The sequence below is a fragment of the Somniosus microcephalus genome, chromosome 14 (assembly GCF_052327205.1).
Source record: "Somniosus microcephalus isolate GS21.2 chromosome 14, FLI_Smic_1.0, whole genome shotgun sequence".
Lineage (NCBI taxonomy): Eukaryota > Metazoa > Chordata > Chondrichthyes > Squaliformes > Somniosidae > Somniosus > Somniosus microcephalus.
The window spans coordinates 113,229,915-113,334,407 of record NC_141000.1 but is presented as its reverse complement, the minus strand read 5'-3'; the positions used below and the strand labels follow the sequence as shown (position 1 = coordinate 113,334,407).

At 46.4% G+C, this 104,493-nt stretch overlaps 1 protein-coding gene across 1 annotated transcript; it reads right to left on the bottom strand.

Annotated features, from left to right (window-relative positions):
* Positions 1–39,901: 39,901 nt before the first annotated feature.
* On the bottom strand, positions 39,902–103,876 carry LOC147107861 (uncharacterized). The gene is made up of 13 exons (XM_086007436.1): positions 103,634–103,876; positions 76,478–76,687; positions 72,178–72,290; positions 69,042–69,243; positions 67,881–68,240; positions 65,447–65,559; positions 64,611–64,839; positions 57,088–57,404; positions 52,925–53,049; positions 49,274–49,552; positions 47,326–47,476; positions 43,694–43,793; positions 39,902–40,513 (listed from the first exon to the last, which is right to left on the bottom strand). Exons 1-13 carry the CDS (start codon positions 103,830–103,832, stop codon positions 40,317–40,319), a joined length of 2,595 nt encoding a protein of 864 aa, XP_085863562.1. The 5' UTR covers positions 103,833–103,876; the 3' UTR covers positions 39,902–40,316.
* Positions 103,877–104,493: the final 617 nt, after the last annotated feature.

The following is a 104,493-nucleotide window of genomic DNA, read 5'->3' as shown; positions in this document are numbered from 1 at the left end:
CCTCACATGGGGACTGGGAACAGGGATGGTGAGAGAATTGATACCAGCAATACAGAAAGACTAGAAAGAGAATTTAAAATGGTGAAATAAGAACCAGGCCATAATGTAACATTGCAATTATCTCAATACTGTATACAATAGAGACACATTTACTCAACTATGAGTTTTGTTTTAGGATTCAATGCGAATGATATCAACGCTAGGAATAGGGTATTTTTCCACTCTTGGCGCCCATTATCACCATTAAGCCTGGGTGAGCATTTTACCATTTCCCAAACCAATTCTGGGCAGTTTTGTGCTGTAGACACACACCCACCAAGAACAGCCCCAAGTAACTTGCACTTAAGACCCTCACAGCCAACAAAGAGGGGAGATTTTCACACGATCACTTTGGGCTGGATTCATTCCCAGATCCCAGAGCTGAAAGGACAATGTCCAAACACACAGCACCGCTCAATCCCCCGGTGAGACACATCGTAACCTTTGGCACAATAGGCAGGACGATGAACACAAACCATGAGGTGAAGCCATTATCAAATTTTCCATTTGAATCATTGTTAAGATCTGTGATCTATAATACACATTTTAAACTAGAACTTACCTTTCCTCAGTTCTGATGAAGGGTCCCATCCTCAATTCGCTTACCTGCCTTCTCTCTTTCAGGTGCTGACTAAACAAATATAGGCCTCCAACATTTTCCTTTTGCATTATCAGATTTTAATTTCAGATTTTGGCACGTGTGCTTTTTTTGTTTTCATCTTTACCCTCACCTCTGAACAGAAGGTTGCGGGTTCAAGTCACAATCCAGAGACTTGAACACAAAAATCTAGGCTGACACTCCAGTGCAGTACTGAGGGAGTGCTGCACTGTCGGAGGTGCCGTCTTTCGGATGAGATGTTAAACCGAGCCGCCCCCGTCTGCTCTCGCAGGTGGACGTAAAAGATTCTCTTGGCACTATTTTGAAGAAGAGCAGGGGAGTTCTCCCCGGTGTCCTGGCCAATATTTATCCCTCAATCAACATCACTAAAACAGATTATCTGGTCATTATCACATTGCTGTTTGTGGGAGCTTGCTGTGCATAAATAGGCTGCCACGTTTCCTACATTACAACAGTGCCTACACTTCAAAAAGTATTTCATTGGCTGTAAAGTGCTTTGGGAGGTCCGGTGGTCGTGAAAGGCGCTATATAAATGCAAGTCTTTCTTTTCTTTTTTTCCTGTTGGATTCAAAGAGACATTGCTGTCTTACTGAAGTGAATCCCTGGGACAAAGTTATCCTATGGGTTTAGTACCGGTGGAGACACATTCCATCTCCGCCCCTGCTACCTTGCACCACCTTGATAGTAGTGAGCCTATTCAATACTTAAGTCCTGTTCTGGGGTATTCAAGAGTTTTTACACTCAAACGTTGTAACACCGCGAGCAGGCAAGGGAGAGACAGACAGGAATGAGATACAGGCGCAATTTTGAACAGGAAACATACATCTTTTCATAGAATGAAGCAGCATTCTACCCCTTCTCTTTCCCCATAGCCCTGTCATTCTTTTTTCCCTTAAAGTATTTATCCAATTCCCTTTTCAATGTTACTATTGAAACTGCTTCCACCGCCCATTCAGGCAACGCATTCCATATCACAACAACTCACTGCGTAAAATAAAAGTTTCCTCATTTCATCCCTGGTTCTTTTGCCAGGGAGGGAAACTGTTTGGGGTGATTTCTACTCCCAGATATCTGAAACCACTCCTGTAATGTCTAATATACTCTTACTGTTGCTTTAAGAATATTCTGGGATTGTTACATCCTGTCTAGCTCAAGGTAATCAACATGGTATATCAGCATAGAACTTCATTGGCTGTAAAGCACTTTGGGACTCCCTAAGGTCGTGAAAAGCGCCATATAAATGTTAGTCTTTCAAATCTTTCTGTATGATTTGAACATAAGTGTTAGATCCGTAAATCTTTAGGTATGGTTGTTCTTCAATAAAAAGACGGAGACTGCAGATCAACAATCAACAGGATGTTTACTGGCTGAGGGTAGTCTAAAACTGAAAGTACAGAAGCCTGCTACGGCTTTATATACAGGTGTGGTCACTGCCGGTACTACAGTATAAAAGCAGTTCTCTCTTAAAGGTACGTACACAACAATTCCTCCCCTTTTAGATTAACAGTACAATAACATTCATTTAACAATTAACACTTTTAGCATGCAACATTAACTGAAAATAGTCCATTTATAAATTCAGTCTTGGGGCGGCTTCCTGATCCTTTCTGGATAGCGCCTTTCCTGAGTGTCTTGTTCTTGGTGCGGAGGCGATTCTGGCCCCCGGTCGTCGGTTGGTTCATCAGCTTCTGATGCTACTGTTTCTGGGGTAGATGCTACCGGTATGTCGGGTTCATCACCAGGTACGCGGGACATGGGGTTGACTCGTTCCTGTGACGCTAGGATCTGGTCAACATGGCGTCTCACAATGTTCTCCCCGACATCCACTGTGTATATTAGTGGCCCCTGCCTTGTGCATATCGTTCTGGGTTGCCATTTCTCTGTTCGGTAGTCGCGGGCCAAGACTGGTTGTCCTACATTGAAGCTCCTTGTCGGCTTCTCATTGATGTGCTGGAATTGCTTATTCTCAACATTTCTTCGCACATTTGGTCTGAGCAAATCCAGACAAGATCTCAACCTTCGGTTAAAGAACATCATGGCTGGGGTCTGGTTGGTAACTGCATGTGTCGCATTTCGGTAGGCTAACAGGAAATTGTCCACCTTATGCTGCAGTGGACTGTCGTCATCGCACATGGCCCTTACTGCCTTTTTAAAGGTTTGTACGAACCTCTCTGTAGTGTATGTGCCTTTAAGGCAGAACTACTTTTACAGCTCCTCAACAACAAGAATCAGAGACTACTGAGAGGCGTTATCCAAGCCGCATCAGAAAGCCTCCTGAGAGACTGAACCTTTGAACTGTTATACCTGAAGTTATATATGTATATATGTTATTATGTTATGTTAAATGGGGATATGACTGTTAAGCTAAAAAGGGAGGATTGTGGTGTATGTAACCTGTTCCACCTTAAGAGAACTTAAGCCTGTTCCACCTTAAGAGATGTACTACTTTCTCTGGCTGCTGTATACGTAATACCGGTGGTGACCACACCGGTATATAAGCACTGTGTAGTAATATTGTATTCAATATAGTCCCGACCTCCAACCAGTAAAGACCTGTTGAATTTACTCTCTTAGTCTGTGTAGTAATTATCACTATAACACACAGACTTAACAGACGACATCTTGGTCACGGGCAAAAATGACGGTGATCACCTCGCCAACTTGGAGAAGGTGCTCACCAGATTAAAGGAGTATGGGCTACGAGCTAATCGCCACAAGTGCGAGTTTTTCCAGAAACAGATCTCGTCTTGTGGCCACGTCATCGATGAAGAGGGGTTACATAAGTCCCCTGACAAGATTGAGGCAGTAGTCAAGGCTCCAGCACCGGAAAATGTGTCGCAACTGAGGTCGTTCCTCGGGCTGGTAAACTACGACCACAAGTTCTTACCAAATTTGTCTACGGCATTACACCCGCTGAACACCCTACTGCAAACAGGGGTACCATGGAAGTGGGATGACGAATGTAGACGAGCTTTCCAGAAGTGTAAAGAATTGATCACATCAAAAGAGGTGTTGGCCCATTTCAACCCAGCACTACCAATTCGTTTGGCATGTGATGCATCGCCCTACGGTATTGGAGCGGAGCTGTCGCACAAATTCCCAGACGGGTTGGAGAGGCCAGTAGCCTTTGCGTCTCGGTCACTAACCTCAGCCGAGCGCAACTACGCCCAGATTGACAGGGAGGCCCTCAGCCTAGTATGGGGAGTAAAAAAATTCAACCACGATCTGCATGGGCAGAAGTTCACCTTGCTGACTGACCACCAACCACTTGTCTCCATCTTTAATCCTAAGAAGGGCGTGCCAGTGATGACTGCACAGCGGTTACAAAGATGGTCCCTGTTTCTAGGGGCGAATCAATATGAAATAGAATATAAAGGCATGAAACAGCATGGGAACGCTGATGGGCTATCGCGCCTGCCATTGCCTACTGTGGAGGAAGCACCAGCAGTGGACCCTATCAAGATATTTTATTCGTCAATAATTGAACGATTGCCAGTAACAAACGCGGATATAGAGAAGGAGACCCGCAATGATCCGACGCTGTCACGGGTATATGAATTGACGGTGAGGGGATGGCCAACACATGGCGACTCACTGTTGCCAGCATTCTAATCCAGAAGAGAACAGCTGTCAGTATGCCAGGGGACAGTGATGTGTGGATCCAGAGTGGTGATTCCACCCAAGTTAAGGGAGAGAGTGCTAAATGAGCTACATAAAGGTCATCTGCGGGGAGTGAAAATGAAAAGCCTTGCTAGGGCTTATGTGTGGTGGCCGGGAATCGATCAACAAATCGAAGACCTAACTAAGAGCTGCTTAGGATGCCAGAAGATCCAAAATGCACCACCACATGCCCCTCTACACCCATGGGAGTGGCCCTCCTCTCCATGGCAACGGGTGCATATTGATTTCGCTGGTCCATTCATGGACTCAATGTTCTTAATAGCAGTGGATGCTCATTCAAAGTGGCCTGAGGTGATAAAAATGTCTTCAACCACCACAGAGAAAACGATTGCAGTCCTACGGACCATATTTGCCAGAAACGGTTTGCCAGAGCAGATTTGCTCTGATAATGGACCACAGTTTGTGTCCGACGAGTTCCAAAAATTCATGAAAAGGAATGGGGTAAGGCATTACACATCCGCCCCGTATCATCCAGCCACAAATGGATTGGCTGAGAGGTTCGTACAAACCTTTAAAAAGGCGATAAAGGCCATGTGCGACGATGAAATTCCACTACAGCATAAGATGGACAATTTCTTATTAGCCTACCGAAACGCGACACATGCAGTTACCAACCAGACCCCGGCCATGATGTTCTTTAACCGAAGGTTGCGATCTCGTCTGGACTTGCTCAGACCAAATGTGCGAAGAAATGTTGAGGACAAACAATTCCAGCACATCAATGAGAAGTCGACAAGGAGCTTCAATGTAGGGCAACCAGTCTTGGCCCGTGACTATCGAACAGAGAAGTGGCAACCCGGAACGATATGTACAAGGCAGGGGCCATTAATGTACACAGTGGATGTCGGGGAGAACATTGTGAGACGCCACGTCGATCAGATCTTAGTGTCACAGGAACACGTCAACCCCATGTCTCGAGTACCTGGGAATGAACCCGACATACCGGTAGCATCTACTTCAGACCCAGTAGCGATGAAAAGGGGTCAGAATCGCCTCTGCACCAAGAACAAGAACCTCTGGAAAGGCGCTATCCCGAAAGGGTCAGGAAGCCGCCCCAAAGACTGAATCTATAAATGGACTTTTGTTGTTTAATGTACATGTTGAAATGTTAATTGTTGTTTGAATATTAGGGGTATTACTAATCTAAAAGGGGAGGAATTGTAGTGTATGTGCCTTTAAGGCAGAACTACTTTTACAGCTCCTGTATACAGTAGTACCGGCAGTGACCACACCGGTATATAAGCTTTGCGCATGCCTCTGTACCCCCAGTCTAGAGATTACCCTCCTCCAGTAAAGACCTGTTATTTGTTAATGTACAGCATCTGTGTGATTATTTAATAATAGCATATCCACTGAACCACGGATCCAACACTCTAGGCCAATCCATTTGTGGCTGGATGATACAGGGCAGATGTGTAATGCCTTACCCCATTCCTTCTCATAAATTTCCGAAACTCTTCGGACACAAACTGTGGCCCGTTATCAGAGCAAATCTGCTCTGGCAAGCCGTTCCTGGCAAATATGGTCCGTAGGACTGCAATCATTTTCTCCGTAGTGGTGGAGGACATTTTGATCACCTCAGGCCATTTCGAATGCGCATCCACTGCTATTAAGAACATTGAGTCCATGAATGGACCAGCAAAATCAATATGCACCCGTTGCCATGGAGAGGACGGCCACTCCCATGGGTGTAAAGGGGCATGTGGTGGTGCGTTTTGGACCTTCTGGCATCCTGAGCAGCTCTTTGTTATGTCCTCGATTTGTTGATCGATCCCCGGACACCACACATAAGCCCTAGCAAGGCCTTTCATTTTCACCCCTCCCAGATGGCCTTCGTGAAGCTCATTGAGCACTCTCTCCCTTAACTTGGGTGGAATTACCACTCGGGATCCACACATCACTGTCCCCTGGCATACTGACAGCTGTTCTCTTCTGGATGAGAATGCTGGCAACAGTGAGTCGCCATGTGTTGGCCATCCCCTCACCGTTAAGTCATATACCCGAGACAGTGTTGGAAAATTTCGGGTCTCCTTCTCTATATCCGCGTTAGTTACTGGCAAGCGTTCAATTATCGACGAATAAAATATTTCGACAGGGTCCACTGCAGGTGCTTCCTCCACAGTAGGCAGTGGCAGGCGTGATAGCCCATCAGCGTTTCCATGCTGTTTCGTGCCCTTATACTCTATTTCATATTGGTTCGCCCCTAGAAAAAGGGACCATCTTTGTAGCCGTTGTGCAGTCATCACCGGAACGCCCTTCTTTGGATTAAAGATGGAGGCAAGTAGGCTGAGGGCCTCCCTGTCAATCTGGGCGTAGTTGCGCTCGGCTGAGGTTAGTGACCAAGACGCAAAGGCTACTGGCCTCTCCAACCCGTCTGGGAATTTGTGCGACAGCACTGCTCCAATACCATAGGGTGATGCATCACACGCCAACCAAATTGGTAGTGCTGGGTTGAAATGGGCCAATACCTCTTTTGATGTGATCAATTCTTTGCACTTCTGGAAAGCTCGTTTACATTCATCATTCCACTTCCATGGTACCCCCGTCTGCAGTAGGGTGTTCAGTGGGTGTAATACTGTAGACAAATTTGATAAGAACTTATGGTAATAGTTCACCAGTCCGAGGAACGACCTCAGTTGTGACACATTTTCCGGTGCTGGAGCCTTGACTACTGCCTCAATCTTTTCAGGGGACTTATGTAACCCCTCTTCATCAATAACATGGCCGCAATACGAGATCTGCTTCTGGAAAAGCTCGCATTTGTGGCGATTAGCTCGTAGCCCATATCCCATCCTCGTCGCCACTGTTAGATCCGTGAATCTTTAGGTATGGTTGTTCTTCAATAAAAAGACGGAGACTGCAGATCAACAATCAACAGGATGTTTACTGGCTGAGGGTAGTCTAAAACTGAAAGTACAGAAGCCTGCTACGGCTTTATATACAGGTGTGGTCACTGCCGGTACTACAGTATAAAAGCAGTTCTCTCTTAAAGGTACATACACAACAATAAGAACATCAGAATTCGCAGCAGGAGTCTGCCATATGGCCCCTCGAGCCCGCTCCGCCATTCAATAAGATCATGGCTGATCTCCGGCCTCAACTCCACTTTCCTGCCCGACCCGCATATCCTTTGATTCCCCATGAGTCCAAAAATCTATCTATCTCAGCCTTGAATATACTCAAAGACTCAGCATCACAGCCCTCTGGGGCAGAGAATTCCAAAGATTCACAACCCTCTGACTGAAGAAACCTCTCCTCACCTCAGTCTTAAATGGCCGACCCCTTATCCTGAGACTGTGACCCCTGGTTCTAGACTTCACTTCAATAAAAACACAAAGAAAACAAGTTATAAGCCCGGTGTGCAGTGAGTGCAGGGTAGCAGAGGTTAAAAGGTGCAACCTCTACAACTTGCAGTCTATGTGTACTTTATTGGCATGTCTCTATAAATAACACACATAAGAGATATTTTATGTCCCAGACCAAGGCAGGAGGAGAGAACAAGCCAACAACAGAAACCCATCAGAATCCAGGCAAGAACTAATAGGACCCCGGGGATCAAAACCAAACAAATTGCTCCAATTGCTAAACAGTTGCAACTCCCAGTGTTGGCACAGCCCTGACAACAAACCTAATGTGCAGATGTAACCTCCAGCAAGCACCAACCAATCAAAAGTAGGAATTGCATTCATACTGTGCTTTATCACATCTCTCAGAACATTCCAAAGTGCTTTACATAGTGAATTATATTGCGCAGTTACAGTTCTCATGTAGGCAACAGGAAAATATGTATTTGCATGTCAACTCTTGAAAATTAAAAATGACTTAAAGAAGGAAAAATGAAATTGCATTGATATATATGATGTATCATATCTCAGGAACATTCTACTTACAATGCGTTACATTGTGCAGTTGTGTGGGTAATCATGGCAGCAATTTTGCACACAGAAGGATCCCACCAACACACGAGAGAGAGGAATGACCAGTTAGTCTGTTTTCCGTGCTGTTGGTTGAGGGAGGAATGTTGGCGAGGATGCTGTGAGAACCGAATAGCGCCACCAGGTCCTTAACCTGTAAAGCAGACAGGGCCTCAGATTAACACCTCATCCAAAGGGCGATACCTCTGGCAGTGCAGCACTCCATCAGTGCCGCACTGAACTGAGGCGTTGGCCTCAACAAGAAACAGAAAATAAAGATCCCAGCTCCAAATGGTACAAAGTAGGGTCAGCACCTGTCCTGTTCTGAACTTCAAGTGGGCTTCTAAAATATAAACTAGTCATCAAAGTCATGTTCATTTTTTTCCACTAATTTCTGTTTCTTACAGCATGGAGGCGTTTATTAGTGTTTTTAGTGAATTTTAATCATCAGTAGAGGAAACATCGGAACCCATACCAGAACCCTACCACTGTCCACCTCCTTGCTGCCCTTTGACCTTTTCAACCTTGAAAAGGGGAGCACTATTGTACATTTGCGCAACAAACTCTTTTTTTTTACCAACAGCACAACTCCAGCTGGTTTGAGGGGAAGGAGTAGTTACTAGTATATTCATGCACATTGATCTATTTATTGGTCTTAATGGCGGGAATATTCACCAGCCCACTCCCGAGCAACACAATCTGTCCGCGTGTCCATTTATGCTCAGATGGAACCCTAGTGGGATAACAAGTGGGGGCCAGTCACTACATTGAGAAGCTGTGCAGTTCAAATATCATCTGGAATTAAGTTCATCAAAGGCACCAGACTGAGTGGGTCCTTTTTGGGCTGGATTTTGCCAATGGGGAGCTTTTGGAGGCGGGACTCCCACTTGTTGGATTTTAGTCCCGCCTCCATCGACTTCTGGCCAACCCACGCTATTTTCCCTTGATTGACCCGCCCAGCTCTGTGAAGATGTCAAACACTGACATTCTCTGTAGTTTGATGAGTTCTTGAATTCAAGACTCATCAAATCTCTTTCTTTAGCAGAAATTAGATGGTTGCTGCATTGGAGAATGCAACGGCTATCTGTCATCTCTGCCGCGGAGGTGCGAGACTCTCCGCATCCCCAACGATTGAAGCCTGCAGGAAGAAACAAAGGTAAGTACATTTTTTCTAACACTTTCCACTTACCTCACATACTCACCTCTCCACACTTGCACCCATCACTTACCTTCACAGCGCACTTTTGCACCCCTCCGACCCCCGCAGACCCACTGCTCGCCTCGCTGACCCTGGCAGGGTTCGGAGCCTTCGGGAAGCCCGCACTTGTGTGGGTAAAATGGGGATAATCCTCTTATCTGCCTGTTAACAGGCAGTTAACAGGCAGTTAAGTGGCTGTAATCCCCTTCCCGCCTCCAGGAGACGGGACCCAGTGCGGATCGGCTATCCGCCTCCTGGGAAGATGGCACAGAGGTGGGCCGGGGGCGGGATGGGTACCCACCCCCAGATTCTGCCATTTTCCCGGCAGTCCCGCCTCCATACCCACCTCCCCAGGGCTGGCAAGATCGTGCCCACCTCTACATCTTACCTTACTCAAAACCGCTTTTGTAGACATGCGCACATCATTGCACTGACTATGGTTTATACTGGTTGTAATCGGTTTGTACGTTGCCTACCTATTTTAGCAGCTAGGTTGAACATCACAATCGGTATTACAATATCATTACACAACACAAAAATCCTATGGTCCTCCATCGATTTAGAACCATAGAAGAACCATAGGACCATGATTTACAGTTTAGTAAAAGCCATTTGGCCCATCATGTCTGTGCCAGGTCACTGCGAGAGCGACACAGGACTAATCCCAAATAAGAACAGACAATGCTGGAAATACTCAGCAGGCCAGGCAGCATCTGTGGAGCAAGAAACAGAGTTAACGTTTCATCAGAATCTTTTGTCAGAACTGGAAAAGTTAAGAGATGTAACAGGTTTTAAGCAGGTGCAGGGGCAGGGGAATCGGGGAGGGAAGGAAAGAATAAAAGTGAAGGTCTGAGATAGGGTGGAAGGCAGGAGAGATTAAATGGCAAAAGGCATGATGGTGCAAGGCAAAAGGACTAATCCCTGTGCCCTGCTGCCTGCCTATAGCCCTGTAACAACCTCTGCTTCTAATATTTATCTGCCTCAACCACTCCCTGTAGCAAAGCATTCTCTGCTTTTAACAACTCTCTGCGGAAAGAAATTTAACATTAGTATCTATTTTATTCAGCACTGACTGGTTAAATTCCACAATGATATTCGAATTACATTATTTAATAGACGTCAGTGTTAACAATTGCAAAATGGCGCAGAGCTGTTGTACAGCAGTGCTGTCAACGCACTGCACTAGAACCACTCTTAATCCAACAAAAACTGTAACAGCTGCTTTTTGTTTACATGCCGTGTATTTAGATGCAGCGTCTCTGGCTTCTTATTGTTTACATCATGCATTTAGCATGAACTTACTACAACTGAGACATCACACTCTAGTAGATGTCACTAATAGTGACATGGAGGGAGGCAGGAGGTCTAGGACATTCTGAAGAAGAGGGCAGAAAGTTACAAAAGAGCATAGATAAATTAAATGAGTGGGCAGAACAATGGCAGATGCTGTTTAATTAACAAAATGCAAGATCGTACCTTTTGAATACAAGAGTGGCAGATGGGAGTATAATCAAACTGGCGGTGGCGGGGGGAAGTCGATGGCCACAAGAATTTAGTCAATGTTTCCCGTAATTTTTTTGGGTGCGTGGCCCCTTTAAGAGGCTGCGCAGCCCATTCACAGTTTCGCGCAGAACTTTAACATTGCAAAAGCTGGTCCCGGGCTGCCTGACCGCACAGCTTATAGGGAACATTGGGTCCAGTACATAAACATAAGAACATAAGAAATAGGAGCAGGAGTCGGCCAATCGGCCCCTCGAGCCTGCTCCGCCATTCAATAAGATCATGGCTGATCTGATCCTAACCACCAATCTACTATCACAGAACCATCTCCTGAATCTAACAGAATTAGACACACGAAATAGGAGCAGGATCAGGCTACATGGCCCCTGGGCCCGCTCCGCTACCCACAGGGCCATGACCGATCCGAACCTAGACTCATGTCCAAATTCCTGCCCGCTCCCCGTAACCCTTAATTCCCTTTACTTCTAGGAAACTGTCTATTTCTGTTTTAAATTTATGTAATGATGTAGCTCCTACAGCTTTTTGGGGCAGCATATTCCATGGACCTACCACCCTCTGAGTGAAGTAGTTCCTCCTCATCTCAGTTTTGAAAGAGCAGCCCCTTATTCTAAGACTATGCCCCCTAGTTCTAGTTTCACCCATCATCGGGAACATCCTCCCCGCATCCACCCGATCCAACCCCTTCACAATCTTATGTTTCAATAAGATCGCCTCTCATTCTTCCGAACTCCAATGAGTAGAGTCCCAATCTACTCAACCTCTCCTCATATGTCCATCCCCTCATCCCCGGGATTAACCGAGTGAACCTTCTTTGTACTGACTCGAGAGCAAGTATGTCTTTTCTTAAGTATGGACACCAAAACTGTATGCAGTATTCCAGGTGCGGTCTCACCAATACCTTGTACAACTGAAGCAATACCTCCTTATTTTTATATTCTATCCCCCTAGCAATAAAAGCCAACATTCCATTGGCCTTCTTAATCACTTGCTGCACCTGCATACTAACCTTTTGAGTTTCGTGCACCAGGACCCCCAGATCCCTTTGCACTGAAAGTTAGCTTGCAGATACAAAGAAATGATTTTAATGGCTAGTGTGATTCTGGGCTTTATTGCAAGAATTTTGGAATACAAAAACAAGGAAATGCTCCTGCAGTTGTACAGAGCACTGGTTAGAATGCTGCATTTGGTTTTCGATACCCCACTTTAGGAATGATACACTGACCTTGGAGACAGTCCAGTGATTGACCAGGATAATACCTGGGATAAAAGGACTCCACTATGGTGTGAGACTGAGTTATGTTCCCTGGAGATGAGGAGGTTAAGGGTGATCTAATTGAGGTCAACATAGTGAAGGAAATTAGATAGGGAGTAATTACTCCCTCCAGCAAGGGATCCGGAACAAGGGGATGCAATCTTAGAATCCAAGGCAGGCAAAGCAAATCCAAGAAAAGCGTCCTCATACAAAGGATTGAGAGACTGTGGAACATGTTGGCCCAGAAGGCCAGAGGTACAAAGTCAACTGAGCTGTCTAAAAGGAAGATAGGTACTTACTTGGGAAATAATGCCATAAAAGGCAAGGAATTGGGACTAAAAACTAGAGCTGCCTTGGCTAACAAAAAAGTGAAGACACAGACTCAATGTCCGAATGACCTATCTTTATTCCTCGGTTCCTGTGTCATATTCTGGATGTCATATTTCAAAGTGTCACACTTGAATGAAAAAGAATCTTTAAAAAAAAATAAGATAAATTAAGGCATTTCATCCTGGGTTCCACTGACCTAGAGCTTGAGATTAATAACAACCTTCCAATCTGCAAATTTCTCTTAGCTAACGGCAATTAAACTCTGATTAACCTCACCCCGTGTTTACTTAGCAACTATTGTATTAGGCACTGAGGCACTCTCATGACTGAGTGCACACTCATTGAAAAAACTATTACAACCTTCTGATTGGCTCTTCTATACCGCAGCTGGAAGAATTAATAGCAGGTGTTCGTAAACATTCCCTATCCATTATCTTTAGGTGCAAAATGTTCCAGTTAATTACAGGCCTGTGTTTTGATCTTTTGAACCCTTGATTAGCCTATGACTCACTCCCAGCTATCCATCATTCCACATATAAACTATCCGAACCCTTGGATTAATTTCTAGCCTGTCACTCACTCCCAGGCATTCATTATTCTATATATAAACCATCTGAAGCCTTGGATTAATTTCTAGCCTGTTACTCACTCCCAGCTATCCATCATTCCACATATAAACTATCCGCACCCTTGGATTAATTTCTAGCCTGTCACTCACTCCCAGGTATTCATTATTCTATATATAAACTATCCGCACCCTTGGATTAATTTCTAGCCTGTCACTCACTCCCAGGTATTCATTATTCTATATATAAACCATCTGAAGCCTTGGATTAATTTCTAGCCTGTCACTCACTCCCAGGTATTCATTATTCTATATATAAACTATCCGCACCCTTGGATTAATTTCTAGCCTGTCACTCACTCCCAGGTATTCATTATTCTATATATAAACCATCTGAACCCTTGGATTAATTTCTAGCCTGTCACTCACTCCCAGGTATTCATTATTTTACAAATGAACCATCTGAAGCCTTGGATTAGATTCCAGCCTGTGACTCACTCCCAGGTACCCATTATTATTCTATATATATAGTAACGAAAGAGCTGGCACAGACTCGCTGGGCCGAATGACCTCTTTCTGTCCTGTACTCTTCTAAAAACGATTTAACACGGCGGTGGACTGGTCATATGGGAAATCAGGAGATTTCTCAAGTGCCCATTTGACTGGTTAGGTAGCGCTCCATAATCGGCACCACCCTTCCTTTTTCCATACAATTCACAATTCACAATTCAAATCGCTTTATTGGCATGATAAGTTACATCTTATGTTGCCAAAGCATCAAAATACATTTATGGTTTACCACATAAACGCAGTTCTATTCATACAGTGTATAAACAGGTATATCCCTGAGTGTATAAATATACATTTGCATTGTTTATATATATTCTTTTCTTAGTTTACTGGTTGGCTCTCTGTTCATGGCAAGCTGTAACATAGCGTGCCGCCAGTGTTATACAGCTTCTCTCCTCTCCCAGTAGGAATGGGAGTTTTTGGTTGTCATTCAGATTTCTGAAATCAGGGCATATTTGTGAGAATTTTTGGTAGAAATTCTCCCTGATGCCCTGATATTTTCCACAAGCTGTGAGGAAGTGCATCTCTGTCTCCACCACTCCCTGACTGCAGTGCGAGCATATCCTGTCCTCTCTTGGCAGCCTGGTCTGCCTGTGTCTGCCTTTTTCGATCGCTAGGCTATGTTCGCTAAGTCTGTACCTTGTCAAGGTTCTTCTCAGTTTGTTATCCTTTACCATGGTCAGGTAATCAGCTATGTTGTATTGTCTGTTTAGGGCCAAGTAGCAATTGAGTTTGCTTTGGGTTTTTGTTGTTTCTGCCCAATATGTCAGATATTTTTCCTTTTGCTTAGCGACGATTGTGTTGGGTCGAATTCTTTGTGTTACCCTGTCACTGTCCTGGGGCTGGGTATTGTTAGTAGTTACTTCACTGAGTCCCAGGACTAGTTGACTGAGGGTATTCTTCTTTATGGTCAGCTCTTGGCATTTCAGGGCGTCGTAGTGATAGCATTGGGGATTGCTCATTTGTAGGTGATTCCAAAATTTGGTGGCTCTTTTTTGGATAGTGATTATTAATCCATACAAATCTCGCACTTATAGGGGAGCCAGTCCACTCCTGTCTGAACCCCCTCGAATAGCTTGTAACGCTCCCAGGAATTGTTGCTGTCTCCATGCCGCAATCTACAATACATTCTCTGCTTTATTGGGTTATAATTTGACTCTATATAACGTGAACCTTTCTAAAAAAAAAACAAATTATCATAAGTTCGCAGCTTTTTCCTGCAGACGTTTACATTGCCTTTGACGAGAATGAACCTTTTCCAGCTTTGGGTTAAGCAAGGCCTCGATAAAATGACAGAAATACACAATTCTTTCCCAGACAAGCCTGTGCACGCTCATTCTAGAAGGGGCAGGCCCCACTGCACCTGTTGTTCAGCTTGTTTGTTGAAGTCATTTATTTTCAAAGTTCAGGGGCATCAGAAATTTCAGTCCCATTAGTGCTTAACTTACTTGACGCAATTATCAGAATTTAACAAATGCACTAATGAAATTAGCACTGTTGAACTGGCAATGGGTAAATACGTGGATGGGGATAGCTTTAGACTCAGATGATCAAATGCTACATGGGATTTGGCGGCCCTTTTAAGAGAAGTTGAATGTATCTTTTATGATTGCATCTGTCGGCTATCAGTTAATACATAATAGTCCAGAACAACTGTATTTCAGTACAGTTTCCAGACGTATTCTTCTGTGGATCCCCCTCCCTCCTCACCACCTTCGATGGCAAAGCCTTCACCTATTTTGCCCCTACAACTTTGGTCTCTTGAGCATCCCCGATTTTCTTCACTCCGCCATTGGCAACCGTGCGTTCACCTGCCTGGGCCCTAAGCTCTGGAATTCCCTCCCTAAACCTCTCCGCCTCTCTACCTCTCCTTCCTCCTTTAAGACGCTCATTAAAACCTCCCTCTTTGACCAACCTGCCCTAATATCTGCTTATGCGGCTCGGTGTCAAATTGTGTTTGATAATTGCTCCTGTGAAGCGCCTTGGGACGTTTTACTAAGTTAAAGGTGCTAGATAAATGCAAGTTGTTGTTGTTGCTGTACTCTGGATTCATGTTCCTGATCCTCTCTGCCTTGTGGCATCACTTCCCCATCCTTAAAAATATTCTCAAAACCTATCTCGGCAAACACACCTTCCAGACCCCCCTTCGAACCCTTCTGCGAAACTCCTGCTTGGTGTCTGTTTCCTTCCTCATGTCCAGTGAAGCAACTTCGGACATGTCATTGTGTGAAAGGCCCTTCACTACTACAAGTTGCTGCTGCACGATCCCAATTCCTCTGTGCAGTGTTAAAATTGTAGTCCCTCTTTCTGACAACAGGGGGAACTTTTAACTTTGAGGAGTCTTGCGCCTTTCCTGAGATTAAGCACATTTAAGCCCAGTTTTCAATGTTCAGGAAAATCAGGTGCTGAAAGCACCCATGACACGGACCACACGGCGGTGGTACCAAGGAAAGCTGACTGCAGCAGATTTTGCAGGAACAGCCCATCCTTCAAATTTGAGTAGTCTCCCTGTGCGTGGAATCAGGTGGAGGGAGCCTGGCCAGATGTGTGACTGGCTCTAATTTTTTTTCCTGCGCGGTCCCTTTAACATGCACGGCCCATTCAAATTTTCATGCCTGCGCGGTTTCTTCCATGCGAGGGCAGGTGAGCAGCCTGCGCGGGACCTCCGGACCGCCGCATGGCCGCACAGCTTGGCGGGACCATTGGCTGGGACCACAGAAAATCAGCAACTTTTAAAGGGCCACTGCACTCGCCACTAATGGTATGTGCTTCTTTGGTGCCTGAACGAAGCCTTTTCTGGGGGGGCAACGGAGGCAAGGAGGAATTAGCGGAACATCCTCCCTTTTAATGATGTCTCTTTGGAGGCGTAACAAAGAAGCGAGGCCTTGTTTGGAGACAAGAGCCACCCTCTTATCAAAGTAGAGGTTGAAGTAGCTTGGATGCCTTCAGAAACAGTAATGGTGACTCCCAAATCCATAGAGATAGATTTTGTGGTATCAGGAGTGCCCAAAATAAGTGTGCTCATTATTGTGGTACTGGGATGTAGTACATGTAGCATACTCATCTGGGCACTAGAGGGAGAGAATATTAATGAAAGGTTCGTGGTTCATTTCAGGGACTTAAGGATGAATGAATACACTTAATTAGCTTCTGTACATTATGCAGAATGAGTCAATAACCATAGGTTCAGTGTATCCCAATTATCTTATAACTGTCTAAGTAACAAGACAACAACAACAACTTGTATTTATATAGCGTCTTTAACGTAGTAAAACGTCTCAAGGTGCTTCACAGGAGAGTTATAACACAGAATTTGACACCGAGCCACCTAAGGAGAAATTAGGGCAGGTGACCAAAAGCTTGGTCAAAGAGGTAGGTTTTAAGGAGCGTCTTAAAGGAGGAAAGAGAGGTAGAGAGACGGAGAGGTTTAGGGAGGGAATTCTAGAGCTTCGGGCCGAGGCAACTGAAGGCACAGCCACCAATGGTGGAGCGATTAAAATGGGGGATGCGCAAGAGACCAGAATTGGAGGATCACAGAGATCTCGGAAGGTTTGTAGGGCTGGAGGAGATTACAGAGAGTGGGAGCGGGGTGAGGCCCTGAAGGGATTTGAAAACAAAGGTGAGATATGTAATAGAAGTCTTGGGATTGCCTCACACACCACCACCCATTTCACCTGTAAAAAGATCCAACTTCAGTCCTTGAAGAGGGGGTGAAATGAGTGAAACATTTAGTATAACGGGTTTTGGCGTGCTACAACACAAAGTGATCACACTGAGCCTTGTATGAGCGAAACAACTACTTTTAACCGCAATGGGACAAGGTTTCCTCCTTGCACTAACCATGGTGAAATCATAAGCACATTTATAAAGAAAACATTTGCAATAGAAGGTCTCTACTGCTGAATTTGTACAAAGTTATTTCCTTCTTTGAGAGGTTCTCTTCCTTCCTGAGGCCATGGGTGCAGTGTAAGAGGGCAGAGGGATGGTCCGCTTCACTCCTGTGTTGTTCTTGAGTTAGCTCTTGTTTCTTGCCACTTTTTTCCTCCTCCTCGCCCTTCCGCCACCCCCTCCCTACCTTGCTGGCGAGCGGTTCCACTGGTGCCGGTCACCACCCGACACCTCACAGGACTGCTCCCATCCAGTTCAAACCCAATGTTCGCACACGTGCACTTCCAGCAGCCATCACTGGATGGCGATCAGAAGCAGGATACCCAAGCCCATTTTTATTCCCCCCCCCTCCCTAATGCGGGGGTTACGAAGGCTCATTTTAACACCCCAACCACTGCCCTCAGATCAGCTAACAAAGCACAAGTCTACAGAAGTGCAGTCACTGTTGTAATGTAATGAAAAATGCATTCCAAAGTTTGGGATACAGTTGATCATAGAATCGTAGAATCATCAAACTTTACGGCACAGAAGGAAGCCATTCGGCCCATCATGTCTGCATTGGTCGAAAAAGAGCTATCCAGCCTAATCCCACTTTCCAGCTCTTGGTCCATAGCCCTGTAGGTTATGGCGATGAGGGTTTCTGCCTCTACCACCCTTTCAGGCAGTGAGTTCCAGACCCCACCACCCTCTGGGTGAAAAAATTTCTCCTCAACTCCCCTCTAATCCTTCTACCAATTACTTTAAATCTATAGCCTTGGTTATTGACCTCTCTGCTAAGGAAAATAGGTCCTTCCTATCCACTCTATCTAGGCCCCTCATAATTTTATACACCTCAATTAAATCTCCCCTCAGTCTCCTCTGTTCCAAAGAAAACAACCACAGCCTGTCCAATCTTACCTCATAGCTAAAATGCTCCAGTCCTGACAACATCCCCGTAAATCTCCTCTGTACCCTCTCTAGTGCAGTCACATCATTCCTGTAATGTGGTGACCAGAACTGCACGCAGTATTCTAGCTGTGGGCTAACTAGTGTTTTATACAGTTCAAGCACAACATCCCTGCTCTTGTATTCTGTGCCTCGGCTAATAAAGGAAAGTATCTCGTATGCCTTCTTAACCATACCTGTCCTGCTGCCTTCAGGGATCTGTGGACATGCACTCCAAGACGCAACCCAGGAACGTCAATGCTCGCACACTGTGGTTCTGGTGTGATGGGCACAACCTGTTGTACACGGGAAGCACTTCACCTTCGCCCTGTACCAATGGGCAACGTTGGCCTGGAGAGGACCTTCGATCACCTGCATCACATTTAGACACTGAAAGAACTTTTGTGACGGAGGAGGAACTGAAGACGCAGCTGCTAATGCGCATTGATTCCTTCTAGCATTCTGCTTTGTGAAGACAGTTCTAAGAATTTATTATTGACTTGAAGCACAGACTGTGACATGGGAGCTAGGAAAATACCAAGAGGCATGGGCCCCCTTCTTGCAAGCCCCCCCCCCCCGACACCATACACCAATCCCCACAGCCCAAGGGATCCCCCAGTCTGACATTGAAATGGATTGATCCCTCACCTCTTACCAAGTCCCTTGCGCCCATCAGACTCCAGGTACCAATGCAACCTAGTGCCCGATAAGCCACCAGCCCCGATTGACCTCCTGCAGCCTGATCCTCCTGACGAGGAGCAACCCTGACCCTGCCAACTAGTAACTTTGCCCAAGTGTGTTGAGCTGTAGCGCTGTATAGGATCCTCAATGTACCTCTAACATGTAGCCTACAGAACAGCATATACTCTTTTAGTCTGTATCGACCAAAAACAACAACTTGCATTTATACAGCGCCTTTAAAGTAGGAAAACATCCCAAGGTGCCTCACAGGAGCGATTATTAGACAAAAATTGACACCAAGCCAAAAAAAGATATATTAGGACAGGTAATCAAAAGCTTGGTTAAAGAGGAAGGTTTAATGAGGGTCTTAAAGGGGGAGAGTGAGGCGGAGAGGTTTAGGGAGGGAATTCCAGATCTTAGGCCCTATACGGCTGAAGGCATGGCCGCCAATGGTGGAGCAAAGGAAGTTGGAGATGCACAAGGCCAGAGTTGGAGGAGCGCAGGGATCTCGGAGGTTTGTAGGGCTGGAGGAGGTTACAGAGGTAAGGAGGGGCGAGGTCATGGAGGGATTTCAACAGTGTGTAAACTCTTGGGGAACTTAATAATAACGCACCAAAGAGGAAAAGAACAGTTTGTTTGTTCTTTCTAAATTTATTTTGCCAATTAAACGCAAAGTTTTCTGATTATGTTTTATTTTTGACCTGAGACAAGAGGCATTTGCTCGAAGCTGATCGCACCTGGTATGTTTTTAGAAAGTCCAATTTCTTTTATGACGACGATTTGTTAGTTGAAGAAGGAGGCGAACAAGCAGAGCTATGGGTTAATCTCATTGTGATGATTTTGTGCTTAACGATGAGTCTCCCTGCTGTTTACTTCGTTAGGTTTTAATCCCCAATCCGCCCCTCCCGAAGGATTCATGCTTGGGGACAGTTCCACTCAACTCTCCGGTTCCTCAGCCAAATATTTATGTGTAAGCCATGAGGGTGTGTCAGTAGGCTATTCAACCTAGGGGAACATCACAGCTAAACTCAATCCTGCCCTCACCCAACACCCACACACGTGTACTTTCCAGTAGCGGCCACTGCGATCAGGACCGGGAGCACCCTGTCCGATTGTTGTCCAAGCCCCTGGGTCATCGAGACCAAGTGTAGCACCCCCAACTGCCACACCCCGGCTGAGATCTGCCAACCCAACGCAGACCGGAACCAGCTCCTGGATACTTCCTGATCTTGACAGTGTGATTACCAGCCGAGCCGACTATACTTGTAAACAAATGAAGAAAGAAAAAGATTTGCCAAACACATTTTGGTGAAAACAGTTTCCCTTTAACTTTCAAGGTGGGCAAGCACATCTGTTTAATGAGAGATATGAGTGTGCTAACAAAAAAAAATAGCTAAATGTACATTGAACCAAGGAGAAATCATGTTTCTTGCCTGAAAGCTTTGCGTGGGAGGAATTTATTTTTATGGCAATTATAATGTGCTCCCAATGAGAATTAATGCCTCAGATGCAACAACAGAAGTTTACATTTACGTAGCACCTTGAACTTAGTGAAATGTCCAAGCATTTCACAAGAGGAAAGGAGAAATCGGGTGTTGGGAAGGAAGTGAGAGAAGAGTTAGGGGGAGTGGCGAAAGGCGTCTTTGTAGACGTAGGTTTTGAGGGTATTTGAAGATTCGCAGCAAGTGGAAGAGTTTTAGGAGAGAATTCTGGAATGCATGGGCGTATTGGCTGAAGGCTTTGCTGTCTACAGTGGAGTGGAGGGAATTGGGGAATGCAAAATATGCAAGACTCAGAAGAGCTTGGATAGAAGGTTGGAAGATGTTGCAGAGGGAGAGAGATCATGGAGAGAGGGGTAGATAAGGAGAAGAATTTTAAAGCTAATGCACTGGGAGGTAGGAGCGCCAGCGGAGGTGGTGAGCGCAAAGGTGAAATGTGAGTAGGACTTAGTGTGGAATAGGATGCAGGCACCAGAGTTATGATGGATGAGTGGGGTTTAAGTATAGTGGAGCTCGGGAGTTCAACAGAGTGAATGTTGGAGAAATCAAGCCTGGAGCTAACAAAGGCATGGATGAGGGTTTCAGCCACAGTGGAGGTGAGATGGGGCAGAGGTGGGCAATGTCTGGCGAGCGGGTCAATAACCAGGGGTCATAGATTTAAAATCATTGGCAAAAGGTCTAGAGGGGAGATGAGGAGATTTTTTTTCACTCAGAGTTGTCGGGATCTGGAACGCTCGACCCGAAAAGGTGGTGGAAGCTGATTCCATAAAAGGGAGCTGGATGGGTACTGGAGGATGAGCAACTGACAGGGTTACGGACAATAAGCGGGGGTGTGGGACTGAGCACGACGGCTCTTTCAAAGAGCCAGCACAGGCACAACGGGCCGAATGGCCTCTTTCTGTGCAGTAAGTTTCTATGATTCTATGTTGTCGAAATGGCAATAAGCAGTTTTGCGACCAACCTGTGTGGGGTTTGAAACCAAGGTCTAACTGGGCACCGAGGTTGTGTCACCCTTGGGTTTAGCCTGGCTGAACAGCCAGGGAGGGGGATGGAACCAGGACCGAGTGTGGGGTGAAAAATAACAGGATGGCTTTGGACCTGCCAATGTTGAGCTGGAGAAAGTTCTGGTTTATTCATGACTTCTAGTTAAACAGGCAGCCAGTGACATGGCAACAGTCATGGAGTCGAAGGTGGTGGCAGAGGTCACCTGAATATATGTGACAGTTGACCCTTTTCAGATCCCCAATTTCCAACGGAAATAGCCTGTCCTATGTGGTGTACAGCAGCCTGGAAGTGTAACCCGTCATAACTAGATTTTTTTTATTATTCGTTCCTGGGATGTGGGAGTCGCTGGCAAGGCCAGCATTTATTGCCCATCCCTAATTGCCCTTGAGAAGGTGGTGGTGAGCCGCCTTCTTGAACCGCTGCAGTCCTTGTGGTGAAGGTACTCCCACAGTGCTGTTAGGGAGGGAGTTCCAGGATTTTCACCCAGCGACTATGAAGGAACGGCGATATACTTCCAAGTCAGGATGGTGTGTGACTTGGAGGGGAACTTGGAGGTGATGGTGTTCCCATGTGCCTGCTGCCCTTGTCCTTCTAGGTGGTAGAGGTGGTGGGTTTAGCAGGTGCTGTTGAAGAAGCCTTGGCGAGTTGCTGCAGTGCATCTTATAGATGGTACACACTGCAGCCACGGTGCGCTGGTGGTGGAGGGAGTGAATGTTTAAGGTGGTGGATGGGGTGCCAATCAAGCGGACTACTTTGTCCCAACATAAGAACATAAGAAGTAGGAGCAGGAGTAGCCCATACGGCCCCTCGAGCCTGCTCCGCCATTCAATAGGATCATGGCTGATCCGAACCTAGACTCATGTCCACTTCCCTGCCCGCTCCCCGTAACCCCAATTCCCTTATCAGCTAGGAAACTGTCTATCTCCGTTTTAAATTTATTTAATGTCACAGCTTCCACAGCTCTCTGAGGTAGCAAATTCCATAGATTTACTACCCTCTGAGTGAAGAAGTTTCTCCTCATCTCAGTTTTGAAAGGGCAGCCCCTTATTCTAAGATTATGCCCCCTAGTTCTAGTCTCACCCATCAGTGGAAACATCCTCCCCGCATCCACCCGATCAAGCCCCCTCACAATCTTATATGTTTCGATAAGATCGCCTCTCATTATTCTGAATTCCAATGAGTAGAGGCCCAACCTACTCAACCTCTCCTCATAAGTCAACCCCCTCATCTCTGGAATCAACCGAGTGAACCTTCTCTGAACTGCCTCGAGAGCAAGTATATCTTTTCTTAAATATGGAAACCAAAACTGTACGCAGTATTCCAGGTGTGGCCTCACCAATACCCTGTATAACTGAAGCAAGACTTCCCTGCTTTTATACTCCATCCCTTTTACAATAAAAGACAAGATTCCATTGGCCTTCCTGATCACTTGCTGTACCTGCATACTAACCTTCTGTGTTTCATGCACCAGGACCCCCAGATCCCTTTGTACTGTAGCACTTTGCAGTTTCTCTCCATTTAGATAATAACTTGTGTTAGATCCGTGGTTCAGTGGATAAAGAATTACACGGATGCTGTACATAAACAAACAACAGGTCTTTACTGGAGGAGGATCATCTCTAGACTGGAGTACAGAGGCATGCGCACAGCTTATATACCGGTGTGGTTACTGCCGGTACTACAGTATACAGGAGCTGTAAAATGTAGTTCTGACTTAAAGCACATACACTACAATTCCTCCCTTTTTAGATTAATAATACCCCCTTAATATTCAAATAACAATTACATTTTTACATGTACATTCAATAACAAAAAGTCCATTTATAGATTGAGTCTTTGGGGCGGCTTCCTGACCCTTTCGGGATAGCACCTCTCCGGAGGTTTTGTTCTTGGTGCAGAGGCGATTCTGACCCCTTTTCATTGGGTAGTTCATCGGGTTCCACTGCTACTGGGTCTGAAGTAGATGCTACCGGTATGTCGGGTTCATCCCCAGGTACTCGAGACATGGGGTTGACGCCTTCCTGTGACGCTAAGATCTGATCGACGTGGCGTCTCACAATGTTCTCCCCGACATCCACTGTGTACATTAATGGCCCCTGCCTTGTACATATCGTTCCGGGTTGCCACTTCTCTGTTCGTTAGTCACGGGCCAAGACTGGTTGCCCTACATTGAAGCTCCTTGTCGGCTTCTCGTTGATGTGCTGGAATTGTTTGTCCTCAACATTTCTTCGCACATTTGGTCTGAGCAAGTCCAGACGAGATCTCAACCTTCGGCCAAAGAACATCATGGCTGGGGTCTGGTTGGTAACTGCATGTGTCGCGTTTCGGTAGGCTAATAAGAAATTGTCCATCTTATGCTGTAGTGGAATTTCCTCGTCGCACATGGCCTTTATCGCCTTCTTAAAGGTTTGTACGAACCTCTCAGCCAATCCATTGGTGGCTGGAGGATACGGGGCGGATGTGTAATACCTTACCCCATTCCTTTTCATGAATTTTTGGAACTCGTCGGACACAAACTGTGGTCCATTATCAGAGCAGATCTGCTCTGGCAAACCGTTTCTGGCAAATATGGGCCGTAGGACAGCAATCGTTTTCTCTGTGGTGGTTGAAGACATCTTTATCACCTCAGGCCACTTTGAATGAGCATCCACTGCTATTAAGAACATTGAGTCCATGAATGGCCCAGCGAAATCAATGTGCACCCGTTGCCATGCAGAGGAGGGCCACTCCCATGGGTGTAGAGGGGCATGTGGTGGTGCATTTTGGACCTTCTGGCATCCTAAGCAGCTCTTAGTTAGGTCTTCGATTTGTTGATCGATTCCCGGCCGCCACACATAAGCCCTAGCAAGGCTTATCATTTTCACTCCCCCCAGATGACCTTCATGTAGCTCCTTTAGCACTCTCTCCCTTAACTTGGGTGGAATCACCACTCTGGATCCACACATCACTGTCCCCTGGCATACTGACAGCTGTTCTCTTCTGGATGAGAATGCTGGCAACAGTGAGTCGCCATGTGTTGGCCATCCCCTCACCGTCAATTCATATACCCGTGATAGCGTCGGATCATTGCGGGTCTCCTTCTCTATATCCGCGTTTGTTACTGGCAATCGTTCAATTATCGATGAATAAAATATTCCGATAGGGTCCACTGCTGGTGCTTCCTCCACCATAGGCAGTGGCAGGCGCGATAGCCCATCAGCGTTCCCATGCTGTTTCGTGCCTTTATATTCTATTTCATATCGATTCGCCCCTAGAAACAGGGACCATCTTTGTAACCGCTGTGCAGTCATTACTGGCACGCCCTTCTTAGGATTAAAGATGGAGACAAGTGGTTGGTGGTCAGTCAGCAAGGTGAACTTCTGCCCATGCAGATAATGGTTGAATTTTTTTACTCCCCATACTAGGCTGAGGGCCTCCCTGTCAATCTGGGCGTAGTTGCGCTCGGCTGAGGTTAGTGACTGATACGCAAAGGCCACTGGCCTCTCCAACCCATCTGGGAATTTGTGCAACAGCACCGCTCCAATGCCGTAGGGTGATGCATCACATGCCAAACGAATTGGTAGAGCTGGGTTGAAATGGGCCAACACCTCTTTTGATGTGATCAATTCTTTACACTTCTGGAAAGCTCGTCTACGTTCGTCATCCCACTTCCATGGTACCCCTGTTTGCAGTAGGGTGTTCAGCGGGTGTAGTACCATAGACAAATTTGGTAAGAACTTGTGGTAATAGTTTACCAGCCCGAGGAACGACCTCAGTTGTGACACATTTTCCGGTGCTGGAGCCTTGACTACTGCCTCAATCTTGTCAGGGGAATTATGTAACCCCTCTTCGATGACGTGGCTGCAATACGAGATCTGTTTCTGGAAAAACTCGCACTTGTGGCGATTAGCTCGTAGGCCATATTCCTTTAATCTGGCGAGCACCTTCTCCAAGTTAGCGAGGTGATCACCGTCATTTTCGCCCGTGACCAAGATGTCGTCCAAATAACACTGGGTCCCTGGAATCCTTGCAGGACCTGATCCATCGCCCTTTGCCAGATAGCCGGAGCTGAGGCTACTCCAAACACCAGCCGGTTGTATTGATAGAGACCTTTATGGGTGTTGATCGTAAGGTAATGTTTCGAAGCTTCTTCTACCTCCATTTGCAAGTACGCCTGGGCTAGATCAATTTTGGTGAAGCGTTTACCACCAGATAGCGAGGCGAAAATATCCTCAATTCGTGGAAGCGGATATTGCACCGTGTGAAGGACTGGGTTCACTGTCACCTTAAAATCCCCACAGATGCGGATCTTCTTTGGTTCCCCAGGCGTATTACTCAACGACCTCTTCATTACAGGGACGATGGGTGTAGCCCACTCGCTCCAGTCCACTTTGGACAGTACTCCTGAACATTCCAACCCTTCCAGCTCTGCTTCAACCGCTGGTCTGATCGCATAAGGCACTGGTCTGGCCTTCAGAAACTTTGGGCTTGCATTATCCTCTATTTTAATTGTTGCTGTTATTCCTTTTAGTGTTCCTAGTCCCTCCTGGAACACTTATTTTGCGTCAGTTAGCATTTTTGACAGTCGTCCAGGTGTGACGTCGTCATCCTTTTTGGCCTCCACCTTCAGTGCCTGTATGGAATGCCAATCTAAATGTATCTTCCGGATCCACTCACGTCCTAGCAGTGGTGGTCCTCCATTTGGCAATGCATATATATCCATTTTAGGTATTTCCTGACCTTTATATGTCACTTTCACCCTTATTTTTCCTTTGGGGTAGACCTTTTGCCCCATATACGTCTTCAAGACAATCTCTGTAGCTATCAAGGGTATGTGTGAAAATAGCCGCTTGTAGTCTCTTTGATTTATGACTGTTAGAGCTGACCCTGTGTCCAATTCCATTTCCACTTGGACTCCGTCTATCTTGAGTGTAACCCAGATAGTCTGGTGATCCTCTATTTCGGTTACATTATGTAGTTTCAGACAACCCAGCTCCTTGCTTCCAGAGTCTGTGTCACTTTTCTGTTCGTCTGAACCACTGTCCATCACCTAGAAACATAGAAACATAGAAGATAGGAGCAGGAGTAGGCCATTCGGCCCTTCGAGCCTGCTCCGCCATTCAATGAGATCATGGCTGATCATTCAAATTCAGTACCCTGTCCCTGCCTTCTCCCCATATCCCTTGATCCCTTTAGCCTTAAGAAATATATCCAACTCTTTTTTGAATATATTTAATGAACTGGCCTCCACCGCCCTCTGTGGCAGAGAATTCCACAGGTTCACCACTCTCTGGGTGAAGAAATTCCTCCTCATTTCAGTCCTAAATGGCTTACCCCTTATCCTTAGACTATGACCCCTGGTTCTGGACTCCCCGGCCATCATAAACATCCTTCCTGCATCTAGTCTGTCCAGGCCTGACAGAATTTTATAAGTTTCGATGAGATCCCCTCTCAATCTTCTAAACTCCAGTGAGTATAAGCCCAATCGACACAATCTCTCTTCATACGTCATTCCTGCCATCCCAGGTATCAGCCTGGTGAATCTTCGCTGCACTCCTTCCATGGCAAGAACGCCCTTCCTCAGGTAAGGCGACCAAAACTGCACACAATACTCAAGGTGCGGTCTCACCAAGGCCCTGTACAACTGTAGCAAGACATCCTTGTTCCTGTACTCGAACCCTCTTGCTACGAAGGTCAACATACCATTTGCCTTCTTAACCGCCTGCTGCACCTGCATGCTTACCTTCAGCGACTGGTGCACAAGAACACCCAGGTCTCTTTGCACTTCCCCTTCTCCCAATCTATTGCCATTCAAATAATAATCTGCCTTCCTGTTTTTGCCACCAAAGTGGATAACCTCACATTTATCCACATTATAGTGCATTTGCCATGTTTCTGCCCAATCACCCAATCTGTCCAAATCGTACTGGAGTTTCACGACATCCTCCTCACAGCTTACCCTCCCACCCAGATTTGTGTCATCTGCAAAGTTGGAGATATTACATCCAATTCCCTCGTCCAGATCATTAATATATATTGTGAACAGCTGGGGTCCTAGGACCGATCCTTGCGGTACCCCACTAGTCACTGCCTGCCACTTGGAAAACGACCCGTTTATTCCAACTCTTTGCTTTCTGTCCGCCAACCAGTTCTCTATCCAAGTCAATACCTTGTCCCCAATCCCATGTGCCTTAATTTTGCACGCTAATCTCTTATGTGGGACTTTATCGAAAGCCTTCTGAAAGTCCAAATACACCACATCCACTGGTTCTCCCTTATCTATTTTACCAGTTACATCCTCAAAAAATTCCAGTAGATTAGTCAAGCATGATTTACCTTTTGTAAATCCATGTTGACTTTGTCCGATCCTGTCACTGCTTACCAAGTGCTCTGCTATTACATCTTTTATAATAGATTCTAGCATTTTCCCCACTACCGATGTCAGGCTTACCGGTCTATAATTCCCCGCTTTTTTTCTACCACCTTTTTTGAATAGTGGGGTAACATTAGCTACCCTCCAATCCATGGGTACTGTTCCAGAGTCTATCGAGTTCTGGAAGATGACCAGCAATGCATCTACTATTTCTAGGGCCACTTCCTTAAGTACCCTGGGATGTAGATTATCAGGCCCTGGGGATTTATCGGCCTTTAGCCCCATCAATTTTCCTAACACCATTTCCCTACAAATACTGATTTCTTTCAGTTCCACCCTTTCATCAGGCCCTATGTTCCCCGGCATCTCTGGGAGGTTATTTGTGTCCTCCTTTGTGAAGACAGAACCAAAGTATGAATTTAGTTGGTCTGCCATTTCTTTGTTTCCCATTATAAATTCCCCTGATTCTGACTGTAAGGGACCTACGCTTGACTTCGCCAATCTTTTTCTCTTCACATATCTATAAAAGCTTTTACAGTCAGTTTTTATGTTCCCTGCTAGCTTACTCTCATATGCTATTTTCCCTTTCTTAATTAATCCCTTTGTCCTCCTTTGTTGAATCCTAAACTGCTCCCAATCCTCAGGATTATTGCTTTTTCTGGCCAATTTATATGTCGTCTCCTTGGATCTTATGCTATCCCTAATTTCCCTTGTTAGCCACGGTTGAGTCACATTTTTTGTTTTATTTTTATGCCAAACTGGGATGAACAATTTCTGTAGCTCATCCATTCGGTCTTTGAATGTTTGCCATTGCCTATCCACCGTCAACCCTTTGAGTGCCATTCCCCAATCAATCCTACCCAACTCACTCCTCAGACCATCGTAGTTTCCTTTATTTAAATTGAGGACCCTAGTCTCTGAGTCAACTACTTCATTCTCCATCTTAATGAAGAATTCGACCATATTATGATCGCTCAGACCCAAGGGGCCTCGTACAACAAGATTGCTAATTAATCCTTTGTCGTTACATAATACCCAGTCTAAGATGGCCTGATCTCTGGTTGGTTCCTTGACATATTGGTCCAGGAAACCATCCCGTAAACACTCCAGGAATTCCTCCTCCACAGTATTGTTACTAATTTGGTTGGTCCAATCTATATGTAGATTAAAGTCACCCATGATGACTGCTGTGCCCTTATTGCACGCTTCTTTAATTTCCCTTTTAATGCCATCTCCAACCTCCGCCTTACTGTTGGGAGGTCTATATACCACTCCCACTAATGTTTTTTTCCCCTTAGTATTTCTCAATTCTACCCATACAGATTCCACATCATCAGAGCTAATATCCTTCATTACAATTGTATTAATCCCTTCTTTAACCAGTAATGCTACCCCACCTCCCTTTCCTTTTTGCCTATCTTTCCTGAATATCGAATACCCCTGGATATTGAGTTCCCAGTCTTGGCCATCCTTGAGCCACGTTTCCGTAATCCCAACCAAATCATATTCGTTTACCTCTATTTGCGCAGCCAATTCGTCCACCTTATTACAAATGCTCCTCGCATTAAGACACAAAGCCTTCAGGCTTGTTTTTTTAACGCTCTTAGACCTATTAGAATTATTATTAACTGTGGCCACGTTTGATTTAAACCGTTGATTTCTCTGACTGCCACTTTTGTTTTACTCCTTCCTATCTTTTGCTTTTATCCCTGTTTCCCTTTCCTCTGTCTCCCTGCTCAGGTTCCCAACCCCCTGCCATTTTAGTTTAAACCCCCCCGAACAGTGCTAGCAAACCTCCCCGCAAGGATATTTGTCCCGCTCTGGTTCAGGTGCAACCCGTCCGACTTGTACAAGTCCCACCTTCCCCAGAAGCAGGCCCAGTGATCCAGGAAACTAAAGCCTTCCCCCCTGCACCAACTCTTTAGCCACGCATTCATCTGCTCTATCCTCCTATTCCTATACTCACTAGCACATGGCACCGGGAGTAATCCAAAGATTACAACCTTTGAGGTCCTGCTCTTTAATCTGCTACCTAGCTCCCTAAATTCTTGCTGCAGGACCTCATCCCTCTTCAGAATGCCCTGCAGCCGTTCAGTGACATCCTTGACCCTGGCACCAGGGAGGCAACAAACCATCCTGGAGTCACGTCTACGGCCACAGAAACGCCTATCCGTACCCCTTACGATAGAATCCCCTACCACTGTTGCTCTCCCACTCTTTTTCCTCCCTTCCTGAGCAGCAGAAGCACCCCTGGTGCCGGGAAGTTGGCTGCTGCTGCCTTCCTCTGGTAAGTCATCCCCCTCAACAGTATCCAAATCGGTATACCAGTTTGAGAGGGGGATGGCCACAGAGGTCCCCTGCACTACCTGCCTGCCTCTACTGCTCTGCCTGATGGTCACCAATTTCCCTTCTGCCTGTGCAGCCCTTACCTGCGGTGTGACCAACTCACTAAACGTGTTATCCACGACCCTCTCAGCATCGTGAATGCTCCAAAGCCCATCCATCCGCAGCTCCAGCGCCGCAATGCGGTCTGCTAGTAGCCGCAGCTGGATGCATTTCTGGCACACGTGGTCATCAGGGATACCGGCAGTGTCCCTGAATTCCCACATAGAGCAAGAGGAGCATAACACGGGGCTGGGCTCTCCTGGCATAACTTACCCTTTAATTAATTTAAATTCATTCACTATCACCAATTAAAGATAAACTCTAAGGCGCTTGTATGGTTTACCTGGTGTACCTTTTTGTACTTCTCCTGTGGAGATTTCTTACTGTTGGTTTTCTTCCCAGACCTGCAGACTCTTGCTATGTGTCCTGCTTTCCCACACTGTCTGCACACTTGGACCTTGAACCAACAATCTTTCTGGTCATGTGTTGTTCTGCCGCAGCAATAGCACTTCCCTGTTCCATAGGTCATTTCGTTGGTGCCGTATTCTTGCGGCCTCCGTTGTATCTCTGCAGCGCCCCTTGCGGCTGCTTTGTGTGATACTGCCATATTGAAAGCTTTGTCCAGCGTAAGGTCCTTTTCTGATAGAAGCCGTTTCTGGGTTCCTTCACTTTGTAGCCCACACACAAACTTGTCCCTTAACGTGTCTGCTAGTCCCGCTCCAAACTGGCAGTGTTTCGATAGCTTGCGCAGTTCCGTTAGGTACTCAGCATTGCTTTCGTCTTTGTGTTGGTTCCTTTTATGGAACTTAAATCGTTCTGCTATCAGCAGCGGTGTGGGGCTTAAGTGGTCCTGTAGGATTTCTACTATGCTTCCAAAATCCTTGTTTACCGGCTTCTCTGGGGTTATTAGATTTCGCAGTAACCCATACGTTTTTTGCACCCATGGAATTTAACAGAACCAGTGCTTTATTAGCATCTGGCACTTCATTCACCCTGCAGTACACCTCAATACATTCCACATATGTCGCCCAATCTTCGACTTCATTGTCGAACGTAGAGATACTGCCACTCTTCGGCATCCTTGGTTGTGCGTTAACTATCCCCAATGGCGCCTCTCGCGCTTCCCCTTCTTCACCGCTGGCACAAAATGGCGTCTCCCGCGCTTTCCTTCCTTCCTGCGCTCGCCCGTCTTCTCCGCTGCGGCTTCGCAAAATGGCGTCTCCCGCGCTCTTCCTTCTTCTCCGCGGCTCAATGGCACCTCCCGCGCTCTCCCTGCTTCTCCGCGGCTCAATGGTGCCTCCCCTTGCTTCGCCCCGCGGACCCTGATCAGCCCGTGATCCCTGGCTGTGCTCTGCGCGTTCTTCTCTTGATATTTGTCGACGCCGCTCAGTCTAGAACCCGGCTGTTTCTTACCCTCTCTCTCTCCGGTTTGCAATATTTTTCCTCGACGCCGCTCGGTGATCAATCCCCGGCTGCGCCCTGCTCTCTTCACCCTCTTTCTTACCCCGTCGACGCTGCCTGGCTCTCTCTCTCTGCCGTCGGTCGGCTCCAGCCGCCACTGCTCAGGAAGGGTCTGCTCAGGACCTGTCGTCTGTCTCTTACTGCTCGTTGTGGCTGGGGAACCAAGCCCGGCTCTCCACAGCCTCCCCAGCGAAGTTGGATCTCTGCCTGACTGCTGGGCGGTTGCTCGCGGTCGACGCCCATGTTCCTGGACTCGATTATTATTTTTTTTTATTTTTTTTCTTTGTTTAATGTTGCAGGTAGATTTGCATCAACACTCGTCGCCACTGTTAGATCCATGGTTCAGTGGATAAAGAATTACACGGATGCTGTACATAAACAAACAACAGGTCTTTACTGGAGGAGGGTCATCTCTAGACTGGAGTACAGAGGCATGCGCACAGCTTATATACCGGTGTGGTTACTGCCGGTACTACAGTATACAGGAGCTGTAAAAAGTAGTTCTGACTTAAAGCACATACACTACAACTTGCTCTTTGATTTTTTCTGCCAAAGTGCATAACCTCACACTTTCCAACATTATATTCCATCTGCCAAATTTCTGCCCACTCACTTAGCCTGTCTATGTCCTTTTGCAGGTTTTTTATGTCCTCCTCACTCACTGCTTTCCCTCCCATCTTTGTATCGTCGGCAAACTTGGATATGTTGCACTCGGTCCCTTCCTCCAAATCGTTAATATAGATTGTAAAGAGTTGGGATCCCAGCACTGACCCCTGCGGAACACCACTAGTCACAGATTGCCAACCTGAGAATGAACCATTCATCCCAACTCTCTGTTTTCTGTTAGATAGCCAATCTTCCACCCATGCCAGTATATTACCCTCAATCCCGTGATTTTTTATCTTGTGCAGTAATCTTTTGTGTGGCACCTTGTCAAATGCCTTTTGGAAGTCCAAATACACCACATCCACTGGTTCCCCTTTATCCACCCTGTTTGTTACGTCCTCAAAGAATTCGAGCAAATTTGTCAAACATGACTTCCCCTTTTTCAAACCATGCTGACTCTGTCCGATTAAATTATGCTTATCCAAATGTCCTGTTACTGCTTCCTTAATAATAGACTCCAACATTTTACCAACCACAGATGTTAGGCTAACTGGTCTATAGTGTCCAGCCTTTTGTCTACTTCCCTTTTTAAATAAGGGTGTTACATTAGCAGTTTTCCAATCTGCTGGGACCTTACCTGAATCCAGGGAGTTCTGGAAAATTACCACTAATGCATCCGCAATCCCCACTGCCACTTCTCTCAAGACCCTAGGATGTAAGCCATCAGGTCCAGGGGATTTATCCGCTTTTAGTCCCGTTATCTTACCGAGTACCACCTCCTTAGTGATTTTAATCGTGTTTAGCTCCTCTCCCCCTATAGCCCCCTGTTTGTCCAGTGTTGGGATATTTTTAATGTCCTCTACTGTAAAGACTGATACAAAATATTTGTTCAGCGTTTTTGCCATCTCCATGTTCCCCACCACTAATTTCCCGGTCTCGTCCTCTAAGGGACCAACATTCACTTTAGCCACCCTTTTTCTTTTTATATAACTGTAGAAACTCTTGCTATCTGTTTTTATATTTTTTGCTAGTTTACTTTCATAATCTATCTTCCCTTTCTTAATTAATCTTTTAGTTATTCTTTGCTGGCTTTTAAATGCTTCCCAATCTTCTATCCTCCCACTAGATTTGGCTACTTTATATGCCCTTGTTTTCAGTCGGATACTATCCTTTATTACTTTCCTTAGCCACGGATGGCTGTCTTTTCTTTTACGTCCCTTTTTCCTCTGTGGAATATATTTTTCTTGAAAGTTGTGAAATATCTCTTTGAATGTACACCACTGCTCATGTACCGTCTTACACTTTAATCTATTTTCCCAATCCACTTTAGTCAACTCTGCTCTCATACCTTCATAGTCTCCTTTATTTAAACTTAGTACGCTGGTTTGAGATCCAACTCTCTCACCCTCCAACTGAATTTGGAATTCAACCATGTTATGGTCACTCATTCCAAGGGGATCCTTTACTAGGACATTTTTTATTAATCCTGTCTCATTACACAGGACCAGATCTAAGATTGCCTGCCCCCTGGTTGGTTCAGTAACATACTGCTCAAGGAACCCAACTCTAATGCACTCTATGAACTCTTCCTCAAGGCTGCCCTGGCCAATTTGATTTGTCCAGTCAATATGAAAGTTAAAATCCCCCATGATTATAGCTGTTCCCTTATTACAAGCCCCAACTATTTCCTGATTTATACACCGCCCAACAGAGTTGCAACTGTTAGGAGGCTTATAGACTATGCCCACTAGTGACTTTTTCCCCTTATTATTCCTTATCTCCACCCAAACCGTTTCACTATCCTGATCCTTTGACCCAATATCATTTCTCACTATTGCAGTGATTCCATCCTTTATTAACATAGCCACCCCACCTCCCTTTCCTTTCTCTCTGTCCTTCCTAATTGTCAAATACCCCTGGATGTTTAGTTCCCAGTCATGGTCACCTTGCAGCCATGTTTCTGTAATGGCCACCAGATCATACCCATGTGTAGTTATTTGTACCGTCAACTCGTCTATTTTGTTACGAATGCTGCGTGCATTCAGATAAAGAACTTTTAAATATGTTTTGTGACAATTTATTCTTGCTTTTACCCCCTTTACTACTTTACCTTTATACATTCTGTCCCTTCCTGACACGCTCTGGTTTTTAATTCCCCCACTGCTACCTTGCTCTATTGCCTTCTCCGCTGACATTTTTATTTTTTGCTATCTTGAAACCTCCCCCCCCCCACTAATTAGTTTAAAGCCCTCTCTACAGCCCTAGTTATTTGATTCGCCAGGATTCTAGTCCCAGCACTGGCCAAGTGAAGCCCGTCCCAACGGAACAGCTCTCTCCTGTCCCAGTACTGGTGCCAGTGTCCCAAGAAGCAAAACCCATTTCTCCCACACCAGTCTTTGAGCCACGCATTTAACTCTCTGATTTTATTTACCCTAGCCAAATTTGCTCGTGGCTCAGGTAGAGATTATTACCCTTGTGGTTCTGCTTTTTAATTTGGCCCCTAGCTGCTCATACTCCCTCAGCAGAACCTCTTTCCTTGTCCTATCTATGTCGTTGGTACCAACATGGACCACGACAACTGGATCCTCCCCCTCCCATTCCAAGTTTCTCTTCAGCCCAGAGGAGATGTCCTTAACCCTGGCACCGGGCAGGCAACACAGCCTTCGGGACTCTCGCTCTCACCGTCCTGGATGGTGTCAAGCTTCTTGAGTGTTGTTGGAACTGCACTCATCCAGGCAAGTGGAGAGTTTTCCACCATATTCCTGACTTGTGCCTTGTAGATGGTGGAAAGGCTTTGGGGAGTCAGGAGGTGAGACACTCGCTGCAGAATACCCAGCCTCTGACCTGCTCTTGTAGCCACAGTATTTATGTGACTGGTCCAGTTAAGTTTCTGGTCAATCGTGACTCCCAGGATGTTGATGTTGGCAGATTTGGCGATGGTAATGCCGTTGAATCTCAAGGGGTGGTGGTTAGATGCCCTCTTGTTGGAGATAATCATTGCCTGGCACTTATGGTGCGCGGTGTTACTTTCCACTTATCCGCCCAAGCCTGAATATCATCCAGGTCTTCTTGCATGCGGGCATAGACTGCTTCATAATCTAAGGAGTTGCGAATGGAACTGAACACTGTGCAATCATCAGCGAACATTCCCACATCTGACATACCTGGGCAGTTTTCCACATTGTCGGATAGATGCCAGTGTTGTAGCTGTACTGGAGCAGCTTGGCTAGAGGCGCGGCTAGTTCTGGAGCACAAATCTTCAGCACAAAAGCTGGGATATTGTCAGGGCCAATAGCCTTTGCTGTATCCAGTGCGCTCAGCCATTTATTGATATCACGTGGAGTGAATCGAATTGGCTGAAGACTGGCTTCTGTGATGGTGGGGGCCTCAGGAGGAGGCTGAAATTGATCTTCTACTCGGCATTTCTGGCAGAAGATGGTTGCAAATGCTTCAGCCTTGTCTTTTGCACTCACGTGCTGGGCTCTGCCATCATTGAGGATGGGGATGTTCATGGAGTCTCCTCCTCCTCCCGTCAGTTGTTTAATGGTCCACCACCATTCACGACTGAACGTGGCAGGACTGCAGAGCTTTGATCTGATCCATTGGCTGTGGGATCGCTTAGCTCTGTCTATAGCATACTGCTTCCATTGTTTAGCATGTATGTGGTCCTGCGTTGCAATTTTAGGTGTGGCATGCTCTTCTACACTCCTCATTGAACCAGGGTTGGTGGCCTGGGTTGATGTTAATGGTAGAGTGAGGGATATGCCAGACCATGAGGTCACAGATTGTGGTGGAATACAATTCTGCTGCTGCTGATGGCCCACAGCGCCTCATAGATGCCTAGTTTTGAGCTGCTAGATCTGTTCTGAATCTATCCCATTTAGCACGGTGGTCGTGCCACGCAACCCGATGAAGGGTGTTCTCAGTGTGAAGATGGGACTTTGTCTCCACCAGGACTGTGCAGTGGTCACTGCTACCAATACTGTCATGGACAGATGCATCTGCAACAGGTAGGTTGGTGAGGGCGAGGTCAAGTAGGTTTTTCCCTCATGTTGGTTCTCACGCCACTTGCTGCAGGCCCAGTCTGGCAGCTATGTCCTTCAGGACTCGGCCAGCTTGGTCGATAGTGGTGCTACCGAGCCACTCTTGGTGATGGACATTGAAGTCCCCCACCCAGAGTACATTCTGTGCCCTTGTGCCCAAGTGGTGTTCAACATGGAGGAGTACTGATTCATCAGCTGAGGGAGGGCAGTAGGTAGTAATCAGCAGGAGGTTTCCTTACCCATGTTTGACCTGAAGCCATGAAACTCTATGGGGACTGGAGTCAATGTTGAGGACTTCCAGGGCCACTACCTCCTGTCTGTATACCACTGTGCCGCCACTTCTGGTGGGTCTGTCCTGCCGGTGGGACAGGCCATACCCAGGGATGGTGATGAAGGAGTCTGGGGCATTGGCTGAAAGGTATGATTCTGTGAGTACGACTATGTCAGGCTATTGCTTGACTAGTCTGTGGGACGCCACTCCCAATTTTGGCACACATCCCCAAGTATGTAGAATAAGATGCCCTCATAACTCCAGGGGCATGCTCAGCTGGCACAATGTATTGTGGGCCTTAATGAAGATCCTAGATGCCTATGAAGCAGTAGTTCATCAGGGACATGGGTGTTGGATTGAAAGGATAATTACTAGTCCTAGCCCCTTTAGGGCTACCCTGGATCAGGCGTATTCCTCAGACGTTCACTTTCAACTAAAGTTTGAGGTAGCCGAATCCTGAAGACGCTTAATTGGGTCTAAGGTCCAGACTATCTCTCCCTAAAGGAAAGGAACAACCTGAAGATGTTACCGTCCTCCAGATAGCACTTTTAATAAGTTTAGCTAGACTGTAACCTTCCGGATATTATGAGGGTCCGGAAAACTCCCTCAGAATTCTGCAACTCCTCACCAAGGAGCGTACAGAGATTGAGTTTGCAAGTTTGATACAGAAGTATTATGTGAGACAATTCTAAAAATATATAGATTTATTAAAGAACCGACATGTAATTACAGTAGGTGTTTCAATCGCAACATTAACAGTTCCAAAAAGAATAAGCTTTACAATTCTTATTAGAGATCTTAACTCCTCTACAGTTTTACAGTTCTTAGTCTTATTCCAGGATATCCACCAAAATCAAATACAGTACCGTTGATCCCCGAGATACAGAGGTGTAGACTTACAGAGCCTGCCTCTGAAGCCGAGAATTGCTTTGCCCCTTTACAGCGAATCTATAATCCCATTTGAAAATTCAATATTTATATCATTTTTAGTGGTATTTGCTTTGAAGTTTTCTGCTGATGTAAGCTAATTATCTCTAGTCATTTTTCTGCTGACCCCTGCTATTCTTACAGTCAATTCAGCTGGTAGCATTAAGAATCGTGTCTCCTGTGTAGGTGTCTTAAGCTCACCATAAAAAAACAGTGCAACAGCAGGTGCATCTATTTGATGTCATTTTTACCAAGGTCTTCTGTTTGTGTCTTTTGCTTTTAGAACACCTTAACTAGGATGATCTTTGCAATTCTTAATCACCTCAGCTGGTTGTAACACAGACTCATGTCTCCCCTCCGTAGGTGTTCTAAGTTTAACATAAAAACTATTTGATGGCAGGTGTTTCTTTTACTTGATGTCATTTTTATGAAGGCAGACGTTTCTTCTTCTTTTATGTGCCTGTTTACGAAGTGTACTTTAGAACACTTCAACAGGGTGTACCATTGTCTTCTTTCCAAAGATTCAGACGTCAGGAACCTTTAACCTTCTGTTTCAACAAGGCTATTGATTTAGTGTCAACAACTTATCTTATCTCAGTAGCCTGAATGCTGTTCACAGCTTCTCCATTATTGAGGCTTCCAGATTTCCAGACCTAGTTTGTCATGTTTTAATAAAGCCAGAATGTTTTCATAGAATGGTGTATTTTTCTGAATAGGTGTATTGTTTATTCCTTTACAAGACATAAATATCCAACAAAACGTTGGATTGTGCAACTAGCCCCACCTGAAGGAGTCTGCTACTAAAAAAATTGTATTGCAAAGCTAATTAATTTAAAACATGATAATTCAATGGATACTATTGCTGAGCTCGGAATTTCTAGGATGCTACTTGGCCTTCATTTGGACAAATACCACAGCAACAGTTTCTTTGAACCCCAAGCTGTTTAATCCCCTGAAGCCCTGTTTACATAAGAACATAAGAAATAGGAGCAGGAGTAGGCCATACAGCCCTTCGAGCCTGCTCCGCCATTCAATAAGGTCATGGCTGATCTTCCACCTCAACTGCACTTTCCCGCCCTATCTCCATATCCCTTGATTCCCTAAGTGTGCAGAAGAACATATATTTACACAGCCGAACAAACAGGAGGTTGGAAAACTGAGAGTCGAAACACCCTAACCAGAGAGGATCTGCAGAAAGGAAAACCGGTGCATAAAGAGCTCAGTAGCGAGCCTGTAGCAGCCAAGCATGGACAGGAAGTCCCCAACAAGGATGCAGCATTAAACTGAGGACCCATCTTCCCTTTCAGGTGGACGTAAAAGATCACACTGCACTATTCGATGAAAATCAATCAAGTTCTCCTGGCCAACATTTACCCCTCAACCAACACCTAAAATAAAACCTCATTGCTGTTTATGAAATCTTGCTGTCGGCAGATTGGCTGCCGTGTTTCCTACATTACAACAGTGACTACACCTCAAGAGTACTTCATTGGCTGTAAAACGCTTTGGCTGTCCTGAGGTCATGAAAGCAGCTATATAAATGCAAGTCTTTATTTTCCAAATTGCAATTGGGTGTTATAAAAGTAAGAGGCATTGTAGGGTTTTCATAGCTGAAAAAACAAAGTCCTTGAGGCCAAAGAGGTCACCTAATAATTGTGGCCCTTCCTTCCACCTCCAAGAATGGTCTCCTGTCAGGGAGGATGTTCCCCCTGGCTGGGGGGTCACAGTCTCAGGATACGGGGTAGGACATTTTAGGACTGAGATAAGGAGAAATTTCTTCACTCAGAGGGTGGTGGACCTGTGGAATTCTCTACCACAGAAGGCTGTGGAGGCCAAGTCACTGAATATATTTAAGAAGGAGATAGATAGATTTCTAGACACAAAAGGCATCAAGGGGTATGGGGAGAGAGCGGGAATATGGTATTGAGATAGAGGATCAGCCATGATCATATTGAATGGCGGAGCAGGCTCGAAGGGCCGAATGGCCTACTCCTGCTCCTATTTTTCTATGTTTCTATGAACATCAACTTGGATAAACGCTATTCCACATTACTAATGACATACCACTCTTTCAGTTTCTTCTGTAGATTTATGATAAGCCTACATGCTTCATCATAAGTTTATTGCCTTGAAATAAAAGTTGTCAATAAAGCACCACATGAACACAATAGATAAAAATTAAAAGTTTATTATTGAATTTGTAGTTCATAGATACAATATTTAAAAATAGTTCTAATATTTGCATTATCTGAAGAGCAGGGGAGTTCTCCACCATGTCCTGGACAACATCAATCCCTCAACCAGCAACTAAAACAGATGATCAGATCATTTATTTTCATTGCTGCGTGTGGGACCTTGCTGTGCGCAAATTGGCCGCCGCGTTACCTACATTAAAAAAAGTGACTACATTTCAAAAGGTACTTCATTGGCTGTGAAGGGCTTTTGGGACGTCCTGAGGCCGTGAAAGGCGCCGTATAAATTCGAGTTCGTTCTTTCTTTTCTTTTTACACAATGTCGTGGAGATTTTTAGTTGCCATTTGGACCGAATTGGGCGATGGTCTCGTTCCCAGATTGCTCAGTCGGCGCTACAATTGCCTCCAGGACTTTAACGTAACAGGGTCCGGTGATGGCTGTCTCCTCAAATTATTCTTCACCTTGAGCATTCTGGTAGAGAAAGTGACCCTAGTGAGGCGCCGATACATGAGCCGCAGGAAGCTGATCAGAAGAATGACCAGTAGTATCGTGCCCGCCGATATGAGAATCACCATCAACAGGTTTGGCTCTGGCATGAGAATACAGAAAAGATGTTACACCATGCCTCAGGATGCACAATAGGGACGTCTCACGCCCCGTCCTAGACTCGCAGGAGGAGGCCGTTCAGCCCATCGCTCCCATGCTGGCTCTCTGAAAGAGCTAGCCATTAGCCACACTTCTCTGCCTTCTCCACGTAGACTTTTAAACTTTTCTTTTTCAAGTAGTTATCCACTTCCTTTTTAAAAGCTATTAAGTTACTGAGTCACCAACTTCTGCAAAAAGTTTTTCCCTCTTTACCCTATCAAAACCCTTCATAATTTTGAACATCTCTGTCATTTCTCCTCAACCTCCTTTGTTCTAGTAAAAAATGTCTCCTCATAGCTAAAACCTCTTGTTCCTAAATGATCTTGTTTTTTCTCCAAGGCCTTCACACCCTCCCTAAAGTAGAGTGACCAAAACTAGACACTAAATTCGATCTGCAGCTTCACCAGTAATTTGCACAGGTTTAGCCTTACCTCTGATTTTGTGCTCAATTGCCCCTATTATGAAACTTTGGATCACAGCTTCGACACCTTGTCCTCCCACTTTTAAAACCTCTCTGCTCCTCTACGCCTTTTAAAGTTTCAACCCTGGGGAACGTCACTGTTTAAATCCCTCCTGCTCGAAAAATATCCATTAACCAATAGTCTGTTTTCAATCCTTTAACCAACTTCCTCTCCATGCTTCCACACTCCCTTTAAGACTAAGTGCCTTAATTCCATCAACAAGGCTCCGATGTGACACCGGATCAAGTACCTTTTGAAAATCCATGTACACAGCATCCATTGCATTTCCTTAATCAATGCACTCTGTTATTTACTCAAAAGTTTCTATTAAATTTGTCTTTTACCAATTCCATGCTGGCTGTTCTCAAATCTTCTTCTTCTTAGGCAATCCCTTGGAACCGAGGATGACTTGCTCAAATAACCCATTTCTTTCTAGGTGACTATGAATTTAATCCCGTAAACCGCAAGCTTACTCACATCACTGTTAGACTGACTGGCCCACAGTTACCCAGTTTATCTCTTTCTTCCTCGGAGCTATGGCCGATTGAATAAATGACAGACTGACTCAATTACTAATAGTTAAGAAAACCTCACAGTGACTGGCAGATTGGACACTTCCATACCCAGTCGCCAGACATCTTTTCTACATGGGATTAACTCATTGTTAGCTTCCCTCCTGCACATTAACAATTAGGTGGGGGGGGGGTCTGAGGTACCACTCAGAAATAAATAAAAGCTTTTGCTCTCCTCATCCTTTCAATTCTCTCCTATCCTCTCTTGGCTGGTGCTCGGGTACCGTGTTAAGGATGCGAGCAAGCTTGCTCCAGTGATCACGCTTAATATACAAGATTTAACAGTGGGTTAATCATTGAGGCCCCACAGCTAATCCTCATTGGTCCTCACCCAATATCCATGTGCATTGTCCAGTGGTGATATGCAGCAGGAACCATGGATAATGCTTCCCCTCCCAAACCAGTAACTCCAAGGTACCGCCTCATAACATGCATGTGTGAGGTTAGCAAACTCAGCAAAGACTGGGAATTGCAGGTGGGACTTACTGTCCTGTGGCTTAATACTACACCGGGAAACACTTTCATGCACTCAGCAAGCCGGGGGCCTGCGATCTAATTGGTCAATGTAATTCCAAAATTCTATAGACTCTGGAATAGTTCCCATGGATTGGAGGGTAGCTAATGTAACCCCACTATTTTAAAAAGGTGGTAGAGAGAAAACGGGGAATTATAGGCTGGTAAGCCTGACATCGGTAGTGGGGGAAATGCTAGATTCCATTATAAAAGATGTAATAGCAGAGCACTTGGTTAACAGTGACAGGATCGGACAAAGTCAACATGGATTTACAAAAGTTAAATCATGCTTGACTAATCTACTGGAATTTTTTGAGGATGTAACTGGTAGAATAGATAAGGGCGAACCAGTGGATGTGGTGTATTTGGACTTTCAGAAGGCTTTCGATAAGGTCCCGCATAAGAGATTGGCGTGCAAAGTTAAAGCACATGGGATTGGGGGTAAGGTACGACTTGGATAGAGAACTGGTTGGCAGACAGGATGCAAAGAGTTGGAATAAACGGGTCTTTTTCCGAGTGGCAGGCAGTGACTAGTGGGGTACCGCAGGGATCAGTGCTAGGACCCCAGCTATTCACAATATATATTAATGATCTAGACGAGGGAACTGGATGTAATATCTCCAAGTTTGCAGATGACACAAAGCTGGGTGGGCGTGTGTGCTGTGAGGAGGATGCAGAGAAACTCCAGTATGATTTGGACAGGTTGGGTGATTGGGCAGATGCATGGCAGATGCAGTATAATGTGGATAAATGCGAGTTTATCCACTTTGGTGGCAAAAACAGGAAGACAGATTATTATCTGAATGGCAATAGATTGGGAAAAGGAGAAGTGCAACGAGACCTGGGTGTCCTTGTGCACCAGTCGCTGAAGGTAAACATGCAGGTGCAGCAGACGGTTAAGAAGGCAAATGGTATGTTGGCCTTCATAGCGAGAAGATTTGAGTACAGGAGCAAGGGTGTCTTACTCCAGTTGTACAAGGCCTTGGTGAGACCACACCTTGAGTATTGTGTGCAGTTTTGGTCACCTTATCTGAGGAAGGATGTTCTTGCCATGGAGGGACTGCAACGAAGATTCACCAGACTGATACCTGGGATGGCAGGAATGACATATGAAGAGAGACTGGGTCGATTAGGCTTATATTCACTAGAGTTTAGAAGAATGAGAGGGGATCTCATTGAAAGTTATAAAATTCTAACAGGACTAGACAGACTAGATGCAGGAAGGATGTTCCCGATGGCGGGGAAGTCCAGAACCAGGGATCACAGTCTAAGGATAAGGGGTAAGCCATTTAGGACAGAGATGAGGAGGAATTTCTTCATCCAGAGAGTGGTGAACCTGTGGAATTCTCTACCACAGAAGGCAGTTGAGGCCAAATTATTAAATATATTCAAGAAGGAGTTAGATATATTTCTTAAGGCTAAAGGGATCAAGGGATATGGGGACAGGGTACTGAATTTGGATGATCAGCCATGATCTCATTAAATGGCGGAATAGGCTCGAGGGGCCGAATGACCTACTCCTGCTCCTATCGTCTATGTTTCTATGTAATAAACCAGCAGCCACCATGGAGCCCTTACCTTTATTTTTAGCCTTGCTCCTCAGGACAGTGATTGGCCCAATCTCAATGTAGTTTTCCTGGAAAGAGTGTGACTTTTCCACAAAGCTTTTTTTCAGCCGCTGCAATGAAAGAATAATCTGTGACCAGCTCCAGATAAAACACGATGCTATGATTTCAGATTGATAGCATTTGATTTTGTGAATTGTTTGCCGACATATGAATATTTGAACAGAAACTTCTGGAAATACTCAGCAGGTCAGGCAGCATCTGTGGAGAGAGAAACAGAGTTAACGTTTCAGGTCGATGGCCTTTCGTCAGAACTGGAACGAAAGATCATCGACCTGAAATGTTAGCTGGGATTTTGGAGGCACTCAGGGGGCGGGTTTGGAGGCGGGACATCCGGCAAAATCGCAAAGATTGACAGCGGGCAGGAAACCCGCTGTCAACCCGCCTCCAATCAATCTTCCCCAGTGTCGGGTCCCCAATTTGCGCATGGACCCGACACCTAGTGGCGGGAAGAGGATTACAGCCACTTAACTGCCTGTTAACAGGCTCCTTTGCAACTTTGACACTTCTACTTCAGGCTTCCCAACATCCGGACATCATGCCAGGTAAGTGTGATGTGTTGTGAGTCTGCTGTAATGTCTCTGCATTGATGACAGCTGCAGAAGTGGTGTGAAGGATCCAATGGTGCACTGGTGAGTTTCAGAGGTAAGAAAATGTTGGGAAATTCATTTTTAATGCATTTAGACTTTTCTGTAGGTAACAAGTTTTGAATTGTATGTGTGCTCCCACCTCATTGGGGGAACCTCTCTCACCAGTGACAGATCATTTCTGTAACCTCATCTGCAGCTGTCATCTGTTCTAGCCTAAGGAGGGTGTCACTGGCGAGCCTGGGTGCAAGAGCTCACCTGTGAACAGTCATTGTCAGTGTTTGCAGCACCTCAACGCTGTCAAACACTGAGAAATGAGCTGTCATAGAAAAATTGTGCGTAGTTCCTTTAAGAAAACCGGCAGATGACACGTCATCAAATGACGTCATCTGACCAGCTTCTTCTCAATTGACCGACAAGCCCGCAGGGTGGGCTTAACAAGGCCAACTGATGTAAAATCACATCCGTGGGCCGGATGAAGTTGGGGGCAGGACTGGAACCCGGAAACCAGCTGACCCAGTCCCAAGCCGCATCGATCGATAAAATCGCAGCCATTAACTCTGTTTCTCTCTTCACAGATGCTGCCTGACCTGCTGAGTATTTCCAGCATTTTCTGTTTATATTTCAGATTTCCAGCATCCACAGTATTTTGATTCTGTACAAATATTTGAAGCATTTTTTAAAGATAAAAGCTCCCTCTATTATTCACTGCACTCTCTGCTCTGCCTGATCCATGTGGCCCAGAAGGCGAGAGGTGGACCTGTTTGTGTAAATGTTGGTGGTCTTCTGCTTCTTTTTGCTAAATGTGTCACTCAGAACCACCAACAAGTGCAATCCCAAGCTTTTGAATGGGAAATACAGTTGCTCCTGAATTTAGCCACATGTGTGCAAATTAAAACGACTTAAAAACACACAAGCGATTTTCGTCTGCCTTCCGCTCCATTGAACAGGGTGGTAACGGGACATAAATCAAAGGGAAAAAGCCAGTCGTGTCCAATATTTTTCTGTTAACAAATCTAGTCAAAGTGACACACGAGTCAGATTGATGATTCCCCTTTAACAAACAAACAAATGCCTCAGTGTGTAAATAGCCACCTGATGTGGCGCTAAACCCTGCAGAGCACGCAGGTCCAAGCTTAATCTCGGCCCTGAGTTAATATCAGCAGGGCAGCGGTGAATGTGACGCAATTTGTCTCAGCATCTTGACATGAGGAATGGAAGAAAATAAATCAACCAAGGAACTTGTGGACACTGGATGAGGAAAGTATCAAGCTCAATTGTGATGCTCCCACAGTCAAATAGATTCATTGGGGTAGATCTTGACTTTGTGCGGTAGTGTAGAACGGGTGATAGCGAATCAACAGCCCGTGTTACATCTCCCCCGATTTTCATTTCTATTGAAGTCAATCGGTCAAAATCTGGTCCACTGTGTAGGCTCACTATAGTAATCTGGGATGTAATGTTTAAGTTATCCACCAGATGGAGCCAAAGATTAAGTGTTCATATTCACCAGTATTTAAGGTAATGGGTCATGTAGTCAATGTCCTGGTACACCAGTTTATATGGTAATGTGGCATTGCATTATGGGTATGACTCAGAGGTGAATCCTCCATCTTGCCATCGTGCAGTAAGAAAGGTGCTTTGCCTCCAGCTGTAAGAGGTATGTTTCTCTGCTACACCGGGTAATTAAACAGTTGGGTTTTGTTCCTAAGATCTCGCTTCTCTCAGTTCTGACCTTACCACTCGGATATCACACTCACACGTGACTATTTGTGGATTGAGTAGATTGGGCCTATACTCCCTGGAGTTTCGAAGAATGAGAGGTGATCTCATTGAAACATATAAGATCCTGAGGTGGATTGACAGGGTAGATGTTGAGAGGTTGTTTCCCCGGGCTGGAGAGTCTAGAACTAGGGGTCGTAATCTCAGGATAAGGGGTCAGCCATTTAAGACTGAGATGGGAAGGAATTTCTTTACTCAGAGGTTTGTGAATCTTTGGAATTCTCTACCCCAGAGGGCTGTGGAGGCTTAGTCATTGAGTATATTCAAGGCTGAGATCGATAGATTTTTGGACTCTAGGGAAATCAAGGGATATGGGGATCGGGTGGGAAAGTGTTGAGGTCGAAGAGCAGCCATGATCTCATTGAATGGCGGAGCAGGCTCGAGGGACCGTATGGCCTACTCCTGCTCCTAATTCTTATGTTCTATTTGGGTGAGGAGTTGTCAGCAACCATGGAATTGGTCCCGAGCACCAATCACTGTTATTGGGAGAACATAAGAACATAAGAAATAGGAGCAGGAGTAGGCCAATCGGCCCCTCGAGCCTGCTCCACCATTCAATAAGATCATGGCTGATCTGATCCTAACCTCAAATCTTCTATCACTCTGCATCCACCCGAACCCATGTGATCTCCCGGGAGAGGTGAAAAACCAGATAAAGACCCAATGGCCAATTTGGGAGAAAAAAATCTGGGAAATTCCTCTCCGACCCATCTAGGCGATCGAAATTCTTCCAGGAGATCACTCTGTCCCTATATTTTCTACAGTACTTACCTTCTGTAAAGGCGATCTCCACCCCAGCCAGGAACAGGAATAAAACCATCTCCTGAAATCTAACACAGAATTAGAACACAGTAGGAGCAGAACCATGCTAGAAGAGGGGAAAGAGAGAATAGGAATAAAGAATATGGAATGGATTAAAGTTGAACTGGTTTTGGTGACTGGACATGAGTTCATTTTCATCTATAATGAAATGAACTAATCTGCTGCATATAGAGGCATTAGAAATAACTTCATGACGGATTTTGTTCTGGTTAGAGGCTCTAGCAAAATTGGAATGGCTTAATCAATGAACCTGTTTAGAGTTTTGCCAGAAATAGCGAGCGGAGGAAATCATAGAACAATACAGCACAGGAGGAGGCCACTTGGCCCATCATGAACACATTCCCGCAAAGCTCCCCCTCGCCCTCTACTGACCAATCATGTGCATTTCACTCACATCTCTGGTGCAGACGCAATGATTTTCAGCACAAATCTGCAATTCGCACCTCAAGAAGGTGGAATTCTCTGTGACAGACGCCTTGACAGATAGCAACACCAACGAGGAATTTCCATTGAGAAAAATAGAGACTCCATTTAATGTAGGACACCTAGTGGGGAGAAATACTGGATTGAAGCATTAAGCATCCTTTATAATATTTTCTTCCCTCCTCTTCTGAAGGACCTGACACTCACTAGGGTACAATGGTCCTTGCCCAAGTGACCATTCTTCATTCTGTATACCTGGACAGTGAGTGTCAGTGGGCTGTTCAACCGTGACAGGCATGACAGCCAAACCTAATCATATTCTTAAAGGTGTCAGCCTTGGTTCAGAGGTTGAACTCTCGCCTCTGAGTCAGAAGGTCATGGGTTCAAGCCCCACTCTGGAGACTTAAGCACATAATCCAGGCTGACACTCCAGCGCAGTGCTGAGGGAGCGCTGCAATGTCGGAGGTGCCGTCTTTCGGATGATACTTTAAACTGCTCTCTCAGGTGGATGTAAAAGATCCCATGGCACTATTTGAAGACGAACAGAGGAGTTCTGCTAGTGTCCTGGCCAACATTTATCCCTCAACCTACATCACTAAAACAGAATACATCAGCAAAGAAAACCCCAGATTATCTGGTCATTATCACATTGCTGTTTGTGGGAGCTTGCTGTGCACTAATTGGCTGCTGTGTTTCCCCCATTACAACAGTGACTACGCTTCAAATGTACTTCATTGGCTGTAACGCGCTTTGGGATGTCCTGAGGTGATGAAAGATGCTATAGAAATGCAAATGGAAGGCCTTTCGTTTCTTACCCAAAGACCGTACATATTTTCCAGTGGGCCAGTAATTCCGGTCCCAACACGTGAGTATGGACGGTGTACTCGCGCGTGGGCCCGTTGGAAGTGCCGGATTCCAGCATGCACAGCACATGCGCGGGAAACCGGCATTTCCTCTCCATCGAAATAAGGGGTTAAGAGGTCCAACGCGTGCGCACAGGACTCTGCGCGCACACGTTGAACTTCCTTCGTTTAGACAGGTTTGCGCGTGTGCAAGGGACTGAACTTTTTGGAAATGAAAAAAGGAGGCGTAAGCAGTGGATTCTTGAAGGTAAGTGGTCTAATATTTAAAATTATTACATTTTTTCCACAGATTCATTGTTTTTAAGGACTTTACAGTAAGGTAAGTTTATTTTTAGACCCGAATTCGTAAAAAAAAAAAATTCAAAAATTTTATTAATTGTTTTAAATAGTTTTTTAAAGTTATTTATAGTTTATTTAATTATTGGGATGTTTTTTAAAATTTTAATTAAAGTTAAACTAGTCTTTTGGGCGCCCGTACTTTTCATGAGTTTGACAGTCTTTACTATCAAACTCATGAATGAGTTTTCCCTCCCCTGATTGGCTGCAGAGTGCTCACCTGATCCCAGCCGGCACATCGCACTAACTACGCCGCTGGATCAGGTAAGCACATCGCGCCGACATCGGAACCGGGCCTGTGACAGGAAATGCAAGCAGGCCCGGGCTTCAGATGTCAGCGCGCAGGGTGAGTGCAGATCGGGGGCTTGCACGCGCGGCAAGCACCCGATCCTAATTTCTGGCCCAATAGAAACGCTATTTAACTTCAAGTTGCTGTTGTCCTACAAGAAAATCCTTGGTCCTTCAACTAGGTACCTCAATAATAAAAAACAAAATTGGGTGAGGTACGAGAGGGCTGTAACCACGCTTGGAATTGTATCCCAGTGTATCAGAGGAGGGGGGAAATTAATTGGTTGGGGGGGGGTTAAAGGAATTAAAATAGCAGCGTGTATGTCCATTGTGATTCTTAGCGGTCCTTAGTTAAGCTAAAGGCCATGTGTAAGAACAGTAAGGTAGTAAACCATGAGTAATTCACTCTCCAGCTCGAACCTGTTTCCTTACCCGTCCTCTATGATTTGGTCCCCTTCAGATTCTTGTGATGATGACACAGCATGGCAGTTCTTTACGAAGAGTTTGGGATTTCTGGCTAGCCCTGTCTGGATGCTTACAGTCACATTCAGTCTTTCATTTTCGTGAAAAACAAAGGACTTCTGATGACGTATCGCGGCCACATTCAAACTTTTGTTTTTTCCGAAAGCAAAGGATTGCTCATTATTCAAACGTACATAGTCAACCAGGAAAGATCCTTTGACCCCATTTGTGCTGTTAATTACTTTGTACCTGTAAGATATTGAGTATGTACCAATGAATAACCATTGAACTCATCAAGTAAAGCAGTAACATGCATGGACCAGTCGCCATTTTGCCCTGCTAATACTACAACAACAACAAGTATTTATATAGCCCCTTTAATGTAGTAAAACATCCCAAAGACGCGTCACAGGAGCGTTATCAAACAAAATTTGATACCGAGCCATGTAAGGAGATATTAGGACAGGTGACCAAAAGCTTGGTCAAAGAGGAGTATTAAAGGAGGAGAGAGAAGTAGAGAAGTTTAAGGAGGGAATTCCAGAGCGTAGGACCTTGGCAACTGAAGGCACAGCCACCAACTGTGGAGCGATGAAAATCGGGGATGCGCAAGAGGCCAGAATTGGAGGAGCGCAGAGATCTCAGAGGGTTGTAGGGCTGGAGGAGGTTACAGAGATAGGGAGGGGCGAGGCCGTGGAGGGATTTGAAAACAAGGATGAGAAGTTTAAAATCGAGGCGTTGCCGGACCGGGAGCCAATGTGGGTCAGCGAGTACAGGGGTGATGAGTGAAGGGGACTTAGGATACAGGCAGCAGAGGTTTGGACGAGCTCTGGCTCTCCATGATGTTGCGCTCAGAAAGTCGGATGATGGGCTGTTTGATAATGACTGGAGCAGTACACCATGTAGCACACCGTGTATTGTTCTGCTGCTAAGATACGGCTGTGCTTAAAGAGCCCGTCCTTTTAAGGCCGCTAAGTTTCAATGCTGTAATCAGCCTGAGATCAATTACAGGTCAACTGCTGTTGGTGTGAGACATTTGTAGATGGTTAGATACTTGTAAATTTACAGCTCCAGCTTAGCTTGTAAATTTCCCTCATAAATAGCAATTAACCGGTAATTTAGCCCTACATGAAATGTTTGCCTTTTTTTGTTTCATAATTTGAAGTGTAACCTTTAAAGTGTAATGAATACTTTCAAAAGTTTAATATCTACGAGCAGATCTCCCATAATGTTGCTCACATTAAGTCACAGAATAAGAACAGGAGCATTGTGGCATGTACCACACAATGTATTATTCTACTGATCTGGGTCTGATTGGTGGGTCCCTTTACGGCCACATGGTCCAATTGTTATAAATAGGAATCAGCTGAGGTTAAACCCTCTTGGGAAGATCTTGAGATTAGAGGATATTTTCTGTTGCTGGGGAAGATTCTCTGTAAATTGGCAGATGCTTGTAAATCCCCAGCACTTCCCCCGAGGTCAGAAAAAACGAGCAAGAAATAAGCAGGTGCAATAGTAACTTTCAAAAGGGATTTGGATAAATACTTGAAATCAGAAAAAACTTGCAGGGCTAGGGGGAAAGAGCTGGGGAGTGTGACTAATGGGATAGCTCTACCAAAGAGGCACGATGGGCCGAATGGCCTCCTTCTGCTGTATGCTGTATGCAGGAGTGGGCAGGGCCTGAGCGGGAGTGGGCGGGCCTGAGCAGGAGTGGGCGGGGTCTGAGCAGGAGTGGGCGGGGTCTGAGCAGGAGTGGGCGGGGCCTGAGCGGGAGTGGGCGGGTCTGAGCAGGAGTGGGTGGGGTCTGAGCAGGAGTGGGTGGGGCCTGAGCAGGAGTGGGCGGGCCTGAGCAGGAGTGGGCGGGCCTGAGCAGGAGTGGGCGGGGTCTGAGCAGGAGTGGGTGGGGTCTGAGCGGGAGTGGGCAGGGCCTGAGCGGGAGTGGGCGGGGCCTGAGCGGGAGTGGGCGGGGCCTGAGCGGGAGTGGGTGGAGCCTGAGCAGGAGTGGGCAGGGCCTGAGCGGGAGTGGGTGTGGCCTGAGCAGGAGCGGGCGGGGCCTGAGCGGGAGTGGGTGGGGCCTGAGCAGGAGCGGGCGGGGCCTGAGCGGGAGTGGGTGGGGCCTGAGTAGGAGTGGGCGGGGCCTGAGCGGGAGTGGGCGGGGCCTGAGCGGGAGTGGGTGTGGCCTGAGCGGGAGTGGGTGGGGCCTGAGCGGGAGTGGGCGGGGCCTGAGCAGGAGTGGGTGTGGCCTGAGCGGGAGTGGGTGTGGCCTGAGCAGGAGTGGGTGGGGCCTGAGCAGGAGTGGGTGGGGCCTGAGCAGGAGTGGGCGGGGGCTGAGCGGGAGTGGGTGGGGCCTGAGCGGGAGTGGGTGGGGCCTGAGCGGGAGTGGGTGGGGCCTGAGCGGGAGTGGGTGGGGCCTGAGCGGGAGTGGGTGGGGCCTGAGCGGGAGTGGGTGGGGCCTGAGCGGGAGTGGGTGGGGCCTGAGCGGGAGTGGGTGGGGCCTGAGCGGGAGTGGGTGGGGCCTGATCGGGAGTGGGTGGGGCCTGAGCGGGAGTGGGTGGGGCCTGAGCGGGAGTGGGTGGGGCCTGAGCAGGAGTGGGTGGGGCCTGAGCAGGAGTGGGCAGGGCCTGAGCGGGCAGGGCCTGAGCTGAATGCTCTGTGATTCCAAATATAAAAAGATGGATGGATAGTGATGGCTCCTGGCATTGCTCATAGTAAGTCAGAGGATGGGCTACTTTTAGAATAAGAGTTTTATATGAGGTTATCAGGACTGTTTTATTTATTAAAGGCAAGTACTGGGAATGGAGCTCAAGATGGAAGCAGTTTATTGAATGAAGGACTGCAGTGTGAATGTACTCCATTGGCATTTATATATTTTTAATTTGGTGGTGCTGGCTATTTATCTATTTATGGATTTAAAGATTGGGCGAATTTATAAATAAAAGGTCAGCAGTGGAATGCAGCTTATAAATATTAATTATTTATTTTAATATCTGTCTCATTTATTTCTAAAAGGGGAGCAGGGAGACTGGAATTAATTGGCATATAAAGATTATGGGGATTTACTTATAAAATGCTAGCAAAGGAATGGCATTTGTGTAGAGATTAATTATTTATTGCAAGATGGGGCCACTTATTTAATTTAAGATGAGGAATAGAGTCCAGTTATTTGCTCAATTAAAGTTCAGGAGCTTTATTTGCGACAGCAGTGGGAATTAATTTAAAAGATTTATTTATTAAAGAAGATAGAATTTTAAATGCGTGGAGGAGGTATGAAATGCAACGCTGGCATAGAAAGTTTATTTATTTATCTCTGGCAGCTTGGGCATTTACTTATAAAGCTAAACATTATTTAAAAGAGCTTTAATTTTAAACAACTTTGGTCAAGAGGAAAATGTAGAAGATTTACTGCAAGACCGCCATTGTTGGTGCTCTGTAACTGGCCAACAGGTAGACACATGCCGCCGAGACAATTCCCCTCACCCCCACCCAACAACCTGGAGAGAGATGAAGAACTCTCCGTGGAGAGGATGCCGAGCGTACACTTGCCACCTCTTCTCCCATGAACCGCTGATTACTTATTACTTTATTTGTTTCTGCTTTTAATATCGCTTCAGGGACTGCACTTACATCATCCGATGTTCGGGGGAAACTGAGAATTGGCAGACTGTAATGTTGGGTCCCTCCAAAACCAGGTGTAAAACTTCTTTGCTTTTCCACTCTAGCCACAGATCCGTGACGCCATCGGTGATGTTCTGTAACAGAGTGAAGTGATCCCTGTGAACCAATACATGTATCCTCTTGCAGCAGAAGTTTTCTGTGGTTGGTTTTAAACTCAAGTGCATTTGAGATTCATTGACAATGAAAGGAGAAGGAAAGTTTAGTGGGAGTACTGCATAGAAAGAACTTGCATTTAAATAGTGTTTCTAATGTGCAAAAAGGTTCCAATACTGCAAAATATGCACGGTCTTTGGGTAAAACATGAAAGGACTTGCATTTTGCATTTCTACAGCGTCTTTCACAACCTCAGGATGTCCCAAAGTGCTTTACGGCCAATTTTGAAGTGTAGTCACTGTTGTAATGTAGGAAACGCAGCAACCAATTTGTGCCCAGCAAGGTTCCACAAACAGCATTGAGATAATGACCTGACATAGAAACATATAAAAATAGGAGCAGGAGTCGGCCATTCGGCCCTTCGAACCTGCTCCGCCATTCAATATGATCATGGCTGATCCTCTATCTCAATACCATATTCCCGCTCTCTCCCCATACCCCTTGATGCCTTTTGTGTCTAGTAATCGATCTATCTCCTTCTTAAATATATTCAGTGACTTGGCCTCCACAGCCTTCTGTGGTAGAGAATTCCACAGGTTCACCACCCTCTGCGTGAAGAAATGTCTCCTCATCTCAGTCCTAAATGTCCTACCCCGTCTCCTGAGACTGTGGCTCCTCGTTCTAGACCCCCCAGCCAGGGGAAACATTCTCCCTGCATCCAGTCTGTCTAGCCCTGTCAGAATTTTATACGTTTCTACGCGATCCCCTCTCATTCTTCTAAACTCTACTGAATACAAGCCTAGTCGACCCAATCTCTCCTCATACGACAGTCCTGCCATCTCAGGAATCAGTCTGGTGAACCTTCGCTGCACTCCCTCTATGGCAAGTATATCCTTCCTTAGGTAAGGAGACCAAAACTGCACCTTTACTCCAGGTGTGGTCTCACCAAGACCATCTGTATTTTTAGTGATGGTTGATATACTGCCACGGGATCTTTTACATCCATGTTAGATGGCAGACGGGACCTCAGTTTAACGTCTCATCCAAAAGACAGCACCTCCGACAGTGCAGCACTCCCTCAGTACTGCACTGGGCGTGTCGGCCTAGATTAGTGCCCAAGCCTTTGGTGTGAGACTTGAACCCACGACCTTCTGACTCAAAGACGAGAGTGCTACCATTGAGCCACAGCTGACACCACAGCTAAGCGAGAAATAATTTTGCAGAATTCCTGGGGGAGAGCCGAATTTGCATGGCGCCCAAGTCGGAGAAGCAGGCCTGCGATGTATGGCTATCTCTGACTGGTACTGCTTGCCACCACAACTTCACCAGTGAGTTCAGGGTCATGGAATCACCCTTTGTATCTAAAGTACCCTCCCCGTTTTCAATACAAGACAGAGAAAGTACTTCCCCATGATTACTCCCCGACACTTTCCTTCCTCTTGGACATACCTCCCTTGGAACTGCAGCTAGAAATTAGCAAAAGACACATGAAGAATGGTCATTTAGGTGAAGTATTGAAGGGACGCTCATATCTGCAGAACCATATCCTGATCCTCAGGAAAGGACGAGAGAAAATTAGAATGGAAAAAAACTCTTCACGAGGACAAACTATTCTACCCAAGCCTTGAGATTGGCTGCAGCCTTCAAACACATTCCTCTATCTGCCTATCAGTATTATGAACAAATATGTAAGAATAGATCGTGTAAGGGAGACTGTTGAACAGTAAATTCTCACATGTGGAAAGAAGCTGACAGATGCAACACAATTATATGGAAAGCACAACTGTAATGGAAATGACTCAAACTGCAACTGCAGTATTGTGAGTCTCAAACTGCATTATCATGCATGATTCACGATGAAGTGATGAAGGTTTCTAATTGCCTGAAAAAGGCAGAAAAATATCACCCTGGAATATGTGGTAAGCGGGTAACTAGAGTTAATACAATCTCCACAAAATGAACATCGATGGAAAGTTTACCATGACAACACAATGGAGGGCCAAAAGAATTTTAATTTTCCTTTTTATGATGTATGAAATCAAGACTTGCATCTCTATAGCACCTTATCGTGTCTCTTAAAAACATCTCAGAATACTTCACCCACAGTGAGTTTTAAATGTGTTGGCTGTTGTCATGTAAGCACAGCAGCCATTTTGCACACACTAAGACGCAAGAGCAATGAGTCCATGACCAGTCAATTTGTTGTTGACTGCTGGTTGAGGAAAATGTTGGTCAGGAGATTGTGGGATATTTAACGTCCATCTCAAAAAGCGGCCCCGACCTTTGGTCGTTGTCTCATTCAAAGTAAAGCACCTCCGGCAATGCAATAATATTTCACTACTGCGCTGCAGTGGCAGCTTAGATCATGTCTTGGGGTGGGAAACCTTCTGACAAAGATGCAAGAGTACTACACTCAAGCTGACATCCCGTCCCCATTAACACAGCAGATCAATTGACCAAGAATTACAAAGGAGTACTTCTGGGTTAAAAGAAAGAAAGACTTGCATTTCTATAGCGCCTTTCACGACCTTAGAATGCCCCAAAGAGCTTTACAGCCAATGAAGTACTTTTTGAAGTGTAATTACTGTTGTAATGTAGGAAACGTGGCAGCCAATTTGTGCACAGCAAGCTCCCACAAACAGCAATGTGATGATGACTAGATAATGCGGGTAATGTTGATTGAGGGATAAATATTGGCCAGGACACCGGGATAACTCCCCTGCCCTTCTTTGAAATAGTGCCGTGGGATCTTTTACGTCCACCTGAGTGGGCAGACGGGGCCTCGGTTTAACGTCTCATCCAAAAGTCGGCACCTCCAACAGTTTAGCGCTCCCTCAGCACTGCACCAGATTTTTTTTATTCTCAAGTCTCTGGAGTGGGACTTGAACCAACATACTTCTGACTCAGAGGCAAGGATGCTACCAACTGAGCCACAGCTGACATTCTTGGGTTTGGGTTAATCCCAAAGTCCATTCCACTTAACATATGCAATGAGCAGTCAGGAGGTGAACCAGTTGCTTCAGAGCGCAAGGCAACTCAAAGAGTTGGCTTCACTGAATTGCTGAGCGAGCCTTTGCTCAGTGGTAGCATTGTTCCACCTCTGAGTCAGAAGGTATAGGGTTCAAACTCCAAACAGTCCCGGTGAATGGAGCTCTAGCTCTGAATTCCGGGCAAAGAACATAAGAACATAATAAACAGGAGCAGGAGTCGGCTAATCAGCCCCTCGAGCCTGCTCCGCCATTCAATAAGATCATGGCTGATCCAATCTTGGCCTCAACTCCACTTTCCCGCTCTCTCCCCATACCCCTTGACTCCCCTGTAGTTCAAATGTCTGTCAATCTCCGCCTTGAATATATTCAATGACTCCGCCTCCACAGCTCTCTGGGGGAGAGAATTCCAAAGATTCACGACCCTCTGAGAGAAGAAATTCCTCCTCATCTCCGTCTTAAATGGGCGACCCCCTTATTCTGAAATTATGCCCCCTCGTTCTAGATACCCCCACGAGGGGAAACAACCTCTCAACATCCACCCTGTCAATCCCCCCTCAGAATATTATATGTTTCACTAAGATCACCTCTCATTCTTCTAAACTTCAATAAGTATAGGCCCAGCCTGCTCAACCTCTCGTCATACGTCAACCCTCTTCATCCCAGAAATCAACCTAGTGAACCTTCGCTGCACTGCCTCCAATGGAAGTATATCCTTCCTTAAATATGGCTGACGTTCAGTGGGACATTCGTGTCCAGTGGGTGACTCCCCCCCACCACACCCACCCATCGTATGGGTTATGGGAGCCATAAAATCCTTCGGCTGTGTAGGAGTGACCGTCCTATCGGCTGGTATAAAGATGGTTATGCCCACGGAAGGAGTGTTCATGTCGCGCGCGGCCTGTCAGACTGTTAATCAGACTGCGAATCCTTCCACTACTTCGCACCATTCTCCGAGGGAAGGGCGTGAAGATTCTACAAAAAAACAAACAGCCCAATTGTTTAGTGTGCGCGTGCCTTTATTTCACTCACCACACACAAATCCTTCACGTGCAGAATTCCATATGTGTCAGACGTGTTTCTGCTGAAAGAACATCCAGTGTCATTTGCAAATCCGGTGTCATTTGCAAATCCGGTGTCATTTGCGAAGTTTAGGAATTGAGCCAACCTTTCAAGCTCCCACACAAGAGGGGTTGGGATCACGGCTTGTGCTCCACCACAGGAGTTTGCTGCATTGCGTGTACACGGAAACCTGTTGCCGTTCAGCCCATTCAAACATGTACACTTGTACATCCTACCGAGGGCTTTGCAGTTGTAGACACATATGTTGTTCTCACACTGATGAAGGTCTGTAATGGAAAAAAAAAGTGATCAAATAAGTAGCTCGGAACTGATGTTTTATGCAGATGGAATGGGAATAACCGATGCTGCCAGATTAATATTATTGCGTGTTAACTAAAATGAAAGCCTCGTGCCAAGTGGGCCCAATGTTACACTATTTCTGTTTGCTGGGCAAATTTGATAGGCCAAAGTTAAATCCAGTTGTGGAGATTTAGGGGGAAAAATTCGGTATCGCCCATTTTGGGGCGCTAATATCGGCCGGGCGCAAAGTTTAGCGCCCGGCGCTAATTATCGCCTTTGACTGCAAAATTCGCCTCTATCGCCCCTGGAGGTGATTTGACGCTAAATCAGGCCCTACACACCTCTCTTAAGGTGCAAACGTCGGGGAGCGAGGCGCTACCTCAGAACGCTACCGAAGCTCAGGCGGTGTCAGTAACCATGGAAGCCAGACAGACTGGCGCCGTCCAGTTCTTAAAGGGGAGGGGCCATCTTGCTGACCAGCCACTCCCTGCTCATTGCAGCCTTGAATCTCGGCCTGGAGAGACCTCAAAAGCAATTGTGTTGGAAGCACTAATGCATAGGCCCAGGGAAAGAGCTCGGCGCTTCGGAACCTCAAAAGTGGTGCTGAGGGCCAAAACTCCTTAAGACAGCGTTAAAACCAAAAATTTTGCCGACAAGAAAAGGCAGGAAGCGCCCGCCTTTAAATAACGCTCCCCCAGCCCCTTCCCCACTTGAAAACGTTCCCCTCTACCTGTCGTTCCTAGCGGCAGGCGCTAAAGCAGGGGGGCGCTACTCAATAACCGGTCTGGGGCACTACCGGTGCATCGCACGCTTGACTGACATCACGATCTGCGGGCGCAGGAGATCGTGACAGTAGTGCTTAGCGCCGCCGCAAAACGACTGGTCAATTTCGTGAGCGGCACTAAAAATCGCTGCGCTCGGGCACTAAGTTCCTAGCGCCCCGTTAGCGCCCGCCGGAGGTGCTAAAGGGAGGCGCTAACCAACCGAATTTTCCCCCCATAATATTTGATTCTCCCGTGAATACAAAATACGGAGAAACAGGGTACAAAAAGTACAGATGTGCCCTGGCCTATGTCTGGCCCATCCTTCCCTCTCAAAAATATGTTGGTTTCCTAGTAATTGGTGTGGCTCGGAGGAAGTTTCCCAACGGCCTAGTTGGTAAATGAGCTGTTCAGTGTAGTACTGAGCTGTGCAGAACAGAAGGTCTCAACCGTGACAGCCACGGTGGTTTTAGAATTGGCCTCGGCATCTGTAGATAAGGGACTAGGGATGGGAAGACCAGCTGGGATTCCTGTTGCTGGTTGCTCTTCATGTGTGTGTGTGTGTTGTCTGGTCATTTGTGAGCTGGCACCAGATAGTTGAGCATGAAAGCTATCAGATTTTGTAAAGACCCAAATAGTTCATTACTTCAGGGAAGAGACCCACCACCTCTACCCAGACTGACTCCAATCCCACACTAAAGGGCCAATTTTAACTCCCGGCGGGTGTTGTCCAGTCGGGGCCCCAGGCAGGTGGAAATACTCCCGGCCCTCCGCAGCGTGAGGCCCAGGAGATTTTAACTCCGTCCGTCTCCTGGCCGAACCCGGTGAGGAGCACTCACTGGCTGGGGAGCGGTGGCAGAATTTTGGGGCTGGGGAGGCCCACGGTTTCCTTGTGGAGCCTGGAGGAGCACTCCTGCTCCCGCTGGCCCCACAAGGAAACAACTAAAAAAAAAGTAAAATTAAGCACATAAGAAATAGGAGCAGGAGTAGGCTATGCGGGCCCTCGAGCCTGCTCCACCATTCAATAAGATCATGGCTGATCTTCTACTTCAACTCCACTTTCCCGCCCGATCCCCATATCCAAAACTCAGTCTTGAATATACTCAATGACCGAGCCTCCACAGCCCTCTGGGGTAGAGAATTCCAAAGATTCACAACCCTCTGAGTGAAGAAAATTCTCCTCATCTCAGTCCTAAATGGCGAACCCCTTATCCTGAGACTGTGCCCCCTAGTTCCAGCCAGGGGAAACAGCTTTTCAGCATCTATCCTGTCAAGCCCTCTAAAAATGTTAGATGTTTCAATGAGATCACCTCTTATTCTTCTAAACTCCAGTGAGTATAGGCCCATTCCACTCAATCTCTTCTCATAGGACAGCCCTCTCATCCCAGGAATCAATCTAGTGAACCTTCATTGCATCCCCTCTAAGGCAAGTATATCCTTCCTCAGGTAAGGAGACCAAAATTGTACATAGTACTCCAGGTGTGGTCTCACCAAAGCCCTGTACAATTGCATTATAATTCACTTACCTGTCTGGGCCTTGTCTGGGCCCGGCTCCTCTTGCCGCCATGTTGCCCTGACTGGGAAGGCACGATGGTTTCCCCACACAGGCCTCCGGTTACAATTGCAGTTGGGTCCCAATGACATCATTTAAAGATGGACCCCACTGCCTTCCGGCAGGTGTCCCTCTCACCTGCTCTGAAGAGTAGGTAAGATTGCAAGGTAGCAGGATCGGTGCGGGTGTATGATACTGGGAATTTTAACTGCCCGCCCGCCTGATTTCCGTCGGGCGGGCAGGGTTGAAATCAACCATTAAGTGGTTGACTTTTAATGCTCTCAAGGCAACTAGGGGTGGACAATAAATGATGCCTTTCCACATCCCAAGAACCAATAAAAACACCCAGATCAGTGCTTTGATTGCAAAGACAATTGTTGCAGTAGCCGTTTTGTTTAAAGATCTTGGGGTAGAGTTTCCGCTTTGGGCTCAGTCAGGGAATTGCGGCCAAAATGCGCTCGAAATTGCGCTGGTTAGGATACAGTTCCAAGTTCCAATAAAATTTACTGGTATAATCACAAATGAAAAATCTTCAATGAACCAGCGTAATCGAGCAGCGCAATAGAACGCAATTGTTTCTTTTTTACTTATTATTAAAAAGTATTGCTCGATGTATTTAACCTGGTGCAGTTTTATTAATACAGCTGAAAATGGGGTTAGCACAAAAAATAAACATTTTAATAGGAGAGTCCACTCCTCCACCCATGAGTAGCCTGGTTTAAAATCACTGAAAATTGTTAGATCCGTGATTCTGAGAGTATGATGTTTTTCAATAACCACACGGATGCTGTAACTTAACAATCAACAGGTATTTACTGGAGGAGGGTAGTCTCAAGACTGAGGGTACAGAGGCATGCGCAAGGCTTATATACAGGTGTGGTCACTGCCGGTACTACAGTATACAGGAGCTGTAAAAGTAGTTCTGTCTTAAAGGTACATACACTACAAAAATGACTTAAATAAACTATCCTGAACCATTTAATAGTTCCATTGGTCCGTCCCTTAGTAAGTTAAATATTTTTTTGATACGTAAAGACTTTTAAAACGTGCCGACTGTGTAGTGTATGTGCCTTTAAGAGCCCCAGATGACGGACAGTAGCTCCGAAGACCAGAAGAGCGATAGCGACTCCGAAAACAAGAGACTAAGTTGTCTCAAATTACATAATGTAATTGCCAAAGATGATTACCAGACCACTTGGGTTACCCTCACGATAGCAGGGTCCCCAGTTAAAATGGAGCTAGATACAGGATCAGCTCTGACCGTCATAAATCGACGGGATTACGAGCGGCTATTTCCGCATATACCTTTAAAAGACACATCCATTATCTTGAAAACATATACGGGGCAGAAAGTATACCCCAAAGGAAAAATAAGGGTGCCTGTTGTATACAATTGCAAGGAAATACAGAAGTTGTATTTATACATTCTACAAGATGGTGGTCCACCGCTGTTGGGACGTGAATGGATCAGGAAAATACGTTTAGACTGGCACTCCATTCAGGCACTGACGGTGACCAGTAAGAAATAAAACAATGATGATGTCATACCTGAACGATTAAAAGACATTTTGGCCAACGCCAAAGAAGTGTTTCAAGAGAAACTAGGAACCTTGAAAGGCATCACCGCCTCAATAAAAGTGGAAGATGCAGCAATTCCCAAGTTTTTTAAGGCAAGACCGGTGCCATACGCAATTCGTCCAGCAGTCGAGGCAGAGCTGGAGAATTTGGAAAAGGCAGGCGTATTATCCAAAATAGATTGGAGCGAGTGGGCAACACCCATCGTTCCAGTCATGAAGAAAGCATTGAATAATGATAAATCTGAAGAACAGAGAAAAATTCGCATCTGTGGAGACTTCAAGGTGACTGTAAACCCGGTCCTTCACATGGTACAGTATCCTCTTCCGAGGATAGAAGATATTTTCGCCTCACTATCCGGAGAGAAACGTTTCACCAAAATTGACTTGGCACAGGCATATCTACAGATGGAGGTTGAAGAGGCCTCTAAAAAATATCTCACGATAAATACACACAAAGGCCTGTACCAGTACAATCGACTGGTTTTCGGAGTAGCATCAGCTCCAGCTATCTGGCAAAGGGCTATGGAACAAGTCCTCCAAGGGATTCCGGGGACTCAATGCTACCTAGATGACATCCTTGTAACAGGAGAAAACGACAACGAGCACCTTGCCAATTTGGAGCAGGTGCTCACTAGGCTGAGAGAACGGGGCCTACAAGCAAATCGCCCCAAGTGCGAATTTTTCCAAAATCAAATATCATATTGTGGCCACATAATTAATAAGGAAGGGTTGCATAAGTCACCTGAAAAAATTGAAGCGGTCATAAAAGCCCCAGCACCTGAAAATGTTCCTGGGATTAATAAATTACTATCATAAATTTTTACTGAACTTATCAACTCTTCTACACCCTCTTAATGAACTGCTACAAACAGGAGTAATTTGGAAATGGAGCGAAGACTGTAAACGTGCCTTCCATAAATGCAAAGACTTAATCACGTCCAAAGAAGTTTTGGCTCATTACAACCCATCACTGCCAATCAGACTGGCGTGCGATGCATCCCCTTACAGCGTAGGAGCAGTATTATCGCATAAATTCCCTGATGGCTCGGAACGGCCGATAGCTTTTGCGTCACGCTCATTGAACTCAGCTGAGCGTAACTATGCCCAAATCGACAGGGAAGCACTCAGCCTGGTATGGGGAGTGAAGAAATTCAACCATTACCTACACGGACAAAAATTTACCTTGTTGACTAACCATCAACCCCTCGTCTCCATATTCAACCCTAAAAAGGGCGTTCCCATTATGACAGCGCAAAGGCTACAGAGGTGGTCCCTTTTTCTAGGGGCACACCAATACAACATAGAATACAAAGGATCCAAACAGCATGGGAATGCTGACGGGTTATCGCGCCTACCGTTGTCAACGGTAGAAGAAGCACCTACCGTAGACCCAGTGGAGATTTTCCACTCTACCATAGTCGAATGTCTACCAGTAACAAATTCTGCCATTGAAAGGGAAACTAGAAATGACCCGACTCTCTCACGAGTCTACGATTTAACAGTGAAGGGATGGCCAGCACATGGCGAACCACTGTTGTCCGCATTCTCGCAAAGAAGAGAACAGCTGTCAGTGTGCCGAGGAACCTTGATGTGTGGATCCAGAGTGATGATTCCACCCAAACTCCAGGATAAAGTTCTAAAGGAGCTTCACGAGGGGCATCTGGGTGGAGTGAAAATGAAGAACCTAGCCAGGGCGTTTGTATGGTGGCCAGGTATCGATGGAGACATCGAAGAAATGACCAAGAGCTGCCTAGGATGCCAGAAGGTCCAAAACGCTCCACCCCAAGCCCCTCTACATCCATGGGAGTGGCCCTCATCTCCCTGGCAAAGGGTACACATCAACTTTGCTGGTCCATTTATGGACTCAATGTTCTTAATCGCGATTGATGCACACTCCAAGTGGCCGGAGGTAATAAAGATGTCCTCCACCACCACGGAAAAAACCATCACAGTATTAAGGACCATATTTGCCAGGAATGGGCTGCCGGAACAGATCTGTTCTGATAATGGACCGCAATTTGTGTCCGAAGAATTCAGGAAGTTCTTAAAAAACAATGGGGTTAAGCACTACACGTCCACCCCATACCATCCCGCCACCAATGGATTGGCTGAAAGGTTTGTCCAGACCTTCAAGAAGGCCATAAAGGCCATGGGTAATGAAGACATAAAACTTCAGCACAAGGTGGATAACTTCTTGTTCGCATACAGGAATGCAACACATATGGTTACAAACCAAACTCCTGCCATGATGTTCTTCAATAGAAGCCTAAGATGCCGGCTGGATTTGATCAAGCCCAACATCAGAAGGGACGTGGAGAACCGGCAATTTCAAGGCATGAACGAAAGGCCAACTAGAACCTTCCAGATAGGTCAACAAGTTTTGACCCGGGACTACCGTACCGAGAAATGGCAGCCTGGAACTATCTGCACACGACTAGGACCGCTGATGTATACCGTGGACATCGGAGAAAGCATAATAAGGCGCCATGCTGACCAAATCATAGAGTCATCCGAAAAGGGACAACCTACACCACAACTCTATACGCCTAACGATGAAGTAGAGATACCCATATCTACCTCCGATCCGGTGAGACTGGAACCCGATGAACCCGACACTGGCATTCAAGCCGAATCAGCCTTGCCAAAAGAACCTACTACACCACCAGAAACTACTACACCACTGAGGCGTTATCCGGACCGAGTCAGGAAGCCTCCAGAGAGACTGACTTATAATTAATTAACTGCAGCAATGTGTAGATTATTTTTCTTGTAACATGTAATTAATAATTACTTAAAATATTATGTACTGGTTGGCTAAAAGGGGAGGAATTGTAGTGTATGTGCCTTTAAGAGCCCCAGGTGTACTGTAATGCCGGTAATGGCCACTCGGGCTATATAAGCCTGTATATTGTGTTGTATCAGTTAGTTCCCCTCCAGACTTTGTTGAGTAAACACCTATGAAACCAACTCCTGTCTTCAGTGTCTCTATCAACACACAGACACAACAGACTGGTGCCCGTGCACCTCAGAAAATGAGAGTGATTTGAAGAGCTTTCCCGAACCAGGGCAATCGGCGGAATCCCGCATTGTCAACCTGGGGGGGGGGGGGCCAGTTTGGTGGGCGGGGCCTAATCCTGGCAAATTGATTCTTAAACCAGCGGGGGGGGAAATCGTGGAAAACATGAACGCAAGTGCATTTGGGCGTAACTCGCTTACGGTTAACATTCCCCGATCTTTTGCAATGGCACGGCCGATTTTGCCGGCATTGCACTGATTTTACCGGCGGAAATTCTACCCCCTTACCTTCAATGTTTGCATTCGACATACTGAGTCCGCTCTGTGACCTCAGGGACTGACTAACAGCGGATATTAGCACAGAGTTCATGGTGGCAAGGGTCATGTTCTCCACGATGTGAGTCAGGAGGATGAAGTCAATGATCACGCTGCCCTTTCTAAATCCTTCCACCACCACAGTGAATTCAATTGTACGGTGTAAGGCTACCTCTGCAGCTTCAGGCAGTAGCTGAGATAACTGACGGGCAGAAAAATACACAGTGTTCAGTGACTCATTTCTCTCAGCAGCGTCTGCCTCAGTAGGTCTGGGCCACGTATTGCACAGTTGAGGGAGATTGCCGAACAGACAAGTGGTGCAGTCACTGCAGCTCAGCATATTGGTGTCAGCTGTGGCTCGGTCGGTAGCACTCTCGCCTCTGAGTCAGAATGGTTGTGGGTTCAAATCCCACTCCAGTGCGGTGCTGAGGGAGCGCTGCACTGTCGGAGGTGCCGCCTTTCAGATGAGCCGTTAAACCGAGGCCCCGTCTGCTCTCTCAGGTGCACGTAAAAGATCCCCCAGCACTATTCAAATAAGACCAGGGGAGTTCGATTGGAGGCCAATATTTGTCCCTCAACCAACACCTAAAAACAGATAACCTGGTCATTATCTCATTGCTGTTTGTGGGAGCTTGCTGTGCGCAAATTGGCTGCCGCGTTTCCTACATTACAACAGCGACTACACTTCAAAGAAAAAGTACTTCATTGGCTGTAAAGCGCTTTGGAACGTCCTGAGGTCATGAAAGGTGCTATATAAATACAAATTCTTTCTTTCTCTCATTATATTTGCCTACTGATTGAGCTCTTACCTGGGCTACGAAGAGTTGCTCCAGTGTTCTGTAGGTATTGCTGGTTTCGTTATCGAGTTCTGTGGTGAAGTTCCGGTTGGTGATCAAAACGGAAGCTCTGAAGGCAACAAAGGCTGCAAAATATACAAATTGAAACATCCAGTGGTTTTAAAACTCCCTGTGACGCCTTAGAGTGGTGGCAGGGGTGCTGCACATGGCCTTAGCATTCTGGGCTAGGGAACGGGATAAAATCGGGCGGGGTTCTCGATTCTGATCGCTATCCAGCGATCCTCTGCTGGAAAGTGGGCGTGTGTGGACTTCGGGTGAGGCTCCCCCACCCACCCCCAGCCACCCCATGGTACAATAGCCCAGGTACACTGGCTGTCTGGGCTCAAACATAAAGAAAGCTCAAATTGATGAGGTATCAGAGGACTTTGGCTTCAGGCTGAAAAGAGAGAGAAAAGTGAGAAAATTGGATCGGGAGAAATTTAAAAAATCAATGATGAATTAAAAAGATTGAAAATGTTTAAAAATGCATGATGAATGTAAAAAAGTTAATTTAGACCACTCAGAAATCACTATTGGAGATGCTGCGCCATCACTGTTTAACACACCCATTTCAAATTCCTCTCTCCTGCCTTCGAGTCTTCAGTTCTGAGGAAGGGTATACACCTGAAGTCTCATAACTGGTCTCTTCTCTTTCAGAGGCTGATCGACCTACTGGGTATTTCCAGCTGTTGCAGTTTCTCATTTGGATTAAATCCCTCGCTCCACAATTTTAAGGGAGGCGTTAATCTATACACAGGCAAACATCTCTGTTACAATGGCAGAGAGAGGAGTTTGTTACGAGCGCATTAAGGGCTCGATTTTCATTGTGCCGTGGAGTTGGGATTGGAGGCGTGCGGGGGGTTAAAATCCCGAAATCGGGGGTCCCGACCCCATCCCGCCCCCAACCCGCCTCCATGCCAATTTCAAAGGAGGCGGGTACCTGCCCCGCACTGGGACCCGCCTACCTGAGGCGGGAAGGGATTAGTGCCAATTAACTGCCTGTTAACTGGTAGTTAACAGGCAGTTTTTAGCCTAATCCCTATTTTTAAGTTTGAACTGTGGGATTCCCGATGGCTCCAAACCACGCCTAGTTAGAGGAGTCGGTCCATCAGGTTGAAGGACTTGGAGGGGTCGAGATGTCGGTATTCAGGTGAGTGATATGTGCATGAGTGCAAAGGTAAGTGTGTTTGGTGTGTCTAAAGTGATTAAAGAAGTGTAAATTACCTTTTCTTACCTTTTCAGCCTTCCTTCCTTTAGGTTCGGGGAGTCCCTCATCTCACCGGCACAGAAAGCAGAATGGCTGCAATCTGTCAAAAGTGACAGCCTGCAGCTTTCTGTGCTGGTGAGATTTCTAACTGAGTCTGTGGAGAAGGACTCAGGTTAGAAGTAAGACTGTCAGTGTTTGACAGCTTCAAACAGCTGTGAAATGCTAATATTTCATCTGTCAAAACGTCTTGACAGCTGAAATTTCAGTCTGTGACATCACCTGTTGCCGGGTGGCCCTTAATTGGCCTGCTGAGTCTGCTGGGCGGGCTCAACAAGGTCAATCAAGTTAAAATCGCATGGATTGGCCGCATCTCGATGGAGGTGGGACTACAACCCCGAAAGTTGTAGTCCCGCCTCCAACCCAACTCCTGAATGAAAATCCAGCCCATAGTGTCAGGGCCATAACATGGCCCACAGCGATCGCACCTTTTTAGGTTGGAGGTAAAACAGTGAACATTATTTGGTGGCACTAATTAAATCCAAACTCTTTGGAGAAGGAATTACTCTGCTTGGTGTGCAAAGGACAGCCTTAAACACATTCTTTTTAAAACATTTACCATATCGCAGCACATCTGTTCCCTTCAGTGGACGTAAAAGATCCAATGGCACTATTTCGAAGAAGAGCAGAGGAGTTATTCCTGGTGTCCTGGCCAATATTTATCCCTCAATCAACATCACTAAAACAGATTATCTGGTCGTTATCACATTGCTGTTTGTGGGAGCTTGCTGTGCGCAAATTCATTGCCGCGTTTCCCACATTACAACAGTGATACACTCCAAAAGTACTTCATTGGCTGTAAAGCGCTTTGGGACGTCCTGAGATTGTGAAAGGCGCGATATAAATGCAAATCTTTCTTTCTATAGCCACAAGAGTAATTCTTCCCCAGAGTTCATTTCCAATATGCAATGCATTGCAAGAATGCACATGATTTTGCCACTGATTTTTTTTCCCTGTGTTTGGGCCTCCGCTTTTTATCACGGTGCATGACTTTGGGAGCAGCTGGGCTTGCAGTGGGCAGCTGCTCTTTACCAGTCATTGCTTCAAACCCCCAGCTGCGTTCTCAGCTTGTTCCACAACACAACCCTTTTTTGCCGTTTTAGCGCACGGCACTTCAAAGTCATTTTTTTTGTGCAAAGATACCTGTTTCCGTGGTAATGGCAGCTGCTATATCTGTCGCCATCTCCGGCCGTACTGGCGTCTCAGTTAGAACAACCATTGTGGTTCCGCTCGTCTGTCCTGACTGGCTCATTGGCTGTGTGTCGCTGGGAGCATCGGTTGTGTTGCTTTCTACCCATGTAGAACCTGTTGAATGAGTCTCTCTTGGTTTCCCAGCTGGAGTCGTTGATTTCTCGACTGTAACATTTTCCAGGCCCATTGTACTCTGGATTGCTCTGGTGGTCGCACTGGTTGCATTAGGACTCCGTGTTTCTTGTGTCACATTCTCCAGTGCTATGCTCTTATCTTGTGCAGTCGATGTGCTCCCGGTTTGCAGAATGCTGTCTGCAGGAGAACAAGGAACAACAACATGTATTTATATAGTGCCTTTAAAACAAGGATGAGAATTTTTAAAATCGAAGGCGTTGCTTAACCAGGAGCCAATGTAGGTCAGCGAGCACAGGGGAAATAGGTGAGCGGTACTTGGTGCGAGTTAGGACACCGGCAGCAGAGTTTCGGATGACCTCAAGTTAATGGAGGGTAGAATGTGGGAGGCCAGCCAGGGATGCGTTGGAATAATCAAGTCCAGAAGTAACAAAGATATGGATGAGGGTTTCAGCAGCAAATGAGCTGAGGCAAGGGGCAGAGTCGGGAGATGTTATGGAGATGGAAATAGGCGGTCTTAGTGGTGACGCAGATCTGTGGTCAGAAGCTCATCTCGGGGTGAAATACGACACCAAGGTTGCAAACGGTCTGGTTCAGCCTCAGACAGTTGCCAGGGAGAGGGATGGAGTCGATGGTTAGGGAACGGAGTTTGTGGCGGGGACCGAAGACAATGGCTTCGGTCTTCCCAATATTTAGTTGGAGGAAATTTCTGCTCATCCAGAACTGAATGTCGGACAAGCAGTCTGACAATTTAGAGACTGTGAAGGGGTCGAGAGAAGAGGTAGTGAGGTAGAGCTGGGTTTCGTCAGCGTACATGTGGAAACTGACGCTGTGTTTTTGGATGATGTCGCCGAGGGGGAGCATGTCGTTGAGAAATAGGAGATGGCCAAGGATAGATCAAGTCCAATAAAAGGAAAGGGATCATTGTCTCTACGTAACATAAAGTGCCTAATCTCAGATACATGTCTAACCCTATCTTACCTCCAAGTTTAACATCGCATACATATTCGCTGATACTAGTTAAGTTCTGGAATGCTTGACGGAGCCAATCGAGACTGTAATTCCGATTCACCGCCAAAATAAAGCCAAGGACCGGGTACTGCTGGTCTCCAGAGGTCAGCTCTGGGCAGAGGACATGGACATTTGCATCAGATACATTGTGTGTTCGGAGTGCAGCTGTCAGCTGTAACATACAATTACGCAGCAGATGAAAAATGATAGATAGAAATGCTAGCTATTTGTTAATTAATACTGTTGCGGTTATAACTACAGAATGTTGCCATGCCAACCAGAATCCCTTAGGTTGAATCTCAATCTTGCCTGGCAACTCGGTGGCATAGTGGTTAGCACTGTTGCCTCACAGCACCAGGGACCCGGGTTCGAATCCGGCCTCTGTGTGGAGTTTGCACATTCTCCCCGTGTTTGCGTGGGTTTTCTCCGGGTGCTCCGGTTTCCTCCCACAGTCCAAAGATGTGCGGGTTAGGTTGATTGGCTATGATAAATTGACCCTTAGTGTTAGGGGGATTAAATACGTGGGGTTACGGGGATAGGGTGGGATATGTGTTGGTGTAGGGGTTACGGGGATCGGGTGGGACATGTGTCGGTGCAGGCTCGATGGGCCGAAATGGCCTCTATCTGCACTGTGGGGTTTCTGTGATTCTGTGATCTGTGAACTCCACTCAGAGTTATAGTATAGGTTTCCAAACTGGGATCCACCGACCCTAGAGGCACTGCAAGAGGATTCCGTAGGAGGGTGTCTGCGATGCCATCACATTTCCCCCCGAACGGAACCAGGCATATCATGCCCCTGTTTTTCATTTTGTATTTGCTGATTTACTGGCATGTTACCTCTGCTGCCACAGACTGATATGAAATATTTTCTGTAATGGGTAGCTGATACTGTTTTCTTAGGGCAGCTGGCACTGTCTTTTTTAAGTGAGGACAGGGGGCTCCCTGGGAGCGTGTATATATTTGGTGGTGGTCCCACAGAATGTGCCAATACTTGCTGGGGGTCCCCGAGACTGATGCGAGGGGTTCCCTGCATGGTGCCGGTATTTGCAGGGAGCTCCTGGAAATGTTTGCTCGTGTTTGCTGGGGTCCTAGAATGGGTATCAATATTTGCAGGAGGTGCCCAGAAATGTGCCAATATCGGCAAAGGAGGTCCCCTGTAGTAATGTTTGCAGGGAATTCCCGGGAGTGTGTCAGTAATGGCAGTCCTCAGGATAGTGTCACTATGTGTGGGTTGTCCCCCGCATTGAACAGTTTGGAAGCAACTGCTTTTGAGTTCGGGGTTGCCTGAGCTAAATGGGGGAAGAAAGGAAAAGTGACTGCATTAGGGGACAGAGAATCTCCAGTAAAAAGAGAAAATGCTGGAAACACTCAGCAGGTCAGGCAGCATCTGCGGAGAGAGAGAAACAGAGTTAACGTTTCAGGTCGATGACCCTTCATCAGAACTGGAAAAAGTTGGAGATGGAACAGGTTTTTAAGCAAGTGTAGGGGCAGGGAGAGGGGGAGGGGAGGAAAGAACAAAAGGGAAGGTCTGTGATAGGGTGGAAGGCAGGAGAGATTAATAGGCAAAAGGGATGATGGTGCGAGGCAAAAGGAGATGGTAATAGGACAAGTTCAGAAGCAAAAGATGACTCTAGATGAAGTGTAAATGGCGCTGGCAGAATGATCGACAGCTGCCATGTGAGAGAGAGAGAAAAAAAGAGAATCTCCAACATTGCTTCAAGCGCCGTTACCTATACGAGAATGTTCTTGAAAAATCTGTTCTTTTGTACTGGGACTCTCTCTTAGTCACTACCTTGGAACCGAGGATGACTTGCTTCCACATTAAAAATGAGTTCTCAGGTGACTGATGAGTCCAATGCGGGACCTACAGTCTCTGTCACAGGTGGGGCAGACGGTGGTTGAAGGGGTGGGTGGGTGGGATGCTTGGGTTGATGTGCGCTCCTTGCGCTGTTTGCGCTTGGCTTCCGCTTGCTCCCGGTGAAGAGACTCGAGGTGTTCGGCGCCTTCCCGGATGCTTCTCCTCCACTTTGTGTGGTCTTGGGCCAGGGATTCCCAGGTGTCAGTGGGGATGTTGCACTTTTTCAAGGAGGCTTTGAGAGTGTCCTTGAAGCGTTTCCTCTGCCCACCTGGGGTTCTCTTGCCGTGTCGGAGCTCCGAGTAGAGTGCTTGTTTTGGGAGTCTCGTATCGGGCATGCAGACGATGTGACCCGTCCATCGGAGCTGATCGAGCGTGGTCAAAGCTTCGATGCTGGGAATGTTAGCCTGAGTGAGAACACTGACGTTGGTGCGCCTATCCTGCCAATGGATTTGCAGAATCTTACGGAGGCAACGTTGATGGTACCTCTCCAATGCTTTGCGGTGCCTGCTGTATATGGTCCATGTCTCTGAGGCATACAGCAGGGCGGGTGTCACTGCTGCTCTGTAGACCATGAGCTTAGTGCCAGGTTTGAGGTCCTGGTCTTCAAACACACTCTTCCTCAGGCGACCGAAGGCTGCACTGGCACACTGAAGGCGGTGTTGGAATTCGTCATCAACGTCTGCCCTTGTTGACTGTTTATTTCTGCAGGATCCAGTGGCAGGAGGGTCGTTAACTAGAGGGCACAGATTTAAGGTGATTGGCAAAAGAACCAGAGGTGACATTTTTTTACACAGCGAGTTGTTGTGATCTGGCGTGCATTGCCTAGGAGGTCCTTAGGTCGTGAAAAGCCCCATATAAATGCAAGCTCTTTCTGCACACTAAGTTATGCTAATGAATGTGTAATTTATTGGAATAGGTGATAAAGGGGTGTGTGCAAATATAGGGCAAAGGATAGTATCAGAGTTCCTTATTAAGAAGCCATAGTTGAATAGCCTGAGGACAATCGCTAACTAGGCTGACACATGAAGAATGGCCACTTTGGCATGGTACCAGAGAGCTGCTAGTGCGTGTGGAACTGCACCCAGCACAAGGTAGCACCTTCACCAGGGCAAGAGAGAAAAAGGGACTAAACTGGAGGAAAAACATTTTTTAAATGTATTAGTCTCTGTTCAGAGTTTATTGGAGAGGCTTGACCATTAGCCGTTCCTGTTAAGCATCCAAGAATATATATTCAGCGGCTTTACGTACCCAACAACTGGCGTTCCTTAATAGGTCCAAATAATCCCAACTACTGTGGTTGGTGCCCATCTCAGATACATTCACCTTCAACTTCACCCAACCTAGGTGGCAGTCAATTCCAACTGTAAAACAGAGAGGTTAAACATAATGCATCTCTGGAAAGGAGACATCCTATAAGTTTTATGTTGCACCTGTACGGTACCCGTTTCATCACGATTCAATACAAATGGACCCAACTGCATAACATATGAACAAAAATAAACTCTGGCTGATAGTTCAGTGAGCGTATAAAAGACTTGCACTTATATCGCGCCAAAGCGCATTTCAGCCAATTAAGCACTTTTTGAATTGTAGTCACTGTTGTAATGTAGGAAACTGGTCCATACAGACCAGGATGCTCCCGGGTTCAATCCATAGTCTATGCCGAGTTAGAATCCTAGAATGGTACAGCACAGAAGAAGGCCATTCGGCCCATTGTGCCTGTGTCGACTCTTTGAAAAAGCTATCAAGTCAGCTGATCTCATTCAGCACAAGGTGGAAAGTGGAGACGAGGTCGAAGATCAGCCATGATCTTATTGAATGGCGGAGCAGCTCAAGGGGCCGTAAGGCCTGCTCCTGCTCCTGCTCCTATTTATTATGTTCTTACGGGTCGGGGATCTGTGATTGGTCTTAGCATCCTAAGCTAGGAAGAGAAAAATTGGCCAGTGTTCCCATTCCTGACCACTATCAAGCGACTTATACTGAAACCCGACAAGTGGGAGTCCCGCCTCCAAAAGCTCCCCATTGGCAAAATCCAGCCCTAAGCGTTGTTCCTTCATTGTCACTGGGTCAAAATCCAGGCTGTCTCTATCTAATACCATGGTGGGAACACCAACAAGACAAGGATTTCTGCTTTTAATGAGAAGACCCACCACCGCCTTCTCAGGATTTCTTTTGTTTTATAATTATCAAGGTGAGAGATACCGCTGCTGTGAAATAGAATACTTTCCCGTGTAAAACACTTTGGCCTAGAAATTGGGTTCTGGTCTTGCCAGGGCTGTAGCGCCAGAAAGTTTGCGCCAGCGGTAATGCGGCAGCGCCCGACGAAAATTCGGGTGCGCCGGGCCCAGACGGCGGCGGGCGCTAAAACCCTCCTTTAGCGCCTCAAAACGGGCGTGAACTTGGGTTTCCCGGCGCTAATCCCCCGCTGCGGCACCCGATGCGGTGCGGCAGGCGGGGGAACTGCAGGCCTCCTCCTCCTGTTAAGGAGGAGCTGCCTGCAGCCGACAACTGTCCGGCGGATTGACCCGACATCTGAGCCCGGCACCTCGGGGAAGCGCCGGGCTCGCATGAGACACTGATCAGGGCCGCGGGGGGGGAATGCAGGAGTCCGGGAAGGGAGGTGCGGGCAGGCGGCCGCCGGGAACGCGGCCGGCCGCCGCTCCACCTTTATGCGCCGGCACACACTGGGGGAAGACTCTGTTGCCAGAGTCTTAGTTGCGCCTGCCACGGGCGAGGCGGGCGCAACTGAATTTCGGCTTGGGGCCGGGTTAACACGGCAACCGGGACGCTGCGCACACCGATGACGTCATCGGTGCCGGCGCAGCGCTACCGGTGCAACGCCGATTTAGGGCCCCAGGGAATTTCTCAACTGGCCATTACTCCGGCGCTAGGCCCTCTAGCGCCTCAAATGCGGTGCTAAGCCTACCGAATTTCTAGGCCTTTGTATCAAACACCCACAGTTCAGGTGAGACACAGAGTAATGCTCCCTCTACTCTATTCCAACAATGTACCTCAGCTCCAACCTCAGAACAGCACTCCCCAACTGTACCAATGGGAACGTTTGCATTTTCCACACCAGCCAGCCTTGTGACCTCTGTCAGTGGATTGTCAATTTAGTGCCCAACAGGAGACAGCATTGTGTTGTAAGCCTGTGCCCACTATGAGCTAGGCTGAGATCACCAAAACTCATCTCACAGAGGACCATTACAGCCAATAGACAGAGGAGATTGATGTGCCTCAATAATCCCGAGACTCGATGTTAGCGAAACAAAACAAGGCTTTTATTAACTTAGAAGTGGAGAGAGGTATCTTCCCTGGAGGTCTGTAGTACTGGCTGTGAGGCCAGACTGAGCTGGCTTACATAGAGGCCAGGTATGGGCGGAGCCCTACACACAACACATTCCATACATTCCAATACACAATACAATGGTGAGGAGAAACCTGAAACCAACCACAGTCACAGGCAATACAATGGTAAGGGGGAACCTGAAACCAACCACAGTCACAGGCAGTGATGAATGGAATATTTCATCACATTCACCCCTTCTATAGATTTAGTCTGTTCGGGGGCTTGGTAGTCCTCTGCGACCGACGTGGCTGTTGTGGTGTTGCGGGTGTCGGCTGGGTGTCCCCGGTGGCCTCCTGGGTCTCTGCCGGGGGTGCCACCAGGGTTGTTGAAGGGGTAGTTGGTGGGGGTGCCGTTGGTCGATGTTCTTCCGGGGGTGATGAAAGAGTAGTGGGTGGGTAAGAGTTGCTGTGGTCGTTGTTGCTGCTATTGCCGTGGTTGCTGTCGTTACCGGCTGGGGTGACGTCTTTTATTGACACGGTGTCCTCCCTTCCATCAGCGTGCCGGACATACGCGTATTGGGGGTTGGCGTGGAGTAGGTGCACTGGCTCCACGAGAGCGTCCGTCTTATGGCCCCTCACATGCCTTCGCACGAATACCGGACCCGGGGTGGAGAGCCATGACGGCATGGATACGCCTGAGGTGGATTTCCGGGGGAAGCTAAACATTCGTTCATGAGGCGTGGCATTAGTGGCAGTACACAATAGCGACCGTATCGAATGGAGCACATCTGAGAGGACTTCCTGCCAGCGGGAGATAGGGAGGCCCTTGGTCCTTAGAGCTAGAGTGACTGCTTTCCATACTGTCCCGTTCTCTCGCTCCACTTGACCGTTACCCCGGGGGTTGTAGCTGGTGGTACGGCTCGTGGCGATACCCCTGGACAGCATGTACTGGCGTAGCTCTTCACTCATGAAGGACGCCCCCCTATCCGTGTGGATGTAGCTCGGCATACCGAACAGGCAGAACAGGCTGTTGAGGCATTTAATGACCGTGGCGCTGGTCATGTCTGGGCAGGGGAAGGCGAATGGGAACCGGGAGTATTCGTCCACAATGTTCAGGAAGTAAACATTGCGGTCGACGGACGGGAGGGGGCCCTTGAAATCTAAGCTGAGCCGCTCAAAGGGCCGTGTAGCTTTGATTAAGTGGGCTCTATCAGGGTGGTAGAACCGAGGCTTGCACTCAGCGCAAGTGCGGCAGTTCCTGGTCAGAGACCGAACTTCCTCAATCGAGTAGGGTAAGTTGCGGGACTTTATGAAGTGGAACAGCCGCGTGACCCCTGGGTGGCAGAGGTCGTTGTGGAGGGTCTGTAGCCGATCCCCGGTGGCGCTGGCACACATCCCTCGTGAGAGGGCATCTGGGGATTCGTTAAGGGCCCCTGGCCGGTAAATGATGTCATACTCGAAGGTGGAGAGCTCGATCCGCCACCTAAGAATCTTAAAATATTTCATCACAGAGATTTTAATCCCTTCAATCTGGGCAGAATTCACATCCAGGTCCCAGAAGTGAAAAGATCCCACTGCATCAATCCAAGTTATGGTAATCCTTAAAAGAAATAGCTGCAACCCCAAGTTTGTTGGCATGTGAAACTCGGTTAATTCAGCTTCTGAAAGGTGTTCATGTTTAGTTCATTCGATATAGTGAGGGGTTGGGGAGGAGGGGTGCGGATGTGGTTGCTATCATTGGAGGGAGAGAGAGGCACAGATTTCACTTAGCAACAGCTGGTGTTTACAAACAACCAGCCTTGGATATTTTACCATAGCAAGGCCACAGGGTTTTTACGTGCTTCTAACGTTGTTGATCTATGTTGAAGAAAATGCAGACTTGTGTCTTTGGACAAAGCAGTAGCCAGAGACTAACATATTAAGCAATTCCTGCTCCAGTTTGATAAGAAAGCAATGTACAAATATAAGCTTTTTCCTTTGTTCAAGGAGCACGGAAAAACCCATGCCTAGGTTTGCGTGCTCTATCTGTGACTATACTCCGCTTATAAATTGCTTTCTATGCTGAAGTTAAAGAATAAAATGATTATAACCAGAAGGCTGAACTCGTTACTACTCAAGTGAACAAACAGAAGTTTGTTTTAAGACAACAAAGTTATGCTATCAAACAGGAAATAAATTCTCAACAAGAGAAAAAAACGAATATACTCTGGATTGTTTCAATTTTCTTTCATTTGGCTTGCATACTTGAGAGTTCACACACCTTGATTCTGAAATAGAACACATTTGCAGAAGGTACGATTTGTACAACATAGTTCAAATTCTTGGCAGTGAGAATCCATTTTACGCTCCCCTTGGTACATTGGGGATAATTCTTGTTCTGTTCTCCCACCGTCAATCTGGTACAGCCGGCTAGGGAATTGATCAGCGCAGTTACCCGAGTTCATTGAGAAAATGGTGACATTCTGTAGGGCTGCAAAACAAATGGGAAAAGCATGTTAGGTACCTGATAGGGAAAAATACTTTCCTTGGAATATTGGCTTTCTTGTGGTGTTTGCGAAATTTAGGACAGGGAGCAGGAGAAACATTTTTAACAGGGGGTTGTGAGGCTGTGGAGTGCACTACCAGAGTCAGTGATTGAAGCAGAGACCATGTCAACGTTTAAGAATAGGGGCTATAGGTAGTTGAAGGAAAGGGAGATAAAGGGATATGGCAACAGAGCAGGCACATCGGATTAGGATTACAGCTCACTGAGGGTAAATATTAACAGGGACTAGTTGGGCCAAATGGCCTGTTTCCATGTTGTCATTTCTTTGTAATTCTATGTCTGGTCATTTTATATTTCGCACTTCTCCCCTCACTGGGCTCACTGCACCAAACACATTCAGGTTGCAGGTGACCTACTCCCAGTACTGCACCAACACACATTGTGACTCCAATGTCTGCACCAACACGAAGCTTGCAGTATATCTCCTTGAAGTACTGCAGGTTCCATTTACTAAAGTGTTGAGTTCACCCAAATACATAGGCCAAGATTTGATTCCTTTTCATAGAATCATGGAATTTTACAGCACAGAAGGAGGCCATTCAGCCCATCCTGCCTGTGCTGGCTCTTTGAAAGAGCGATCCAATTAGTCCCACTCCCCCCGCTCTTTCTCCATAGCCCTGCAATATTTTTTCTATTCAATATATATTCAATTCCCTTTTGAAAATTATTATTGAATCTGCTTGCACCATCCTTTCAGGAAGTGCATTCCAGATCATAACAACTTGCTGGTAAAAAAATGACTCCTTGGGGGTGATTTTGCCAATGGGGGCGCGTTGGAGGCGGGACTGCTGCTTGTCGGGTTTTAGTCCCGCCTCCCTTGACTTGCGGCCAACCCACACTATTTTCCCTTAGCAGACCAATTAAGGGAAAGCCGGTGACAGAGAACGTCAGTGTATGACGTTTGATCAGTCAAAAATTTTTGACAGATGAATTGTCATCGTTTGACAGCTTTAAGAAGCGGTCAATCACTGACATTCTCTGTAATTTGGTGGGTTCTTGTACTCAAGGCTCAGCAAACCTCTTTCCTGAGCAGAAAACAGATGGCTGTTGCATTGGAGAATGCAGCAGCCCTTCTGTCATCTCTGCCGTGGAGATGCCGGAGTCTCCGGATCCTCAACTGTTGAAGCCTGCAGGAAGAAACAAAGGTAAGGAAACTTTTTCTATCACTTTTCACTCACCTCACATACTTACCTCTCCACATTTGCACCCATCACTCACCTCCACAACGCACTTTTGGACCCCTCTCACCCCCACAGACCCACTGCTCGCCTCGCTGACCCTGGCGGGGTTTCCCGACGTCGGGAAGCCCGCGCCTCTGTTGGAAAAATGGGGATAATCCTCTTAACTGCCTGTTAACTACCTGTTAACAGACAGTTAAGTGGCTGTAATCCCCTTCCCGTCTCGAGGAAGGAGGTTCTGCTGAGGGAGTTTGAGCAGCTAGGGGCCAAATTAAAAAGCAGAACCACAAGGGTTATTACCTGAGCCACGAGCGAATTTGGCTAGGACAAATAAAATTAGAGAGTTAAATGCGTGGCTCAAAGACTGGTGTGGGAGAAATGGGTTTTGCTTCCTGGGACACTGGCACCAGTACTGGGGCAGGAGGGAGCTGTTCCGTTGGGACGGGCTTCACTTGGCCAGTGCTGGGACTAGAGTCCTGGCGGATCATATAACTAGGGCTGTAGAGAGGGCTTTAAACTAACTAGTGGGGGGAGGTTCCGAGAGAGCAAATAATAAAAATGACAACAGAGAAGGTCATAGATTAGGTAGCAGTGGGGAAATTGAAAACCAGAGCGTGTCAGGAAGGGGCAGAAGGTATGGAGTAAAAGGTAAAGTAATAAAAAGGGCAAAAGCAGGAACTAAGTGTCACAAAACATCTTTGAAAGTTCTCTATCTGAATGCACATAGCATTCGTAACAAAATAGACGAGTTAATGGCACAAATAACTACATATGGGTATGATCTTGTGGCCATTACAGAAACATGGCTGCAGGGTGACAATGCCTGGGAATTAAACATACCAGGTTACTTAACGATCAGGAAGGACAGGCAGGAAGGAAGGGGAGGTGGGGTGGCTATGTTAATAAAGGAAGGAATCACTGTAATACAGAGAAATGATATTGGGTCAAAAGATCAGGATAATGAAACAGTTTGGGTGGAGATAAGGAATAATAAGGGGAAAAAAACACTAGTGGGTGTAGTCTATAGGCCTCCGAACAGTGGCAACTCTGTTGGACGGAGTATCAATCAGGAAATAGTTGAGGCTTGTAATAAGGGAACATCTATAATTATGGGGGATTTTAACTATCATATTAATTGGACAAATCAAATTGGGCAGGGCTGCCTTGAGGATGAGTTCATTGAGTGTATTAGGGATGGGTTTCTTGAGCAGTATGTAACTGAACCGATCAGGGGGCAAGCAACCTTAAATCTGGTCCTGTGTAACGAGACAGGATTAATTAAAAATGTCCTAGTAAAGGATCCCCTTGGAATGAGTGACCATAACATGGTTGAATTCCATATTCAATTAGAGGATGAGAAGGTTGGATCTCAAACAAGCATGATAAGCTTGAATAAAGGAGACTATGAAGGTATGAGAGCGGAATTGAGTAGAGTGGATTGGGAAAATAGATTAAAGGGTAAGACGATACATGATCAGTGGTGTACATTTAAGGAGTTATTTTACAACTTCCAAAAAATATATATTCCACTGAGAAGAAAAGGGTGTAAAAGAAAAGACAGCCATCCGTGGCTAAGTAAAGAAATTAAGGATAGTATTCGACTAAAAACAAGGGCATATAAGGTAGCCAAATCTAGTGGGAGGATAGAGGATTGGGAAAACTTTAAAAGACAGCAAAAAATAACAAAAAGATTGATTAAGAAAGGGAAGATAGATTATGAAAGTAAATTAGCAAAAAATATAAAAACAGATAGTAAGAGTTTTTATAGTTATATAAAAAGAAAAAGGGTGGCTAAAGTAAATGTTGGTCCCTTAGAGGATGAGACCGGGAAATTAATGGTGGGAAATATGGAGATGGCAAAAACACTGAATGAATATTTTGTATCAGTCTTTACAGTAGAAGACACTAAGAATATCCCAACACTGGACAAACAGGGGGCTAAAGGGGGGGAGGAACTAAACACGATCAAAATCACTAAGGAAGTGGTACTCGGTAAAATAATGGGACTCAAGTCGAATAAATCACCTGGACCTGATGGCTTACATCCTAGGGTCTTGAGGGAAGTGGCAGTAGGGATTGTGGATGCATTGGTAATAATTTTCCAAAACTCCCTGGACTCGGCAAAGGTCCCGGCAGACTGGAAAACTGCTAATGTAACACCCTTATTTAAAAAGGGCAGTAGACAGAAGGCTGGAAACTATAGACCGGTTAGCCTAACATCTGTGGTAGGTAAAATTTTGGAGTCCATTATTAAGGAGACAGTAACAGGACATTTGGATAATCATAATTTAATAGGACAAAGTCAGCATGGTTTTATGAAGGGGAAGTCATGTTTGACAAATTTGCTGGAGTTCTTTGAGGAAGTAACATATAGGGTGGATAAAGGGGAACCAGTGGACGTAGTGTATTTAGACTTCCAAAAGGCATTTGACAAGGTGCCACACAGAAGATTATTGCTTAAGATAAAAAATCACGGGATTGGGGGTAATATTCTGGCATGGATAGAGGATTGGCTATCTAACAGAAGGCAGAGAGTTGGGATAAATGGTTCATTCTCAGACTGGCAATCAGTAACTAGTGGTGTTCCGCAGGGGTCAGTGCTGGGTCCCCAACTCTTTACAATCTATATTAACGATTTGGAGGAGGGGACCGAGTGTAACATATCAAAGTTTGCAGATGATACTAAGATGGGAGGGAAAGTAGTGAGTGAGGAGGACATAAGAAACCTGCAAGGGGACATAGACAGGCTAAGTAAGTGGGCAGAGATTTGGCAGATGGAATACAATACTGGAAAGTGTGAGGTTATGCACTTTGGCAGGAAAAATCGTAGAGCAAGTTATTATCTTAATGGCAAGAAACTGGAAAGTACTGAAGTACAAAGGTATCTGGGGGTCCTGGTGCACGAAACTCAAAAGGTTAGTATGCAGGTGCAGCAAGTGATTAAGAAGGCCAATGGAATGTTGGCTTTCATTGCTAGGGGGATAGAATATAAAAATAGGGAGGTATTGCTTCAGTTGTACAAGGTATTGGTGAGACCGCACCTGGAATAATGCGTACAGTTTTGGTGTCCATACTTAAGAAAGGACATACTTGCTGTCGAGTCAGTACAAAGAAGGTTCACTCGGTAAATCCCGGGGATGAGGGGATGGACATATGAGGAGAGGTTGAGTAGATTGGGACTCTGCTCATTGGAGCTCAGAAGAATGAGAGGCGATCTTATTGAAACATATAAGATTGTGAAGGGGTTGGATCGGGTGGATGCGGGGAGGATGTTCCCGATGATGGGTGAAACTAAAACTAGGGGGCATAGTCTTAGAATAAGGGGCTGCTCTTTCAAAACTGAGATGAGGAGGAACTACTTCACTCAGAGGGTGGTAGGTCCATGGAATATGCTGCCCCAAAAAGCTGTAGAAGCTACATCATTACATAAATTTAAAACAGAAATAGACAGTTTCCTAGAAGTAAAGGGAATGAAGGGTTACGGGGAGCGGGCAGGAATTTGGACATGAGTCTAGGTTCGGATCGGTCATGGCCCTGTGGGTAGCGGAGCAGGCCCAGGGGCCGTGTGGCCTGATCCTGCTCCTATTTCGTGTGTCTAATTCTGTTAGATTCAGGAGATGGTTCTGTGATAGTGGATTGGCGGTTAGGATCAGATCAGCCATGATCTTATTGAATGGCGGAGCAGGCTCGAGGGGCCGATTGGCCTACTCCTGCTCCTATTTCTCATGTTCTTATGACCCGGTGCGGGATTCTGCCATTTTCCCGGCAGTCCCGCCTCCAAACCCACCTCCCCAGGGCTGGCAAAATCGCCCCCTAGATCTCTCCTCTGGTTCCTTTGCCAATTAACTTAAACCTGTGTCCTCTGCTTACCAAACCTCGGGCTAGATTTTCAGTATAGACAGTTTTGGGGCACTAACCTTAGCGCCCGCCCGAAGTTAGCGCCCGCCCCAAAGTAGCGCCCCGTTGCCGGAAATTCAGTGGCTTCGCCCTAAGAGGTTGGTGGAGCGCTAAAAGAGGCGTTCCACTACTATCTTTAGGCGCTAAGCCGGCGGTGCAGAGCGCAGCGCCCGAGCTCGGGCGCAGCGCACGGCAGACACTCTGGTGCCAGTGAGCTCTTAAAGGGGAAGGGTGCATGTGTTTTTTTCGGAGGAGGAGGGAGGAGGGAGGAGGAGGAGGAGGAGGAGGAGGAGGGAGGAGGGAGGAGGAGGAGGAGGAGGAGGAGGAGGAGGTGGTGGAGGTGGTGGTGGCCGGAAACATAAATACACCGTTCACAACAACACACTGGATCCTTCCACACAACACATGCAGACTGCCGTTTATAGTGCAGGAGGAGTGCCCTTTAATTTGCGCTCCCCAGGGTGTGTTGCGTTCCATTTTACAAACGCTCTGGACGCCAGCCGCAGAATGGGGTGGTCCGACTGAAGTTTGGATTCGGGGCGGCCAAAGGGCGTTGCACGAGGATGTGACGTCATTTTCTGCGCGCGCATCCGGGCGGCCGCTAAACTTTGTGCCGGCGCTAACAGGCAACTTAATTTGGGCCGGGGCGCAAACTGCGCTGCGCCCGGGCGCTACACGAATAGCGCCCGAAAATCACTTCTCTTAAGGCGCTAACTGCTGGCGCAAGCAACTGAAAATCTAGCCCCTCATGTCAGTGGAAACAGTTTGTCCTTATTTACTCTTTCAAAATCCTTCACAATTTTGCGCAAATCTATTACATCTCCCTTTAACCTTCTCTGCTCTAAGAACAACCCCAGCATCTCCGGTCTCTCCACATAACTGAAGTCCCTCATCCCTGCTACCATTCTCGTAAATCTCCTCTGCACCCTCTCCGAGATCTTGATGTACTTCCTAAAGTGCGGTGCTCAGAATTGGACATAATACTCCAGCTGAGGCCTAACCAGTGACTTATAAACGTTTAGCAATAACTTCCTTGCTCATAGAAAGAGTGCAAAGATTTTTTTAAATGATACATGCCTTCTCCTTTTATTTATTTTTTAGCCATGTTAATCATCCTATATTTCACTCCCCATTACTGAGATGATGCTGGCATTGAGCATCTGACTGTGACAGACAAGGACATCTGTGATAGACGTCTCCCAGTGTGAATGCATTTATTGGGACTTCTATAAGATCCTGTCAGTGTACTTGCAAAATTGCCAGGGTTTGTACAGAAGATAAAGGGGTGGGGCTGTCGTAGTTTGAGCCTTACTTCATTGAAAATAATTACATTGATAATCCCGTATTTTAGCTTTTAGTACAATGTATGGTTGTAATATGGGGGGCAGACTGGTGATCTGTTTGTGGGCAAGTTGTAGGGCCTGGTTATGTTCTGTAACTTTTAAAATTGTTTTCTGTTTGTTTATGTGCCCGTGTTTCGAGGCCCCTTTGTTACTGTGCAGTAACCAGGGAGACAGCCTACATCATCAGTATTAGAACCAGTCGACATCCATGGGGAAATGTGAGGAGTGACATTAATAATCAATAAGCTTTTAATCGATTGCAAACTCCAGACTGGGGTCAGTCAGTGAGTTCCATCTGAGAGCACAAAGTTCAGCTCCAAGTCTCTGTTCCTGCAAACCAAGTGCAGGGACCTCCTTACCGCTCTCTCCTTCTTTAAAACGCTCCTTAAAACCTACCTCTTTGATTCTTCTTAGGCAGTCCCTCGGAACCGAGGATGACTTGCTTCCACATTAAAAATGAGTTCTCAGGTGACTGATGAGTCTAATGCGGGACCTACAGTCTCTGTCACAGGTGGGGCAGATGGTGGTTGAAGGGGCGGCTGGGTAGGGTGCTTGGGTTAACGTGCGCTCCTTGCGCTTCCTGTGCTTGGCTTCCGCTTGCTCCCGGCGAAGAGGCTCGAGCTGTTCGGCGCCTTCCCGAATGCTTCTCCTCCACTTTGTGCGGTCTTGGGCCAGGGATTCCCAGGTGTCGGTGGGGGTGTTGTACTTTTTCAAGGAGGCTTTGAGGGTGTCCTTGAAGCGTTTCCTCTGCCCACCTGGGGCTCTCTTGTCGTGTCGGTGCTCCGAGTAGAGCGTTTGTTTTGGGAGTCTCGTATCGGGCATGTGGACGATGTGACCCATTCATCGGAGCTGATCGAGCGTGGTCAAAGCTTCGATGCTGGGGATGTTGGCCTGAGCGAGAACAATGACGTTGGTGTGCCTATCCTGCCAACGGATTTGCAGGATCTTGCGGAGGCAGCGTTGATGGTACCTCTCCAGTGCTTTGAGGTGCCTGCTGTACATGGTCCATGTCTCTGAGACATACAGGAGGGCGGGTATCACTACTGCTCTCTAGACCATGAGCTTGGTGCTGGGTTTGAGATCCTAGCCTTCAAACACTCTTCCTCAGGCGACTGAAGGCTGCACTGGCACACTGAAGGCGGTGTTGGACTTGGTCATCGACGTCTGCCCTTGTTGACAGTAAGCTTCCAAGGTATGGAAAGTGGTCCACGTTGTCCAAGGCCTTGTCATGGATTTTGATAATCGGGGGGCAGTACTGTGTTAAGCTTTTGGTCACTTGTCCTAATGTGGCTCGGTGTCAAATTTTGTTTGATAACACTCCTGCAAAGCGCCTGGGGACGTTTTACTATGTTAAAGGCACTATATAAGTACAAGTTGTTGTTGTTGCACTTCAATTTGTTTTTGAAATGAGCAATGTTTAATGGATTTGATTTTGATGATAAAAAAACCCTTTTGACAGTGTCAAAAGGCTAGAAATTAGTAACAGACGAATACTTAGCACATCTATATGGCATTCCTCTGCTATTTTAACAGAGACATTAATCGATCTATTTTAAATGGATTATTATTGACAGCAGCAATTTAAAACATAATGGCCCGGAATTTGCAGTGGGTAATAACAGCGAACGAACAGCGTTCGCCGTTATCACCCCTTTGAAACTGACTGCAACTTCAGGATGCGCATCCTAACGCGGAAATCCTGAAGTAGCGGTCAGTCATTCACTGCTCCGACATAGGCTGCGATGTGGAACCCCCCCACCACAGAGCCGGCAATCAGTGTAATCTGTGAAATCGTGGAAACTGACAAATACTTTGTCTCCTCCGCGGTAATATCGCTGTTAAATACTCCATTAATAGTTAGACCCTTTTAGATTAGGTGTAACTGGGATTTTAACAGCGTATTTACTGCTAAACAAAGGTTATTGCCTTGAAAATCTACTTTTAATTTTGTGGTGTGTCAAATTTATCCATTTAAAAAAAATTAAAATTAAGAAACTTAAACAGAAAATTATTTAAAAAGAAAGTGTTCATATTTATTTCAGGTTTACCTTTGCCCCGTGTGACAGCCCCAATCCTTGGTTTGCTCTCTGTAACATTTTTAAAAAGGTAGAATCAAAGGCGCTTACCCACTTCCTGGTTGGCAGTCTGTGAGAATTCTGCATTGGGATTGGCTGCTTAGACCGCTTGTTGGCATCCCACCAGCTCGTGTTAGGGATTCCCCATTAAACTACGGTGATTTAAACTGAACTTCGGAAAAGCCGAACTTCTCGCCACAGAGATTGCGAGATCTTTGCGGGAAGCTTATTTCGGGGCCAGCGGCGAGCGCAACTGCTTCGCCGCTGACCGCAAACTGCGGGCCAAAATGTTTGAATTGCACAGCAAGTTGATCAGCATCTAGATCAGTAAAGACAGGCAAGTGCTTGGGCGTGACCCTTCATCAATATTCGGTTTCAAAATTTGTTTCGATGATATTGACTCACCCATATCCCTCACAAAGCTACTTAAAAATAAAAATTGTGTATTTAGAATAGTTAAATCAGCAATGCCTCAATCCAGGTCATCCCCTGCCTGCCTCTGGTCAGGGATAGATGCAATGGTGAGCCCAGGGTTGACTTGTGAATGTTGTGAGCTCTGAAGGTTGGGATCATTGATGGCCCGTGTTTCAGTTCACAAGTTAAGATGATGTATCCGGGGTTAGATTCCCAGGAAAAAGGAACTGGACCCGTGTTGTACTGAAGCTTTGTTTTCATATTTAAACCCCTCCAGAAGAAATGATTTTTGGCTTGAAAGGCAGAATTGCAGTAGCTTCTGAAATGTCAGGAAATGAGCAAAATAAAGTGGCAAAAAAAAAAATCAAAACTATCGGGGAGATGGAGTCTGAGCTTAAAAAATACATTTCGGGGTGAAATTTCCTGTGAGGCACAATCTGAAATTATGCCCATTTGTGCGCCCATTTTGACGATATTAATTTACCCTTAGATTTCCTGACAATCTCAGTAGCGTATGCTAGAACATGAAAATCAACATAAACAAGCACCCGAGGAAGATGCAGAACTCAACCCACTTCTTTAAATAATGAAAATTAAGTGTTTCAAGGCATCATTCATGCACATTGCGCACAGCATGCTTAAGAACACGCAATCATAGAAGCTTTTCAACTTTTAATGTGATTCATACTGAAGACAAAGAAATGCATTCAAAGAAACAGAAAATACAGTGAAGGATAAATATTTTTTAAATCGCTTAAAATAAAAATCGCAATAAAACACCAGAAAAATAACTGTTTCCTGCTGCACCTTAACCTCTGGGCTTAAAATTACACCCATTTTGAACCAGCGTAATTTCAGGAAGTTTGTGTCATGGGCCTGGGGAGGGGCGGGGGGGGGTGGTGGGGGTGTTCGGAGCTATTATAATGAGGCAAAATGCGTTTGGGGGCAATGATCGATGCATGTGGGCATAAAGGATCGATCAAATTCGAGCATAGCCTAATTATATGTGTAGCACACATTAAATAGAACTACATACAATTTACTGCACAGAAATCGGCCATTCGGCCTAACTGGTCTATTCTGGTGGTTTTGCTCCACACGAGCCTCCTCCCGCCCTACTTCATCTCACCCTACCAGCAGAGGGTCCGAGTTTGTTTTTACACTGGGCATTTGCTTTACGCCCCAATTACGTGAGTTTCTAGGTGCCCCAATAAACAGGAAATTCCATCCCCTCGTGTCTTCAGCATTCACATCCACTTTCAGTGACGTTAAATGCAAACTGGTTTTGTGTATTTTAATACTCAAGAGCATCAGGATATTGGGCTGTCAGTCTTTTTGCAAACTGTTGGCCGGCCTTTGCTCATTCTCGAGGTTGGTGCGAGATTGGCAAATGCCCACGGGAACCAACCCCAACAAGAGAAAACTCAAGGCGGAAAAATAATCCGAAACAAAGGGAACTCGGTCCTTTTCTCGCTCTGGAACCTGGACTTGAATCCAGCCTGGGCTTGGTGGGATGAAAGCCTCTTCTCTCTATTGGTTCTAAAGGTCCTACGTGAACCGAGCAGTCCCAATCCAATTCTAAGCAAGAAGCCACAACAACCAGCAATAATTTGACATTAGAAAGAAATGAAAGAACTTGAATCATTATAGCGCCTACCACCCACCACCTCAGGATGTCCTAATGCGCTTTACAGCCAATGAAGTACTTTTTTTGAAGTGTATTCACTGTTGTAATGTAGGATTAGTTTAGCAACGACAAATATTGTATAACCTTAAAATTCCAAGCACCGTTATAATGTTGGGAAACGCAGCAAGCAATTTGCGCACAGCAAGGTCCCACAAATAGTAACGAGCTAAGGACCAGATAATCTGCTTTTTAGTGATGTTGGATGAGGGATCAATTGTCCAGGACTAATGTAGTATTAGTTAGTATTACAGTGGGACTATCACTCAATGAGACCACTGGCGCAGTGTGGTGATTATTCTTGTTTTGTAAGAAGTATTGTGATTGGTTGCCTGTTTCCTGCCTTGAGATATATGCTGTAAACTCATTGGTAGTTGATGTCATGTGATTTGTGGTGGCCATCTTAAATTCAGTTCTCTACAGCCTTGGTTGGGACTGGGTGTTGAAGATGTGCTGTTGGATTTTTAAAGTTAATAAAGCCTAGATTTAGAAAGGCAAATCTACTCTTTATTTCAATTTATTAACCTTTTGTTAGAATGGAGCGATATCTTCAACCGGAACGATTTAATGCTGACCCTAATTCTGCAGGAGTGGATGATAAATGGAAACACTGGTATCGTACATTTAAAAACTTTTTGGGTGTGTTGGATCAAGAGTCTCTAAATAAGTTGAATATACTGATCAACTACATTGCTTCGGATGTGTATAAGTATATCTTGGACTGTGAAACTTACGAATTGGCTATCGCTACATTGGAAAAGATTTTTGTTAAACCAAAGAATGAGGTATTTGCACGTCATCTTCTATCTGCCCGTAGGCAGCGGGTGGGAGAATCTTTGGATGCTTATTTACAAGCACTTCGGCGCCTTGGTGCTAACTGTAATTATAAGGCCATGTCGGCAGAAGAATATAAGGAAGAATCGGTACGGGATGCTTTTATTAATGGATTACTGTCTAGATCAATTCATCAGCGGTTATTAGAAAATAAGACTTTGGATCTCAAGAGTGCTTTTGAGCAAGCTTCTACATTGGATTTGGCTCAGAGAAGTTCGGATTCTTACACTCTTTTTAATCGGCCTGCGACTGTGGTTTCGGCAGTTCCGGATGAAAAGGAATTATATGGACTTAATAGGAGTGGTTTACCAGATTCTGAAACAGTTTCTACTTCAGCTGCTGTTGCCTCTAGGATTCAGAAGTGTTATTTTTATGGGAACGCCCGGCACCCTCGTCTGAAGTGTCCTGCTCGGGAGGCTGTGTGTAGTAAATGTGGCAAGAGAGGTCATTATGCACGTGTTTGTAAATCAATTGCCTCCTCTGCGACTATTCAGCCTTTAGATAGGGCGTTTATTGCATCAGTTTCTGCTGCCTTTGCTCATGGCCTAAATAAAGCTATAGTTACGGCCCAAGTTAATGGGTTAGAAGTGAAGGCCCTTATAGATACGGGCAGTACCGAGAGTTTTATAAGTCTTCAGTTTGTGAAGGAGAAGCATTTGAAAATTTCGCCTGTTACTTATCAGGTGTGTATGGCTCAGACGACTCTCACCTCACAAGTAGCTGGTTGTTGCCTTGTGAAATTAATTCTTCTAGGTAATACGTATACTGATATACGCCTATCTGTTTTGCCTAATCTCTGTGCGGATATTTTGATTGGTCATGATGTGCTTCAATTACACGAGTCTCTCAGTCTTTCTTTTGGAGGAACTAAGCCACCTTTATCTATTTGTGGATTAACTTCTTTATCCATTTCTCCATTATCACTTTTTTCCAATCTGATGCCGGATTGTAAGCCAATTGCTACCAAGTCAAGAAGGTATAGCAGTCAGGATAAAGAATTTATTAATTCTGAAGTTCAACGTCTTTTATTGGAAGGAATCATTGAACCTAGTTGTTCGCCCTGGCGGGCACAAGTAGTTGTCACCACTAACGAGAGACATAAGAAACGAATGGTGATAGACTACTCTCAAACTATTAATAGGTATACTCAATTAGATGCGTACCCTTTGCCTAAGATTGATGAGCTTATCAACAAAGTATCTCAGTATAAGGTTTTTAGCACTATTGACCTAAAGAGTGCTTATCATCAGATTCCTATCGTTAAGAGGGATCAACCATATACGGCCTTTGAGGCTGGCGGAAAGCTGTATCAGTTTTGCCGAGTACCATTTGGTGTTACTAATGGTGTTGCCTGTTTTCAACGGGCAATGGATGCTTTTATAAGTGATAACTCTCTCTCTGACACATTTTCATATTTAGATGACATCACGGTGTGTGGCAAATCAAGGGTGGAGCATGATTCTAATTTAGAAAGATTCCTTCAAGCTGCGGAAAAAGTTGGTTTAACTTTCAATAAAGAGAAGTGTATCTTTTCGACCACTGAGGTAAATCTACTGGGGTATATTATCTCGGGAAACAAGATTAAACCAGATCCAGAACGCCTGCGACCATTGATTGATTTACCTTGTCCTACTAATTCTAAGGCTTTGCAACGAGTTGTTGGACTGTTTTCTTATTATTCTAATTGGATTGCAAACTTTTCGCAGAAGATCTGGCCCATTATTCGGGTTACGACATATCCTCTATCATGGGAGGCCAGGACGTGTTTTGATAATTTCAAAAAGGATATCCTTGGAGCAGTTGTGCATTCTATTGATGAGCAGGTTCCCTTTGTGATTGAGACGGACGCTTCCGATTTTGCAATTGGGGCTACTCTGAACCAAAATGGAAGACCTGTGGCCTTTTTCTCACGTACTTTGAACAATAGTGAGAAAAGACACTCCTCAATAGAGAAAGAGGCGTATGCAATAGTAGAAGCACTGCGTAAATGGAGACATTATTTATCGGGGCGACATTTTACGTTGGTAACTGACCAAAAATCTGTGTCCTTTATGTTTGATGTCAAACATTTTGGAAAGATCAAGAATGATAAAATAATGAGGTGGAGGATTGAGTTGGCATGCTACCATTTTGATATAGTTTACCGTCCGGGGAAGGATAATGTTGCTGCTGATGCGCTGTCGAGGGCTTATTGTTCTGTGATTCACGGAGATACGCTTATTAATCTTCATAATGCTTTGTGCCATCCTGGTGTTACGAGGATGATACACTTCGTACGCAGTAAGAATTTGCCCTTTTCAGTTGAAGACGTCAAGCGGATGACTTCATCATGTTCTATCTGTGCTCGGTGTAAATCGAATTTCTTTAAGCCTCAACGAGCTCATCTTATAAAGGCTACTTCTCCTTTTGAACGTTTGAGCGTTGATTTTAAGGGACCTCTTCCTTCAACGACTCAGAATCGATATATATTTACTGTTGTGGATGAGTTTTCAAGGTTCCCTTTTGCTTTTCCTTGCGCAGATGTATCAGCTGCTACAGTTATCAAATGTCTGACTCAACTTTTTGTCATCTTTGGGATGCCTGCATATATCCATTCGGATCAGGGAAGTTCTTTTATGTCTTCCCAGTTGAAGGAATACCTCCAGAGTCGGGGAATCTCTACTAGTAGAACTACCCCGTATAATCCCCAGGGTAATGGACAGTGCGAACGATATAATGGGGTGATCTGGAAGGCAGTTATGTTGGCTTTGACATCCTGGAACCTTAAGAATACACAGTGGGAAATGGTATTGCCTGATACCCTGCATTCCATTAGATCATTGCTTTCAACGGCTACTAATGTGACCCCCCATGAAAGGCTCTTTAACTATCCGCGGAGATCTACTATGGGATATTCGGTACCTTCATGGCTTACTATGCAGGGACCTGTGCTGCTTCGACGCCATGTTAGATTGTCAAAATATGATCCTTTAGTGGAGGAGGTGGAGCTGTTGGAGGCAAATTCCCAATATGCTCATATTCGATTCCAAGATGGGAAAGAAAGTACTGTTTCAATTAAAGACTTGGCTCCTTGTGGTGGCCAGCCCTCTTCTGAGGATATTAACAATAGTCATGATTCAGATAATGTGGATGTCGTCACAGATACTACGAATATTTCCAATCCTATTGCAGATAATTATAATTCTATTAGTCAGCCCTCGATGGATGTTCATGACCGTCCCAGTTTACCTTCTGATGGGATTTCCAATCCGGAAACCGTTGATAATCGGGATATGGATAGCCTTCCTGCAGAAGATACTTCCGTATCTCCTGGTGTGGGAGGGCAAGGAATTTCACCAAGGTTAAGAAGGTCGACACAAACAAGATATCCGGTCGACCGATTGAAAATGGACTTTTAAAATAATTTGATAGTAATGTTTTAAAATTGTTGAAATATTATATTTGTACTGTTTTAGTTATAAATAATTAATTGTAAATTGTAAAGGCTACCTAGGTTGGAGTATGTTTTAAAAGGAGAGGTGAATGTGGTGATTATTCTTGTTTTGTAAGAAGTATTGTGATTGGTTGCCTGTTTCCTGCCTTGAGATATATGCTGTAAACTCATTGGTAGTTGATGTCATGTGATTTGTGGTGGCCATCTTAAATTCAGTTCTCTACAGCCTTGGTTGGGACTGGGTGTGTGGTAAACCACTTTTATCGTTCACTATCGTTACACTATAGTTATCACTGTTATATCGTTACTCTATGGTTATCACTGTTCACACTGTTGTATCACTATACGAGGTCGCCTCTTGTCACGCTGCTATACCTGGGCTGACCACTGCTGACTCCGCCCATGACTCCACCTACCTGCCCAGGTATAAAGGTAGTCGACTGGCTGGCATTCCTCCTTGTTGTATCCGATCACCCACGAGGGTGGGCTCTGTTATTTAGCCAATAAAAACCTATAGTTACTTTCTTAACTCGTCGCTTTTCATTGGATGAATTGATAGGTATATCAATTTTATTGGCTAAATTTTAAAATGTCGACACTTGAGCAGTCAAACGACCAGCCAAACGACCAGCCAAGCGACCAGCCAGACGCCCAGCTACAACAACCACAGCAGCCGGCCTGGCTGCGAGCCCTCAGACCACCGTACCTGGACCTAAACCCACAGGCAGCAAACTCAGCCCTCGACTTCGAACACTGGCTGAGCTGCTTCGAAGCCTACCTGGGAGAATCCGGCGTGCCTCAGAAATCCATGCTAAGAGTTCTGAACGCCCAAGTGAGCCCTAAAGTATTCGCACTCATCCGAGACCTTAAAACATACGAGGACGCCATCAACCGGCTGAAAAGACAGTACCAAACCCCGGTAAATTCCATGTATGCCAGACACCTCCTAAGATCCCGCCCGCAACAGCCAGGAGAGCCCGTGGAGGAATTTTTACGGGTGCTACAAGCACTCGGCAGAGACTGTAACTTTAAAGCGGTAACGGCGGCAGAAAATACTGAAGACAATGTCCACGATGCCTTCGTGAAAGGCCTACGGTCCGACTACTCACGGCAAAGACTACTGGAAGCAAGGGACCTCGACCTGGACAAAGCTGCAGCCCTCGCTCTCTCTCTAGAGGTGGCCCATCGGGACCTCGAGGCATACTCAAGGTACTGTAACTCGCAACCCTGGGACTTGGGACCGACCCCGACCGCGATACCCCCCGCAGCAACCTCCCTGGGACCTACCTCAGCGTCGGCGTCCCGGACCCGATCGAGACCGCCACCTCCGGTACCGGCTCCGACATCGGACCCCCGCGATCGGGCCGCCAGCTGCTTCTTCTGCGGCCAGGCGAAACACCCGAGGTCGCGCTGCCCAGCCAGGAACTCTACCTGCTCAAACTGCATGAAGAAAGGCCACTTCGCTAAGGCCTGCAGAGGTGGATCATCAGAGGCCAGCAGTGCCTCATGCGAGCTGTGGGGGCGGCCATCTTCCTTCAAGGCAACAGAGGCCAGCATCCCCACATGTGAGTCATGGGGGCGGCCATCTTTGATACAGGCAACCGACACCAGCAGTGCCTCATGTGAGTTATGGGGGCAGCCATCTTCTCCGCCATTTTGTCCAACCTCGTGGGAGACGCCATTTTACCCACCACGCCCGACCGCCACCGTGCCTCTAGACCCGACTACCGCCTCAACCGCAGACTACAACAACTCGCTCAGCTATACACTAGCCTCCGTCACACTGGACCAGGCCCGCCCGCATCACCTGTCCAAGTCGATGATGGACATCAAAGTAAACGGCCACGCCACGACCTGCCTGTTCGACAGCGGAAGCACGGAGAGCTTCATCCACCCAGACACGGTGAGCCACTACTCCCTCCCTGTCCTGCCAACGCGCAACCGGATCTCGATGGCATCGAGGTCACACGCCACAGACATCAGCGGCTACTGTGTTGTGACCCTGTCGGTTAAGGGTACGGAGTATAAAAATTTTAAACTCCTCGTCCTGCCCCAGCTATGCGCTGCCGTCCTACTACGCCTAGACTTCCAATCCCACCTCCGAAGCGTCACGCTAGTATACGGCGGACCCCTCCCCCCACTCACAGTCGACAACCAGCAGATTTTAAACCGCCCACCGCGTAACACCTGCGGCCTATCCACCCTCAAGGTCCCGCCACCTTCCCTGTTCGCTAACCTCACCCCCGACTGCAAACCCGTCGCTACCAAGAGCAGGCGGTACAGCGCCGGGGACAGAGCTTTCATTAGCTCTGAGGTGCAGCGTCTCCTGAAGGAGGGCATCATCGAGGGGAGCACCAGCCCCTGGCGTGCCCAGGTCGTGGTCGTTAAGACCGGCAATAAAAACCGCCTGGTCATCGACTACAGCCAGACCATAAACAGGTACACCCAGCTGGACGCATACCCCCTTCCCCGCATATCTGATATGGTCAATCAGATTGCGCAGTACCGGGTATTCTCCACCATCGACCTTAAGTCGGCCTATCACCAACTCCCTATCCGCCCTGAGGACCGCCAGTATACAGCCTTCGAGGCGAACGGCCGCCTCTACCACTTCCTTAGGGTTCCCTTCGGCGTCACCAACGGGGTTTCGGTCTTCCAAAGGGAGATGGACCGGATGGTTGACCAGAACGGGCTGCACGCCACGTTCCCCTATCTAGATAACGTCACCATCTGCGGCCGCGACCGGCAGGACCACGATGTTAATCTGGAGAGATTCCTCCGTACGGCCCAACGGCTGAACCTCACCTACAATAAGGATAAATGTGTGTTTAACACCTCGCGCCTTGCCATCCTCGGCTGTGTAGTAGAGAACGGAGTCATCGGCCCCGACCCCGAAAGAATGCGCCCCCTCATGGAGCTACCCCTCCCCCACTGTCCAAAGGCACTGACGAGAACCCTGGGGCTCTTCGCCTACTATGCCCAATGGGTGCCCAATTATGCGGACAAAGCCAGACCCCTCATGAAGTCCACATCCTTCCCCCTTACGGAGGAAGCGTGCGCAGCCTTCTCCCTCATTAAGGGAGACATTGCCAAGGCCACATTGCACGCAGTGGATGAGTCCATCCCCTTCCAAGTCGAGAGCGATGCATCCGACTTCGCCCTAGCCGCCACCCTTAACCAGGAGAGGAGACCGGTGGCCTTCTTCTCAAGGACCCTACAGGGCCCTGAGATCCGACACTCGTCGGTCGAGAAGGAGGCCCAGGCGATTCTGGAGGCGGTACGATGCTGGAGGCACTACCTGGCAGGCAAACGATTTACCCTCCTTACCGACCAACGTTCGGTCGCTTTTATGTTTAATAACAAGCTGAGGGGCAAAATCAAGAATGACAAGATCTTGAGGTGGAGAATTGAGCTCTCCACCTATGATTATGATATCTTGTACCGGCCAGGTAAGCTGAACGAACCCCCCGATGCTCTGTCACGAATTACATGCGCCAGCGCGCAAAGTGATAGACTTCAGACCCTCCACAACGACCTCTGCCACCCCGGGGTCACCAGACTTTACCACTTCATTAAGGCCCGCAACCTGCCCTACTCCATCGAGGAGGTCAGGACCATGACCAGGAACTGCCAGACCTGTGCCGAGTGCAAACCGCACTTCTTTAGGCCGGACAGAGCAAGCCTGATCAAGGCCACCCGCCCCTTCGAGCGCCTGAGCATCGACTTTAAGGGGCCCCTCCCGTCCTCTGACCGTAATGTGTACTTCCTCAACATTGTTGATGAGTACTCCCGTTTCCCCTTTGCCTTCCCCTGCCCAGACATGACCAGTACCACGGTCATTAAATGCCTGAACGACCTCTTCGCCTTGTTCGGGTTCCCAAACTATATACATAGTGACCGGGGCTCCTCCTTCATGAGCGAGGAACTCCGTCAGTTCCTACTAGCGAGAGGTATTGCTGCAAGCAGGACCACCAGCTACAACCCCCGAGGGAACGGCCAGGTGGAAAGAGAGAACGCGACGGTATGGAAGGCCGTCCTCTTAGCCTTAAAGTCTAAGGGCCTCCCAACCTCCCGCTGGCAGGAAGTCCTCCCGGCAGCGCTGCATTCCACCCGGTCACTACTTTGCACTGCCATCAACGCCACCCCCCATGAATGAATGTTTGCTTTCCCCAGGAAGTCGACTACGGGAACCACGCTACCAACCTGGCTGACCTCTCCGGGGCCCGTCTTGCTGCGAAAGCACGTGAGGGCCCATAAAACGGACCCCCTGGTCGAGAGGGTGGACCTCCTGCACGCCAACCCCCAGTACGCCTATGTGGCATACCCAGACGGGCGGGAGGACACAGTCTCCTTACGAGACCTCGCACCCTCGGGCACTCCGGAGACACCACCTTCACCCCCCCCCACCACCCCCCCAATTCCAGCCCAGGTAGACGGCATGCCGGAACCCCACGAGCCTTCGCCGACCACGCAGACACCAGCATTAACACCGGATAATGCAACACCGCCGCTGCGACGATCAGAAAGGCTTACGAGGCCTCCGGACAGACTGACATACCAGAACTGGTAGTACACTTCACCCCGCCGGACTCAAATCTAAACAAGGGGTGAATGTGGTAAACCACTTTTATCGTTACACTATAGTTATCACTGTTATATCGTTACTCTATGGTTATCACTGTTCACACTGTTGTATCACTATACGAGGTCGCCTCTTGTCACGCTGCTATACCTGGGCTGACCACTGCTGACTCCGCCCATGACTCCACCTACCTGCCCAGGTATAAAGGTAGTCGACTGGCTGGCATTCCTCCTTGTTGTATCCGATCACCCACGAGGGTGGGCTCTGTTATTTAGCCAATAAAAACCTATAGTTACTTTCTTAACTCGTCGCTTTTCATTGGATGAATTGATAGGTATATCAGGGTGTTGAAGATGTGCTGCTGGGTTTTTAAGGTTAATAAAGCCTAGATTTAGAAAGGCAAATCTACTCTTTATTTCACGCAGTGAGGGAGCGTTTAAGTGGAGTTATGGCCCATTGTTGAGGGCTGAGCAGACACGGCTTCACTCTGCGGATAGCCTCTTGTATATTTGACGTTGGAACGCTGACACCGTGGCTGACCCTGAGTTACTAAAGTGGGACACGTTCCATTCCTCATCATTCACCTCCGTCAACTCAAGGAGTTCAAAGTTCAACTAAAATACTGTTCTTTCTGCCGCTTTAAGCATTAGCGTTTTGATTGACCTATTTAATTTTGGTGACAAGCCCGGTTATAATTACTTTGAGCTAATAATGACAGCTGCGATAAAAGGTGCTTGTGCGTCCATGCCTGGTTCGTTCAGATCCCTTGGTTAGCATGGGTTCCCTGGGCTTACAATGCTAGAACAAATCCCCTTGTTGCTTCTCCGTGGGTCTACAATTGAGGGTGAGCAACAAATGACAAGTTTCTGTGCCCACATCTCAGAAATGACAGGAGTATAGCGACTTTGATTCGGAGGGCAGACATCATGCGGCAATAATATGTTTGAGAGGTGCCGGCTGAGGCATAAATATTGGCCAGGACACCGGGGAGAACTCTATTGCTCTTCTTCAAAATAGTGCCATGGGATCTTTTACGTCCACCAGAGAGGGCAGACGGGGCCTCGGTTTAACGTCTCATCCGAAAGAAAGCACCTCCAACAGTGCAGCACTCTCTCAGTACTGCGTTGAAATGTCAGCCTGGATTATGTGCTCAAGTCTCTGGAGTGCGACTTGAACCCACAGCATTCTGATTCAGAGGTGAGTGTGTTGCTGACTGAGCCATGGCTGGCACCTGATTGATGAGACGTTAAACCATGATCCCATCTGTCATTCCAGAGTGGTTCAGGTGGATATTAAAGATCCCATGACAATAGTTGAAGAAGAGTTTCTCCAATATCCTCTCCAAACTTCCTCCCTAAATGTACACTATTCCTGGCTATGTCCTCTCCCACCAATAGGACAGACCCACCAGAGGTGGCAGCACAGTGGTATACAGTCGGGAGGCAGTGGCCCTAGGAGTCCTCAACATTGACTCCAGACCCCATGAAGTCTCATGGCACCAGGTCAAACATAGTCAAGGAAACCTCCTGCTGATTACCACCTACCGCCCTCCCTCAGCTCTCCTCCATGTTGAACACCACTTGGAAGAAGCACTGAGAGCAGCAAGAGCACAGAATGTACTCTGGGTGGGGGATTTCAATGTCCATCACCAAGCGTGGCTCAGTAGTACCACTACTGACCAAGCTGGCCGAGTCCTGTAGGGCATAGCTGCCAGACTGGGCCTGTGGCAGATGGTGAGAGAACCAACATGCGGGAAAAACCTACTAGACTTCGTCCTCACCTGTCGCAGATGCACCTGTCCATGACAGAATTGGTAGGAGTGATCACCGCACAGTCCTTGTGGAGACAAAGTTCCATCTTCACACTGAGAACACCCACCATCATGACACTACCACCCGTGCTAAATGGGATAGATTCAGAACAGTTCTAGCAACTCCAACCTGGGCATCCATGGGGCGCTGTGGGCCATCAGTAGCAGGGGAATTGTATTCCAACACAATCTGTAACCTCATGGCCTGCAATTACCATGAAACTGGGGGACCAATGAGGAGTGTAGAAGAGCATGCTAGGAGTGTAAGGAAATGTGGCAGGATTGTATGAAATAATATATATATTTTTTAAATCATAAGACTACGAGGCTGGTGAAAACCCTGAAGCTATGCAAACAGTCTGGCCTAATTAAACACTGTGGACACAGCAAACAAGGCAGTTAATCAAGGAACCAGAACACAATATGAGGTGACCTCAGGGTTTGCTAACCAAATCATCGCGGAGATCAAGGAACCAGAACGCAATGTGAGGTGACCTCAGGGTTTGCTAACCAAATCATCTCGGAGATCAAGGAACCAGAACACAATGTGAGGTGACCTCAGGGTTTGCTAACCAAATCATCTCTGAGCAGATCAGCGAGTGATGACAACACACAGAGAACCTCTAAAAAGAAATGAATTCTGAACTCTGGACACAGATGGGAAACACAGCCAAGAGGAAGACGGGGACTGCAGCCAAGAGAAAGGCAGGATACTGCCGGATGAATCAGACCCATTGACCTACAACCAACTCAGATTGATCAACTGAGAGTGATTGTATGCATTGGCCAAATGCGTGTAAGGGCATCGATATTGCATGTAAGTGCATAGATATTGCACGTGAGGGCATAGATATTGCATGTAAGTGCATAGATATTGCAAAATAATCCATAGTTAAGTGCATAGTTATTGCAAATATTATTGATCGCATTCAATAAAGTGCCGTTTGATCGGATCTTGTTTGACCTTGTAGTATTTCAATAAGTCTCAGGGTCTGAACACAAAAGTGAAGTCTTACAGGAGCAGCACCAGGCGTACCTAAAAATGAGGTGCCAACCTGGGAAAGCCACAACACAGGACTACATGCATGCTAAAAAGCGGAAGCAGCATGCTATAGACAGGGCTAAGTGATCCCACAACCAACGGATCAGTTCAAAGCTCTGCAGTCCTGCCACGTCCAGTCGTAAATAGTGGTGGACAATTCATGGAGGAGGAGGCTCCATAAATATCCCCATCCTCAACGATGGCAGAGCCCAGAAGTGAGTGCAAAAGACAAGGCTGAAGCGTTCGCAAAAATCTTCAGCCAAAAATGCCAAATGGATGATTCATCTCAGCCTCCTGCTGAGGTCTCCACCATCACAAATGCTAGTCTTTGGCCAATTCAATTCACTCCACGTGATATCAATAAACAGCTGAGCACACTGGATACAGCAAAGGCTATGGGCCCTGACAACATCCCAGTTGTAGGGCTGAAGACTTGTGCTCCAGAACTAGCCACGTCTCTAGCCAAGCTGTTCCAGTACAGCTACAACACTGGCATCTACCCAACAAAGTGGAAAATCGCCCAGGTATGTCCAATCCACAAAAAAGCAGGACAAATACAATCCAGCCAATTACCGCCCTATCAGTCTACTCTCAATCATCATCAAAGTGATGAAAGGTGTCTGCGACAGTGCTATCAAGCGACACTTATTCACCAATAACCTGCTCACCGATGCTCAGTTTGTGTTCCGCCAGCACCACTCGGCTCCAGACCTCATTACAGCCTTGGTCCAAACATAGACAAAAGGGCTGAATTCCAGAGGTGAGGTGAGAGTGACTGCCCTTGACATCAAGGCAGCATTTGACCGAGGAGCTCTAGTAAAATTGAAGTCAATGGGAATCAGGGGAAAGACTCTCCACTGGCTGGAGTCATACCTAGCAGAAAGGAAGATGGTTGTGGTTGTTGGAGACCAATCATCTCAGCACCAGGACATTGCTGCAGGAGTTCCTCAGGGCAGTGTCCTAGGCCCAACCATCTTCAGCTGCTTCATCAATGGCCTTCCCACCATCATAAGGTCAGAAGTGGGGATGTTCGCTGACGATTGCAGTGTTCAGCTCCATTGCACTCCTCAGATAATGAAGCAGTCCATGCCCGCATGCAGCAACACCTGGATAACATTCAGGCTTGGGATGATAAGTGGCAAGTAACATTTGCGCCACTAAAGTGCCAGGCAATGACTATCTCCAACAAGAGAGTCTAAATGCCTCCCCTTGACATTCAACAGCATTACCATCGCCGAATCCCCCATCATCAGCATTTTGAGGGTCACCATTAACCAGAAACTTAACTGAACCAGCCGCATAAATACTGTAGCTACAAGAGCAGGTCAGAGTTTGTGTATTCTGCGGCGAGTGACTCACCTCCTTCTTCCCCAAAGCCTTTCCACCAAAGGACTACAAGGCACAAGTCAGGAGTGTGATGGAATACTCTCCATCTGCCTGGATGAGTGCAGCTCCAAAAACACTCAATAAGTTCGACACCATCCAGGTCAAAGCAGCCTGCTTGATTGGCACCCCATTCACCACCTTAAACATTCACTCCCTCCACCACTGGCGTACCGTGGCTGCTGTATGTACCATCTACTAGATGCACTGCAGCAACTCACCAAGGCTTCTATGACAGCACCTCCCAAACCCATGGCCTGTACACCTAGGACAAGGGCAGCAGGCACATGGGAACACCATCATCTCCAAGTTCCCCTCCAAGTCACACACCATCCTGACTTGGAAATATATCGCTGTTCCTTCATCATCGCTGGGTCAAAATCCTGGGACTCCCTAACAGCACTGTGGGAGTACCTTCACAACACAGACTGCAGCAGTTCAAGAAGGCGGCTCACTATCACCAATAACCTGCTCACCGATGCTCAGTTTGTGCTTCATCAGGACCACTCGGCTCCAGACCTCATTATAGCCTTGGTCCAAACACAGACAAAAGGGCGGAATTCCAGAGGTGAGAGCGACTGCTCTTGACATCATGGTAGCATTTGACCGAGTGTGGCACCAAGGAGCTCTAGTAAAATTGAAATCAATGGGAATCAAGTGGGAAAACTCTCCACTAGCAAAAAGGAAGATGATTGTGGTTGTTGGAGATCAATCATCTCAGCACCAGGATATCGCTGCAGGAGTGCTTTGACCTGAATGGTGTAGAACTTATTGAGTGTTGTTGGAGCTGCGCTCAAGGGCAATTAGGGATGGGCAATAAATGCTGGCCTTGACAGTGACGCCCACATCCCAAGAATGAATTTTAAAAAACTGGGGGAATAAAAAACAGTAACTGGTCATTTATCTCACTGTAACAGTAGTGACTGGGCTTCAAAGTAATTCATTATATATGGGACATTTAGGAGAAATGTCATGAGGCAGTATATACACACACACACACACAAGTTCTTTCTTTTGCTGATTGTGAGATAGTGCTGGCACAAAACAATTGCTCACTTTACAACAATCACCACGCGTTAAATCAATTCACTGCGTGACGCACTTTGATATGTTTTGATGTGATAATATAAATGTATATTATATATTATTGTAGCAATTCTGTGACAGTTCAAAACAGAGACCAGGGGCTCGAGGGGCCGAATGGCCCTGCTCCTGCTCCTATCTTCTATGTTTTTATAAGTTACAGTTGCCATCTGTCCAGCTTTGAATGGGCGTTACAAGAATTTCTAAACGGTATTGTGTTTTTTTGGAAGCCCATTATTTCATTTACCTGTCTTATAATGTGGAGGCATTCATTATTAAAATGACTAAAGTTTTTGATTAATGTTAACCAGCAATGAAGCAAATGTCAGAACTCGAGTCATGAGTGCATGCTCTGTCCTGCCATTTGTCCAGTTTCGGACTTGGAAAAAGATGCCAACCCCGGAGTCCAAATGTTGAGCAAGATCCAGTCTCAGAGCAGCAAGCTGATAGCATGTGAGCTCTTGTGTTTGGGACTCTGTTACAGTATTTCCTGTGTTATTCCCCAGGAACCCACTGAAAAAACATGATCTATCATGTGATGCTGTTGTTCAGCAGCTCAAACATCACCCACAGCTGGTGCACCTTTACCTGCCTCTTCTCCTCTCAGTGCTTGCCTTCCTAAAGCTACAGCCCAGGTTAAGGAGCTGAATGTCAGTCAGCAAAATATCAATGGCAAAAACCAAATGATTCAAGTTTTTTTTCCCAAGTCACTTGTTACAATAAATACTGTGGTTGCAGAAACCAGAGTTCTCATGACTCATTGAAGAGACCCCAGGGTCTGTTTTGGCCTGTATTATTAGATTCTGCACTTTAGCCCCAGGAACAGGCTGATAAATCTTGGGCCAAGACCAGCCTCCTTGGGTCCTCCTTTCTTAATTTTTTCATATTTTCTTTCCCCAACAGGTTTTGTCTGTTTTGTTTTTTGCCTCTCCCAGATCATACGGCTTTGGGGTCGGGTAGGGGGAGTGTATATATTGTGACACAAGGCATCGCAGCTGTGTGAGACAGGCTGGATGGATGGGCCAAAGAGTCTTTCCCTGTCCGTTGTTGTTTGGACGTTGATCTATGTTTTCTTGCTTCAGAATTTTGTGGCTTCTGAAAAAAAAAGACTTGTATTGCATCTTATCGCGTTGCTTAGAAACATCTAACAACTTTGGGCAACTTGACATACAATGAATCCAGTGAAAGAATGGCAAAATGGGATTAAGATCACTGTCCATGTGGAAGATAAAGACCAACGTGGACTGGTTGAGTCCAACAGCTGTTGTATTTTCTATGTAAAACATGGCAGCCATTTTGCGCAAAGCACAATCCCGCAAACAGAAATGAACTAAACTGGTTTTAGTCCAGGGCACCAGGAGAAATCATCTAACCATTCTCCAGCCTCTGGAAGTGCCAGATATTTGCTATTCCGGATATTTGTGAAGTGTAAAGGTCAGTGCACACTTTCAATACTATGAATCATTTTCAGTTTCACACAGCCCCCTCTTTATTTTTTTTAATATGGTTGCCTTGATCACGGACATTCGAAGACCATTGATATAGTGGCATCAAGCAGGCACAGTTAAGTAGCGGCTTATCACTGGAAAAGCAGCTTATCCCTCGGCGGAGCATCCAGTGACAGCACAAAGAGGTCAAGAGGTGGAGTGAGGCAGCTGCGGAAACTGAGGGAGCCTTCGGACAATTTGTGCACGGTTGAAAAATAAGAAAAGAGGCGGTCAGAAGTGATGGGGGGAAAAAATGTAGAGTTGGGTTGAGATGAGTGTTCCTGGAGATAATGAGTATCACTATCATAAAATGTTTATAGAATTTCCAAAGGACTTTGAATAAAGCAGGTTCAGATTTCCTAATCATCTCATTAGCAGTATAGCTTGTGAATTGTCATCCCAATTCTCATCTTGTTTATAGCGTTCAACTTTTCAATCTCCTGGATGCTCAAGAGATCAAAATTATCAATGCGGTTACATTAAGGGAATTCAGCACCCACACCTAAACCTGTTTATTAGTTACACAACTTTCAGCAACATTTACAAGAATGCTCATTTAAATTTGCTCAGTGTGGTTTATCGACTGTAACAATCAATATCTCTGATATCCGAGTAATGAGGTTTACCTGCCAGTGCTGGCTGCTGTCCCTTTGACTCAGTACAGTTCTCCTGCCCAGTCGGAGCCTCAGCAGTTTGTGTTAATCCAGGTGGCACGTTCCACACTATGCCACCAAATGTCACCGCGATGTACAGGGTGATTTCTCTCATACTCCCGGCATTTGGCGAAATGCGTTTTGTCTGTGATTGTGCGTGTGTGTGTGACATAAGCCTATCTATCCGCTGCTTTCTTGTGTCATGGTTGTTTACAACAGAAGATCTTGCATTAGTTGCGCAGCACTTCCTGTTTGTGATCATTGCTCCTTCAGCCAAAAGTAATGAGCATAAACCAGTTTCCGACATTATAACAGTGACTACACTTCAAAATGTACTTCATTGGCTGTAATCCACTTTGGGATGTCCTGAGGTCATGAAAGGTGCTATAAAAATTAAAGTCTTTCTTTCTTAATTATATGTAACATACAGTAAGAGTGTTTAAATTGAACAGGATAGATTAAAAAATACAAAGACTTGCATTTATTCCTTAACAACTTCCAGTATTCACTCGAGTTTAGAAGAATGAGAGGGGATCGCATTGAAACGTATAAAATTCTGACAGGGCGAGACAGACTGGATGCAGGGAGGATGTTTCCCCTGGCTGGGGGGGTCTAGAACCAGGGGTCACAGACTCAGGATACGGGGTAGGACATTTAGGACTGAGATGAGGAGAAATGTCTTCACTCAGAGGGTGGTGAACCTGTGGAATTCTCTACCACAGAAGGCTGTGGAGGCCAAGTCACTGAATATATTTAAGAAGGAGATAGATAGATTTCTAGACACAAAAGGCATCAAGGGGATATGGTACTGAGATAAAGGATCAGCCGTGATC

Excerpts from the sequence above, each read along its gene's own strand:
- LOC147107861 (XM_086007436.1), bottom strand. The coding sequence starts at position 103,832 with ATGTCACACACACACGCACAATCACAGACAAAACGCATTTCGCCAAAT. Across the intron at positions 57,405-64,610 it reads GTCGAATGCAAACATTGAAG|ACCTTCATCAGTGTGAGAAC; the intron begins GTAAGGGGGTAG and ends TTTCCATTACAG. Across the intron at positions 53,050-57,087 it reads ACGTGAAGGATTTGTGTGTG|AACATCACCGATGGCGTCAC; the intron begins GTGAGTGAAATA and ends ACTCTGTTACAG.